At 31.9% G+C, this 144,179-nt stretch overlaps 1 protein-coding gene and 2 pseudogenes across 1 annotated transcript; 1 reads left to right on the top strand and 2 right to left on the bottom strand.

The window, feature by feature from the left end:
• Positions 1-6,179: 6,179 nt before the first annotated feature.
• On the bottom strand, positions 6,180-6,279 carry LOC123616032 (U6 spliceosomal RNA; annotated as a pseudogene).
• A 30,190-nt stretch (positions 6,280-36,469) lies between these two features.
• Positions 36,470-37,075, top strand: LOC105066663 (uncharacterized protein C15orf61-like; annotated as a pseudogene).
• Positions 37,076-50,021: 12,946 nt separating this feature from the next.
• On the bottom strand, positions 50,022-135,409 carry SI (sucrase-isomaltase). Its single transcript, XM_010952066.3, has 48 exons — positions 135,285-135,409; positions 132,489-132,606; positions 131,121-131,257; positions 127,158-127,275; positions 126,757-126,866; positions 125,678-125,829; positions 124,276-124,447; positions 122,736-122,835; positions 121,687-121,799; positions 118,901-119,026; positions 117,976-118,107; positions 117,767-117,886; positions 115,957-116,070; positions 111,431-111,515; positions 110,394-110,511; positions 108,420-108,591; positions 105,434-105,550; positions 103,314-103,468; positions 102,384-102,468; positions 101,546-101,602; positions 100,535-100,659; positions 98,856-98,944; positions 96,370-96,419; positions 95,213-95,383; positions 92,973-93,128; positions 88,252-88,458; positions 86,030-86,184; positions 85,218-85,386; positions 83,666-83,762; positions 83,455-83,567; positions 83,246-83,371; positions 80,953-81,081; positions 80,123-80,233; positions 78,372-78,434; positions 72,733-72,849; positions 71,332-71,419; positions 70,689-70,827; positions 65,127-65,260; positions 64,105-64,139; positions 63,901-64,017; positions 61,245-61,393; positions 59,953-60,037; positions 59,813-59,869; positions 59,094-59,218; positions 56,613-56,701; positions 53,703-53,752; positions 53,292-53,459; positions 50,022-50,503 (listed from the first exon to the last, which is right to left on the bottom strand). Exons 2-48 carry the CDS (start codon positions 132,604-132,606, stop codon positions 50,435-50,437), a joined length of 5,484 nt encoding a protein of 1,827 aa, XP_010950368.2. The 5' UTR covers positions 135,285-135,409; the 3' UTR covers positions 50,022-50,434.
• Between the last annotated feature and the right edge of the window lie 8,770 nt (positions 135,410-144,179).

Here is a 144,179-nt window from a genome sequence, read left to right as displayed (position 1 = left end):
AAATACTCTTATTATCCAAAAATATGAATTGGTATGGAGTATGCAGTGAACCAGCTGAACTCAAGGTTTCATTTCTTTTTAATTTAGGGGGGAAGAAATATGAAAGGCTCAAAATGAAATTACTTCATCAGAATTCACATTTGATTTTCATCTTTTCAGCTACCCAGCTGCATCAATGCTCAACTGACTATACTCCCAGCTGCATTATTCAAGGAAGTTATTCAAGAAGGAATACTTGCAACATGTGTTGTACTGAGTAGCAAGCTAATTAAAAGAAATTTACAGCTGGATTTTTAGAAGCTTTGATCTTAATTGTGATGTGCTGAAAATGCTTGTTGGTTGGATTTTGCTCTTTATACCCTAAATCAGAAGTCTTCCCTTGTAAGAAAATTGGTAGGAACTGTTCATGAATGACCGAGTGAATCCTTAACTCTACTCTCTTTTTTTCTGTCAGAGCTTAATAAACTATACATCGTATATAATTTCTTACATTTCAAAGAGACCTCCTGCCTAGGAATAGTAGTAAGAATGCAATACTACATTTTCCAGGAAGGAAGGTTCTATGACTTACATAGTCAGTTAAAAACTCTGTATTTTAAAAATGTTTTCTGAAAACTGTATTCCTCTAACTGAAGATTTATAAAATGCTTGCAGTGTTTTGTGTTGTTTGTTTTTTTTTTTCACCAAATCGCAGGACTTCAATCTTTACTCAAGTGATTTAGGCTACATGAGATCTAGTAGGAGGTGGAGATACAAAGAGAATAAGAGAATCTAAACAGAAAAGTAATATGAAGGCAAACAGAATAGACTACATGAAAAGAACACTGAACAAAGAAGAAGTAATGAAATGACTGAGTCCTAATCCAGCTTCACCACTGACAAATAGTGTGACCTGTGAATCTGCCTATTAAATTCTGTACATCAATTTCATCAATTGCAAATGAATAAACTGTGCAAGTTAGTGTTTTTTATTTCACAGGTAAGTTATTTTGTTGAAAGTCACTTAAAAAAAAATCCGAAAGGGGAATTTTAATATAAGGGAAAGAGGTATAACTTAATTAAACCAAGAGCAAAAAGTGTAGTTTGGACTTGCAAGAACTAGAAATCTACCAGAGCAATAGTCTTTCTAGAGCTACGTGGTTTCTTCACTCTGCTGTTCTCTGAGTTTGATTCTGGTTTCATTTGGTTGTTTTTTTGTTTTGTTTTGTTTTGCTTTTTCTCTTTCTCTCTGACTATCTTCTCTCTTTGCTTCTTTGGCCAAGTCCTCATTCTAGTGCTGACACAGGCTAAGTAGAACTAATGTATCCTCAATATGATTTCCAACTACATAGACAGAAAAACAGGTTAGTCAGGTATGAATCGGAATCTGCTCTTCTGAATCAAGTAGCAATGGGGATGGGGTTATTGGCTGTCTGTTCAGCAGGAACCTGAGTAGCTACATTGAGAGAGGTAACAAGAGATTAGAACAGGGGGATTGAACATGTTCATCTCACAGAAGAAGAGACTATTATGGAATTTTGGAGTAGCAAAATAAAATTATCTTTATGTATGCAAGCATAAAAACGTTTGTCGTAAATATGACTTGCGTTTATTTATTTATTTATTTATTTATTTATTTATTTAGAAAGTGCAATGAAATTAGAGCTGTTTGGAGAAAGTCAAGTTTTTTTGTAGCCTAAATTGCTTCTCTTTCTTAGGACTAAATCAGTGAATTAGTCTTTTGACTTGACACATACAATTTTGGGGTTTTTTGGACTTAATTGAAAATGAGCTGGTGTCATGTTCATGATTATTTCCCTACCCAGTAAAATAATCATGTAAAAGGAACTAAAGTTAACCTCGGAAAAATCACTGGATGATATTTAGAAAACCAGGGAATTTACGTCAGTTCATATTAAGCTCAGTGAACTGAAATTCTCATTTCCAAGAGTGGTTGGTTCATCTTCTTAGGACATGGTTTATCCATTACTGTGTACCATATCATTTTCCCTTAACTTGCCTATTTCTCAACTAGTTGATGTTATAATAAAATTTTTGAATTTTGAATTATATATTTTTAGTTTCTGGAACTTAAAATAAAAATTGAAGTATTCAGCACTTTTAAATTTTCAAAAAGAAAGGTTTCCCATTTAACTAAAATTTATCTAAAACCTGAATTATATAAGATCATTCAGATCAATCTCCATCAGCTAAAAATATTTTTAAATGATCATTTATTCTAGAATGGATGTTTAAAAATGACCATGGTGATGGACTAGTGGGCTATTTTCCTGGTTAGTTAAGGCATAGTGATAATAATAATAATAATTTTTAATTACACTGTTTTTAACATAATACATAATTATTATATATAATTATATAATTGTAAAATTACTATATTGTTTCAATTTTTTTTAATGTTTACAAAGTCCTATAAACTTGTTTTCATCTCGTCTTAATTAAAATTGTAAGGTAAAGATAGGAATTTTCACTTTACATCTAACAAAGGCTCATAGAAATGAACTGTCTTGCTTATACTCATGCAGCTATACAGAAGCAAAACCCAGACAGGCACCTCCACTCTGATTCAAATTCACCACTCATTCTATAATACTGCAGGGTCTAATATTCACTAACAATTTCTATGTACATGATTATCATCCTGCTCATTTAAAATAATCCAACTGGGATAATATTTTGCCTCTAACAGGAGCAATAAAGATTGCATTGGAAAGAGAATTAACATTTCCTTTCAAGCAATTTTCCTAAATAAAAAATCCTATAATGTAATTATGTAACCCAAATATCCATAATTTCTTTGGTGAATTATTTATTATTTATGTAAATTCTTCTTGAGCCTATTTAGAATTTCATTCTAGACTCCTTCTTAATGATATCCATGAAAAGTACTGAACACTGTAATCCTTTTATTTTCTCCATTTAACCCCAAGGCCAGAGTCTTTGTACTAGAATTCTATGATTTGGAGACTACTTTCACATCCATTGTAACTCCATTTTTAATATTTTCAACCATTTTTTGAAAACACTAAATAATTAGGTCCTATTTAATTTGGGCCAACCTTATTTAAGGTATGACTAGAGCCTAAACCCTAGGTCATTTTAAGTGTAGGAAAACAACTATTGAGATTAACAATTCTTAATAAAATGTTCCTTGAGTAAAATAACTAACTAGAATCACCATATTGACAATACTAACCAAAATTCAAATGAAAGGATATTTGATATCTCTAATTTTAGAGGCTCAAATTTGTGGCTAAAATATTTACCTTAATATACTAGTAGCTAACATGCAGAATTAACGTTATTGCTACACATATTAAATCTTTTAATCTTTGCAACAACCACAGATGCACTGTTATTTTCGGATTTTACAGGTAAAGAAACTGAGATACAGAGGTTAAGGCAATTGTCTCTATACAGCTAGCAAGTGGTAGAGCTGATACTTGAACACAGGTTCTGGATACACTGCTCCTTATTTTTTATTATTAGGATCTATTACTGGCTTTCACTGAAAATAAATGTCCCTCAGGTGTTTTCCTGCTAGCACTTGTAACAGGTATAGATCAATCGGCTGGCACCTACTGGAACCTGACTGAAGGATCCTCCACCTGACAGGCAACAGGACCCAGATGCTCCTTCTGTAAATTTCCGACAGCTTAAAATTTCTTCCATTGCCAGTCTCTGAGGACTTAACACCTTTGTCTGACTGTCCAGGAGTGTATCTTTTGTTCTGGCTACTTTGCGTCAACCCAAGGTCCCTCCTGACTTTGGTTGGCCTGTCTATTCTAAGCTGGACAAATAACTTCAATGACACAATATTGTACACTTCTGTTAAGTTTCATCATTTTTCCTTCATCTGTTGATGTTAAGAAATCTGGAAAAGCTGTTTAAACTTTATAGCATAAGAAAGAAGTAAAATTAATTGTGGATATGTTAACAGAATAATGCCACATTTATAGGAATTGTCTAGCTAATTTAATAGTTGTCCATAGATGGAATAGAGTAACTCTGTCCCTCCCTTAATGACTGAGTGCCTTCTGGCAAGGTTTCTCAACCTGTTGACATTTTGGAGCAAATCATTCTTTGTTTAGGTGGTCTCTACTGTGTATTGTTAGTATGTTTAGTAGCATTGCTGGTCTCTATCCACTAAAGGCCGATAGCTTTCCCCACTCCAAAGATCAGACAACCAAAAATGTCTCCAGATAATTTCAGATGTACTCTGGCAGCAAAATGACTGGCTTAAAAACCACTTAGTTACAAATGGCAGTTTAAGCAAAACCAAAGGAAAATTCTTTAGTTTAGTTTATCCTCTTTTCAGTCTAGTTTCTTTATTCTGGAGCTCTAAAGACATAAGGTAATGCAAGCTTCATAATATGCCTGTAAAGCTTGGATGTACAATTGCTAATGTAGAGCCATGAGGTACTGCCCACTGCTGCTTGATACTACAAATTCTCAATGTTTTTTTTCCAGAAAACAGGAATTCACCATCATATGTATCTAGAAATCTCAGCTGTCAGTTAGTTACTGAAGCTTCTTGACCTGGCTGAGAAACAGTCTATTTGAACAGAAGAATCTACAAACTTTCCAAGCCTGGAAGAAGCCATGAATCTGGCTTGAAGATGGTTTTCTAAAACTCACTGATAGGGCTGCAGACTCTGTATTCCTACTTTTCAGTTTTTCGTGGGAAGGTCAAAAGGAAATTCTTAGAATGTTTCCCTGGATGCTTCCATTCTGGGCCTAAAGAGGTCCTGACTGTGTCTGTTTCCAGAAGATGGATTTCTTTAAATACGTGGCATGAACATGTTTGTGTTTTGTCATTTATCTATACAGCCCTGTCACAAGGAAGTTTCCCTGGGAAACAGACTCTGACTCAGATTTTCACACAGTAAGTTTATTGGAAAGTGCGTTGGGGATTAATTATTAGGGAGTAGAACTCAGCAGGGGAAGAATCAGAACTACAAGCAATCATGACAGAGGCCTCAGCAAAACGTTTGGGGAGTGCTGGAGCTGGGATGGCCTTATGGAATCATTCTGTCTTGAGACAAAGGAATCATCTTTTATGAACCCCTATAAACCTGTCATTGAATGCAAGCTGCCCTGGAAAGGGGGCATGGATTTAGACAAAGTGTATCTTTTGAGTTGGTGACTATTCCTGGAGAGAAACTGAGGGGAGAGATGCCAGCCACAGGCACTCCTATCAGCTGCAGTAATTAAGGGCTTCAGTTCTCACTCCACCATCTACTAAAACTTACATATCAACAGACGGAGAAACTTCTACATACCTGCTTCCGTAAATTCGTGGAAGCACTGAGATGGTCTTCTCAATTAATTCTGCGCATTGCATTTTATCTGGGAAACTTACTTGATTTTTATTATTTTAGACAAACTATCATTTTCAAGACACTTGGAATTATTATGTTTCCTTTCTTCTAATCCTTCACTAATATTTGGAAATGAATCTAGGGTTTCTGGACTTTCTTTGAAATTAAGAGAAAAAGACTAAAACAATCATCAAAAAGAGTTAAGATCTGTCATCAAGAAAATAACAATCTTCTCATTATAGATCACAGTAGTGCTCTCAGAAGTGAATGAATGGCAGGGAATGGCAGATCATTCACAGAAAATTAAATCAGAATTTTCCAGTTGATATAAATATTGATTATATAAACATTTTTCTTTACTGCAGTGAAAATGACATCAATAAAAAGGAAATGAAAACTGGAAATACGTCTTTTAAGTAATAAAAATTATTGACCACAATTTTTATTTTTTTTATCAACACACAGATTTAGGATAACATGAAAACATCGCACACAGGATGGACATCAATTGTCTTTTTTATTTGTAGTGTCTGATTTTTAGAATGGGTGATATATGAGATTTTAGAGGCTGTAAACATCCTAAACAATAAACCTTACCTTTAAAAAAATCTTATTTTAAAAGTTTTCACACAACTTTATTGACATATCTTTGACACATAAAAATTGTATATATTTAAGATGTACAACATGATGTTTTAATATATGTCACATTGTGAAAGAATCGCCATAATTAGGCTAATTAACATATCCATCATCTCTACATAGTTACCATTGTATGTGCGTGTGGTGAGAAGATTAATTTAAGTGCTATCTTCTGCAAATCTCAGGTATACAATATAGTATTGTTAACTATCATCACAAAATATAGAATGCTTCATGAATTTGCATGTCAACATTGAGCAGGGGTCATGTTAAACTCTGCATTGTACAATTTTAGTATATGTGCTACGTAAGTGACAACAAAAAAAATCCCATTTTTAAAAAGCATCTAATCTTTATAACCTTATTCATGGCCACGTTCATCAAAATAATTTATGGTTATCACCATCTTAACTTGTTTCACTGATCACCATCATTTTTAATATCTGAAATTCCCCATTTTTGAATTCTAAAATATGAGTCATCTTCTTAAGGTGAAATTTTTTTTCTGAGTCCTAGTTTTCCTGATAATGAATTGCAACTGCTATCACACATGAAAGAAGGGAAATCGCCAGAGAAGAAATCAACAATAAGAATATGGGCGTGTCTATGAAGAACTACTGAAAATCCTAATTGTTCAAACTTCCCATTCCAACAACTCTACCATGAACTCTGGGAAGACTAATATAAACTTTAGCATTTAGTGTATTTTTTAATCCTTCTATCTATCTATCTATCTATCTATCTATCTATCTATCTATCTATCCATCCATCCATCCATCTAATTTCCTCTGGTCATTCTCAAAAGATATAGAAGAAAACTTCTGTACAAGCAAATACATAAAGGCATGTATGGTATTTTCTCAAACTTAATATTGTGGAGAACAATATGCAGGAAATAAAAGTACTATTTTTCCTACATCATTCCTATGCTGAGCAAAACAACACAATCCACTAAGGAAGAAAAGAAATACTTGAATTCTAAAGATAAGTGAAAAGTATGAGAGCAGCACTGGTACTTAAATAAATGGTACCACGTTTTGTCCTAAGTGTACCAGAGGAACTTTGCCTGGGAACAGGACCAAGGTGCTGAACACAAAGAAGTCCTCTTTTCTTGAGCTTCCCCAAACTATTGAGTTAAACTCTGGAGACGATAAAATTAAGTAAAACAAAGATCGTATTAGTTCATATTCAGCTGGTTTAACATCTAAAATACACGTTTCTTTCTTTCCAATCTGGAGGGTATGCTGACCGCCCATCTCTAACTGGTAACACTCTTTTAGTAGTGTTCAGTGCAGGCCATTATGTATTTACAGTTCTCTTCCATGGCCCAGCACTTTGAAATTAAATGTGGCCATGTGACCTATTTTAATCAGTTTGGGAAGTGACATGTATCTCCCCTAGCAGGCACTTTGAGGGCTGGGTATAAAATCTTCCATGTACTCTTTCACACTGTCAGGGAACCAACAATTTTCCAGATAGCTGCTCTAGCACCCTAAGTCTTGGAGTGAAGAAGACAGGAAGCAGAACACCCTGATGACCCACAATGGCTATGTAGCATGAGCAAGAGTTTAAACTTTGTTATTTTAATCCGCTAAGATTTGGGAAGAGATATTTGTAACCATAGCCTAATCTAGCCTTCCTTGTTTCATTCTATGACTACCAGTTTGCCTTGTGTCTTCTCAAAGTAAATGCATGTGTAACAGTGAGAAGTTCAACCATTTAATGCAGAGGTGGTCAGATTCCAGGGATGTACAGGGACAAGGAATAAGGAACATAATGTGCCCCAGGGCCTACAGACTTTCTTTCACAATACCACATAAGAGGCAAACCCTTATAAGTTTCCTGTACAGAAAAGGATTGGCATAGTTTACTGATTCTATCTTTTTAAGAACTTCCTCTAGTATTTCACCCATTATTTTTATGCCAAAATAAGCAACTCTCCCTTCATAAATAATCAAGCTTGCATTTATTGGGTCTTTTGACAAACAAACCCCAGAACGACCTGAATGATTCTTTCCTCTTCTGTTCATACCTTATGTAATCTCTCGTTCAATCTATAGGGAGCTTGTGACCATCTTCTAACCAATAGTATGTGGCAAAGAGAACAGGATGTCACTTCCTACACTATTAGTTTAGGTGCTGTTAAGACTCCACCTCAGCAAACTGGTACTACTAGATACTCTCCTTGCAGTCTTGAAGGAAGCAGCCAAATTGAAGAAGCCCACATGACAAGGAACTGTGGGCTGCCTCTAAAGCTCAAAGGCAGACTCCAGCTGACAGCCAGGTAGAGGCAGGGCCTTCAAGTACATAACTGCAAGTGAACAGTCTGCCAACAACTTGAATGAGCTTGGAAATGAATTATTCCCCAGTCAAGTCTCCTGACATGAACAGAATCTGGCCAACGGCTTGATGGCAGCCTTGCAAGACCCTAGTGGAGGTCACAGCTGAACCATGCCTGGACTACTAACCCATGAGAAGTATGGGATAATAAATCTGTGTTGTTATAAACTACTAAATTTGTGGTAATTTGTCATGCATTTAAAAAAAAAAACTAAAGAGGATTATTCTTGAGTTTACAGCATGAGATTTCTATGGCTTATCTTATATGTCTAATTCTGTTTCATTCACATGGAAGGATAAATTCTTTTCTCAGGTTGTTACCTGCTGCTGAGGGGGCACAGATGGGTGGCCATGGAAAAGGAGGGGATTTCTACTTATGACTTGTTCTCCTCTAAGATGCCTGCAATTAAAAACATTCACAATGAGAATTTAAAAATTAACCCATACCCTTCTAATTTACGTTAATTTAATTTAATTTAATTTAATTTAATTTAATTTAATTTAATTTAATTTAATCTTATCTTATCTTATGTGTACAAGTATTGCTTTCCCTGCTAGGTTAGCATGAATGTTTTTCTTTTCTCTTATCCTAAAATTATCTAAATAGTGATGAAGAGAAGCGAGAGATGAGTAGCTATAATAAAAATGAGTACATAGGTAAAGGAGCAGGAAATCCAAGTAGTTGAGATTCCCAAGAGAATGAAATAGGATATAAATATAATATCCTATTTTTAATAAAGTTGTAACAAGTATAGAAATTATAGATGGTGATTACATTGATTGTGCCATGGGAAAGGATTTCTATGTTTAAAAACACCAAGGAAGAATATTACAAGTATGATGCATTTAGGTAACTTCAGGAAGGAGTTCAATTTACAATTCTACAAATAGTTATTTAATTAACTACTGGATGCCAAGCACTGTGAGTTCTTTGTCATCGGTGGTAACTAAAGCAGAAACAGGAACATCATAGGAAACATGTAAGATCCTGTGCCACACCTGGTCTCTGCATATTTATAAAAGATAAAATAAAATCTATTTATATATTTATGCATGCACAAATAGTGACTAATAAACCCATACCATTAATTCCAACCAGTGGTTTTCATCCCTGGCTGAACATTAGAATTTCCTAGAGGGCATTTAAAAATTGTCATTCCAGAAGTGCCAGTCATTCAGGCCAATCCAATCAGAATCTCTGGGACTGGGTCTTTAGCACTGATACTTTTTAAATCTCCCAAGGGGGTGATCATGTGCAGTCAGGGTTGGGAAATTCTGCTTCAAACAATTGATAGAGACTGCTAAACAATGTTTCACTTTATATTTTTAGATTTCTCCAGTATGTTTTTACATTGTTTATCGTACTTTTTGAAAAAAAAAATGAGTATTATGCATTTAAAAAGTTCAAAGACCTTAATTTAAAACAAGTAATTATTCTGATTTGAGAATTTGGGGAATCCTACTCATTTCTCACCATTTTCTTAAGTTTCTTTCTGTTTTTTAAACATATTTTCCCTATTATACATCTAATATTTTTGGATATAAGGTAATTTTGCACCATTGAATCTAATTATTAAACTTAAATAAAGGCAGTTAATGTGCACCAGACCCTATGTTATTCCATCTGTACCATCATTCTCAACACCATAAAATATGTGTAAAACTAGATATAGTCTATGAAATAATCTTTTGTCATGCTAAAATGTATTAAGCTATTATGATTATGTATTATGTTTTAGATAATATATTTTACATACAATTATTTTGTTTATTATTATAAATTAAATATTATATGTAAGATTTGATTTACACAAGTCTGCCAGTATCTTTAATCTAAGTGATATAAAATCTCTGATGGCCAACATCAATTGCTTTCTATTAGGCAATGGTATCAAATACATTAAAACTATACATGAACTTCCCTCTAGTATTTTTCAGGAGAAGTCTATTGCTAATCTGACATTCCTTCACATGCACGGAACTTTAAGGACTTTCCTTCTACCTTGAAAATTTGTAATTTCCAGAAGATATGTCCAAGTCTAATGCATTATTTAGTAATTCTATTTAGTCTTCCTTTCAAACTAAAATCTTTTGCTTATTTTCAACTCAGAGAAACATTTTTTACTATTTTTTTTATTTGTTCTCCTATTCTGTCTGCTCTCTCCTAATGGATTCTTTTTATGACACATACAGCTTCAAATTTTTTCTTCATTTCTTATTATTTCTCTTTTAATGTTTATGTCTTTGCCTTTTTGTAAAGACATTTTGAAAAGATATGTTTGAGAGCTTTAGAGATTTTTTTCCTAAAAATCTGCCAACTCCTTTTTCTAACTCATTAATTCAGTCATGTTTGTGTCTCTCTTTTTAAAGACATTTTGCCCTTAGAAAAAATATTTCAATCCAAGTATTCTGGTTTGATTTCTTTTTATATGAAGACCTTTCTTAGTATAATTTGATAATTTTCTGTAGCTTCAGTATTGTCTAGATTAGAATCATATAGAGGCTGTTTTAATCATACTTTTTAAAACTTTTCCTCTACTGTTTCATTGAGATCTGTTCTAGAGTTTTGAGAGTTAACTGCTTCCCTTCACTGGGGCATTCTCCTCAAATGTTTGGTGAGTCTTGTTTCATATATGTATATGATTTTCATAGTTACAGTCAGAGGCAGGGAATCAGAGGAGTCATGGATAACGGTACCCTAATGAAAATCAGAGTTCTTTGGTAATAAACAGAGCTCTCCATTACAGACTCATGCAGCTGGTATTAATGTGTGGCTGGTCGACATGTGAGCTGAAGTGGCAGAATATAAGTGTAGCTTGATTTACGTTGTCAGAGTACATAATTGTCCAGGTCATTTTATGTTTTGGGTACATTTCTCTTTCCATATCCCCAATATCTGTTTTGGCAACAGCCTTTGTTAATTCATTACTCAGAAGGAAAATACCCAGTTTAATCACTTTCTCATTTCCATTCCTTCCTCTATTGTTTCTGTGCAGGTGCAAAGCAAGATTCTACTCTGCTCCTAGAGTTTTACTTACATGCTTCAGAAAACAGGGCCAGTGCTTCAACTAAAGAGTCACCAACCCCCGTTGTTGTCACCTACCAACATACGCAAGAGAAAGGCTGGGGTCCGCCGTAGCCAGTTCCTATGAAAGGCACTATTTCAATTGATTATCTTTGTTAATATCTCACGGATCTCCTTTAATGGTGTTTGTTGGTTCTTGGCTTACAATCATTCTATTTTCCTCTTTCTATCTGAGGTACAGGTAGTGATTTCAAAGCCCTGGTTTCTCTGTCCCTCTGAAATGACTACTTTCTATCTTTTAGGTGTACTTCAAAAAAGTCTGTCCTATTTATGATATTTGTCATTTTACAATTATGATGACTCTCTATTTTAAATATTCCCTGTGATTTTGATTGGGATTGATTCATGTGCTCACTCTACCACCTCAATCCAATCTCTCTCCTTCCATATTCTAAGCAACCTTTACTAGCCACATGCTTTGTACTTCTCTGTATAGGATTATGCTGTTGCCTTTATAACCTGCATATATTCTTTAGAAGCTACAAATACCAGAGAACACATTTAAGATTGAGGCCTACTAACAGAGCTTAATTAGAAGTAGCAGTAATAGCATACCAGAGACAGCCATATTTCTAGAGATGTCTCAGATCGCAGAAGGTTTGACAAAATATCAGTGGGGGAGATGTCTGGGGTGTGGTAGAAGGCCTGGGACTCTACCTTTTAATTAGATTTAAAATGGATCAATACAATTTTATCCACCTAATTTAATTCAACACTGATTTTTTTACCACCATTTATTACTCAGTATTAAAAGGATATGGTTTTTGCATAAAACCTGTGCTATCTCTAGTCTTCTTCATATTTCTTTTCCTCCATTAATGCAGAGAAGTAATCACTATGATTTCGTCTAATGTAGGAAATTTATAGAAAATGGTTTCATTTCTCTTGCAGCTTCTATCACTTTTAAAAGAAGGGCTCATTAACTCAGATTATGCCCCATTGATCCAATCTATCTGGCAGATATTTTGGGGGTGACTATGCCAGTCCAACTCAACAGATTCAAATCTGGAAGAACTAAAGTTAGAAATAAGGCATACTACTTTAAGTCAATTCTACATGGAAAATATTTATTGAGAACTTTGTCATGCATAAAGCATAATAATGAATGAAACTTTTATACAGATATGAAAAGCGAAATAGATGTAAACCTTGACACAGTAAGAATAGTTCAAAAAAAGATTAGAATTTAAGACTGAAATATGTTCACATTTTAGATGCAGAGTAAAAGAAGAGAGTATCAAAAGATACAGAGGAAAATCAATTGAAAGTTAAGATTGCCGCAAAAATCTCAAGCTGACAGCCTCAGAGTCAGACACAATAGGAAAACTAGCTGGGGAAAAAAAAAAAAAAAACCAAAGGGAGAGGTTTGTGATTGATAAATATTGATCAATATTCTTTGACAAACATTTTAGCGAGGGCTGCTGGTAGAGGCCACATTAGGTGATGAAGTGGGTTGTGAAATAGTATGCAGTATAGCCTATGCTTTTAAATCATTAGACATAGATGGTAGACACAGGTGGGCAAGAAAGAAGTGAGCACAGTCAAGGACTGAATGTCTTGAGTTCTTGGAAGTCAAGTGGGAAAAGTCACTACAGGAAAGGAGGGAAACTAAAGATACAATGGGAAAAGGGAAATTCGGGGGGGGGGGGGTTGGGAGAGAGGAGACCAGTCATTCAGGTAGCTGAGTTTAGTATTTCTCTGAAATTGGAGAGGATAAAATAATTTAAAATATGGAGAAATTTGAAGTGAAAAGTAGAAATTTGAAAAATTCTCATCATTCTATTGATGTAAGAAATCAGTGCCATGGGATGTAACTGAGGGTTTCACTTACTTCTTCACTAAACAAATCACACTTGACAGTTTATATGAATTAGGTACAGTGCTGATTGTTGGAGATTTGTTGCAAAATGAAACATGTATGATTTCTGCTTCAGCACAGAAACAAAATTAAAAGGTAAGAAAACCTTTTAACATAATATAATAAATATTACAGTAAACAGAGGTAATACACTTTGAAAAAATATGCAGTGGGCTGAGATAGAGAAAAAAGTTGACAGAGAGGATCAGGCTTAAATCAAGTGAACAAGAATTCCTCTATAGGAGTTGTAATTTAAAATAAGACTTGAAGAATTAGATGAAACTATCCAAGTAAAAAAAATGGGACCAAAATCATTCAAGAAGTTGCCTGAAGATAAGACAAAGCTTTTCAGTAGAAAATGGTAACACTTACTGAAAGAAGTGAAATATCATTGACCTCAAACAACATGGGTTTGAACTGTGTAGGCCCATTTATATACGGGTTTTTTTCAATAAATACTACAGTGCTACAGAAACTGCCCATAGGGAAGACAAACTAAAGTTTTCTCAATGTAGGATTTTTAATTGCGCAGAGTAGGCAATGTAACCTCCATAGTGTTTAAGAGTCAATTGTAATTTGAGTTTAAACTGGAAATAAGTGACTAAATGAGAATGGGACAGGAGAGAAGGGGGCAGGGCACAACCATTGAAAGAATGACACAGCAATTGAGGAAAAGACATAAACTGGTTAGAACCAACCAGGCCCAAGACAGTGGAGGATTTGACTTCCAGTGGACCTTGAGCCTCATTATATGCTCATCATAATGTATTAGCATGTGAAATGACACACCCACAGGCAACATGACACTTCTGAGGTTAACCATAAAAGGCCAAAGAGTGGGTGGTGGCCCAATTCCTGGAAATCCCCACCCCTTCACCAAAATAGTTAGAGTAATCTTTTCCACTTGTTAGCAAATGAAATTAGCCATAAAATAAAAATTAGCCATCCCCACACCTCAAGGCCAGTCTCACTTTCCAAGATGACTCCATCTCCCAGGACCTCTCTTGTCTTCTTAGACAAACAGCACTCTGTCTATGAAGTGTGTATCTCCCTGAATAAACTTGGTTTCACTTTACTAGGGCTCACTCTTGAATACTTTCCTGGACAAAGCTAAGGACCCTCATTTGGTAGAGCTTGCCTAAGACCTGGGACATGACCATCCTCTTGTGCCCCATTTTCCTGCAACAAGAACATAACAAGCCATGAGCCTGGGGAAGTAAGCAGCAGTCAGACCATGAAGAACTTTATGTAACAGGTAAAAGAATTTGAATTTAGCTCTAGGTACAATAAGAAGCCACTGTCATATTTTAAGCAAGGCCCAAATATGATTTTTTACATCCTAAGAAATCACTTGCAATACTATATGGGAAGTTATCTGAAAAAAGCATAAGAGGAAACAGAAGAACCAGTTAAAAGAAAATGAGGGTTGGTGGCATTAAGATGGTGGCAGTAGATACGAAGAAAAATGGAAAATCTAAGAGATATTTTGGAGTTAGAAGTGATAGTTCTTATGAGGATGATGGATATGAGGTCAAGGGAAAGGAAAGCAACAGTAATAAGATTTTGGATTTAACTACCTGGATGATTGTGGCAATTAACGAGATGGGGAAGATTGTAGGTTAGGAAATATGTTTGCCGGGGAGAGAGTTTTCAGAGTGAAATAAATTTAATAAAGGAAAATATAACTTCCCAAATTAAATGATATAAAAAGGATAATGATATTGGGCATCAAGAAGGCCAAACAATGTGTTAGTAGAAAAAATAAAAACAAAATTGTCCTGAAAGCCCAGCCACCACATTGGTGTGACTTCTCCAGCAACACAGTGTGGATGACAAGAAGGGGCAGAGATAAAAGGCTAGGAATTGCCTGACTGATGAAAAGCAAAAGGTCAGAAGCAAGGATGCAGCTACACTGAAGGATTAGATATTACGGTGAAACACAAAAGAGGGTCAAAGTGAATGTGCAGATAAGAGAGATGAATAGATGACAGAGTATTGTTTCACAGAGGATGATTTCAGAAGTTCTCTGTGGGAGATGGAACAACTTTACTCTTATGGCAAAGCTCAGATTTAGAGAAAATGGAAATTTGGAAACATGAAAAGCCCACTTGCTTCCTTAAATAATTATTTTCATATGGTCAGACTTTTGCATGACCTTACAGCATTAAAACTTCATTAGCTTGACTTTAGGGATTTTTCTCACTAAAATGCAAAACATTTCAGCCTTACAAATGTTTAATATGAGTCTGTAACAGAGCACTGGAGGAGGTGGCTGTCCTTTAATGACACACGAGTAGGAAGTTTATAGCTTACAAAGAATTTCATCTGCCTCACAAATTTACAAAGTCATCTTTTACCTTTTCTCTTCAGTTTTCCTTTTCTTATTTTTCATTCTCATTCCACTTTACCATTTGTATTAAGTTCCCATAGCTGCAGTAACAAATTACCACAAACTCCATAGCTTAAAAAATATGAATTCATTATCTTACAGCTCTGGAGGTCACTGGGCTCTCATCAAGGTGTCAGCAGGCCTTGTTCCTTCTAGAGACTGTAGAGAAGAAACCGGTTTCTTGTCTTCTGAACTTTTAGAGACCACTTGTATTCCTTGGCTCATGGGCACTTCTTCTGTCTTCAAAGCCAGCAGCACAGTACCTTCAATCTCTCTCTTACCCTGACCTCTACTTCCATTGTCACTTCCCTTTCTTGTTTCTCTTACTTCCCTCTTCTCTTGTAATGATCCTTGTGATTACATCGGGCACAAATAATCCAAAATAATCTCCCTACCAAAACAACCTTAACTCAATCACATCTACAAAGTCCCTTTGGCCATGTAAAATAACATTTTCCCAGGTTCTGGGGATTCAGATGCAGACATCTTTGGGAGGCCACCATTCCTACCATACCATCTCACCACGTTTTGTCCAGAATCATAAATGTGACACTATTTTCTCAAAGTACAGAGAAACTACAGAAGAACAAATGTTGGCAAAATGTCTATTAATATTTGTTAATTTTCAAATACTTATTCAGTATCTGGAATTATTCACAAAGTATGACTACAGGTTCTGATACATAATAACAATAACAAAAATAGTAACTCCATTTGTTAAATATTCATTACATACAATTGTTAGAGCAGGCAGATAGCTAGATATGAGCAGAGAAAGGAGGACAAAGACCAAATGGTAGGAATTGGGCAGAAAGAAGGGGCACAAGTCAAATGCAGGAAAACATCGTACACCAGCGGTCCCATTCATTTTTACACCCTATGTAGCTAACTTGCCAAAGAAATTCAGTGCAGCTCCTCACCTGAGCCTGCCTGCTCTCCCCTTAAAAGTGTACTATCCATCCTTTAATAAATCCTCACTTTACTTTTTTTAACTTCTAAGTCTTGTCTCTGAATTCTTTTTGGGACGGGACAAGAACCTGGAACACCGGCTGGATCCACCAGTAACACAATCATCTTGTTTAATCCTTTCATAAATAAAATCACACTTAATTTCCATAGCTCTATGTGGTAGGTACTATTATTTAATATATAAATATATATATTATATATATATACATACAGATTAAGTAACTGAGGATTAAACAGATTAATTCAATTGACAATCACACTATTTAGGAAAGATAATTTCGGGGCCATTTGGTTCAACCACTTCATTTGGTAGAAGAGTAAAACAAGACTGAGAATAAAAAGATAATTTGCTAATGGTCACATGGCTATTGGGCTATTTCCTAAAATTATTTAAGTAACTCTGATGCCAGGATAGAAGTCTCTTAGAAGAATTGTATTTGAAACATTCTTAAGTTACAAGTAATAATTCAAAAGCTAGAAACTCTAGAAAATAAAATATGATAATTAAAGGCATTAGAGTTGTTAAAATAAAAGTGTTCTAGAAACAAATCTGACTTTGATTTAAGCTAGTGGTTTACATAATATAATAGGTAGTAGAAAACAAGTCAGACATTATTAAATGAACACAGACTGAATTAGGCTTGAACAACTATCCTTTACTAAGTCAAAGATTACCCTGATTTAACCCTTCAGAAAGAACATAATTTGGCGTATAATAAGCCAAGATGCAAACCCTGTCTCTGCCACTTGCCACTACCTGAGTTGGGTCTAGTTACCAATAACTTTTCTCAATCTTAGTTCTCCCATTTATAATGTGAGGATAACTATGATTCTTCTAAAATAGTTTTGTACAGATTGAATGAGATCAATATAGTGGGACATCCAGTATGAATAAATATAGGCATTATAACTACTACAACAACTAGGATAGCTATCACTACTATATGACCCATAATATACTAAATAGATAGCTAAATGAACAAGTTGGTGATATTAAACATTTGCTCCTGGCACAATTTTAGAAATGCTGTTTGCACATAGGTAATGGAAAGTCTTGAATTTCAGCACAATTCACTTGCATTTGTATACAATAGATATTTAGGGTAGGCCCACAGAAGATTTTTTGCAAAGCAAATGATTTTATGAATGTAGTATTTTAGAAACTGTATCCAATGATACTAATCAAGACCAAGTACAGATTCAGAGAGACTGATTAGGAAGCTACTGGTACAGTCTAGAAGAAATTTAATAATTAACAGAAGGAGTATTGAAAGAATGAGGTTACTATGATAACTTAATTGAATATAAATAAGTAGAAAATTGAATTGAAAGTTGAATTAGAATTGTAGGGGAAAATTGTTAAAATATTATGAATCTGTTTTAGCAACAACTTTAGATAGCCCAGAACTATATTTAGACATAAAATACATAATTAGGTTTTACTCACCTTATTCACATCATTAAAATTAAAAGAGAAAGCAGGTGTGGTTTCTTGATTGTTTCTTTCGCTGTATTTGATATAGGTCTGGTCTCTTTTCCAAGAACTTTAATATCAGAAAAATTCAAATTTTTTTCCTGTAGATATTGTGACTGTGTACAAGTCAATGCTATGTGATTCTGAAAAAAAAATTAAACATTAGATATTAGGTTATCTATTGAGAATCTAAAATAAAGGCAGAAATATCCTTGAGGAAATGTTGCTGCCACATTCTTCACATTCTTAAATATGCTTAAACACATACCCCTCAAAGAAGAGAGTAACCGAGTATGCACCTTCTTTTTACAACTTCCTGTGAGGAGTCATAATGGTAAGAAATGATGTAACAGTCATAGATGCATTAATTTCTTTAAAGAAATCATAAATTTAAGTTACTGGAAGTATTTGTTTTATGATGCTTCAAATATTCACATTTTCATCAAGATAAAAACAGTTTATAAAAGCAATGAGCAATTCAATTATTCCACTTCATGGGAGAAAATTATCACTGCGACACAGAATCAACAGTATTCTTATAAATATTTTAGTCAAGCTACATCTCCACTCTTAACCTATCCAATTTCCTTGAGAGCTAACCTAAAGCAGTCCATACTCATTTTCTTTTCCTCTGCCTCAGTGAGGATAAAAGGACAGCTAGTTGCTAGTCTAAAACATGCACTGAGAACTTAAGTATATGTGTAAAATTAAATTTTATAATTTATTTTTATTTATAATAATTTACTTTATTTTTATAAGTTATTTTAGGTTAATAACTCATTATAGGACTTTTTTCCCCTCTTTTATTAATCTTTGCCTATCATAGCTGAATTTTCCAAGAGCTCACCCTCTTCTATTAAGCTAAAAATACACATTAATTTAAGAAATAAATGAAGTCTATTATTAATAAAATGATAGTGAAACTGTACATTTACTGATTTTGACTCAGGCATAGGAAACTTATCTAAATATTTATTTTATATGAACCTTTAAAGGAGATATGAGGAATCTCTCATATCTTATGCAGATGACCACTGTTCCTAGCAATCATATCTTCAAAAGCAAGGCATATATAGCATGAAGTATAAAACTTTTCATTGTAAAGACCCACAGGAAACACTTTTATCCAAAGAAAATTCTTACATTAGAGATTTAAAAACCCATAGAAAATGTAGCTGCATTTTTCTACATTATCTGAAACAGAACAAAAGTTACTCCATAGTAAAGCTAGAGCATTTCTAGAAAAATAATCTTAATTTTTGTTAATAAGATATGCATTTCTTAAAGAGGTAAGTTAACTGAAACAAGCCAGGAAATGTTTACTAAGTAGATAGGTTTGTCCAAAACTAAAGGTACATTCTTACTCTTACTCTTAATAAACTCAAGAGTTCTTATATTTTCCTTTTCTTCTGAAGACACAACACTATTACATGTGAGGAGGATGCTGTTTGCTCTCTCTCCCCTCTACAGCAATAACTATATATTTAAACACACAATAGTTTTACTGTTTAATCCTCCTTAAAGTAACTTTACATCCCTCAATTTAATTCTTAATATAATGTGGACGATAAAGGTTAGAGATACAACTTGGGGCATATTTACTACATATACTAAATGAGTTTTTTGTAGTAATTAGTTGAGGCTTTTCTTTTTTAGTCATCATTTTACAGAAAAAGAAAGTGAATCATAGAAGTGTTGCATCTTACCCATAGTCACATAACTAGTTTGAATCAGATCCCAAATTGTAACTGAGTGATTCCAAAAGGGGCACCTAGAACCATTATACTACAGAGGCATTTAATTATGGGGAAAAAAAAGGAAAGAGGTCAAAGCATGGTAAATGAAGGTGAGGACTAAATGAAATATGAAGGAAAAAAAAAGAATCTCTCATATCTTATGCAGGTGATGACTTTTCCTAGCATTCATTTAAATGTGCTTTATATTCTACTGAAAAAGAAATTCTGAATCAGACTGTATACATCATGACTGGGAAATCACTGTAAATTTCAAAGACAAGTGTAGCATTCATTAAAGTTCAAAAAAGTCTTGCACTATAGTAATACAATATAAAAATGATGAATGATGCCAGTAATCCTTTCAACTCATTTCACAGTGATCCTTACTTGACCTCTTAAATTGTCATAGGATTGTTTAAAAAGAGGAAATAATATCACTGTGAAGAATTTCCATTCAGCATACATTGTTTACCAAGTGAATTTTTCATTATAACAGCATACATAAAAATTACTATTTTTTTACCTTTATCATAATAACCATTAACAATTCTCATTAGTATTATAACTACTAACAGTTCTCACAGTGTCACCTATTGTGTTTAGTGATAACCATACACTCAAGTATCTTAAGTAAAGCAAATGTGTTAAATGTGTTAGGTAGTTAGATAAGTGGGGGCACCGGGCAGACAGGTGAAGGAGAAGAGAAAATGGCGTTATGCCCACCTCCAGCATAAAGGGACTTTACTTCTTCTAAATGAGTACCAGTGAATACCACCAGTTAAGACCCAACAGCCACGACTGTAGGTAGCAGAAAGGACTTAACTGGACACAACCCAATGTTCATTGTATTATAATTAACATTGCAATTAGCCCCCCACCTTGGGTTTTTCTATGAATACCTTGGGAAAGGACATGTGCAAAGGGATTAAACATGAATAAGCATTCCAGGGACAAGAATCATCAGTCAATCAAAAGACCACCTCTAAGCCACGGTGTAAGAGAAAGGAGACAAAGAACACCGCAATTCCCCCTTGATTCAGCCCGCCTCCCATTCTTGGAGGCGTACTCTTCTTTTCCTAAATAAATCTTTTAGAATCTTTTTGCCACACAACGCTTTCCATCTCCCATCTGTAAATCTTATCTTTTGGTTAAGACAAGAATTGGGGTCTTTTCCTTTTCCCTTTTGGGTAACAAATGTACATTATTCTAGAGTAGTGCTAGCTCAGGCAAATTTTGGTGAGTTACCATTTGATATCACTCATGATACAAAAAAGTTTATTAACAGCAAATGAACTAGTTATTAGAACATTTGGAAAGCTAACTTTGGTCATGAAAATGACTAGTGTCATTTTATTTGCTGTATATACTGTGAATTTTTACTGAGCAGAAATTAAATCTTATTACAACTATGTGTTTTTCTATCTCTCACATAATAATTAGTATAAACTTGTGTTCAATAAATGTTTATTGAATAAATGCCTCAACCAATAGATTAAGCTGTTATGGTACTGAAAATTATATATTAGTAAAAAAAAATGCTAAATTTGGACTCAAAAATCTTAGAATATGAATCCCCTCCTATCGTTTAATAGTTATGAGTTTGGAGAAACCACAGATTCTCTGATTTTCTGTTTCTAAACTAACAAATGGAGTCAACAATACTATATCTCAAAGTTGCTCTGAGTGTCAAATGAGACAATGTCCGTAAAATTATTTTACTAACTTTGAAAATATAATAATGGATTCTTTTAGTTCTCATTTATATTGATAATGCACAGAAATAATAGAAACTATTATATCACTTATTACTATCTTAAATAAGAGTCAAATTTTGGTGCATACGTGACAGAGATGGCATGGTACAACAAAAAAAAGAGTAAGAATTTATGGTTTCTCCTGATTTTAACATTTATAATTTGTTATTTTTACTAAAACCCTTATCTCTGAAACTTAGATTCCTCATTTGTAAAATAGGAATATAATATTGGAATATTTCTATATAGTTTCAGTTCTTCTAGGTTCTTAAGGATTCTTTAGTGGGCACAGTAATATCAAATTATGTAAAATACATTCATTCTATAAACATAACAAAATATCTGTGGCTATATAATATTGAGAAGTTTTTATAACATTAAAATATGAATAAATCTTTTTCTCCTTCAAAATATTTCTCTTTGAGAACAGTACATTTCTCTTTTTTTTTTCTTTTTTTGGCTTAATCAACAGAAATTTATTTTCTCACCATTCTGGAGGCTAGATGTCCAAGATCAAGGAGTTGGTGGGTTTGGTTTCTCCTGAGGCTGCTCTCCTTGGCTTGCAGATAGCCACTTCCAGGTATGTCTTCACCTGGTCTTTTTTTTAATAAATGTTCATCCTTGGTGTTTCTTTGCCCAAATTTCTTCTTTCTCTCTCTTTTATTTTTTTATTGACATATAACATTATATTAGTTTCAGGTTTACAGCATAATGATTCAATATATGTATATATTGGAAATGATCACCACAATAAGTCTAGTTAATGTCTACTACCACACATACTTCTTGTGATGAGAACTTTTATGAACCACTCTCAACACATTTCTTTGGTGGATATCACAATAGCCCAATGCTTCCAACTTTTACTCCAAACTTCATTCAAGTGCTACTCACTATGGTGTCATTTGTAGTGATGCTGCCAAATATATTATCTTCCACATCTTTCAACGTCCCTTTTATGAGAGATCATGTTCTCAGGGCTAGGAAAAGCTTTGCTTCTCATGAACAATTAATATTAATTTTTAAGATAATGACACTGAATCTTACATCTAATCATACATTTCCCTTTCATAATTTTTAATAATTTTTTATGATTCATGCTCTATAAAAATATTGAATCACTGTTGTACACCTGATATAATTTTGTAAATTAACTATACTTCAATGAATTAAAAAAAGAATATCAGGAACAAATATTTAGTCTGCATTCAATAATGTTGCAGGAACTTATAAAGCATATGTTTGGTTTTTTTTCTCATGGTTTTCTTTTTTTTTTTTAATTGAAGTACAGTCAGTTACAATGTGTCAATTTCTAGTGAACAGCCACTGTTTCAGTCATCATATACCTACATATATTCCTTTTCATATTCTTTTTCATTATAGGTTATTACAAGATATTGAATATAGTTCCCCTCTACTATACAGAAGAAATCTGGTTTTTTTTTAATCTATTTTATGTATAGTAGTTAATAGTTGCAAATCTCAAGCTCCCAATTTATGCCTTCACACACTCTTTCCCCCAGGTAACCATATTTTTTTTTTTTTACTATGTCTGTGACTGTTTCTGTTTTGTAGATAATTTCATTACTGTCTTCTTTTTCCTTTTTAGATTCCATATATGAGTGATATCATATGGTATTTTTCTTTCTGTTTCTGGCTTACTTCATTTAGACTGATGATCTCCAGGTCCATCCATGTTACTGCAAATGGCATTATTTTATTCTTTTTTATGGCCAAGTAGTATTCCATTGTATAAATATACCACAACTTCTTTATCCAGTCCTCTGTCAATGGATACTTAGGTTGTTTTCATGTCTTGGCTATTGTATATAGTGCTGCTATGAACTTTGGGGTGCACGTATCTTTTCAAATTAGAGTTCCCCTGGATATATGCCCAGGAGTGGCATTGCTGGATCATACGGTAAATCTATTTTAGTTTTTTGAGGAATCTCCATACTGTTTTCCATAATGGCTGCACCAAACTACATTCCCACCAAGAGTATAGGAGGGTTCCCTTTTCTCCACCCCTTCTCCAGCATTTATCATTTGTGGAATTTTTAATGATGGCCATTCTGACTGGTGTGAGGTGATACCTCATTCTGATTTGCATTTCTCTGATAATTAGCTATGTTGAGCATTTTTTAATGTGCCTATTGGCCATTTGTATGTTTTCACTGGAGAATTGCTTTTTTAAGTCTTCTGCCGATTTTTAGATTGGGTTTTCTTGTTTTTGTTGTTGTTATTAAGTTGTATGGGCTGTTTATATATTCTGTAAATTAAACCTTTGTCAGTCACATCATTTGCAAATATTTTCTCCCATTCTGTAAGTTGCCATTTTGTTTTTCTTATATTTTCCTTTGCTGTGCAAAAGCTTAGAAGTTTAATTAGGTCCCAATTGTTTATTTTTGCTTTTATTTCTATAGCCTTGGTAGACCACCCTAGGAGAACATTGCTAAGATTTCTGTGAGAAAATGTCTTGTCTATGTTTTCTTCTAGGTTTATAGTGTCTTACCTTATATTTAAGTCTTTAAACCATTTTGAGTTTATTTTTGTGTATGGTGTGAGGGAGTATGCTAACTTCACTGATTTCCAGGCAGCTATCCAACACCACTTGCTGAAGAGACACTCTTTTCTCCATTGTATCTTGAAGGGACTGTCTTTTTTGCATTGTATATTCTCGCCTCCTTTGTCAAAGATTAACTGACTGTAAGTCTGTGGGTTTATTTCTGGGTTCTCTATTTTGTTCCATTAATCTGTATGTCTGTCTTTGTGCCAATATCACACTGTTTTGATTACTGTAGCTCTGTAGTATTATCTGAAGTCTGGGAGGGTTATTCCTCCAGCTTCATTCTTTTTCTTCAGCATTTCTTTGGCAATTCTGGGTCTTTTGTAATTCCATATAAATTTTAGGATTATTTGTTCCAGTCCTGTGAAAACATCCTGGGTAATTTCACAGGGATCACATTAAACTGTAGATTGCTTTGGGTAGTATGGCCATTTTAACAATATTAATTCTTCCAATCCAAGGGCATGGGATATCATTCCATTTATTTGAATCATCTTCAGTTTCCTTTATCAATGTTTTATAGTTCTCAGCATACAACTCTTTCACCTCCTTGTTCAGGTTTATTACTAAGTATTTTTTTTGATGTAATTTTAAAACAGATTTTTTTTTTACTTTTCATTTCTGATATTTCATTGTTAGTGTAAAGAAATGCAACAGATTTCTGTATGTTACTCTTGTATCCCGTTACTTTGCTGAGTTTGTCCGTTTTAGCAGTTTTTGTGAGTAGTCTTTAGGTTTTTCTACGTATAGTATCATGATATCTACATATAATGACAACTTAACCTCTTCCCTTCCAATTTGGATACTTTTTTTTTGTCTGATTGCTGTGGCTAGGACTTCCAATACTATGTTGAATCCTACTTTCTAATCTTTTATCTCTCTCTCTCTCTCTTTCATCTTTGTGTTTTTGTGTGTACACAGTGTAAATTCTCTTTCTTAGTCTCTACTTTTATTTTTTCCTCTTTTTATAACTGTATGTATGTAAAAATATGATTTTTCAGTAATATTTGCCTATCATGACATTCTTTCTAGACTCTTAGAAATCACAAATGAAAATCAATTTTAGTTATATTTTAGTCACCCTTAATTTCATTTATTTATTTTTATTGAAATATAGCCAATTACAATGTGTCAATTTCTGTTGTACAGCATGTCCCAGTCATGCATATATATATATATATATATACGCATACACATACATATATTCATTTTCATATTTTTTCATTAAAGGTTATTACAAGATATTGACTGTAGTTCCCTGTGCTATACAGAAGAAATTCGGTTTTTGTTTATTTTTATATATAGCAGTTAATATTTGCAAATCTCAAACTCCTAAATTTACTCTTCCCACCCCCTTTCCCCTGGTAATAATAAGATTGTTTACTATGCCTGCAAGTCTGTTTCTGTTTTGTAGATGAGTCACCCTTAATTTTAGATCAAAGCAAAATGATTATGCTTAGCTACTAGTTTTATTAGACTGTTTGAGCATTTAACAACTTGTCTCACTCATCCAGGGATATGTTATATATAATATGTCTACCTTTAGACTCTCCATCATTCAAGAAGTCTCCTTTTGCTGAATTATCACTAAGAGCAATTGTGAGTCCCATGAGATTCTGATGTTATAGTAAAAGAAATTTAAGTATGCAGATGATTAAAACATATTTGAGGCAACAAGTATTTTAGAAACAAAATTTTAAATTATCTGTATTTGCTTAAATATGTAATAAGTGTAAGTGAATAAAATGGTTATGTGGAGAACAGAAATGAGAATTAGAAAATAAAAACTCCACATCTCTGAATATACTCTGCTTTGTAAATTCGACATTGGAGGCATGTAAAAGTTCTGCATAAATATCAAGCAAAAATTAAATAAAAGTAGAAAAAAAAAGCAACCTCTAAAAACCATGAGCAAAATATGACCATTAAACCTAAGTTGGTAGCTCCATCATGCTGAAAGAAAATATTTTAAGTGACCTCAAAGCACAGTAATTTGTGGATAAAAATAACTGGGGAAAAAAGGAAAAACAACCTTAAACAGCTTTTTGTAATACTGTTAGAGATAATATTAATACCTTTATTCTAAAATAAGCATACCAAATAGTTACATTAGTGCATAGGAGCTAAGATTTTTAGTGTTATGAAAAAAAAACAAGCTATATTAAAGAAGGTAAGAAAAAACACAATTCTAAATTAAAACTAGCAATATCAATATAATTCCAAATACACTTCCTCTTTTATATTACACATATTTTTCCAGCTCTGCTCATTACAATAGGTATGGAAACAGTGACCAAATCAAGGAATGAGGAACAAGCATCCTATTATTTTGATGGCGGATTATAAATATCATTTCTTATAAGGGAACTATCCTATTTAAATGCAAAATTCCAGGTTCGGAATAGGAAATGTAGAGTGAACCATAGCATGTTCGTTTGCTTGTTTAATCCCTAAAACCAAAGAATGTGATGAAGATTACTGGGGTCATGTTAAATAGATACATGAACCAAACTGAAGAGGTTGACAGGAGAATTTAAACAAATGGGCAAACATTCATTGCAACACAAATCTCATAACTACATACCTCATCCACAAACCTCTGTTCCCAAAAGCCACATTCAGAAACCAATGGCCTTAGTCCTCAAGAGCCAAAATGTGGACTCTCCCCCAACAGTTAGCCTTATATGAACAAAAGAACCAACTTTATTCATTTACCTATGTCTTTCACTATGTAATAATTTCTACCTTGCTTCAATATGAAAAAGGATTTGAAATAGCTTATAAAATCATACCAGAAGGTAAAAACATACCTGTGAAAAATCAGATCAAGGAACAAAATAAGAGCAGGCAGCATTAAAATTCAAATTGCATGTCATTTATAAGCAACTTATAAAAATTGCTAAAGGAAGATAGCAAGTCTTTGGGATTTGCAACTAACCATCACAAAGTAGGACATATTAGTGGTTAAATTGTTCTACACGCATAAGTTAAAAACAAGTAGTGAATCGGCAAAAACACATTTTGCTTGCAAGAATCTTCATGAAATAGTGTGCTACGCTATAAATTGTTTTTTAATGATAGCTCTGCAGAAAATACAACAGAGAACATCAAAGGGTCATTTTTTGTAACATTATGCTAAGGCAGAGTTCAGCAAATTTGAACTGCATGTGACCTAAGCAGCACTCTCTGATCATCTGGGTTGTATCCAAGGGTCATCTTTCACAAATCTCAAAAAGGACATTTGCATTTTCTTCAGGTTGTACTCCCTAAAAAGTATTTTTTTTCAGTACAGCTTTTGGTAAGGATTGAGCCATCATAAACTCAAGGTTACATCCTTAACAATATATTATAATACTCCCTATGAATTTTCAGGCAGGCTACTAAAATAATAATAGCAAACTGAAAACTGAAGTTCTTTAATGGAACCAGTGTATTAACAACCTGTAAAGACTCTCCAGTATTTTAAGTGAGAAAAAATAAGATAAAATAGTGTGTGTACCACAGTCCAATCTCTTTCAAGATTCTTATTGGCTAAAAAGCAATGTGAATTATCATATAGCTGTATGGACTCAATTTACCCTCACTATTACTGGATGTTACTCTATAGAATATTCATTCATACATCTTAAATGTATGTTGACTCCTAAAGCCACATATAACTAATGCATTGATGTAAATTAGCAGTTCTGTTCTGAGAGAGGTTCACAGAAGTGACCTGAAAAAGTTTTTCCTGATATGCATGCTTGTGAAGATATACAGAGTGCCTACTTCTTGGAGATTCTCAGTGCATACTGTCATAGTAGCACGTTAAATTACAGCACCTGAGAAGTCCCTCTGTAAAGTTACTTCTTCAATTCTCTGTATCAGTATTTCCTTTACATGTTGGAACATAAAACGCTATTTTATTATAACATAGCAGTATGATTGTGTGTGTGTGTGTGTGTAAGATGTGTTGATTTGTTTTGTTTGGATTTTGTTTTATTATTTCCCAACACACCAGTTTGGGGAATACTATAATGACATTTAGCTCACTGTTGACATCAGAACAATGCATAACTATAGATAAATATGCATGGTTAAATAATAACTCACTGATATTTTAAGAGTTTATATTACTTGGATTACCATACACTTATGCAGTTCATTATTATTCTCTCTCTTGATTGTGGCTATGGGTTATCTAAATCTCCCGAAAAAGCATACTTCTCTCTAAGATATCTTTATTTAAATTCAGACATCTTACTTGCTTTGAGGAAAACTGTCTTTCAAAAAGAAAACAAATTCTCCATCCTATACTTGGTTACCAAGGGAGAGCAGCAGTCAATTAGCTATCATTCTTGAAAGCATCAATCATGCTACTCATTTCCAATTTATTTAAGTCTAAATAATTGTATTATTTTAAACATTTTTTTAAAATGTGTGAAATGTATTAAATATTTCTCTTCTTTCACTAAGGATGCAGAACATAGTTTTATAACTTTTAATGGCATATTGTCAATTTTCAGACATTGGCATAAACAGTAGATAATTGAAATATAAGCACTATTAAATCTAATAAATTAATATTGATATGAAGTAGTCTTGGCTGCTTTGCTGTTATAATTTTTTCATCTTTTATTTTAAAAATGTTTTATTAAACTGGACTAAGAGTAATAAAGAAAAACATATTAAATGAATAAGGTGTTAGGTTCCACCAGTTTTACCTGAGCCACAAGAGCACATAGAAAGGTAGGGATGAAACAGTGTAAGAACAGAGCTTGTAAGATATGTCTAACCTAAGATTGAAAGAACTTGGGTGAAAATTTGAAGAGCTCTCCTATACACAGAAAAAAAAAAAATATATATATATATATATATAAAAAATATAAAATAACAATTGCTGGCAAGGATGTGCAGAAATTGGAACCTCAACATTCTGTAGAACGTTGGTGGGAAGGGAAAAAGATATAGGCACTGTTAGTATGTATGTTCCTGAAAAAACTAAAAATAGAAGTATCATTTGATCCAGCAATCCCACTTCTATGTGTTTATCCAAAAGAGTTCAAAATAGGAACTCAAAAAAGGTATTTGCACTCTCATATTCATTGCAGCATTTTTCACAACAGCCAAGAAGTGGAAACAAGCTAAATGTCTCTGGATGGCTGAATGGATAAAACAAATATGGTACATACATACAATGGAATATAATTCAGCCTTAAAAAAAGAAGGATATCTTGCCATATGCTGCAACATGGGTGAGCCATGAAGACTATCTGTTAAGTGAAATAAGTCAGTCACAGACAGACAAATACTGCAATGATTCCACTTACACAAGGCATCTAAAGTGGTCAAACTCGTAGAAACAGGAAGTGGAATGGTGGTTGTCAGTGGCTGAAGGGACTCAGAAATCAGGAGTTGCTATTCAATGAGTATAAAATTTCAGTCATGCAAAATGAATAAGTTGTAGAGATCTACTGTACAACAATGTGCATGTAACTAGCAATACTGTACTGTCCACTTAAAATTTTGTTAAGCAGGTACATCACATGTTAGGTGTTTTTTTTTAGCACAATACAAAATAAACAGAAATGCAAAGGAAAAAAATTGAGCGTGGGAGGGGTTGCTAGACATTATTTAGATAATTTCAGTTCCCTTATGTTTAAAAGCATTATTATCACATTACCAGGCCACTGTAGGGATAAGACAAATATATATTACAATTTGGATTTGCAATTCATTAACCTTTCATGAGACTTCTAGAAGGAAATAATGAAGTGAGATATTAGGTTTTATTTTGAGGAATTATCCAATGTTTAATAAAACATCTTGGTTAAAAGTCAGATTTGTTTGTGTATGGCTTTACATATTTCTCTAGTAAGGCCAAAGCAAGGGATTTCTGTATTATATTCAGTATTTTAAATACAATAGTATGTACACAAAACACAAAGAATTCTTATACTTGAGAATTTAGCTGTAAAAGAACTCAACAAATTAGTAAAAAAAATAAAGAAAGAAATCAATTGATACATACTACTTTTTCTATTGTGAGTCTGTAATGTATAGTAGGAAGGGTAAGGGTTCCAGACAGATCTGGGGGCATCTTTTATACAGGACTCATGGCAAATTAAGCTTTCCTGACAATGTAATGGTAACCTTTCAGATTATCTTTATGGTCACTCCTACTACCAGGTGGGTAGTACCTTGTCCACACAGGGATGGAACATATAGCCATGTGTGTAATCTCTAAACCTGGTACCCTAATTGCGACTGCTTGAACCACAGGTGAATCCCTGAACTGTCCTCTATATTTAGGTTTCAAAGCCACAGACTTACAGTAAATAAAGAACTTCTGGTTGGAACCTATTTCCTCACCATAGGTCAGCACAACAGATGAATTCCATCAGTCACAGGCAAAGAGATGACGGGAAGATTGTGTCAGCTTTCCAGGTTTTTTTCTGAGCTCTAGATGGATTTTTGTCCTCCTTTCTGCTTATAAACTAATTCTCTGTCTCAAATACATTTCTGATATTTGCAGGGCAAGGCTCTAACTCACACCTTTCAGTTTCTTGATATGTAAAGAAGCAAAACTATCGCCTTACTATCTTGCAGCCTTATGAAATGAAAAGAAGAAAACAGTAATCTGCTTAAGGGTCCAGTTGTCCTCAGTGCAGTTAGAAGGTGCTCAATATATACTAGCAACTATTATTATTATTGTTGTTGTTGTTGTTGTTGTTGTTGTTGTTTTACTTAGGATCTCCTCTTGGAAGCCAAAATCAGGTAAAATCAGAATTCAGCTCAAAGCACGTAAACCCAGAAGGGACCTTTGAAGCCATGAACATGAGGGTGGAGATAATCTCTTCTTCATCTAGTGTTACTAAAAACTAATCAAATTAAGTTTCTTTAAATAAGATTCTATAATCCAAATTTTATCCTCATTCAAAGAAAACTTCTGTCAAGTAAGCATACATTACTCATGAAAGGACTTCTGTATTTAATTGTTCATTTTTATCAATGTTAGTTATTATAGGATCACATTTCACTAGAAATTAATTCAGGTTTTAGCCCTCAAAGGAACAAGGATATGGACCACATCTTCACTGTGCAATACAACCCACAACCTTCCACTACATGAGCCAGGCATTTGTCCTTGCAACATAATTCTCATGAATTCTATTTTTTCAAAAGGAAAGAGTGATTAAATAGTTTCTATTATTTAAAAATTACATTTCCATGGTTACACAGAGATATACATTAATCAAAATCATAAACACAAGTTAATCAAGCTGAACACATCATTTGTGTGTTTATGTATATGGTATATGCTTAAAAATGAAAAGATAAAACAATTACTTAAAAGGAGAGTATGTCTTCCTATTGTTTAAAACTAGTTTATTTGCACATGTAACATTATTGCATTTGAAGATAAGAGTAAGAACTTTGTAGTTAAACAAGCCTTTGTCAAATTTTGATCAGTAATTTACTATCTATGTAATCTTGGGCATGTGTTTAATCAATTTTTGTGTTAGCAAAATGAATGTGAGATATAAGTGAATATAAGGTTGCCTCTTATTTATTTTAAAATATCTCAATACGTGCACAATATTTAACTCTGATCAGGAATACACACTCACCCTAGAGTGATAAAGTAGTATTTGAAAGATTCTAATCAAGTGTCCACTTTCTATATGAAGCTACTCCAATGTCTTCAACTATCTTTATTTCTGTTAAATGTCAAAGAGTTCATTAACCAGCATTATGAATATTTAAATATTTTTTCATTGCTAGATGAGATATTCAATATCTGTACATGGCTAGAAAAATTTTTTCAGGCCCTCCACCTTGTATGTACTAGATAAAAGCATCCAGTGAAACGAATAGCTTATACCCTTTAGAAATGCATCCCAAGTTTAGGATCCAGATAATCCCTGTAATCAAAGATGAGGAGAGAGTTTGCCAGTATTTCTGCTAGAATATACATTCTGTGTAATGTGCTAGTGGAAGCACTTCTAGGACAGAAAATTAGTTTTTTTGGAGCTTAGAGAATAAGATGAAGATTGTTACTGAGCCCACTTGCTAAGAAAGGTCTTTATGTTGGCAAAGTCTTGTATAAGACTTGAATTCAACTGAAATATATCTCATACCAGCAAGATCATGGGTAAAGGGATGTAACGCATTGCCCATTGCCAACAAGCAGAGGCTACTGATACGTTTTAAAGAAGCCATATATTTTCAAGTGAAACTTTTTCTTAGATAAATAGGACAATAAGTTAATATTGTGCAAAGTTTAACACAAAGTAGATACAATGCTTTAAATACACAACTATGTGTTTACTTTATCTTAACATCCCTGGGGCCCATAATTTTTCAACACTGGCACTATTGACACTTTAGGTGAGATTCTTTGTTCTGGGAGGCTGTCCTGTGCTGTTATAAAATGTTTAAGAGCATCCCTGGCTTTTAACTCACTTGATGCCAGTAACACTCCCGACTTGAGACAATCAAAAATGCCTTCAAACATTGCTAAAAGTCCCTGAGAAAGACAAAAATCACTCCCAGATCAGACCACTACTGTTACCTAACCCAGTGCCTGGTACCGAACACAAGTTCAGAACTTGTGAACTTCTTCGAATTAGAAGTTTTATTTTAGTAGGGGCTGCATAGCTCACGTGAAGCTAAAATTACTGATTTCAATCCTCATATGTCCTAATGAACATTGTTCTTTTAATATAATTTTTGCTATTACTTCAAAAATGTATGCCATTGGCAATTAAGAGCTCATACTATATTTAAAATTAGTAAGCTCCAGAGGGAAAAAGATACATTTTTCATGTCTTAATTCTATGAATGGAAAAGGGGTAGAGGAGTAAATAGAGACAGAGAATGAAATTTCTCCTTCTCCCTCCCTTTGTATGAATAGAAATTACGTCTGAACTTCTAACAGAAAATCATTAGAATTACTAAAATAAATACTTAGTAAATGGGAAGGGAAAAGATATTTCATTAGGTCTGAATAATACTAGTAATTTACATTGTCATTTTCTTTCCTTGCTGAAATGTAAAATAATTACTTACATTTAAAACCATCAAAATTCACTTTCTGGTGAAAAAGCTCACACTCATTTACCCAATAATTTGTAAAGTGCCAGATTAGTAAAGTTAGGGTCACAGTAAATTCTGGCCAGATTAGTAAAGTTAGGGTCACAGTAAATTCTGGCCAGATCTAAATGAACTCTTGTGCCATCTATCTATAACCAAAAGAAAAAAAAAACATAAATATTGTATTTTTTCAGGCTTAGAATTTGAAGATGTTAACCCTGTTTATTAAATATTTTATAATAAAAGTGCTTAGCATAGCTTAATGTATGCTAAAATGTGTGATTCCTAATTAAAATTTAAAATATCATAAGATTAATATCAACTAATCTCAATATAAAGACATACGGCACACTTATTTTGTATACTGAGAATACTCTCCTTTACTTGTCAGAATAGTCATATAATGGTAAGTTCATACCATAAAGATGGAACAAACAGTTTTGAACAACACAACTTTTGATTACAGTTTCAAAAATTATACCTCTTATTAAAGAGGAAATAAACTGCATGCATAGCTTAACTCCAACATTATGTAATTATAGTACTATCTAGTATTATCTGGTATAATTTTCCTTGTCCTTATAACTATCTCTGCAGTTTTGAAATGACTTATTTTTTAAAGGAAAAATGTAAACACTGTAACATTTGGCTATCTGGAATACCTGTTATTCCCTTCTGTATATAAAGCTTCAGAAGCACCTATTCTTTGGAAAACATTTGAGTCTCTATAATGTGCCAAACATTGCACTAAATTATGGGAAACAACTAAACAAGAGTATTAAAAGCTACTTTTGATCATGAATCAGAAAATGGGAATTCTAGTCCTTAAAATTATTAACATTATATTACTTTTTATTATACTGTTTTTGGCAGTTATTAGACACCTGCGAAGTTTCAAAACTCTGCTTTCAACTCAGTGCATTTATGTACATTAAATCATGTATATTCTCATAACAATCTTAACAAAAATATATGACTTCTATTTTAATATGAGAAACTTGAGCAAATTCCCTGAACTTCTTTTATCAGCTTATACAATGAGAATAATGATTTCTATAGTAGCTATTATCAGGGTTTTGTGGGAATCACATCCAGTCACGGGCAAGAGTGGCCCACACAAACCTTAACTGATGTTTTTATGACAAATGGTAGTAAATAGTCCACCGGAGCATGATAAACTTCTTAATTATTTTTTGGAACTAGAAAGCATGCCACCACATAAATCTCAGAATTTTTGATACATCACTTGTCCTTTAGTAGCCAGGAGATTGTTAAGTGCCTTTGACTATCCGCCAAGCTGCCCTGAGAGCTCTGACGGTATATATTCTACCAAACTGTTCAGAAGCAGGAAAAGGGCCAAGCCTGCAGCTTCTGGTTGTTTTCAACCCAAGAGGGGAAACTGAGACCCAAAAGCAGGTTTAAGAAGTTTCCTTTTGAGACAGGAAACTGAGATGGGAAAACGAAGAATTGAGGTTAGTTCAGAGACAATAACTTTCAGAAAAATAATATATTCTACCGTTAAGAAATTTCTGTTCCTTAGGGGACATGAAGCAGTGAGAAAAAAAGGGGGGTATGTCTCAAGATGAAGAACCAACTGACCTGGTAAATTATTAGCCTCTGTAAATAACTTCTAAAGCATCTATAGAGATCTGTGGACACTAAGACTAGATGGAAAGAGAAAGTTCATGAAGAAAATATAGTGCAGAAAATGAGGACAGAACTTTCCAAAACAAGGGATCAGCAGAAAAGTGATTGTAATTATTCTAACAATATGTTCACCTTTTGCTTATCAACATGCTTATCAATATGATTATGTTTTCTGTCTTCTCTTCTAATACATTCAGGACAGACTAATTGTAATTTTGACAATAACTTTCCACCTGGCAGCTGTTAAGTGGAGTGATCTCAGGTTCTGAATACATGATCGGAGTAAGTGAAACGGAAGTCTTATCCTTTCAATCCAACCTCCTCCTCTAACAAATTAAATAACATAGTAGTTGGCTCAAAACTAGATTTTTTTACTAGTTACTTTTCAGTAATTGGTGTAAAACCCACAGGACTCAATAGTTCACACTTTTTGTGCTGTTCCTCTATCACAGAGTTCATATGATTCTCCATTACTGTGTTTTTTCATAAAAATAGCAGAATCCATAGCCAAAGAAAAGGAAAAGCATAAGAAAAACCAAGTATATTTTCAAATAAGGACGTTTAATCACTATATCTTTAACCATTACCAGAATTTTGAAGTATTTTTGACCATGGATGTGCAAATCTTCAGCAGTTCAAGAAGGCTTTTGAATTTAACTTCATCAGAAGGGATCTTTCATGTCTTTCATGTAATTGATATCAGTGAACTGCACACCCTGACCAGCAATTGCGCCTTTCAGTCACCAATAGTAATTACATGAGGTTTAAAATATTCAACATCACATATGCATTTCAGAGTTTTGGACTCATGAAAAAAATTATTCTTTGAAATAGCTTTTAATATAACTCAATCACAGATGTGCAGGCAGGCGAGGGAGGTGGGTGGCGAGCCGGAGGCCGCGGCGCACGGGTGCGTGGCCTGCGGGGCGGCCGGGGCGCGCGGAGGGCCTGGCTGTGCAGTAGTCAGCGGCCTGAGGAGAGCGCGCGCCGCGGGCCGAGTCGGGCCTCTCGTCCTCCGCCCAGCCTTCCCTCCCTCCCGGAGGGTTCCTCCTGCGTGTCCACGCGGCCCCAGGAGAAACAGCCCCGAGCCAGGGAGCTTGCCTTGGAGGGGAGAGCCTAGCGAGTAAATGAGGCAGTGGCAGGAAAAACAGAAGTTATTCAAGTGACTGAGAAACAGAACAAAAAATTGAAGACGTCAGCTGAAGAGATGGTGCTGGCGCCCGAGGCCACGCCGGGCACTGAGGAAGCACAGGCCCAGGCCTGCGGAGGTGACCTGCACCCCCTCATCCTCCAGGGAGCAGCGGCGCTGAGGCGGTGTCCCCCAGGGACGAGAGAGTCAAGAAGGATGCTGAGGAAAGAACGCAGGAAATAAAGGAAGCGGGTGTCGCCGGCCCAGAGCCCACAGGCCAGGCGCTCGGGGCCCCCCCTGGCTCTGGCCTACCTGTGTGGCTGGGCCCAAAAGCACGAGAACCGAGGGTCTCAGAAGACCAGGCAGAGCTGGCTCGTACTGCACACGTAAGGCTGGACAAGGCTCCCGACCAGCACTTTTCCATCTTGCTGTGAATCATTTCTTATATACCAGAGTATTATTTTACCTACCTTAAATGGTTATGATGAGCATTAACTGTAACGATATACAAGTCTTGTCACCATGTCATGAGGTGTGTAGGTGTGACCGCCCTACGGAGGCCGAGAAGCTGTGGTCGCAAGCGAGGCCAGCCATGCAGACCCAGCGAAAGACCCAATGGGCCGCGCTCCGACTGCTGCTGCGCAGCTCTGGGCCTCAGGCGCTGCCTCCCACCTTAAGTCCCGTGCCGCGGAGGTGCTGACGCGGCACGTGGTGCAGCGGCTCCTGCGGCACGTGGTGCAGCGGCTCCTGCGGCACCGGATCTCCTTCCGCCCGTCCTGCAGTGCTGTCCGCAATGGCGAGCTCGGCCTCTCACACTTCAGCTGGCCGTTGCAGGGCCCTAACTAACACGTCCTGGGCTCTGGCTAATTCTTCTTCAAGTACCACCTTTCCAAGGCCCCCTGGCAGGACCTGGCCCGGCAGGACCGGTTCTTCGTGGCGCTCAAGGTCATCAGCCTCGGTATTCGGTATTCCCACTTCATTATATAGACTTGGCTCCTGGTTAGTTGTTAGAATCACAGAGGCTATGCACACCACTTAGGGACCAGTAACAGTTTATTTTCCAAGTAAAGAAGATGAAGGTGCCATGTGAGTGTGCGTTGGAGGACATAATATCAGTAGATTTTCTCATGTGTATGAGCATTATTTATTTTTGATTCTTTAAAAAAAAAATTGCAAACACCTTTTTCTTTCAAAAAAACAAACCATGGTATTCAAGAAACAATTATACACTATGACCAAATGGGATTTACTGAGGAATGTGAGGTGCAGTAATACCATAGTACCCTATTTATCTCGTTCCCATAGCATCTTGTTCACACACTTTTACGGACCCACAGGACTGTGTTATAGTCATTTACGCCCTTGACTAGGTAGCCCACCAGACCGCAGGCTCCTTGAAGGAGTCACTGTGTCTTATCGTACTTAGTACCACAGGGACTGAGACAGAGTTAAAATGTTTAACCAGTCTTCAGAAGATATGAACTCCTTGATATTTAATTTCTTAATACATCAACTTTATAATCACAACAAACTATGGAGTATAAGATAAATTTTTATTAGTTTAATAACTTGTTTCTAGGTTATTTTAATAATGGAAACTTTCTATGCCTTGAATTTAAACTCCCCAATTAACTAACCCAGAGAAAAATCCTGTTTTCTTGATAGAACAAGATACACCCTATGGTTTAAAGTCCAAATAATCCTTGTCTTATGGCTTAATCAAAAAGCTAGCTTCTCTCTTTTCACTTTTAGCAGCTGGCACCTGGCCTTTACTATCAAAGGAAACAATATAACGTTTTTTAGTCACTTGGTTAATGAAATCTTAATATTTGCTTAGGATACTTCCTTTCCTTGTTCTGCTTACTGCTAACAAATTAATTTTAGATTAAAGTTCTCATACTGGCTCTCAGTATCACTGAGCCATTAAGAAAAATTCCATTAATCAGTTGCAAGTCAGACCCTTGAAAATATGTCCATGAGCTTCAGTACATTTTTTAATAAACTGAGTTTTCATTAATACATAGTTATTTTTGTTTTACTTTCGTCCTTACTCAACTTAAAATTTTACTTTTTTTGTATACTTTTACTTTTCTAGTGAATTTGGCAGTGTTGAAAGCAGTGAACATAGGGGTTAATTTTGGTACCCACATAACTTATTTGCATTTCATGCCTGTCATCCTGAGAAGGGATGGAGCCTATTCATTGTTACAAGCTGCCAAAGTGGTTTTCCAGGGTTTATCTGAAAAGAGTATGACTAGCTGAACATGGTTGGACTGATACTACCTGATTGGGTTTTGTTTTTTTTTTTTTTTTTAACATTTTTTATTGATTTATAATCATTTTACAATGTGTCAAATGATTGGGTTTTTAAATAAACTGGAAAAGAACAATAAAATATGTCTTGGATACTAGATTTATGTTTTAAAATAATTTTATTTATGTAACAAAATGTCTATTAGGGAAGATGAAATTTGAACATTATTGCATCATCTCACTTTCCTTTATCTCACCTGCTTGCTCTTTTTTAAAGGCTTGTAGTTATTCACAGAGTCCTTCCCACTCTGTGTCCATGCTGTCATTCTTTATCTACTTACCCTGTGTTAATTTTTTTCCTAACACTTACCACTACCTGATATTGCATTTTATATTAATTTGTATACTTTTTTATTTTCTCCCTTTTCTTCTTATAATGTAAGTTCCATGAGAACATGGGGTTGTCTTTTTCTCTGCTCTATTTCTAAGCACTAAGCAATACCTGGAATGTAATATTCAACAAAGTTTTGTTGAAGGAATAAATACAGCTCACTGCTGAATTTGGATCCCCCAAATTTAAATTTCCTTCTTATTTTAATATTTTTCCTAGAATGCAATGCATTCTTATTTTTTTGTGGAGTCAATAATCTTTTCTCTCCCCATTTTCTTAGTTTGCCATCTATTTAGCATGAATTCTTTCCAGGAATAACAATTCACTTGTTTGTGCATACTCTGAAGGTGATCATATCATGATAAAAAAATAATGTACAGCTATTTGTCCTTGGTGCCAGGAAGTTATTGGGAGAGAATTGGTAGAGTAGAGGTAGAAGTAAATCATAAATAATACATATGTAAAGTCCAGAGTTACTCATATCTACTTTATGAATATTAATTGATCTCAAGCTTCCAAAACATAAGTTAACATTATCCTAAATAGTTTTCTAGGAGCAATTACCTTAGAATTTTTGGTATATTTTTTATATATTATTCTAATGACTGAATGGAAAAAATCCCTAATCTTATAGAGCTGGGTTCCTTTTACACAGTGTGTATTCTGAATGGCCAGCAATCATACTATTTTTATACCTGAAGACAATTAATGTAGTATATTAAAATTCATGTCACATATTTTGAGATCCCCAGAACTGATTCTTCCTTACTAACTGTTGATATTAAGTATCTCTTTTCCTCTAATGGGTCATGTTTTAGTTCCATTTATGATTATCTGCTTTCCTAATGTCAGATTTTTTTTTTTTTTCCTGTTAGCCTAGATTCCATCACAAAATAATTTCAATTTGTGGGCCCTTAAGTACCCCTATCCCTGTTATTGCATCTTCCTGATTTATTTTCCCAAAGAGTTAAATTAATATGTGAAATTGTTTGACTCAAGTCAAGCAGTGAGTTGGTGAACCACACCTAAATCTGTGACTCACATTCCTGATCCATTTTATCTAACCTTTTAAGCAATGCTTGTATATTTTAAGCTTTTTATTTTGTGTATGCTCCATTCTTTATCAGAGCATTCTATTGCTTATCTTCTCCAGACGTTATCTGTCCCCTATCATTAAATGCTGTAGATAATGAATACTATCTACAAAAGCTATGTTTTTTCTTTTTTTAAAGAGAATTCTATTTGTGGTTTTATTTGATTTTCACTGCTGTGACCTTGTCCTCTTTACCACAAACATGTATACATGTCATAGGTTACCCTACATCCTTTCTCACCGAATGCACTGCTATCTTTCTAATTTTATTGTCAAGGATGTTTCTGCATGTGTTCAACAGTAATGAGCAGACTATATAAATTATTGAAATAAAAGTTGATGTAATAAATTATTTCTTCTTCAAAATGTGCAAGTAATAAGACACAAAAGGTAATGTTAAGCTATACTGTGTAATAGGCAAGCTATTGCATATCTCAGTGTTTTCCACTTTCCATTTATACTGAGTAAAGTGTATGATTGCTTCCCTAATTTTCCATTGTATGATCTTACTAAATCCTAAAAATGCCACAATGTGTATACATAAGGAAATATTCTATAATTAATATGAAGGAGAGGATCAAGGAACTCAGACTAACTTGAGTTTATCCTACAACCCTTTTGCCTTAATTCACAGGCAAACCTAGAACAATATGCAAAAGTCATGCAAAACATAGCTTAACTGCTGCTGTTTGGCACAGAAAGGATAAAACTCATGAAAAATTTTTGCAGAACACTAGTCTAGAAAGTGGTTTTGTTTCTCTCTCTTTTTTATTGCTAGTATTTCCTTTTATTAATCTAAAACTCTTTCCTTGAATTTCAAGGTTATCCTTAATTTTTTTCCATCTTTTCTAAACAATCATCCCTCCACTGTCACAATATATATTTGTCACTCTATGGAGGCCAGTTTCTAGACACCTCCACCAATACACTACAGGGACTATCTGGTACTTTTTGTCTCCCCAACATCCTTTCATTTGAGAACTTCATTTTTTTCATCTATTTGAGCTGCCAATCTCATGGATCTGGTTTCCCAGTGACTAGGTTGGCCACTTGACAAAGATTAGCCAATCAGTAAATCCTATCTACCTGGTCACACTGATTGTTTCAGAGATGGTTGACCCCCCCCAAAGTGGAGTACATCAATCATCTCTCAAAACTCTTCTAGTGCCATTAAAAAGTATGCATTCTCTTTTATTTGAAATGATTAACTATAAGAATAAAAAAAAACCTAGAAATATTGATGACTTCTTTTTTACTGTCATGCATGGATAGCTTCGCTGAAATAACATTAAGAAAAATAGGAAGTGAAAACAGAAATGATGAGAGAGAAGGAAGAACTGAAGGCATCCCTTGAGTTGCTGGCTCTTCCTCGGTATGTATATGCATGTGTAGTATGATGGGCATGAACAAGTTTGAGTTGGATTCTGTCACTTCACGACGAAAAGTTCCAATCAAATCAGAATGCTTATTTATACCTAAATTGAACATAGGTCCTGGTTTGCCCAGCAAGGTCCTAGGTAAAAATTGTCATCCTATTATCTTATCCCATTTAGTATTTATCTCAATTTTTCCCTTTTTTTTAATGAAGTACTATTATTAATAGTTTCACTAATAAATATCAAAAAGGATTTCTACTTTTGTTTTATACATTTGATCTGAACCTCAAGATGTCCTTTGAATTTTCTCTTCAATTTCTTCCAGAATACTCAGTCTCATCTCTTCCCTGGGTTAGTAAAAAATTATCTGACTTTACATTAATCTTCCTTTCTGTTTTTTTCTCTGTTTGGGCTACATAAACCATAATCAGTACACCTGAGAGTATCATACTCCTTGTTCTTTCACTCTATTTATAAATATTTCTAAATATTAACATTTTATGACCATTATGACTAGATGGATTTTCTTTTCTGAAAATAAGTGTTTTAACTTTATGAAAGTGAGGAAGAACAGAATTTGTAATGTTTATAGATGAGTTTATGAATTACTATTTTCAGGATAAATGTGAAGTCAATTTCCTTGGTAAGTATACTCAATGATTTTGTTCCTTTTTATCATAATTTAGACTGCACCAGCTCAATTCAACACATTCCTTTCTTGGAAGGTTTGGCTGGTAGCATAGGATTAGGATTTGAGGAATTAGGGATATAGAGCTGAATAAAGCCAAATTCTATAGATTGATGACCAGTTCCTAAACTTCTCACTAGTTTTCTGCATCTAGTTTCAATGTATTCAATGTAGAAATAAAACTAATGTTGTACAGTTGTGCAGCCATTCCATACAGGAGGATGCAAGGTAGACCTTTCTTCATAGTTCACCTCTAAGTAATTTCAATAGTTCACATGCTCACGTTCTCTGTCACACACACACACACACACACACACACACACACACTAGCTTTCTGAACATAAAACAATACACAACTTTGCATGGCTACAAAACAGAATAGCTATAATTGATTGTTCCTGAGCAATGCTATTACTTTAAAGAAAATAAAAATTAATTAAAAATCATGTATATTGTTTTCAAGAACTAATGGTCCTATTTGTCAACCCATTTTTTTCCCCAAAATATTCCCAAAAGAATGTTTCAGCTTGCTAGAGTACCTAAACAATGTGACTTAATGATGTTTAAGTAATACTTTATGAGGTAACAAAATTAACTTAAATGCGTGATGATGTAAAATGCTGCCAATACTTAATTTTAAAACAAATCATTTCTATTTACATTTATTTACTTATTTAGGTAGTTATATTTTGAATTCCATATTTCAAGCAACTAAGAATAATATAATGAGAAATGAGTCTAGTCTTTCCTGATGTGTCCTGATACTGGTGTGGAGATATGCTCCTTAGAAAAAAAGAGAGGGAGAGGAGAGAGAAAAGAGAAAAAAAAAGTCCATGGTTAAATTATCCTGGGGAAAAACAAACATCATAGGTATAATATATTCAAACCTCTAGGGAATCTTAAATGTAAAAAATGTTTCATCATATAAAATCCATATTCTTCCTTTGTTGAAAGAGAGGCAATATTGTGGAATATGCACATCTGCCCCATGCATGTGTATCATATTGTAACAGAGTCCCATACATAGTTAAAGAGTCAGAATAAAACATTGATTGTATTTCCCAGAGAATCATTTGAGTAACAGCTGGGAAGCATTGTCTACTATTCAGTGATAATGAAGAAAAATAGATTTTAATTCAAAATATTCTAATAGTTTGTCTTGTTACTCTGAAATGGGAAGCTTTAGGTTTCTACCTGTAAAACTGGAAAATAATAAGTGTTTTTTTACCAAAATATGCTTGTGATAATTTGGAAAATGATATACTGAATCATGATGTAATTGTAGCTCACAGAGAATTGTAATTGTACGGCTGATCAAATTTGACTATGAAAATAATCTGTGTAATCTAGGAAATAAAACTAGGAATTTCAGTAAATGAGTTACCTTGCTTCCCCAAATTAGTACAACCCACATATAGGGAGAAAAAGTAAATTTTAAGAGGAGGACTGTAACGAAACTCTACTAATTATAGTCTTTGGGACAATAATTCCACTGCATGTTGAAAGGTGTTATTATGGAAAACAGATCTGATGGGCATATAAGTTTGAAAATTGCTGTGTAAACTAATTTCTGTAGGTCTCAATATTTCAGGATTTCACAATATGTTTCATATGTATTGAACATTTTAACCTTCATAAAGAGGCTGATACATAGAATTTTTCAGTTTTTCCCCAGAATAATCTCTGGAAACAAATATTCCAATTGTGTAGCCATATGAGGTTGGACAATTATTTTTATGTTTTAGGATCAAAAGTGAAAAACTTACACATTTTATTACAAAATGAAGAAATGGAAAATGTTTTGCCTTAAATATTTTAAGAAATAGACTAATTCAACATGCAACATGCAACATGTTTTTGCTATTGTAAATTTTAACTCACACAATAGGAAATATTGAAATACAACACTTCAAGAGATAACCATTTGGAGTCTCAATGATTTTTCAATATTAATGAGTAATATAATTACTCTGTGTTTGCTAACATGGCAGTTTACTCATACTATTGAAATTTTCTTATAAACATCTCCTATCTATATGTATTTCCAGTAAGCATTAGCTATCTATTAAGTACAAAATCAAATCTCGTATGATCAAACATTGCAATATAATAGCCAGAGGAAAGAAATTGCCTAAACAAACAAACAAAAAAAAGTAAAAATGGAAAGAAAAAGAAGAGTCTATCTCTGGAAATTTCAGTTATTTTCCTTTTTCTTTTTTAGAATTTCTTTAAATTTTCATCTTTCTTTGTTATAATTTTCCTCTTTCTTTGGTACAAGTGAGCATTAAAGTGCAAATGGTATCTTAATATTAACAAACTAATTGGAGGTGGGTATAGCTTAGGATGCACAAGGTCCTGAGTTCAATCCCCAGTACCTCCATTAAAAAAAAAACTAATTGCACAATGCAAAAAAAAGGTCTTAATCTGGGATTGGCTATAAAATAGCTCTAATTTAAAGATAAGTTAGTTACTAATGCTTTTTTGGGAAATTAGTGCTTCATTGTGGGCTGGACTGAATCTTTTGGTTTTCAGTCCACCCTTTTTTTTCCCCCATACTATACCGTATTGTTATTGAAGTTGAATAAAATGCTTTATTTTCTTATATTGTGCACCTAACTTTTTTTTCCCCTCATTTTAATGTGAGATTATTACTCTCTTTTACTTCAGGAGATTGCTCTCTCTGTTTTTTAGTATCATCCATCCTAAATGATCTTCAAAAGTTTCTTTTACTTTGAAGTATTAAATGTTGATCTTTCTCCAAGTTCTATCCTTAGCCCATTGTTTTCCTTATGTTATGTGTCATTCAGTAGTTATTTCATTTACATGCATGCTTTTAACCTATATGCTGGGTAAGAGACTGACTTTTGAGCCAGAAAAGGCTGACTTTTAATATTTAACTTCACTATTTCTAGCTGCAGGACTTGGGCAAAATGTTTGATCATTTTCTACCTGATCCTCTCCTTCCTTGCACATCAAAAAAAAAAAAAAAAAGCTAATTTTAGCAAATTATCTGTCCATTGACTCCCCTTCTATATTCTGGAATTTCCCCCCATTTCCCTACTTCATCATCTCAATATCTCAGTTGAAGTTACCACCATCTTCCCCATTACAAAGCCACACAAGAAAATCACATGGGCACCTGCTGAGCCAGCTCTCCTCTACTCCTGATGTTCCTATTGATGCTCTACTCCTGGCAATTAATCTTCTTTGTACTGCAATTCTTTACAGCCATGAAATTCTCATTTCTACAAAGTAAAATGTAGAGCAACTATGTCAAAATGGTTTATAAAAATTCAAAACAGCCAGATATTATTCATCTCAGAGCTAGAAGATTCTATTCTCAGACATAATAAATTTATCTGAAAGTTTACAGTGCTAAAATTTAAATGCACATTTTTGAGATCTCTAGTAAGAAGATGCTCATGGTAATTCAGAGAAATCCATAAATGTAGCCACTAGTAACTGCCTTACTGGACCAGCCAAGTATCAGAACTTGCCCAACAGTCTTACAAACTCAGGTGAATGATTTTTATCATTACCATGAGTGGATTTATTTTTATCAAGCAGTCTGAAAAGTCAAAGTTATATCCTTCTTTAAATAATTCAAAGCAAACTCTGGAAATTCAAGCCAGAAGTGCAAATATAAATATCTGAAAAGGAATGCCATAGAATTTTTCATTTGCATTCTTGGTTTGAACAATTCATGAATGACTTGGAAGTCTTTGGCATGGTAATTTGCAACTTCGTAGTGAAACGAATTTTAATCATACACCTGTTGGAAGCCTTCTTTGTGGAAGGGAGGCACTCATCTGGGAACTGAGCCCAGTTTACTACAAAGCATCAAAAATTCAGTGCAGTTTCCCTCCTTTCCACTTGTGTCTGCTCTCTCAGTAAGCTTAATGTGGGGCTGAAGGTTGTTACCTAAAGTTTCCATTGGTAGTTTGTAGGTATAAAATTTGGAAATTTGAATCCTGGGAATAGACTTACAAATTTTTGTTTCTCATTAAAGATTAGAATTAATTAAACCTCTTTCAGAAAATAACACACACACACATTCACAAAACATGTTGTGCTAGAAAACCTGTAGTTTTATGGTCATTAGAAGGTAAAGTCAAAGTTAAAGGAAAAATGATTGTTTTCTTGTTTTAGAAGTAAAAGAATAAAATCTTATCTTTTCTAACATTGTGCTAATGACAATCTAAGCAGAACATTATAAAATGACAGTTTCAAACAAAGCTGTAGTGTGGTAACCCCTATAATTATAAGTTATACATTTTTCTAAGATAGTACTAGTTATAAAATGTGTAAGAAGAGCAGAAAGAAGAATACAAAAGCTACTGAAATTTTTATGCTCTGACACTAAGAAACAGTTTTTGGTGTTTCTCTGTATATATAAATACTGAGATCTCTAGAACAGTGGTCATCAAATGTATATAACGTCATTTCTGGGTGGTGTGATTTTAGGTGATTTAAAATTTCTTCTCTTTGTAATTTTCTGCCTTGCTCAATTCAAAAAATTGCAATGCATTTTATTTACTTAAGTAATAGACAATTAAAAATAACAAAAACCTTTTCTAATACCTTTAAATATTATATAGGCATTCCAAGATGATTTGTTTTATTATGTGCTTTCATCATTCACTAAATACTAAAGCCCAGGTTTCAAGTCAGTTGAGTTTAACATACAATAGTTTTTGACTGGAGTGGGAATAGGGAGAAAAGGCTTGTCATGAATTATCTGTTTTAACATCCTTTCTCAAGATAAAGCTAGACTTACAATGTAATCACAAGTCCTGCTTCACATTTCTGATATTTGTATTCAGCTCTCATTTATTGACAGACAAATTTATCGAATCAGAAGATATTTAAATTTATTATTTGTGATAATAATTATTAATAATAACATTGCCTTCAATAAGCTGATGACTGTGTCCACCATGTGTTATCTCGTAGATGAACATGTCTACATTTTATAGTGAGGAAAAGAAGGGTTAGAGAATTAAGTAACTTAGCAAATATACGCAACTAGTAAGTGATATTATAATCAGGATTTAAATACATGACCATCTAAGTTTTGCATATATTAGTATTTTAATACTTTCTTCTTAAAACAATTTCTAAACTATTTTAAGATCTTTCCATGTATCACACTTCCTTTAAATTATTTTCAAGGACCATTTCCATTAATCTATACAAATAAGGTAGGTACTATTATTGGCCCTTTTTACAGATGAAAATAATTACATAATTTTGCCCAAAGTCATAAATAGTCCCAGTGATGCTTGCTGATATTCAATACCACACCCATCTTTATAGACTCTTGCCACAGGGGCATTAGACCTGTAAACATTTTCCAGATTTTCTTGCCAAAGAGCTCCTGTTAGAGGTGCTTGTATTTGATATTGAACCCAGAAGAGAAGACATTATTCCCTGTTGGCGGCTATGGGCTGTTGTGTGGACATCAGAAAGCAGATGCAGGGGTTTGCCCTTAGGGATTAGATATCTTCCTGAACCATAGTTATGGACGTCATTCTTGATATATACATTATTAGTGCTTCTCCTCTAAGATACTACTTACAGATTCAAAACAGTGGTTCTGAGTATCATTTAAGGTTATACCTTAAATATCCCTGTATTCATTCTCTATTGCTGCTGCAACAAAATATCATAAACATAAGTTTAGTTGCTTAAAATGACACAAATTTGTTGTCTTACATTTCTGGAGGTCAGAAGTCTGAAATAGCCTCACCAGCTGAAATCAAGGTGGCAGCAGAGCTGCATTCTTTCTGGAAGCTCCAGGTGAAAATCTGTTTTCTTACATTTTCAGCTTCTAGAAATTGCTTGCGTTTCTTGTCTTGTGCTACCGTTCCATCTTCAAAGCTAAAAACGGCCAATTGCATCGTTCAACACTGACTCTCTTCTGCCTCCCTCTCCACTTATAAGGATCTTGTGATTACATCAGGGCTACTCAAATAATCCAGTATAATCTTCCCATTTCAAGGTTTAGTTTCTTAATTTCTTCTGCAACTTTAATTTTCCTTTGCTGTGTAACCTAAAGTATTTACAGGTTCTAAGGATTTGGACATGGACCTCTTTGAGGGAGCATTATTCTGTATACCACAATTGGGTGTTAAAATAGACCAAAGATAAAGCTTTCAGATCAACAATCTTCAACTGGGTATCTATCTTATTACTATGGTCTTGTGTTTGAGCAAATATACCATGTTTTTCAAAAAAATAATAATAATCATGTATTTGCTATGGTAGTTGTGTTGATGGCTGTGGTAGTGTTAGGCAGGGATTCTACTATCATAACTATAGAATGTAGTTTCCAAAATTTTTATTTCATAACACTATTTCTAGCAAGGGAAATTTCGTTCCTTTTAAGGAAATGTTTATTTTCAATGTTAACAATATTTGAAGAGATAAAACACATTTCTGAATCCTATTTTAAACCAATTTACACCTATTAGCCTGTGTTGAACTGAAAAAGTAAGCATCTATATTTTCAGTGTATCAAATGTAAATATTTCCTGTATTTTGATGTTTCAAGGGTGAGAATGCTCCTCGGGTCAGCTAAATTTTACCACATACATGTCTAATTAAGTGCAGAACCCCATCAGCACCAAGGTAAATAATACTGATTTCTGTTTCTTTGTAACAGACATCATTTAAAATAGGTAGAAATAGTGAATTTCCATGTAAAATACTAACCATTCTATTAGAGGAAACACCTTCTTTTCTGCCATTCCTGATTCGTGCAAGTGCACATGAGGGCATCCAACCAGAATACTTTGCAGCCAAACAGCTGAGATTCTAATCCCTGCTTGGCCACTTTCATGTGGCTTGGGCTTCACAGTCAGCTTCCTCGTTTAAAAAAAATAGAGGTAAAAATACAAACCTCAAGTGTTGTCAGGAGAGTTAAATAATAAGACCAATTAATTTTTCCAAAAATGTTTGACTGTCTACTCATTGGCAGGCACTCTTCTAGGAGTTAAGACATAAGGCAATGAGCAAATAAGACAAAGCCCTGCTTTCAAAGAGCTCACATTCTGAGGGTGGGGAGACACGCAATATACCAGTATGTAGTTAAAACGTACAGTGTGTTTTATGGCAGTAAGTGCTAACGATGAACATGGAAGGGGAGTAGGGAATGCAGTGGTGTGGTCAGGAACAATCTCATTGAGAAGGTGACAATTATCAGAGACCTGAAAGAAAAGGGAGCCAGATGTGCTATTACCTGGAGAACAAGAAGTGTCCAAAGAGAGGAGAATGTTCAAATGTCTTAAGTGGAAGGAAGTGTCGCATTTCTAGGAACGCAAAGAAGGTGAATGTAATTGAAGTAGGGAGAGTGAAGGACAGTGTGACAAAAGGAAAGTGTGGAGAAATAGATTTACACCAGCTCCAGAAGGCCCTTGGGCTCATGTGAAGGCTTTATTTCTACCTTAAGAGTAAAGAGAAGCCATTGATGGGTGAGCATGGTGGTAATGGAATTCCCAAAATCATATATTGTGACTTGCTGCATATATCATATTCATATATTTCAAGGATCAAGGATCATCTGAGCTATAAGTTTTCCCAAACATACTAATAAGAAATGAAAGACTAGTTGATAACAAGATACAAAGTCCACAGTGTAAAGGGACTAAAATACCATAATAAATATGTTTTCTTTCCAGTTAATCTATTTTATTGCAATCTCATTTCTAAAGTAAAATGATGTAAGTGGTCACTACCTACTATTAATATTCATAACAAAAATGAACTAATATTCATACCCATAGTAAACAAAGTTATATCAAAAAGCTTTAAAATACTTACTAAAGTGACATTAAGAAACATGAATGACATACATCATAGGAGAAAAAACTTAACCAGATATGGCAATAACATACATCAGGAACAAAATGTGAAAACCCTGGGTAATTAAGACAATAATTATTTGATCGAATAATTATTTGATTTTTTACTATATATATATATGTATATGGCACAAGGAGAAGATGGCTGTCTGCAAACCAGGAAGAGGACTCTCACTGGACACCATACCTGCCAGCACCTCGATCTCAAATTCCAGGCTTTCAGAATTATGAGAAATAACTGTTTACTGTTTAAGCCACTTGGTCTATAGTAATTTGTTTATGACAATTTCCTTTTTGGAAAATAAAGAGAAATGTACCTTGTATATGCTTATATACATTTTATTTTGTTTTCTAATTAAATATACATACTAAAAATAATTAAATCTGATGACAATTATTGGTACATAACTTAAAGTGATGAAATGTTGAAAAGATATTATGTAAAATTACACAAAAATTTCACTTAATTTAAAAATCACTTGTTTTAATGATATTTTAACACACATATATATTTAGTAACTAGTTTACAGTTTTAGCTGATACTTAGCAAAGGTAATTAGAACTATTAAATTCTACTAAATATGTTAAAAAATTGAATCTAAGCCATATTAATATAGTAAAATTAGTATTAAAGTTGATATTCAGTATGCAATAACTTTAGACAGATGTTATAAAAATCATTTTTTACACAATACAAGAAACAAATGAAGAGGGAAAATTATAACTATGGTGAAACTTAAATCCACCTGTTAATTTCCCTTTGACAGCTGGGACTGATGGTGATCTTCATGACCAGTTGATTTCTATGGGGTCATCTAGAGTAACATTCTTCACTCTTAGATCAATATCTAATATCTAAAAAAAAAAAGTAAAATGGTAATTAATTGTTTATTCAAAACTGTGTTTTTTTTTTAAACAAAGACTATTTCCATAAATAAATGCTCTATAACTAAACAGGCTATACCTTGTTTTTCTTTTTCATTTTGATGAATTTTTATTCCAGAGAGTTCACAACCATTTCAGTAATAATCTCACCCAACCCATCCATTATACAGATGATGAAATTAAATCTTGAAGAAGGAGAATGGTTGTTGAAATACAATGAAAAACTGAAACTAGTAACCAATTATCTTATTTGTGTTACTTTGCTCTTTCTCCATGACTCCTAAATATGGAGTTATTAATAGTTGTGCTACATAAATCCCTATGCTTTCCACCCTCAAATATTATCTAGTCATCTATACACACAATTTAGATTTTAGAAATATGCTTTCTTTTACATCAATCTCAAAGGGCTTTAAGATGCTTGATTTATTGCCAATGATTTCAATTATATGTGTGCTTCTTTCACTGGAGAGAATCTGTATGAGACCATAAAGGGACTAAGTATGGAGGTGACCAATTAAGCAGCTGTACTCAATCTCCTGTAATATTTTTAAAATATAATGATTTCATTAGACTTTTCCATTGCTCTGATACACTCACATGACTCTCAGTGCCTTAGCTCAGAAAGCTTAGATTCAGTCATCAAATATGCAAGAGAAGAGGAAGAAAATCAACATTCCTTTACTGCTAACCAAATGCCAGGTACTCTCTTGGGGGCTTTATAAAATGTATTCTTTACTACAGCAAAGCATCTTTGGATGCATTTCCCATACTTCATAGTGGAAGAATTTAAAAGGTAAAAGGTTGATAATCTTCTTAATATCCGTTACCTAGGTTTGAAGCTGATTCATCTTACACGAAAACCTAACCTTCTTCCTTTATATCAAAAGTGAAAAACAACCACATAGCTTTTAATACCTATACGGATACCAACAAGGCATACTAGGAAATGTTTTAAAATTTGTATTGATAGAGCAATTAAATCATCCTTTGCATATAACCCACATCCAAGGAGAAGGGCAACCAGGATAGAGAAAGAAATTGACCACTCCCTCTTGTCACCATATATCTACAAAAACTTAGAAAATAGTAGGTGCTCATATATATTTGTTTTATTCAAATGCTCTTAGAAAGGACTGCTCCTTTGTTACTAAAATTAGTATCTGCTTTTGAAATCATTGAGATAATGAGACATTGTACAAAATTTATTCTTGATACATAAAATCCTTTGTGACTGTGTTTGAAAGCAGTGGGATAAACTTTGCTCTATAAAGGTGTTTTTTATGCCAAATCTTTGGTCAAAATTAACTTGAAACAATACTTAATATGCTAAAATATCTTACTTGACATTGTTCAGCTGACTGTATTTATTTATTTTTATGGTAAAAACTCTGAGCTTTATGTTTTACCATTGTAGTAGTAAATAACAAGAAAATATAGGGAAAACCATCATTTTATAATCTCATTGAACACTGGGCTTAACAAAAAAACTGATTGCTAATTATGATTGATAATCATTGACTATTTATTCCTGGGGAATTAATTTTTCTTTCAAGGGCAGTTTCTTTGTCTGTTATATAAGATCACTGGACTAAATAACTGATTCCCTTACTTTGGAAATTTATAAATTTTAAAAAGAAGAAAAATGGGGTGAGATGCTGGGTTATCAACTTTTATTTTACCCTGGAAGGACATTAAATATATAAAACTCTAGTTTCCTAACCTTGATAGAATTTAAATAAATAAAAGTATTTTAATGCCAAAGTAGTAATTAAAAAAAGCTACATATTAAAGGGGAAATTCTGATTGCCTACAAAACAGCGGTAACAATAAGACAAGTGTTAAGTTTCAACTGCAAGAAATGGCTTCTCAGGTGATGTTCAACTCTCACATCTTAATATAACTTATGAGAACATAAAATTGTGTCCAAAACAGTTATTATTTTTTAAGTTGCAGTCAGCCAAACAACTAGTTATTTTTTAAGTTAAGTTCACCTGAAGTGGTTAGTTGGTTAAACGCTAGTTGTTTTTATTCAACTTTAAACACAAATAGGCTTGTATGTGTACACACACTCACACAGTTTTAGCAGTGCAGATGTAGCCTTAAATTTGGATCAAATACTTAAAACAGCTGGTTTCTAGAATATATGTTCTTTAAAGCCCACTTTCACAGAATTTAGGATTGGAAGTTTAGATTGTTTATTTGCATATTCTTATTTAATTGGAAAGAAAAAGAAGCCCTGAAACTATTTATTCAAAGTAAAAAGCTCATGATTACTAGCAAAGGGAGTTTAACATATGAATTCTGATTTTTTTGTTTAATGTGTGAATCATATTCTCATACACCCACATGTCAAATTATTCACAGATGCTAACATACAATTTTATTAGTTTTGCAACAATTTTCAAATATATTTTATCTAAGACAAATTAAATGTTCAAATGTGAACATTTGGTTTTTGAAAATTATTATGGTTTGAGGTACTTTACCATAAAAGGATAAAAATGATTTAGAGATTTAATGTAAATTTAATTTTGCTTTGTTTCAGGATAATTACAAAATAGATGCCATTAAGTTAATTTATATGATAAGTTACCAAGGATGATACTATGGAAATAGAGATGGGAGTTTAATGAAAATGAATAAACAAGAAAGGTCATAGTTGACCCATAATTATGTTTCTTTAAGGTTAAGAAATATAAAACATTCATGTAGACATAGCTCCATTTAAAAAGAAATGTTTTCTTATGTCACTTACTTCCAGGTTTGGGTCTTCAATAAAGTTAAGAGACTCTTTATTTCCATTATATATGAGATTAACCTCACTAACACGAGTCTTTTCTTTCCCCCATATGTGGATATATCCAAGTCTCATTTCACTTTTGTTTATGTAACCATTTTTCAGTATACTGCTTGTCAAGGTGGTCTAAAAAGACAAAGAGATAATTTAAACCCTTCATCTAGCAAAAGCAGTTAAATATTTTAAAAGCATGTATGTTAACCAAAATGTATTCATAGTATAGCAAATTGTTTATTCATATATTTGAAAAGCTATATGTTATATAATATATACAAAATATGTAAATATAAAGTAAATATAAAATATGGCATAAAACTTCAAATATTAGTTAACACAATTGCATATAAATGATCTGTAATGAATACACACCTTGTTCAAATTAAATTGTACCAAGAAATAAAGGCTTCTTTCATAGGTGTCTAGAAAGGAAAAACAAAAGAGTGATGTATTTAAATTTCCAAATAAAAACTGTAGTAAATACTAGTATATTTTGCTTTTCTTTCATAGTACAAAGGGCACCAACTACCATCAAAGCATATCTAATTTTTCTCTAAGTTTACATAACTGGTTCAAACACAGTCCAAGGAGCACTGACATATGAATTGAAACCAAACTGATAAAACATAGGGTTTATATTCATCTTTTAAAATAAGATACAATCTTACCATATCTAAAATCAATTTAAAAATAATCTTAGAGCCAGAATGTATTACTATTTGTCAAATTCTAAGTACTTTATTACAGTGCTCTAAGAGTTGTGTATTATTATCATTCCCACTGTATGAAAGAGGAAAGTGAGTCTCAGAAAAGTTAAATAAATGGCCAAAGGTGAAAAACTAATTATTATCAAGTGTGGACTCAGGTCCAGTCTTCCCTGACTTCTATGATTGTGTTCATATGTAAAACCAAACAAGCATGTGTAAGACAGAAAGGTAAAAGTGGAGTCAAATGCATGATTAAAACAAGTGTTAAGATAACATTGAAAAAGCCTAAATTTTAATTTTCTTTTCCACTTATACATGCCAGCACTGTATTCATTAATTCTCTGAAAAAATTGCTTAATTTATGACTAATTTTGCCTACATTAAAATTAAATGATATTCTGCTCCAAATATTTTTTCTCTATATATAATAATGTAGACATGGCTTATTTAACATGTTTTGAGGCAAAATTTTTAATCTTAATTTTTAAATATATAATTATAACAAGTTTTTAAGAGCCATTTTTAAAGTATAGATCTATGAGATAAAACAAAAGTGACTGCTATTAAAAGGATATGAGTAGTTTTGTTATTTTTAATGAATAAGAGAAAGATACTATACGTGATCTTGGTCAAGGGTATGTGTATGTCTATTTCACTAAGATGAGTAGGACAATTTAATATTTTACTAAGCTAGAACAATCAAAATTGACTTAATGTACACTCATTTCAAAATAACTTTACTTTTTCTTTGATTTTCTTTAAGAGAAAGAATATGTCAACAAACAATAATATTCCATAAAAATAATGAATATACTTTAAAGAGGAAACCATTTAGATATCATCTAGTCTATCAAGTAGACTGGCAAGCTTGCTGTGAGAGAAAACTTCTTTGCAGAAGAATAAATCTAATCTTGTAATGATCTAATAATTCAGAGACCAAGCACTTGTTGTATACTGTTGTTGCTGTTTAGTCAAGAAATTTCAAGGGATTAGCTGAAATCTCCATATTTAATTGTAACAAATATACTGAGATTGTGAACTAAAACCAAAAAAGTAGAGATGATGGGCCAGAACAATCGTGTATGCTTGCATAAAGAGATCATGGAGAAATACATGAATTATGCTCACTTACTTTCCAGTGATAAAACAAAAATCTGCCATGAAGTTCAACAGGGCAAAGGTCATAACAAGTTCTTTCATCTTAGTTTGAGAGAAAGAGCTGGAGAAAAAAGTCTAAGAGAAGCTTTGTCTCCCTTACTGTTAAAATGAATTAACTCAATTTGTTAGATTGTAAGATTCAGACATCCCAAGACAAGCATGAAAATTATGCATAACTCAATTTTACACCCCTGGGAAATTGCAGTCAAATTAAAAGTGAATCTGCTGGGCCCAGTGAGGAGAAAAGGCTGCAAACTTTGTAGAACCTCAATTAATGTATTAATGAAGTTCAGGGCTCTGAAAGCATAGAATTTTAACTAATAGCAGTTGAGTTCTTCACCTTCTAAATCACAAAATACTAGGAAGAGGTTTTTTTTTTTTTTTAAGTCTTGCCCACTACCATATGATTCTTATATCAACTTTCTGATATATTTTATTTACTAATAGAAAACTGCTTCTTATGGATGCAAAATATTAACTATGATTTACCTGAAAAGATGAAAGACATATGTCTTTGCTATTAATGAAAAATCTCTCATCTATAGATAATTTATTTAAATTGCAGTGAACTGCCCTATAGCACCACACAGATGTTAGTTATTATGACTAAGGTTTGTGTCAGGAGAATGTTCAAAACTCCCATCTAGTAGAGCTGGCACTGTTAATGGCAGTCAGTAAAACTAATCCTCTAACGGTGTTTACTTAACAGCATAATAATCACCTGGGGGCATTTTACTCAAAGACAGATTCCTGGGCCTCTACCCAAATTAATGGAATTTGGATGGGCCCCAGAATATGCATTCTTTACAAACTACCCCAGGTAGCAGAGCACACATTGCTCAAATGATCAGCAGAGTACACACTGCTAAAAGTTTAGCAGTTCAGTCTGGTCTTGAGGAACAGCCATGGAATAAACAAGGATTTAAACTTAAATTCTTAAACTGTTCATGTAAAAAACTGATGAATATTAAAACAAAATAAAACAAAACAAAAACTATAGCTATAAGGTACAGAGAGTTTTGCTTCTGAACAATCTCATGTTTTAGAGGTATCCTTTGTGCATCAATGTGTGCACATGGACAGGGCTCGTCAGCTAGTTGACTTCACACCTATGGAGTGTCTATTGTGGGGACTAGCGTGGGGACCAGCCTCTGGGAACACATACAAATCTCATACAAATCTCTTAGTTATCTAGACATTGGTCATAGGGATTAAATATATTTACGATAAGAAGAAAGTCTTCAAATATTTTAACACTATTTTTTAAGTTGATTCAACTATTTATTAAATTCTTTTAGCTTTGAATAATATTATTGGCTTTTTATTCAGTTTCCAAAGTATAATAATAGGTAATATAAAAGTAATGGGATAATATGTATGTTATCAAGCATATTTATCTCCTAAATGGAACACTCACCTATAGTCTCTCCATCATCCCAAAACAGAGTTCCTTGTGCCATCTGATTATCATCTGCAGCAACAATGAGCTTCATGTAATTTTGTCGACTATAAAAAAGAAATATAATTTTACCAATGTTTCTAGAGTTAGCATATGTCTTGTTATGATATGACATCCATCTATGTGTCCAAAGAAACACAAATAAGAATATCAGTTAAAGAGAATATAAACTGTTTTAGACAAAAAAAATTAAAGGAGTTTCCTTTTTTAATGAGTTAATTGAAAAAGATATAAACCATAGAATCCTTCATATTTCATAGAAGATATCATGCATGTCTTTGATCTCAAGGGTTCACCTACTGCAACAAATCAGAAGTGGTCTCATTTATAATGAAAACCATAGTAAGTTATTTGATATATTCATTCTTCTCTCAGGTAACCTTGCCATTGAACATTTAACATAAAACTATTTTAATGACATATTTCAATCTCATATAACTTAAACTTTCTGAAAATTTCCATGCATAAATCACTGAATTATTACTGGCAACTGTTAATAAGAATGTGAGGAGTAGCCACATAGTTGCAAGTCCAATCTGTGGAATGCACAACACCTCCCAAGCCTGTGCCTACAAACAGGCCTACCTGTGAACTAAATATCTGCTTTCATGCTCAGGATACAAGTGATTGGGTTTGACAGCCTCATATGGCTAAGAAAGGATTTCTCAGACACATTGTGTTCCCTTTTCCAATCACAAATGTTGAAGGCTGTACTGCTATGGAAGTCTTCTAAAATATCCAAAATATCTAGAGTTCCAATCTATACAGCAGCTTTGTATTTTCCATGTAAAAAAGTCAGCATGCCTTAGCATGCAGGTATCTATGTATTTTAATTCATAGTCACTGAGGTAAAAGATAAGTAGATCTTACTAGCAACATTAAAAACCTGGTATAACCCATAATTTTCCAAAATATGTAAACTGAGATTAAAAAGAGTTTCACAACTTTCATTCACTCTGCTCTGTGTATACAGTTGACCCTTGAACAACATGGGTATTAATCCAAATATCCAGTTTTTCCACATCTGCAGATTCAACCAACCATGGACCGAATAGTACTGTATTACTTACTATTGAAAAATTTCCACACATACACACCCAAAATGGCCTCTCTACTTCTCTCTCTTTACACAAGGATTCAAGGCACAACTTACAAATGGTCTCCTCCATGAAACTCTCATTTCTCAGGTACAATCATTTCCTCCTCTTTAATTGATATCAAGGTAGATAGAAATGGATCTGGGTGGCTCCAGGAGATAGAAAGAGTCTATTCATGCCAACTGAGGCTGTCACCATGTACATCACCACGAGACTGGGTACAGCATGAGAAAAGATGATGAACAGAAACTGAATCCTCTGGAATCTGAATGTCTAAGCCAGGAATTTAGTCAGTGGAAATAGACTCTGACTGTGATAAGAGAGTCACTCTTACATCAGTCACAGGAGACAGAGTGGACCCATGATCCCTGGTAGATTGGACATGTTGCTGAATGAGAGGGAGAGAATACCACACAAAGGGTCTTAGCAGATGATCAGTTATAAATGGTAATGGATAGAAAATCTGAGTTACCCTTCATCTTCATATGGGACAGGGCTGCTAAAAACAGGTCTGGTTCTTCTGTGGACAGCTGGGGATTTAGTAGTTTGAAGGAGCAGGGATATTGTCAATGGATATCTACATTTCATAGACTAAAGCGAGTCAGGGAATATTTCACAGAACTGATGGAGGCAGAAAAAGCAGACTGGAAAAGATGGAGGGAAAGAGAAGTCCTCTGAGCAATATTTGCTTAAAGCTTATAGAAAAGTTCATTTTAAAAAATCATGTTTCATAAAGTAATTAATATTTCCTTCCGTAGATCAGACTCAGAAAAAATGATTAAGTCCTAGGTGAGGTAGCCATTTAAAATACAAGACATTTATTTACCAATACCTTTGCATATTTTTACAGAGGATATTAAGTTTCAGTTGGTATTTTAGCCTGGGAAACATTCCTATCATGTTTGAACATAATTTTCTATGAATCTTTCAAGTTTCTATATATTTTGCATACAGAGGCAATGACAGTTTTTCTCCCCTCAAAGTAAAGAACGGATGCTTTTGCTTACAGCCTATAATAAAAAGCTGAGTTTCCCAACGTGCAGCATTCTTTACGTGTGACACAAATCTCCTGCATGTGCAGCATCCACTTGGGCCACTCGATGTCACCCACATGAAACTTGGGGGACAGAGGAAACTGAAGCAAACATGAAACTCATATTTCTTGCTATGCCATGAGTAAGAAAGGCCTTTGTCTCTGCCCCAGCATCCATGAAACTGTGGCAGGCTAGCATATAAGCTTGGAAGTAGGATAAAATCTTAGACATTTCCTGGTTCTTGACAATTCTAGCATGATGTATCTCAAAATCGAATATGAGCTCACGTAAGTGAATTATTCACTTACCTGTAAAATGTGTTCTGAGCAGGCTCTTGACATGGTAGGATGTGACCACCACGGACATGTAGGTTTATTTCATATAAAGGAGCTGCAAATGTATGAAATGTTCCTCTGATACCAATATCTTTGCCCTGGAAATGAGAGGGTTAGAAGAAAGAACAAAAGGAGTAAGAGTCATCAGCAATATTGGTGCTTGAGGAGGCACATTTATAAAATCAAATAATATATTTTTTAGTTTAAAACATAATAAAACTACAAACATTTATTCAGGAAATCAAGTTGCTTACAATATATACTTATTCCTTGGTTGACTGCAAACTTTGAAAGTAATTTACCACTACCTGTTTTTGTGGTGCTCACTTGCAGAAAATGTATGTTTTTTTGATCAATCGCAGAAGCTATTTATGACTCGTCATATATATTATTCTTGGAAGGACTGCATTACTTTTAATGATCATTTTGCATATCTAGTAAAAGGGCAATGACGTTTTGTGCATAATGTACAATTTCTATGTTTAGTTGGTAAAATAAATGAATGACTACATAACCAACTATGGCAGAATAAATTATCTTTCACTGTTAATTTGATCCAGCTGTAATTAGCAAGAAATATCTCACTGTTTTTAAGTGGAAAGGAAAATAACTATGCCATTAATAAACAGGCTGTTAACAAACTGTTACCCATTTCTGTTTAGTCAATCCCCCAGAATTCCTTAACTACTTACTGTATGGTAATCAAACCACCGAGCATTAGGGACGTAGCCTTCTACAGTGTCAACGTACTAGAAATTAAAGATATAGTCATTAAAAACACATAAACCAAGGAAAAATTATTTTGTGAACAAAAATAAGTGGTAGGACTTACAGGTTCCAGTACAGGGGTAACCATAAATGCTGGGCCCCACAAGAACTGCTTGAATATATCCCAGGTTGGCTTTTCATTGAAGAACCTGGACAAAATATTTACAAATAATTAAATCAAATAAATCTACCTCTTCTGAAGACCATAAAATAATTATTAAAATCAGATTTTGCAGTATGAACTTTTGTGGATTGAAATGAAAATCAAACCATAAAAAATCAAGAATAGTTGTATCACTTGGAGTTCAATGTGCAGTAGTACAATATTTTATGAGTAAATCTAGACCATGACTAAAGTTCCTGACAAAATGCAGAGAGTTGTGATGGACATGTAAGACCAACTGAATGAGAAATCTTCGAAGAGAACTCATAGGTTCAAATATTAACTTTGTCTATTAGAAGACCAACAAACCAGGAAGCAAAAATTATAAGCACTGTGGGAGAAAAGTGTGAGACAAGTGTGCGATAGGAATCTTTATTTGGTAACTTTAGAAAGAGTTTGCTTATTTATGTAAATTAAGCTCATTGAACAATAGATTTATATGTCCTTAAAGGTTCTTCTGTTCATATACCTCTGGATTTGAGATATAAATGGCTAGAAAAAACAAAACCTGCTTTGTCTAGTTTGAGAATAGCCACTATTAAACGTCCACATTGTTTTCTTTAATTGAAATGGAAGTGCACATTTTTGTTGTTTGTTTTTCTGGGGTTTTTTTGTTTTGTTTTACTCTAAACTGAGATTAATGCCAAACTGGGCTGCTGGGTTTACTCCTAGAACTTCCCATGGGAGCAAAGTCCCAGAAGTTCTCCACAGGACGAGTGCGCATAGTTAGTAATAATGCTTCTGGCTGGGGACTCAGACCAGAGCTGATACTCCAACTATTCTGGAAAGTTAACAAGGTGAAGACAAAGAGGAAAAGTCTGAAAATAAGAGAGGCAAGAGATTAATAAAATGTTACCAGAAATAAAGAAGGGATTATGGTAGCTAGATTACTCAGGATATTTTGATTCTAGGATTTTTTTTTTCTTTTTTAGAAATCTAGATCTTTTGTCTTATTATTAGAACAGAAGGTATATTGATCAATTTATTATTTTGGTAGTTTTACTTTGAATATTATTGTTTAATTTGAGTAAATATTCCGTGTATTTTTTACTGGTTTATCAATACTAAGTGTATGCTAAAATAAAAATGAAAAAATTTCTGACTTAGAATATTCTATGTTGTACTATATGTGATTATTGAGTAAATTAAATGAAAGCTATCCCTCCATGTTAGGAAAAGAATTTTGCACTTACTCATGCAAAAGGGGTCGAATAACAGTGCCACCATAAGCATGAATTTCATGCATCTGTGTATAGAAATAGGGCAGTAAAGTGTATCTAATATTTAAAATTTTCCTTGACATTTCAGAAAAAGTTTCATTCCAAGAAGCAGGATCTTGTCTCTGAAACAAAGCAAAATGAAATAGTCATAAGCTCTTGTCCTTGTTAAAATCATAATTTTCAAATCATATTTGAAGAATAAAAAGTATGGAATAATTTATTTCATTGTTATGTGCTTTATACTTTATTCACAGAAATCTTATGGAGTAGTATTTCTACCTCATCTAATGGAAAGAGAGAGAATAATATTAATGTTTTAATAAGACAACGCAAATTAAGCCCACGGCTTGATTTCACTTAGGTAAACATATGTAAAGAGCAGTTCACATCTGTATAGCTGACAAATACACTGTCAACTATGGTGATTTTCAGTGTAGGGGTGAAAAGTCTAGCAGAGGATACACAAAAGTGGATTGAAATAAACAGAGACATGCAGAGCTCATCATGGTGACCCAGTGCATTGTGTGTTCTCACGAGAAATGGATAATTATGGTACTAAAGAGTCAATAGCATAGGAGGAAGAGAGGACCTAATTTATGTTGGATAAGAAAAAAGAACATGCCGACGTCTGCTCTGGAATACATTCTGCAAGTAAAAAGACTAAAATTGATACTGGAAAGGTAAAAGACTATAAAAAAGTTGCTGATATTTATTGGTTAAAAAATAACAGAGAAAGTGACTAGTATCTTATATTCTAATTTATACAAGGAGAACAAACACGGTTGCCACATAATTTCATCATGCAACACTTTCAATGTTTTTTTTTAAATTTCTATCATTAGGAATGAAGCCTTTATTGTGGTATCATATCTATGCAGAGTCCAACTTTTCTAGATTTCAACAGTAAGAAAGCTTGTATGATGACTGACTTATCACTGGCATATGTAATGTTAGAATAGGCAAAACTTTGAAAGTAAAATGGTCCAAGAACTATTAAGCTACACCTGATCCTATTGTTAACCAGTTTCAAAGTCAGGTCAGAAGAAAGAGGCCAAGATCGTAACTGCTGCTTACTGACTTTGCTGATATTATTCTAGTTTTAACATGTTGAAACGAGCATTTAATTCTAAACCATACATTTTTAAATTTAATTATGTTACCTCATAAACTTACACTGAGGCTTTTGTTCTGTAGATTTTTATTCAGAAATACTTTCTCAGTCTTCTCTCGCCTATCTGATCATCTCAAAAACTCCAGCCACATTCCCATCTTGGTGTCTTTCACTTGTTCCCACAATGAAATTCTTCTCCCCCATGTATTTATATTTGTTGCTCTCCTCAACTCAAGTCTGCTCTAATGAAAATGTCAGTTCATCTAAGAGGACTTCCTGAGCACTCTTTTGAAAACATAGCCCCCATAAATCCCAATCATTTTAGCATAGTCTAGTTTTCCCTTGTATGATTTATTTGCACCTGCTGTTAAATCTATCTATCTATCTATCTATCTATCTATCTATCTATCTATCTATCTATCTATCTATCTATTTATCTATCTATCTATCTATCTATCTATCTATCTATCTATCTATCTATCTATCTATCTATCATCTCTATCCTTCCTACATTCTATAAATCATTAGGGCATGGATATTATAAATATTAAATAATAGATTTTCAATAAATTCTTCTTGAATGAATCCCTGTTCAGGATTGTGTTGACGAATGCCTCAATTTCCCAACAATACAGCTTTCCAAACTGCATTATTGACATAAAGTTTTCCTGTTAAAATATTCCTGTCCCCTCAGGTTTTGTCTCTATTGCCCAACTTTCAAATTCTTCCAAAGGGTGGTCCCATACTGCCTTCTAACCTTGTATAAATTTTCATTTATCTTTTCATTTTCTAGTATAAATTCTCCCTTTTACTCCAAAATTTCCCAGGGCGACATGAAGAATTCACAGCACGTGATGCGCTCTACCATTCACTTACAATGGCTAGAACCCTCCGTAAAAGACCAGTTCTGTCTACAATTCTCCCATAAGGTGTGTTCTGATAATTTATCTTTCTTCTACAATTCTTCACTGAAAGTTAATGCTTGTAACTGCTTATACTGTTCCATAATTTTTATTATTGTCTCTTCTTCATTCCAAAGTTCCTCCAGTTTAATAAAGTACATAGTTGTGCCACCACACAGAAATTACTTCTCATGATTCCCTTTTCCTTCTTTTTTCCCTCAGTTTATCAACTCATTTTTTTTAACATATGCTTTTAGTTCTGCCCCTTTCATGTACTGATACTAGTATTTCAAATGACTTTTCATTTCTAATTATTTGGTTTGAAACTGGTTTCTTAATTTTTCTGTTCCAGCTTGTTAAGAATCTGCAGAAGCAGTTTTCACCCCCACCGCCCCAGGCTACTCCGAAGTTACACAGAACAATAGTAAGTATGCAAGCTAACCAAGTCGAACCCAAGTCAGAAATTTCTCAAAGTGATGGGCTCAGATGACCCTCAGTAAATGTAAAGAGATTCAAAGCATTCATCTCCAGATCATCCAGGAAGGGTGAATTCTATTAAAAAATGTTTAAGGTTAGTGGGGCGAAAGGAGTGAGAATAAACGCAGTAATTACGTACTCTAGTAAACGCAGCGTTGTGATTTCTTGCATATGGATAAAATGCTCCAAGTTGCATCCAGCGAGCACAGAGCTGATATTCCGAATTGTTGAAGAAACCACAGATGTCTGCTCCAGTCTAAAATATAGTTACATTTAATTAATTTGTACAGTTTGTTCCCTAATATTAACAAGTGATAAACATAAAAGGAATAGAGATACTTACATATGACATTCCAAAAAGACTAAATTCCATCATACCTTAAAAAAAAGAGGAATAAACTTGTAGAAAGCCACTACTTCATATATTTTAACATTTGCTTTTTCCTGATTTTGGTATATTCTATTTCTAATACTGACCACTAATTCAATGAAACATTTTTCAGATTATTAATATACTTTTCTAATATTTCTTCTAATGAAATTTATATATATATTTTTTATAGTGTTAATGGCATTTATAAAAATAAGACACGATATCGCTTCCTTGACATTTTCAAGATGTCACATTTAGACCACAAAACTGTTATGGACACATTACAGTATGAGAAGAAAGTCTTAGTGGTTTCCTTGGTTCTGTTTTTAAAATAAATTTAGGCTGTCTCTATTATCATTTAACCATAGGTCTCATCACTGAATTATCCTTGTTAGACGAACTCCTATAAGGAATGATTACTTTAATAAAATAGAATGCATGTGATTTCACAGCTCTTATTTTAAAGGAATATTTCTAAACATTGTTTTCCTTGAACTCTAATATAAATAGTAAAGTATTTTTAAGTCTAGATCTGAAACAGAAAAGAATCCATTTCTCCTTTGATACTTTATTTTCTTTACTCTTTAATCGACCACTTTCAGAAAACTTTCAAAATTTGGTATGAAATGTTTCATACTTTAGCATCTATGAGTGATTCTTATTCCCTAGAATCTAGAATTTCTTCTTACCTCTATATATTTTCCAGTTTCTACTCTTTCCAACAGGGAAATTGAGACCAAAAGGGATGAAATTATTTTCTCAACATAAACTAGCTGGATATCATTAACTTCTACACAGCACCCCAGGTCCTGCTTTCTGGCCCACTGCCTTTTCATAATGCTATTTGTCATAAAATATGATGCCAAAAGCATATCTCAGAGAAGGACTTACAAAGTATATGAACTAGCAAAAGTGAGTACCTAATAGAAAATTTAAAAGAATTTAAATTTAAATTTAAAAGAAGAATGATAAAGATGGTGGCTCTCACATACCAATGATAGATTTGTCCAAACTGTCCCATTTTGCATAGTTGTCTCCCAGCCAGTGTCCCACCCATTGTCCAGCAGTAGGATAAGTGGAACGAGAAATAACAATTCCTCTTTTGCCAGTTGCCTTCTGCAGTGCACTAATATAGATGGAGAGGATCTGTAAGTTTTTACATGAGGTATTTTCTTCAGATATTTCTACTTAGGACCATTTCATTAAAGAAAAAAAGGATTTGATTTTTGCTGTCTATGCTGTCTCTTATTACAACTAGCTCTTTATAATTGAGTTTTCTCTCATTACACTAAAAAATCCTCACAGGCATGAAGGACATCTTTCTTCCCTTCCAACATTTACCAGAGTGACATGCCTAAGTGGCCTTTATTTATTTGCTCAGTGAATACAAATTAAGTCAACTACTGATATTTTCAAATCAACTAATTATAATGTGAGTTTTTTTTAATGAACTCAGTTTATTCTACTTAAAAATGTTCTCTCGAATAAAGATTTAGGCTCTATTAATTGTTGCAGTGCTTCTCAACTATAACTTATTAACACTTATTCTCCGTATTACCCTGCAGAAAATCTTTGCTATAATACTCTCTGTTTTAGAGGGTACTTTAGAGAGAGCAAGGGTTTCCTGGGTCTTAAAAATAAAAGCAATTGTTCTATTTCAAGCATAAAATTTGTCCAAAGCCAGATCTCAAGAGAATGGGTTTAAAAGTAGATCATGTATTTTTCTGTTCTCCCCTCCTCAGTCTTTGGAGAGCTACTTTATTAATTCATTATTTATTTTAAAATATATTCTAGTGCTGAGAATGAGGCAATAATGCATTATTTTATATTATCTGTATTAGCTGTAATTATGTTTCTGATATTACAATTATAAAAGTATCCAAAATAAAATTTTTTCACTATTATATTAATCAGAAATAAAATGTTTATTTTTATATTACTAAAAAAAATTGTATATCAATAAGGACTACAGAACTTATCAGGAGAAAATACTTCAAATACCTAACTAGGCTGATTTGTAACCCAGTAACATGTTATCAACTATATCTAATCATTTCCTTGTTAAAGACAGATCACAGTGTTTATACCGATTTGTTTATATATAAAGCTTCTTCAATGAGACCTTGAGATTCATGAGGTTAAGGGCTGCTTTAATCTTCTTTGTATCCCTTACACTTAATACAGTGCTTGGCATATAACAGCAGCGTAAGAAATTTTTTAATTAATGAATATCTCAAAACTACAGGAAACTGCAAATATTTTAAACACACATATTTGATATATTGAACCGTTTGTTGATAATGAGACAAAACTGCATTTGTTAACTTAAAATTTCCTACTTGCATATATGTGTTTCTTTAAAAAGATCATACAAGAAAACCATCTTCACTGCTTCAATTTTATAGCAAATATAAAAGATCTAGTTAATTTAGGAACAACAATGTATTTAATATAAATCACATATATTTGCAGACATTTAACAAGAATGAATGTATATTTATATAGGTAATAAAAAATTGATGATCAATCTAAAATGTGCATGGAATCATATATTCTAAGTTAAGTTAATTTGCAAAAAAATTCATTTTATTTAACTAATACTAAAACTTGTTTACAAGAGTAGAGTTATCTCAAATTCTTAATGTCCACATGCAAGAAATAAATACTCTTGAAGGATTTTTCTTCTGCTGTATGTCTTACTTTTGCAAAAAAAATCTTCACTAAGGCTTTAAATTAATAACTAAACTATGCCTTCTTAGATTTCTGATTAAGAAGAATTCTGCATAAAATATTTCCACAATAATTTTCCTGTAGGAGGAATCTCACCTCTAGTATTAGAAAAATCTTTGTAACCCATCACAGAGTATTTCTTATTTGAGAAATCACTTGCTATCACTAAAACTGTAATTTAAAATTTTGTCACTATAAATATTTTGTTAATATTTCCGATATGTTCCACCTGTACAAATGGTTTAGTCACAATGAACTTAATTTAATTTTAAGAAACCATAAGAAAGTTTGCTCTCTGTTAACAGCTGACTTTGGAAAATTTACCTTACAGAAAGAATTTTAATGTTGTTTACAGAAGCATTTTTATTGCATGTTTATAACTGTCTACATGAGCATTTTTTGAAAAGTATTATAAAAATTATAAAAGTATCTCAAATTACTGGAAAAAGTCCTTCAAAAAGGAAAAAGTGATTTTTAGAAAACTATACACGCATATTACAAAAGTGGATGATGTGAAAGGTGAATATGAAATTGAAAATTTGAAAACATACTTTAAAGCTTCTCACAGTAAATAAATACCTTTACTTTTGTCATGGTTACTAAAGATAATAATTTCAAAATAATTTAATTGATTCTTGCTTTTAATTATTGATGAAATCAACTGGTAAATACACCTGAGATACTTCTCATTGAGTGATACTAAATTATTTTAGAATATTGACCAGTATTGTTCAAAGAAAAGAGAGTTATTACAAGAAGGTTTTTCTCAATATTTATTTCAAATATCTCTTTGAAAATCAAAGACTTTAAAAATCATTCTTAGCAAAAAATTAGTACTATATATTTATTATCCATTAGAAATAGTAATTTGCCAATTTCTCATCTCAAAGAGACTCACTATTAGATCAGAAAATGTAATTTTAGTTTTAGTGTTAGAGTTGGATAGCAAGCTTTTTGTATGTTGAAATATTTCCATTGTTTTTGAGTGTATATGTAAAATTTAAATTTGAAATGTCCTTTAGTGAGAAGAATGTGAAAGGCTAAACCACAGAAATAGTTTTAAGGGTTCAGATCTCATTTTTTAAAAACACTGTTACCAGCTATATCAGTGTTCCACTCAGCCATATTAATCAGGAAGTATTATTTAAGAGGCATGTTCAGTATTTTTTCAGTTTACTAAGAGCTAAGTAAGAGAAAGTTGCAGCTGTAACTTTCAAATAAGTGGGACAGTGAGCTGCATCATGTTTGTTTTTATCTACACTAGTCCTATTTTTTGTTAAAAAAAATTGCAAAAGCACCTCATTTTTCCAGGTAGATAGATGTACTAAACATAGAAAAGCAATATAACTTTCCAAGATACTAAATAAGCCAGTCTATAGGAATATGTGAGAAAAGAGTTTGTATCTATTAACTTTTAAATTTAACTCTAGATTGCAATGACAAAAATTTTAGGCATTTACTTAAAAATTATATATTTAACCCCACCAGAACTTCCAAAAGGGTCAATGATTTTGATTTTTCTATGTCATCTCTAATGAAAAACATGTAGAATTTTCTAGAGTCATTCAAGGTACTGTTGAAGATGAAAATACAGATTACATAGCTAAATAATCCCTGAATATTATCTCAAATTTGAACACACAACTTGAAATTTTAAAAATTTATTTCTCCCTACATTTGAAGCATAGACTTCAGTACAACACTAAATTTTAAATTAAAAAAAGAGACCAACTGAAGACTGAAAACTTTATATGGGATTTATATATGAAACTTTTCCATTTGCCACTGATATCCAAGGTTCTTTCTATAAAACTGTTTGAATCTTTTAGGCTGATTATTTATCTACTGTTCTTTCCTTGGTTTGCTTGTTTGTTTCATGTTAAATAAAGAGCACAATAACAAGAACTAGCTGAATGTCAAATTTGTTCCAGTTTTGAGAAACAAAAAATGAGTCACAAAAAAGAACAATAAAATATTAGTCTGAATAACTTTAAGGAAAAATATATTTTAAAATCCTTTCAGTTTTTTCCAATGATAAAAAGTCTTTACTCTCCATAATTTGCCTAAATGTGAATTTAATTTATTTATAGCACCCCTTTATGTTTTTCAAGGTTCTTAAACATATAATGACTATATTTAATCTCTAAAACTTATGAAAAGTCTATGGCTATGCATAAAGTGGGCAATTAAGCTCAACATTTAAAATTCATTAATCTGTTCAATCTAAACAACAAATAAGGTTAAACTTTTACTGGAAAATTTTACAGACAGGAGAAAAATTAACACTATTAAAGGGATGTTCTTTGGAGGATTGTACTGATATCTTCCTTATAATGTTATTTAAGAGTTAAAAATGGATCTTAAACATCACTAAATTCAACTCCTTAGAATTTTGTTATTCTTTCCTTGAATTTATTTATACAATTTTGATAGTTGTTGTAGGATAATAATTGATTCACTTAAATTTGCTAAGCATCCCACAATGTCTCAGGACCCATGCTAGATTTCGTAGTGTGCTCCAGACATTCAATTTACCGCCCTCTGTGAAGAAAATATGTTCTTTCAATTTTCCCTTAAACTACATACTTTCCTTTCTAAATACATTAGTTTTGCCAATGGGGTCATCAGTCATTTCTCAGTATTTTTGTTACTTTTAATATCTATAGTTTTATCGTAAAGTGAGGTCAGCTGATGATAATTGTGCTCCAATAATAGGTTCCAGTAGGGTTAATTGTCCCATTTAAGAAACATCTGCCCTAGTAAAATGGCACTGTTGAAGACCAGTTTGTTTACTCTTAAAAATGACATTTCCTAGTCTTTCTGCATGATCTTGGTGCCCTTACATTGTGAACCAGTAAACAAATCTGTACTCATTAATTTATGTAATAATATCTTAAATAATTTATTCATTGTAGGTTGAAAAGAGTTTGATGCTTAAAATAAGATAAGCATGTTTCACTAAATGAGAAAATATTACCCATACTCTTTACTCAAAAAGGCATTACATTCTTTCCCCAACTTCAGTTTTCAATCCTGGATACTCATTAGAACCACCTGGAGAATTTTTGAAACTTCAGATGCTTAGGCTATAATATAGACCAATTAAATTAGCATTTATCAAAAAAATCTCCAATTGGTTGCAATGTGGAGTTAAGAATCAGTGATCTAGAGCTGTACTGTGTAATACGGTGGCCACTAGCAATGTGGGGTTATTTATCTAAAATTTATGAAAACTAAATAAAATTTAAAAATTCCATTCCTGAGTCGCACTAGCCATATTACCCAACAGCCATATATGGCTAGTGGCTACCATACTGGACAATCCAGAATTACAGAACATTTCTATCACTGCAGAAAATTTTATTGTACAGTGTTAATACAGACTTGATTCGCAAAGAATGGCTTGTGTTCCATCATCAGCCTCATATAAGAGCTTGTTTAACATGGATATTAAAGTTTGAGATCAAGGTCATGGACACATTCTAATTCGTTCATAATGGATTGAAATAACAGGCTTAGCTAAGCTTTCATGTTTTAATTAATGACATCAAATTATATAGTATTCACTCAATTATTCATTCAAAATTATTCACTGAGCACCTGCTATGAGCTAAGTACATGTTGGGGAACAAAGTTAAATGGCTCAGTATTCTGTTGAGTTGGGATGAAAATATAAAACAATGATAGAGAGAGAGAGAAAAGCACAATTATTCTCAGTGCCATAAGGGACCAAGCAAGATAAGGTCAGCAGGAAGGTGTCTTAAAGTAGGTAACATTATATCTAACATCTAAAAGGTAATAGAATAATCGTGAAGACTGCTTACTCATAAGTAGGTTTCACTTGTGACCATCCATATAGATTGTGAACATCATAATGCAAAACGGATGATCCGTCACTAAGAATATGCTCGGTTTCCATACACATGGTTCTGAAATGTAATCCATCAGTTCTTTTCGTAAGTTCTGGGAAAAATTAATTTAAAAAAAATATTATAAAACTTTATCTATATTGGAATGTGTAAATTGTAACTATAAGATATTTTGGCAAAACAATCATTGTTTGAAAATATTGATTTTTTTAACCATTTGTGCACTTTGTCTATGCTGATTATATATGAAAAAAATGATTGCAGTTGTAACTGTGACTGAAAAATATGTACAAAACTTTACTATATTACCCAAAATGTTACTAACTAATATGAATTTATAAAAACCTGAAAAATTAGTGTACTCCTAAAAGTCTACTACATTTTTTGCATTTAAGTGAGAAATATTGATTAAATAGATTTTTTAAAAAATCCATTTGGTAACATAAAGCCCTGGAGTAAACAGCCAGGCAAATGCTATAACAATACTATCTTTTGATCCATATTTTCTAAGTTCCAGATGCAGTTTTTCAGGGATACAAAGCTGATTAATAAATAATAATAACAAGATAACTGCAACGGTATAACAGCAATATTATACCTGGGAAATAAGGTGGGTAATTTAGCGCTTCATTTCTGCATTGATTAGTAGTTGTTCCATTTACAAAACTTGATGGTTCATTCATATCCTTAAAAAGAGAAAGAAAAGTTAACAAAAAACAAATTTAGGGCGTATCTTCTAAAAAGAACTAATTTAGAAACCAGTAAATTAACGTAGCATATTTGAATAATAGCTCATTTACTATTCTAAAGAACAGAAATATAAGGTATCTCAACAATACTAAAGAATTTAGTTTAGGCTCGGTGTTTCTCAGCTTGTATACAATTCACATCTTCTTTTGAGAAAACAAAATGTCCTGTTTTTCTTTGTAGATAAAATCTACATATGAAAGTGAATTATTTTCTATGTTTCTAGACATAAAATTAAGTTATAATAGTGTATGTTTCCCAATGTCCTTCCCTCCACTTCTGCCCTGGAGCCTTGTGTCAATTTTTTTAAAACAATAATTTGTGTTTTTTAAAACCACAAGATACAGTTTACAAATACAGAAAACTTCAAAGAGTATCTCTAACTGAGTATACATTTCAGAATCTTAGTAGCCACATATAAAGGGACTATCATGTAAATATATAAATTAGTTACCACTTAAAGGAGATTCTTTCATCATAAAGAAGGTTATCTTTTGGGGATCCAGATATAATTCTTGGGGATATACTTAATAGAATCCTTTATAGTACATAACTTTATACATAAAATAAGCCTGTATTTCTCATTAATTAAAAAAATCTTTATCCATTTTCACATCCTCAAGGCTTGCAAATGACAGTGCCTCTATAAAGTTTATTTAATTAAAAAGGTAAGTAATTTAATGCATACGTGTTGAAAAATCAAGAGTAGAAATGTCATGTTCAAAAATCTAGAGAAGTATTGTGTAAAACCTCCTGTGTTAAACATTTACTTGTGATATCGTAAATTCTTTTTATGCTATCTCAAAATTATCTTATCAAAAATCTTATTAATAACATTTTAAAGTTAAACCTCAAATTAGGAGATTGTTTAACAAATGATTTTGCTACATTTGTAAGAGATTATGATTTCTTACATCAAAGACTGACAGTTGAGTGTGACATTTATTCTTACATTGAATGAAAATAAAATAACATATGTTTATAAGCATTTATGAATCATTAGAAAAAGAGGCTATTTTGGTTTCCTGGTCAAATTGGAAATACTCAACTTTAATATTCAGGAAATAGCATCCGTATACACAAATTAAATTGTTAAAACTGTATTTATCGCACACCTTTGCATAAGAAAGTTCTACAGAAAAAAAAACGAGTGAGCTAATTTTCACAAAGAATACTTTAATATTATTAGAATCTAGTAAGAATTTTGCATAATCACTACACTTAAAATGTAAAATGCTCAAAGGCTACTTACAATCCACAAGCCATCAAACTTCATCTGATTATTGTAGAAATCTATAATTTCCCTGGCCCACCACTCTGCTGTGGAATTCCTGAAGAAATCTGGGAAAGCTACATGAGCTCTGAAAGCCTGTAAAAAAATTCAGACCCACATGGAGAAAGTCATAAGAGAGATCATGTGTGACTAACTAGACATTTATCTGTCAGACTCACAAGTTGTGCATAAGTGAAAGTGAAAGTAACCTGATCGCAACTTGAATGAATGAATGTGTATGATTTTCCCCCAACCACCCCAGCAGCAACAGGGAGCAGAGGGAGAAAGGTATACACGGAGAGAGAAGAGAGCAGCCTTGGGGTTCTATATGGATTGCAAAGAACCAGTTCAGAACACACAGAAATATATTTCCAGTGCTTCTTAGAGTGATAGGGAACTTTTTTCTCCATATTTTTAGAGTCCTACATTGCAGGTTTACCTTTATGGAGCATGTGGGAGAGGAAAGGACCTTGGTTTAGCCTATTTTTCTGATAAAACTTTGTTTATTCAGCTTTCTGCCCTTCTGAAACCAACATATTTTTCCATCAACTCAACCAACTTTCTTTCTCTTTCTCTCTCACATCTAACCCTTTCCCCCTCCTCCCCAGTGGAGAGGAAGTGATATACTCCATTACCTACCAAGAAAATTCTCTACTTGCTGACCTACCCGTATAAACTCCAAGGTTTGTGTGTTAGCAGAGGTTGGACTTTCTGCAGGTTAATCAATTGCCTGAAAAACAGCATCACCTGCATGCTTTCCTGTCATACTTTGACTGCACAGTAACTGCCAGAACAGTCTTCTCTATGAACAAGAATATGTGAGGGCATTGTGCATAGAGAAAAATGCATAGTAGACAATATAGGGGTTTACAAAACATGTATCATGAATATTTTTAGAGTTAAAAGGGACTTCATCACTTTGCCCAATAAATGCATTTTACTCATAAAGAAAGAAGGTTTAGATAGGTTATATTCAATAAGCATTTTCTATGGAATCTCTCCTAGATCACAATGAGAAATAGTAAGAACGATAACACTATATTTTGTTTCTTAACTTTCATTGTTCTGCTGTTTTCACAATTTATTCATTTTTCTGTGTATTTTATTATCACATGGCTGCTTTTATTCCTTTAATATAAATCATTGCTTATATCCATAAATTTCATCAGGTACCTGTGATTCAACATTCTTTTATAATTTTATGGAAGAGAATCCAAAGCAATTCTACATAAGCCATTGTAAATTGAAGCTATCCTCCAAAATCTATACAAAGAACCATGCCTTCCTCTACAGTATTGCTAATACTACCCAACACTAATGAGTAGAACTCCAACTGAAATAAAACTCTGACTTTTTCCCTCAACAATATGATTCAATAATTCTTTGAACTCTACTTTAGAAATAATTCGGTAAATTTTCAGTAAGAATACTCCTCTAATTTTTCACACTTACAGGAACGTGTGCGATTTAATTATGATAACTCAATTTACCTAAAAGATTGATTGCCAAACTCTTAGTTTCATTGATTTTTTCCCTATTGCTTTGATATTTTTTAGTTCATTTATCTCTGGTCTAATCTTTATAACTTCCTTCTGCTGGCTTTGAACCTAGTTTGTCCTTTTCCTAGTTCCTGAAGGTGTATCTTAGGTTGCTTATTTGAGGTCTTTTTTTTAATGAATGCATATCATTGTAAACTTCCCTCTCAGTACTGGTTTTGCTGCATTCTGTAAGAGACGGTATGTTGTATTTTCATTTTTCATTGTCTCAAGATATTTTCTAACTCCCCTTTTGATTGCTTTTTTGATCCACTTGCTATTGCAAGTGTGCTGTGGAAATTATCCATATATTTGCGAATTTTCCAGTTTTCTTTCTGACATTGATTCTAGTTTCATTCTGCTATGGTCACTAAACATATTTGGTATGGTTTCAACTTTCTTAAATTTATTAATACTTGTTTTATGACCCAATGTAATATATCCAAAGAATGTTCCATATGCTTTTGAGAAGAACGTATATTCTGCCAGTTGGGTAGAATGCTCTGTATATGTCTGTCATATTCATATGGTCTATAGTGTTGTTCAAGTCCACTGTTTCTTTGTTGATTTTCTGTCTGGTTGCTTTATCCATTATTGAAAGTGAAATATTGAGGTCTCCAACTATTTTTGTATTACTATGTATTTCTCCCTTCAGTTCTGTTGATGTTTGCTTTATACATTTAGTTGCTCTGATGCTGGGTGTACATATATTTATAATCATTATATCCTCCTGAAGAATGATTCTTTTATCATTGTATAATGCCTTTATTTGTCTCCTGTGACAGTTTCTTACTTAAGTCTATTTTGTCTGATATAAGTACAGCTTCCCCTGCTCTCTTTTGGTTGCTGTTTCTATGGAATATGTTTTTTCATACATTCACTATCAGTCTATGTGTGTCCTCAAATCTAAACTGAGTTTCTTGTAGACAGCATATACAAAATTTACAAACTGTTAGCTAGACTAAGAAAAAAATATAAAGTTAAATAAAGTCAGATACAGAAGATGAGACATTAAACTGATGCCACCGAAATAAAAAGGATCATAAAAGACCATGATAAGCAATTATACAACATACTGGATAACCTAGAAGAAATGGACAAATTCCTGGTTTCATACAACCTAACAAGACTGAAACATGAAGAAACAAAATCTGAGAAATTACTTATAAGGAGATTGAATCAGTAATCAAAGTTTTCCCAGCAAAGAAAAGTCTAGGGCCAGATGGCTTCACTGGTGAATTCTACCAAACATTTAAGAAAGAATTAATGCTCATCCTTCTCAAATTCATCTGAAAAAAACTGAAGTGGAGAGAATACTTCCAAATTCATTTTAAGAGGTGAATATCACCCTGCTGCCAAAGTCAAAGACCCCACAAACCCCCCTCCCCCTAAAAAAAACCTACAGAACAATATCTGACAAATATAGATGCAAACATGCTCAATAAAATACTAGCAAACCACATTTAACAGCACATTAAAGGGATCACACACCATGAGCAAATGGGATTTCCCTGTGAGGAAAGGATTATTCAACATACAAAAGTCATAGACTGTGATATAGCACATTAACAGAATAAGTGATAAAAATCACATGATCATCTCAACAAAAATGCAGAAAAAATATTTGACAAAATTCAACTCTCTTTCATGATAAAAACTCTTGATAAACTAAGAGAAGGAAATTACCTCAACATAATAAAGGACATACATTAAATTCCCAAAGCTAGTATCATGTTCATTCAGGAAAAATTTTCAGCTTTTTAGTTCAGATCAGGAAGAAGGCAAGGATGCTCACTCTTGTCACTTCTATTTAACACAGTACTGGCAGTCTTAGCCAGAATAACTAGGCATGAATAGGAAAAAAAGCATCCAAATCAGAAAGGAAGAAGTAAAAGTGTCCCTGTTTATAGATGATGTGATCTTATATGTAGAAAACACCAAAGAACACACACACACACACACACACACACAATTAAACATTAGAACTAATAAATGAATTCAGCAAAGTTGTAAGATACAAAATCAACATGCAAAAATCAGTTACATCTCTATACACCAACAATAAACTATCTGAAAGGAAAATTAGGAAAATAGTCCCATTTACAACAGCAACAAAAATAATAAAATACTTAGGAATAAACCTGATTAATGAGGTGAAAGATCTGTACATTGAAAACTATAAAGCATTAATGAAAGATATTGAAGAAACAAATAGGAAGATAAACCATGTTCATGGACTGAAAGAATTAATACTGTTAAAATGTCCATAGTACCAAAGGAATCTACAGAGTCAGTGAAACCCCTATCAAAATCCTAATAGCATCTATTACAGAAATAGAAAAAAACATTTCAGAGTTCATTTGGAAATGTAGACGTCCCTGAATAGCCAAAATCATCTTGAGAAAGTAGAACAAAGCTGAAGGCATCACATTTCCTGATTTCAAAAATTTATTACAAAGCTACAACAATTAAAACAGCATGATCTTTCCATAAAAACAGACACACAGGCCAATGGCTCAGAAATCAATCCACACATATATAGTCAGTTGACCTTTGACAAGGGTGCCAAGAATACACAATGGAGAAAGTATAGTCTCTTTAACAAACTGGATATTCACATGCAGAAGAATTAAATTAGAGTCTTATACTATAGACAAAACTCAACTCAAAACTGACTAAAGACTTAAATGTAACACCCAAAACTGCAGAGGTATTCAGAGGAAAAAAATATAAGGAAAAATCTTCATGACATGGGTCTTGGCAAAGATTTTATGGCTGTGACACCAAAACATAGGTAAAAAAAACCCCAGAATACACCAGTGAGACTACATCAGACTAAAAAGATTTTGCACAGAAAAGGAAACAATCAACAAAGTGAAAGGGCAACCTAGAGAATGGGACAAAATATTTGCACACCATGTATTGATAAAAGCTGAATTTTGAAAGTATGTAAGGAAGTCCTACAACTCAATAAACACTAATAACACAGAAAATGGGCAAGGACTTGAAGAGACATTTCTCTAAAGAGCACAGACATATGACCAACAGGTAGATGAAATGATGCCCAATATCACTTATCATTAGGGGCACACAAGTAAAAACCATAATGTTGTATCATCTCACATATGTTAGTATGGATACTATCCAAAAAAAAAACCCCAAAGAATAACAAGTGTTGGTAAAGATGTAGAGAAATTGGAATCCCTGTACACTGTTGATATCAATGCAAATGGTGCAGCCACTAAGAAAAACAATATTAAGAGTCTACAAAAAATTAAAAATAGATCTACCATACGATCCAGAAATCCAATTTTCAGGCATTTATCCCAAAACACCTGAAATCAGGATCTTGAAGAGCTATTTGAACTCCCACATTTGTTGCTGCACTATTCACAAGAGTAAAGATGTCAAAATAACCTAAATGACCATTGATGGATGAATTGATATAGAAAATGTGGTATATACAAACAAAGGAATTCTATTCAGTCTCTAAAAAGAAGGAAATCCTGAAACATGGGGCAACATGAATATACTTAAAGGACATTATGCTGGGTGAAATCAGCCAGTCATAGAAGGACAAATACTGCATGATTCCACTTATGTGAGGTATTTAAAACAGTCAAACTCATAGAATGTGAGAGTTGAGTGGTAGTTGCCAGGGACTGGAGTTCCAAGGGTAATTGGGAGTTGCTATTCAATAGGCATAAAGTGTTGATTATGTAAGATGAATAAGTTTTAGTGATCTGCTCTACAACATTGTCCCTAGGGTGAAGAATGCTGTACTGTAAACTTAAAATGTTGAGAGTAAATGTCATGTTAAATATTCAATAAAATAAAAATTTTAAAAAATAATTATTGCTTGGATTAAATAAAATAAAATGTAAATTGCTTAACAGAGTAACTGAAACAGGTTGGTATTTAGAAGTAAATAAATTTGATTTAATATGGTTTGATATAGAGAATTAGAATATAAGCCATCACTTTTTTAAGGAAAGCATTCAAAATGAATTATTGGTCAAAGTGGTCATTAAATCAGAGTGCCGAATTTCTTTTAGTTATATAGTTAATCAGTATAAAACTTACATTAACAGCTTCATCTTCAGTTAGACTTTCATCTATTGTCACATTAGGCAAATCTGGCCAAACCTACAAAGAGAGAAAAAAATGGGAAACCAATTCATATAAATTCAGTGTGATATGACTGTTGTAAATGAAGTATAATAGAATTTTAGAAATGTATTATAGACTCAAGAGCTCCAGATCAATAATTCCTTCAATTATTTTTATTAGTTTGTGTTTTGGTATATGTATCATTTGCAAACTAGCCCCATTTTCCATATTAATCTCCTCTTTAATATGGCAAATAAGAAAAAAATACCAACCTTTGTGGCAGGTAATGATTTAAAAGCAATGCATATAACCAAAAGCTCTGGTCAAAAATAAATATGAAAAATATATACTATATTTAACTTAATGTGGTATATTAAAATAGTTTCTACAATCACTCAGGATTAAAATCTAAAAAGATAAAAAAATTTTGTATGAAAAGAACTGAACATATGAGTTGGATGATGCAATGCTGAGGCAAATATTTTCTTGGTTTTCACAGTTATTACTAAATCCTCCTTTCTTGCCTCCCTGCCTACCAATGTTTTCTTCCACGCCAGCCACAAACACAAAACAGAGCCCAAATTCAAGCATGCCAAAAGCTCTGGGATTTGAATCTATGTTGTAGAAACTAGAAAGTTCCACATAAAAATGTAGATAATCCTCAAAGGAGTAATTACATACAAGGGACTAGTTGCTGACAGAGAATAGTGCTGTAAAGGTAGAAATCTGAGAAATTGTATAGAAGTACAGAATGAGGAGAGGAAGGCAGGAAAGAAAAAAAATCTCTTTCTATAGTCACGTAATCTCTACTTGCATGTTTCTTAAAATATTATGATTTTTTTACTGAGTTTATCACAGACTTTGTTTTCTTATACTTTAATTTTGAAATATTTTCAGATGTATAGAAAAATCACACACATTATACCTAGTGTTCTCCTATACCCATCATTGTGCTTTCCCTAATATTAATATATTCATAACCATACAACGATTAAAACCAATACATTAATATTAACACACTATTAACTAATCTACAGGCCATGTTCGAATTTCACCACTTTTATCACTAACATTCTATTTTTGGTACAAGTTCCAAAAAGAATCCCACATCACATTTAATTACATCTCCCATTATGGGATTCTTTTTCATTCTAGTTATGACTAGTGGATATTTTTTTCTTTACTCTTTTATATATAAGCCAACTCAAGATGTTTTATATATTAATATATCCAGGTCTGAATATTATTGTTTAAATGAAATATAATGCATTACATTCCTTGTTCAGGACAGGGATGTAAGTATAGCTTTTAACAACATTCTTTATTTTATTAATAAGATGCTTTTAAGAGAAGTTACAAACATTTAAATGACCCCTGTAGTATAGAATGATGAGTAGCCATCTTATTAATGGTAGTTTTATAATAAAACACAAAAGGTACCAAGAAATACAATAAATAGCAATTTAAAGAAAAAGGTACCAAGAAATACAATAAATAGCAATTTAAAGATGAAACGAATAGTATTTAAACATATAGCATATGAATTCTTTCTCTGTTTCTAGTAATTGAGATTGAACTCAGAGTACCTGTTCTTTTATTTATTAGCTATTAAATCATTACATCTCTTACTCTGAATATGTCTTTAACAGTTGCTTCGTTAAATAGAAACTTTCAATGAAATGGCATTGTTATACTTATTTTATTTCAAAATATCAATTCAATACCTTTCCCCAACAAACATCATTGGTGTTAGGCCATTTGACAAAGACATCTTTTTCCTGTCCTCTTTCAAATGCAGGGTAAGGCTTTGTTTCATTTCCTGAAATTGCTGGATCCTAAAATTAAAAAAAATACAAGCCAGATAACTATGGTATAAAAGTATAGCCAGTTGGGTAGCTGTTAAGAAACATTACAATTTTCCATTGTATTCTCATGTGGACTGACAAGTGGACTGATGGTATAAACTTCTGAGTTCTAGCTAGATAGCCTTGTGAATTCCCTAGAAGAAAATTTTAAGAACTTTTGAAAATGTATTAGCTATGATTTCAAGCAAGATTACTAGTGTTTTTGTTTTGTTTTTATTTCTCCAGTGGGATTTCTGACTGCCTAGCTTTCTTTCTGTAAGATATTGATGAAACAGTCTCCCTACAAAATCAGTAACTTGAAGGCGAATTTTTAAATGTGACAAGCATAAGAAGCAGTCCCATAGAATGATTTGAGAATTGTATAGGAATAGAAAATCCATCACCACTTTGTGACAGCTTCCATAAATTGAGGCTAGTTTGTAACTTGGCTAATAACTAGAAAACAGCCTGCCTTTGACTCCTAGCTTTGTTTAGTCTTCGGTCTCTAAGGTTATACCTAAGACTGAGGTAGCCTTGTGGCAGACCATATAAATAAAATGTGTTAAAGGAAAAGGTTTTAGATTTGGGAGGAGAATCCAAAGTTACATACTTCATATTCTGAAACACCTTTCCGTCCATCATTCAGGAGAGAAATATTAACAAAATCAAGATAGTAACACTCAGATAAAATATAAAATGTAAATACTGACCAGGATAATGATGTATCTCATTCCTTCATTTCTTATTTTGTCAACAAACTGAGGAAGGTCCCAGAATTCGTCATCAATTGTAAAGTCTAGTTGCCTTTCCATGTAATCAATGTCTGTGTATTGAACATCCTGAAAGATATGAGAATTGTGGTAGTGGGATAAGAATCAAAAGAGTGAGTTTATTATATTCTATTAGACTTATGAAAGTAATAGCAATATGAAAGTTTCAATGCTTAAGAGAATTGGTCAAGTAGTATTATGTGCAAGAAATAAAAGTAGCATGTAAAGACAAAGTATTCTAAGAGCAAGTTCATATAAATGTTTTGTTTTGTTAAGTTGATACAGAAGTAAAATGTTGGTATAGAAGTAAAAATCCTTTCAAATCAGTTATCTTCTTAAATATATATATTTACTGAAGCATAGTCAGTTTACAGTCTTGTGTCATTTTCTGGTATAGAGCATAATGCTTCAGTCATACACGAACATACATGTATTTGTTTTCATATTCTTTTTCATTAAAGATTACAAGATACTGAATATTGTTCCCTGTGCTATATAGTATGAATTTGTTGTTTATCTATTTTATATATATATTATTTAGTTATCTACAAATCTGAAACTCTCAATTTATCCCTTCCCACCCTCTTTCCCCCTGGTAACTATAAGTTTGTTTTCTATGTCTGTGAATATGTTTATGTTTTGTAAGTAAGTTCATCTTTCATTTTAGATTTCACGTGTAAGTGATATCATATGGTATTTTTCTTTGTCTTTCTGGCTTTTACTTCACTTAGAATGACAATCTCCAGGTCCATCCATGTTGCTGCAAATGGCATTATTTTATTAATTTTTATAGTTAAATAATATCCTATTGTATAAATATACCACAACTTCTTTAACCAGTCATCTGTCAATGGACATTTAGGTTGTTTCCATGTCTTGGCTATTGTAAATAGTGCTGCTATGAACATTGGGGTGCATTCATCTTTTTGAATTAAGGTTCCCTCTGGATATATGCCCAAGAGTGGGATTGCTGGATCATATGGTAATACTATTTTTAGTCTTTTGAGGAATCTCTATACTCAAATCAGTATCTTTTGTTACATAATTACCAAAGGAAATAGGAAGACACAGGAGTAAAGAATTTATGAGGCTATAAAATTATGTTAAATGGCAGTTTGGAATTTTATATAGTATACAGAAATAGGTATTTCTCCATTTTTGGAAACACAATTGTAGCAAATATGGAATAATTTCAAATAACTCTAACATTGCCAAAGGAAAAAAAGAATTATTAGTAAATCCACCAATTATTATAAAATTATTCTTTCATTATCCACCAAAGTCATTTGAGAAATAATAGCCCAGGCTTAAAAAAGCAAAATATTGTTCATAGGTAGGTATTTACAAATATGTTTAAATTAATAAATGCTTTAATTTTATCACAAAATCTTTAACTTAGACCTACTAACCTTTTTAAAAATTATTTTGTTAATATATATTAGGTCAATTACTTCTTTTATAAAAATATGGCTGACATAGTAGACCTAATAATGGAAAATCTCTCTTTATAAAATTTCCACTTGTGTATTGTTACATCATCAACCTATATAATTAATTTCCCCATAATAAAGTATTCAGCAATCATATGTTGGATTCTACTATATGTACTTATGTCTTATAAATGAGGTCCTTCTTATCCTTCTTAGAATGAGTTCTTATATACTAAGCATTCCAGATTTCAATGTTTAAATGTTACTAGGAGGATTGCTAGGGTTCCTTATTCTTGTTAAAAATAAAACCACAGGGACTGATTATTTCTGGACACTTATGAATATTTAGTTTCCCAAACAGTGAGGGAAGATACTCAGCAAGCCCTCTAATTCTGTATTCTAACATTACGAGTATTGTCTCCTTTTTTGTAATTTGTCACATCAGTTGATGAAAGAGATTCCTATGGACACTTACTCTTATCTAAAGAGAATATGGGGAATGTGTTTGACTACTTATGAAACCCAAAGGTTCTGAAAGAAAAGCAAGTGCATAATAACTTGTTTAGTACAACTCACAATCATTGAACTGGTGAGAAACAATGAAAAGGAATGGTATTATCCCATTTCCTTTATCCACCTGATAAAGACAATCAATAAAATACCATACCCAATTCATTTTGTGCTACTAAGCATTGATTATTGTCAAATGTTTAAAAATAATTTTAAAGTACATATGTTTGATTATTTCATTCTGCTTTTATAGATGACATGTTCAATAATATCTTAAAAATTTATATACATACATAGGGGATCCGAGCAGTCACCATGTCATTGTATACTTGCTGAACTTCTGAAGTATTTCTGTACCCATAACGACATAACTGGAATCCCAAAGCCCAATAAGGTGGCATGACTGGTCTGCCAATTACCTTTGAAAAAATTATTTCTGAGTTAAGAGAATTATTTTATATTATAAAAAAATTTATGTTTTTATAAAAAAGTACACTCATACTTCATGGTATTGCTTTGTTGCAACTTCTGGAGATGGGCCCAAAAACATGTAAAAGTCCAAGATTCCTCCAATTATGCGATATGTTAGAGCAGGAGTTGGTTGAAATGTAACATCTGGAAATCCAAAATATGATTAAATTTTATCTCTGTATAAGTTATAATTTCATTAAAGAGTCACATAAAATATGAGAAATTTTAAAAAAGTGTTTTACCCATTGCATTGCTGTTAAGTAAGAGAACTCCATGAGCATGGCTCTCATCTTCCAGAGACATGTGATAGGGATGAAATCCGTAAGAATTAAGTTTATACTAAAATTTAAAAAACATAATATATTTTTAAATAATGATAGCATGTGAATTTTGTTAATGTAATATTTAAGTTCACAAGAAGACTGAGCCTAGGAATTCAAATGTTCCTTTATTGCACACACAAACACATTTCCCTTAGAAAATAATTTATTATTTGGACTGTTACTGCAATGAGAGCATGCAAATGAATATACAAATGTCTAACACTCTAAAGTACTACCTCAATAACTAATGTAAGAAACCAGTGGTTTTAGAATAATTGGGTTCCTTTCCACAGGTTATGTGTCTTAATTAATTTATTAATTGGTATTTCTTTTTCAATAATAAAATATCCTATAAATGATTAAAATGATCAAACCCCTTAAGTACTTAATATGATAATATTTAAGTTAATGTAACATTTTACGATATTTTAAATGATAATATATTGTTTATATATAAAGCATTTAATTTCATTTTCAGCTAGATCTTTTCATTTTTTCAGAATAGAAAACCTATACTCAGGGTCATGAAATGTTTTCTCAGAGGTTACAAGACTTACAAGTTGATGATCCCTATTCAAACTGACATATTTGACCCACACTGAATCCTAGTAATTGGTTAGCATGTGAAAGAAAATTTATATATTGAGAATCAAGGTTATATTAACTTAATAATGCCAACTAATATTGAAGGGTTTTAAAGAAGTAAATTTTGGTGAAACATAGTCTTTCAAATTAGAACAAATGAAAAACAGCATTTATAATCGAAGTTTGAGCTACTGTGATACAAATAAATGTTGTTTGAACACCTTAAAGTGTTGTGATAGTATACATATTTATAATATTATACTGAATATACCCTTTAAGTACACATCACACGTGACAAATGGAAATGAGCTAATATTTTTATTTAAGATATATTTTTCATATGTTTAGAATAATTATAGTTAATATTAGATGTGCAGTGCATTAATATTCATGAAATATATTTCATTAATAAGGCAAAATATTGGGAAAAGTGTCATGAACATATAAAATCATTTTCTAAAGCTGGAACTAGTAGTATAGCCTCATAGAAATGCACAGCTGCAGCTTGGGGTAACAAAGGAAAAAGTTAGCATCAAATCTTTATCTAAGGAGTAGAAAAAAATTCCAAGGAGAACCCTAGCCAGCTATTTTCTAAAAACTGGAAGTAAACATAGATTTGGCAGGGAATGCCAAATCTGAATGTTTTTTCTTTGCAGTTGAGAGGGTAAGGAATTGGGTCACAATCTCACTTCTCACTGAGGTCAATGATGTTATCCAGTCATCTACTTTCACTTGTAATTTATGGTGACTTCTTTGTTTTTCAGAAAATCACTCTAGCTGCTCTGGAGATCTCTAGCCCCTTTCATTACTTCAATATTGAAGAAGTGGCTAGGATACAAATCATGATCTTAGTTGCCACATGGGGTAGTCAAATATTGGTACCTACACCAGGGGGTTGTTCTCTTGTGAACATTCCCCAAGTATGCCAGTTCAGATCTCGCTTAAATGCTGTGTGTTCCACTTCCCCAAAACCATATACATATTCTGATGGCAGGCGCGTAGATATTTGAATGAATTGGTTATTAAAAGCAAATCCAGGTAGGCGAGAATCCCAGCTGAAAACAAAACAAAACAAAAAACAATTATATTTCTGTAAACACATACAAGTAGTATCAGAAATAATAATGGTATTTCTTTGTTAGGTGATATGAAAAGCAATAGTATTTTTCTCTATATACCTTATCATACCCAGATACAAATGGAAATGGATAATTATTTCAATACATTTTTTTGGCTAAGTTAAGAAATATATTGGATATCTATTTTTCTCAATTCCTGGCAGAGATAGTTTTAATTGTATCAAATTCCAGGACCAAAAATCCCTCCAATTTCAACAGTTCTAGTAAATTATTTATATAACACATTTCCATTACTATTTTGCCAGCGCTTATCATGCTTTTTCAATAGGATTCTCAGTTTCTGTTCCCCACTTGATTAGAAAAATGGGTCTGATATTTAGTAATGAAATCAACCATATCCAAAGTGTAAATGAAATTTTAGACCAATCCTTAATGGTAATTCACAGGTTTGCTATGTTTCAGTTTTAAATGTTAAAATAACCCAAGTTCTTTAATACACCTAAAACGACCTTTGGTTTGATGACACTTTAGCACTGTAGAGTCTGAAAATAATGTCTAATTTTTTCCCTCCTAAGCTAAAATCAAAGTATACTTCATGTCAAATAATTCAGTCACTTACATAACTCTTCCTGTGCTTCTCCTTCGAATCTGGATGCCAAAAGGATTTTCCTTGATTTCAACATCATAAAGTCTATTTTCATAAGTACTTATTGGTGTAGTTGGAATGTTTAATGGTACTGGAACTTCGTATCTCTTATTTTGGGGATCATAAATCTATCACAGAGAAATAATGACAACAGATATGTTTTGTTCTTATTGCTGACATATTGTGTACATATTATTAAATAATTTAAATAATGGTTCAAACAAGAATATTTAGAATTCTTATTTATATAATTCCTAATTCAGTCTCCATGGCCCATATATCTATATAGAATTCCAGATGCATACATCGACATGTAATGGAATCAAATTATGTACTGCATTTTATCTGTTTTAATGTTTTATAATTTATTTTTCCATACAATGAGAAATTTTCAAAAACATAACTTTTAGAGCTAACATTCTCTTATATTGGATATACAAAGTTATTTACCATCTAATGATTAGACAAAAAATTGTTTCAATATTTTTGCTATTATGTATGATCTTACAATGAATGCTAATGCTAATTTATGTTCATTTATGTCTTTCCCCAGTACATTACTTAGAAGTGAAGGTATTAGGTCAGAGTATACTAACATTTGTAGGATCTATGATATCTGTTGGTAAACTGTTTTCCAGAATTAGTGTACTAATTAATACTCTCACCCAAATGCATTCTTTAATACTATTTTATGTTAAATTAAAAAGCATTTTTATTTCTAAAATTGTTATTTATTTTCTTGCTGATGAGGATAAACCTTTTGCTACATGATTATTCAACATTTAGTTTTCCTATTCTTTGTATCTGGCTTTGTTCTTTTCATTTTTATAAGTGTATTTTAACATTTTGTTCCAAATTTTATTTCTTCTTCTGTTGAATGTCTGCTTTTGAGGTCTTAATATTTTTCATGATTGTATGAGTTGAAATTGTTTTCCATTTGTCATATATGTGTCAGATACTTATCCATTTTTTGTTTGCCTTCTAATTGTCTCTGGTGTTTATTGATGTTGAAATATTTTAAATTTTTATGTAATACAAGATAGATTTTTATCCATGGGATTTTTCCTTTGTATCTGTAATTTGAAAGTCCTTTACTAGGCAGATACAAGATAAATATGCAGCTAATTTTTTTTATCTGGGCTTATGTTTGATTTATTTTATGTGTAAACATATATATTTATTAAAAATAATATATATTACATCTCCTATGACATCCTTTTTTCAATAAACTATCAGGTATTTCTACCTGCAGCTCCATAGTGTTTTAATTTTGTACATTTTAGCATCTTCACTTGTTTTTAAGTTTTAACTATTGCCATTGTCATGTTTATTTTACTTAAAGGTTATTCTATTAAGTCTCAAAGAATATTTTACCAAGAGTCTATGGAAATACTTTAGAAGCAACAATTGATCTAAAATTACTTAACTTTAAAGCAATTCAGTTGGATTTTTTTCTTTGGATTTTTTTGGTACTTATTTAATACCTATCAACATTTTTTAATAGTTTTTTTTTCTTACAAACAGTCAAATTATCCCTATGATTTTTGATATTTTTGTTGTTTGTTGGACTGATTTTCTCATTTGATTTTGCAAATGGGATCTGCCAACATTTCAGCTTTTAAATGGTGAGTAATTGTCTACAGTAAAACATTTTTTGCAGATAACTATTTTATATCCAGTAATTTTGCTGATCTTTCTTACCATTTCTAATAGTTTTCTCAGTGGATTTCCTCAGAGCTCTTAAGTAAAACATAATTGCTAAGTGTAACTATTGAAAGAAATTCTCTCTTGTATTTCTTATTGCACTGGTCAGAAAATTCATATCACTACTTAAAAACAATGGAAAACAGTAAGCATCCTGTTGCATTTTTTTTTTCTGAATCATTTATTTTAATAGGACAACCAATATAGTCCAATTCTAAGTGATTAGTTGATTTATCAAGAATTAAATAATTTTAAAAAAACACCACTATCTGCCTAATTATTCTCAAGTTAGCAAAAAATGAAAAGTTTTATTTATTGTGCATCTAGCTATAAGCTCTGTAGCAAAAAAAGCTTTATTTTTATAGAAACAAAATGTCATCAACCCAATTAATAATCCTTAATATTACATTAAAAATCCAAGCACCTAACCTATTTAAAGATCTCTTGCCTTGAGAGATGAATCATCCATTGTAATAGTTTATAAATGATACCTTAAACTGCAGCATATCATCTTTGTGATATTTCACCTCTACACGAAGAGCTGGGATGGGATCAGAAGGTAGCTTTGTTCGAGCATTTACAGTATTTAGCTGGAGGTCAGCTGTTATACCCACTGATGAGTACTGAGTTGAATGGACTAAATAAGAGTTGTCTTCTTTAGGAAAGTAACATTCAGGTGCTTTGGATCCGAAAGGAGCCTAAAAACAATACATGTTCATTGCCAGAAAATGTAAGCACTGTAATATTTAAATAAAAAAATAAAGTAGACATGTTTAATTACATGTTGTATGACTTACACTTTTTATTGTTTAATGCTAAAATGAAACTGCAGTCATAACACAAAATATTTATTATACAACATGACACACTATGTACTAAAATGTTAAATAGAATATTTGTATTTTGACCCTAAAGATAGGCCAGTAGAGCAGAACAATCAAATGCCACAATTTTTCAACTCAGAATATAGAATAACTGTTTTGCCTTTGAAAGTAATTAAGTGTATTACTCATAAATTTTGATCCCATGCTTGTTTTTACACTTAGTATGGATTATTGCCATTTTTATCTGTGAAATGTCTCTACAACAAACCTAGAAGGTCATGAAGTTAAAGTTCTTTTCTTTCAGTTCAAATCAAACTGTATGATGCCTTATTTCATGACTGGGCTTTATATTGGTTAATTACATCCTGACCAGTATTTAAAATAGGAACTACAATCAAAGATCAGAGCTTTTGTATAGCGGTGGAAGCTAGGATCTCTGAAAAAGAATGATACATTATGGCACTGATGCCTGGTTGCCTCACCACAATCCATTCTATCATCTTCTTATTTATGAAATTAATATATTGTTGGGAGGAGCAATATGCCCACCTACATTTCCCAGTCTCTTTTAAGGAAGTTGTATGTGACCCCCCTCCCCGTCACCTCCCAGCCCCAACACAGACCTTTGTAAAAGAAAAGGGTATAAGCTGATTAAGTTACGATGCTCTTTGGCCTTCTACCTTCCAGGCCTGGAATGCATATTTAATGGCATAATAAAACTTTGAGGATGAAAGACAAATGATAAATAGGAGACACATGACATTGAGGTAACAGAATATTAGGCCTGGAATTCGTTTTTTGGTTTTTTTTTGTAAGAAAAAAGTAAATCTTATTTTGTTTAACCAAATCAAATTTTATGTTTCCAATACTCTCAGCTTCAAGCAGTCCTTAACTGATGGGAATACTACAGTACTCATTCCAAATGCATGAAATTGAGTGCCAGTGGAACCAGGAAAAGGACAGACTTAAGAAAATTGCAAAGTCGGCATATATCGCCCTCGTAGCTACCTTTCTGCCCATTATTTCTTTCCCGTTATCATTTTATAAGTATTCTTATTTATCTTTCTTGATAGTTTATCAGCATTGATATTTTTAGTTAGGATGAAAATAATCTTACTCGTTAAATGTGGAAACTGTATAACTGCTATAGGCTAAGTAGTCAATAGATAATTCCTTAAAAATTTGTCTTACCCAAGTAATATCTAACTGATTAAATTTAAAAAGCATCATTGTATTTTCTCTCTCTTTCTAAATGTTCAAACTTGCTCTTTTCCATACATCTATATGTTTGAGAAGTAGTTATCTCTTGTAATATCATTTCTGAGATTTTTAAATCGAAGGTTTTTAGATGGCATTAGAGCAATAGAAACCTTACAGTTAATGTGATCTGATGTCAGCTTTAGTACAAATGTGAAATTAGGTGAATACAGGGATGATATTGAAGAATCAGAGAGATACTGGGAAGTTCTAAATAAAATTTTTCTAAAATTATCAATATTTAGGAAGTATCAACAATTCTTTGCTATATTAAACCTTCAAAAAGATTAACTTTTTTTCTTTAGTGTGTTTTCCTATCAGAATAGGTAAATTAAGGGTCATGTGCTGAGTGACCACGACCAGAGTAACCACACAACTGTAATTTAACCCTCACTCCTTGATATCATCACCTCCTTCCTCAACAAGCTTCTTTCTTTTCCAAATCACCCTTTTTCATATAATCTCAATCCCTATGCCCCTCACTTGCATTCTTGTGCTCAGTTGCAGAACAACAATACTGGAAAAAAAACCTATCCTCAACGTTCTCAGTACCTGCAGTAGTGTGGCTGAATGTGGCTTGAAAAATGCATACAATCATGCAGACTGCTTTCCCTTTATGTAATCATGAAAGTTAGAGTTTGTCCAAAAGATCCAATCATACTGTATTTGCCTAGTTCATTCATTTTTGGGTAACATTTTCTTTCTTCTCCAACAACAAAAAGTCTTCCCTATTCTCATCATCCCTTAATGATTTTCTTAGTTATTGTAGTATGAAAAGGAAAACAATCAGAACAAAAGTCAGAGCAAAACACCACATCTACCCACCCATTTCTTTATCTCCTGTTACAAAATATGTACTGCTTGTGCTTCTATCTAAGTTCTAAAGTGAACCATGTCATGTGTGCACCCAATCCCATGTCTTCTTGCCAACAGACATTTCTTCTGCAAGTCTTAACTCTCCTGCATCACTAATGTTCCATTCACTAGAGGTTATTCTCAATGGAAAAAACCAATTTTATTTCTCCCATCTTAAGAGAAACTGTCACCTCATTTATTTCTCCAACTACTGCTCTATTCTTCATGCTTTCCTTAGGGTAAAATACAAAAGGTTCACCATACTCATTAGCTCCAATTTGTCTCTTCATTCTCAGTTGAATCTCATTCTCAATCTGACCAGGCTTTTACTCCCATGACTCCATCAATATTTCTCTCATAAAAGTTACCAAAGACTTCCATGTTGCCAAATAATAAATGTTAGCTTCCAGTTCTTATCTTATTGATTTATAAGCATAATTTGCACAGTTGATAATTTTCTGTCTTGAAATGCCGTGTTCACTTTGCTTCCAGGAACCAACATTTTCTTTGCTTTCAACCTATTTCTTTAACAATTTGTTCTCAATTGTTTTGGTTCCTTATCATTTGCTTGAGGCTGAATATTGGATGACTCAGGGTTTAGTTTTTGAACTTTTCCCCTTTTCTATCCAAGCTCATTCCTTTCATGATGTCATCCTATTACATGACTTTCAATGCTGTATATATGTTGAATCTAAATTTTTTATCTTACCAGTGATATAAAATGTTCAATTTCCTTGGTTTATATCTCACAATTGAAAAATTGTACTTGGATTTGTATTTGAGCATCTCAACCTTAATTTGTCCAAAACATAACTCTTTCCCTCCATGTTTGTCCCTTCCCACCCCAGTCTGATCTATCTTTGTTACTTCTTTTTTTCCAGTTGTTTAAACCAAGAACTTCAAGTCACTTTTACTCTTCTCTCCTCTCATATTCCACATCCAATCAAGTAACAGCCCTTTATGGCTTTATCTCAAAAACATGCACAAAAGTCAATCACTTATTACTAATTCAACCACTACCACTCTGGCTCGGTCTACCAATACTTTACTTTGATAACTGAAATGCCTCTTTCCTGGTCTCCCTGTCTTAGTCTTCAGTCTGTTCTCATCACAGAAGCCATTATGGTCCCATTAAGATGGAAATTAATCTTCTTATTCATCTTCAAAACTCCCCATTAGCATTCTATTTCACAGTAAAAATAATAATCCTAAAAATGGTCTAAGTGACTGGTCTACATTATCTGTTTCCATATGTCTATAATATCATCTTCTGCTGTTCCTTGCTGTTTGTGGACTATACCAGGTACATTCTTACTTCAGATGTACTTCAGGTTTTTGGTTTTTTTTCCTCTTAAATATTGTTCTTTCTTTTCTTTCCTTCATCTCTTCTAATAAATGCCACCTTCTCAAAGAAACTTTCTCTGTACAATCATTAAAATTACATCATTGCCATTCTCCACCTCCTGCCTTTCCCCTTTCCTGCTTTATCTTTCTCTGTAATACTTATCCAACATAACACATAATTTTTAGATTATTTGTTTTTTTTTTCCACACTAGAATATAAGCTCTTTCAGAGAAGAGGGTTTTTGCTTGTTTTTTTCACCTAGAACAGTGCCTAGAAGATAGTAGTTCTCAAATATTTTTTAAATGAATCAATGAATCAACAGTAAAGTTTAAAGAAACATAAGTTTTATCTGTACCTTAAATCATCATATTTAATGGACTTCTAATGTTAAAGCTTCATTTATTTGACCTAAAAATCTATAAGGTGCTGAACACTAATAGTAGTGGAAAAAATAAATTTTTCACATTTTCTCGTTAGAGGTTATTTGAACTTTAGTACCCATCCTTTAGATTCGTTTTGATAATGGAAATAAATGACCTTGGACTGAATGCAATGGGGGATGGGTATGGAGTTGAATGAAGAGCTGCAATTTAAAGAGAAGATATTGGTGGTATATTGGAAAAATACTTCACTATTTGGCTTTTATTGATTTCAGAATTCTTTCCCTTCCTCACTTCTTTTCTTCAATTCTTCCATAAACGTTCATAATGGTAAAGATTATGCTGCTTTATCAAGCAACGGAGAGGGATGGGGGCGATTTCTCTGGTGGCATAGATTCTATGTAATCCTTAATTTCCTAATTTCAAAAGTCTTGATTTCAAATTTCAGATGCTTCTCTAGATGAATTTAATTTACATGCAGTAGAATTAAAATTAAACTATGTAAAGTTTACATTGACAGCTATGTCACGAATAATTAAAATTCTTATTACCGTTTGCCATAAACAGCCACGATCCTCGCAGCTTTCTTTAGTTGCAGTTCCTGCATCTGGATAACAAGTAAATTTTTCAATTTCCAATAAAGTTTGATCCCATTGAACAGTAAAGTTTCTTCCAAGGTTAAACTTGAGATTATAAATTAGGAGATTCTTTGAAGACAAAAAAAAAAAAACAACATTAAAGAGTATTTGTGACTACTGGACAATTTAAAAATACTTAATATTCATAAAATTCAGCAACCCCACAGAAGTTTTTCAAATCAAATCGTGAATAATTTTAATATAATATTAAACGAAAAGACTAGAAAGGAGAAAAAATGCCATGCCACTGAACTAGCTAGAATCTCAAGACAGGAAAACTGTGAAATTGTAGAATACTGATGAAAAACATTGTCTTGAAATGCAGACATGAGTTCAATTCTCAGTTCTGCCATTTAGTGCTCATGATTCTTTAGGGAAATTGTTTATCCTATTTCATCTTCAATTTCCTCCCCCTGTCAAATGGGGATAAAGATCCCTACTAAAATAGGTTGCTATATAGAAAGAATACATAAAATTTAATACATCTAGCACAATGCCTGGGGCATACTCGGTATGAAATAAATGTTAATTCCCACAAGGAAGAAAAACCGAAGAAAAAATTGACTGCTCCGGTTTATTTGGAAGCTCCCAGAGTCAGAGGAGGAGAATATTTATTTATTTATTTCTGTAGTTTTATCCACTGCTTATAAATATTTGAGAGACAAGTTAGAGGGAAGATAATACGGTATTATACAAAAAGAAAAAAATTAAGAGGATAGAATACACACATTCTATATATGGAGGATATATATATATATATATATATATATATTTATTTACACACACACAGACACAAATTCTAGTACACAGTTATTTCCAGTATTGGAATATTGTAAATTTTTGTTTGGTTATTGTTTATATGCCTTGGGAATAATATGCATAGCTTACTTATTTATATTTAACTTAACTTTAATAATTTAGGAATAAAAATTCATATAAATATCAGTCTAAGCACAGCAGAATTAGAAACATGTATCTACAACTGTGTAAATTTCTACATAAGCATAAAAATAGAAAATATAAACTGAGATTATAAAAACCAAACCAAAATACTTTGTATTATGCCCTCTTGATAATCTTTGTTAGAGTCATAAAGTTCTCAATAAGCCTGTATTATTTAAGTTACACTGATTATTTCTTACAGTCCTAGGAATATATATATATAATGTGTGTGTGTGTGTGTATATATATATATATATATAATGTGTGTATATATATATATACACATTACAGTGTCTTTACTAAATAAAAAAATAGTTAACCAATACATATTCTTATGAAAATTTTTAAGTGAAAAACTCTGAGCCAGAAGGCTTAGGAGTTAGACAGAAATACTCCATAGAAAATGTTCTGTATCGCAATTTAGTACTTATGCTGATATTACTAATAATTAGAATTTTATGAATGGTAGCAAAGCAAATACCAATGAAAATCACTTCCAATGTTTAAATTATTTTTGTCTAACATTTAAAATACATTAATTTATTACCCAATAACATTTATTATTAAATATTACATTTTACAGATGAGGAAGGTGAGATAACAAGAGATTAATTTATTATGCTTAAATGCACTGACTGCAGGGCTGGAATTTCAGCCCAATTCTGCCATTCCTTTTCCCTCTTTAGTACACCTGCTGAAAGAAGCAAAAATTACAGGATAAGAAAAGGATTACTAGAAGGGAAGAGTGTAAACAAAATTTTGGGGAAAAAAAGCACTAGATGTATCAAAGAAGAGAGAGTTCATGAAAGGAGAAGCAGGAAGACTGACTGAAGAAACAGATTAAATCAACACCTTAGAGAAGTCTTAAATGAGAAACTGAAACATGTAGATTTTTATTGTATGCAATAGGTAAGTTACAATTCAGGGTTAGGGAAATGGTATAAAAATATTAGGAAGTCATTCACTGGTGACAGCCAAGATAAAATGAAAGAGAAAGAGAGAATTAGTATGGATTTCCCTTAAGTTTGACATGGTAACATAAATTGAAATGACCAAATATTGGAATGTCAGCAGCAAAAGGGATCGAAAAGAAGGATATATCATGAAGAAAAAAAATCACAAAGTCAAGAGCCTGAATGGTTATACAATGTTAAATTTAACAGTATGTGACAGCTAAAATATCTTAAAAGATTGTATCTTAAAAAGATTACCTGGTTAGAAGCATCATAAGTGAAATTGTAGTGAGCTGTCATTGGTTGATTATCCTCCACCACTGTCACTTCTGTAACAGTGTCTATTAACCCAAGGATTTTTATAGTCTCAAATGCTAAAGTGGTTCCTTCCTGGTATGATGAATGTGTGCATATAATATCTAATTTGTTCTGAAAAAAAGGAATATAATATATCAAGTAGAAAGTCATAGAATACAAATAGCACAAGTGTACATTTATATTGATTAAATCTTACAGTCCTAGAAATATAGAAATTATAGCATATTTACTGAATAAAAAAGTAATTAACCAAACATATTTTTATGAAAATTGCTAAGTGAAAAATTCTAGGCCAGAGGACTTAGGAATTAGACAAAATTCTAATAAAATATTCTATCCTACACATAAATTAGAATTTATTTATTTGATATTTGATATTACTAGTAATTTAGTGTTATTTTGTATTTAGTATTTAATTATAGCATTACTTAGTATTTAATAATATATTATAATAGGAAAAGGACCAATCATTTAACCCTCCATTCTCAACAGCTTTCCACATTCAAGTACCCTATATAAATTATACTTATTAGTTAACTCTTTTCAAATTTTTGGTATACATGTCATTAAATTTTTTTTCAGAGATAATCGAAATTATGCATGATTCAACTCGTGTTTATCCCTTCTCATTCTAGCCCTAACATTAGTGAAGAATAACTTAGCTTTGGCAAAAAAGAATGTATGAAGAAATCCAACATCTACAAAAATCACTGCTACTAATTATTCAAAATTTAACCTTGTGCATAGTTTTACTATTTTCACTCCAAATCCATGACAAAATATTGCAGTGATTGATAAATTAAAACATTTTCAAAAATTATTTTCCTAGGACATGTTGCTTAAATCAGACATAGCGCTACAAGAAGTCTAAATATTTCCGTGAATCAATTTCATTATCAGAAACTCATCTATTATATTCAAATTTTATAAGTTACAGTAATTTATTTATAATTTAGCAATTTAACAGTTCACTGCATTTCTTTGCATCGAATTCTGGAGATAAATGAAACATCTTTCCAAGGAAGGTCCATAATAAAGGCATAACCCAGATATAAACAAGGTATATATTTAACTATGTGTCCAAGGACAATGCTTACATTAGAAACTGAAAATGTATATAAAATGTAGTTGCCATTTTGTATAGTATCTGAAATAGGAAAAAATAAAGTTATCAGAACAAAATGTAATGTTAAATTCTCTGTTTTATTTTTATAGTTATACAACACAGGAAATTTGAAAAAAACAGAAATTACTAAGGAAGCAAATTAAATAGATTATATTTTTAATTATCTTCAAATGAAACAATTTTGGTAGCCTATTTTCTGAGGAATTAAAGATAATGAGTACATATTCGCCTAGTTCGATTTTTCAAATACTGCTAAATATTTATGGAAATTCAGAGAATGCAAAGCTTACAGTAAAATACATATAATTCTAAATTTGTTGTTTTGAATGATATTTTATCTCTTTCTAGTAAACCATATAACATTCAGTTTATCTCAGGAATACAACAATCCACAATTTTCTTTTGCATCTTTCAATTTTTAAAAATTATTTGAAGAAAGAAAGAGTGACTGTGGAGACATATTAAAGATTCAAATAAATTTTAACAAGGAAAATGGAAGAAAACAACTATTTTCTGCATCATATATGTAACAAAACTTTATATCAACATGTTTCTTTAACAGTAAACTAAAGATTATAACTAAAATAATTAGAAAGAAATAAGAGTGAAAAATATAAAGGGAATCCTAGAATTGATGTGCAGTATATTCAGTAACATTAATTTTCTTAAAATCTTAAAACTAAGAAATAAAATTTGAATCAGAATCTGAATTGAAAGTCATTTTATTGTTTGCATGTCTGATTCATTATTCAGAAAATTCTGATTTTTAATTTTTTAACACATGTAAGTATACAGATGTCAGATTGATTAAATCACGACTCGTATTTTTAAACATCTTATATGAAGTAAATTATCAATATACATTTTTGCAAGTAGAAAGAAAGGAATGCATTTGGAATATTTATAAAATTTGAGAAATAATAATAACCTTAGAAGTCCCATGTGCTACAAATAGAGATATTATCTCAACAACATTCTTTAACTGAAAATTATAAAAAATTTAGTTCTGCTGAAATCCACTCTTATAGAATTTCTATGAGGTAAATGCTTGTAACCTATTCTTATGGCAGAGCTCAATCTAGTGTGCTTAGGCTTTGAGAAAGAACAAGAAGGCTGATGTGCTTAAAATGTACAGGGGGACATGGTGACCACTCTATTTCTCGGTAAAGACTGTGGCTCCTAACTGGGTAAAATGGAGAATCATTAGAAGATTTTGAACAGAGGTGTGATGATTTGAGTCATCTTTTAAAAGGATTACTCTATCTGCTAGGTAGTAAATAGAATGTAAAAAGGGACTGCCAAGAGCTTTTGACCTACAGATCTGTTAGGGAGCTACTACAGTAATTAAAATGAAAAGTAGTTACAATAATACTGGAGCTGATGAAAGAACCTGGATCAAGGTGTTACCAAGAGAAACTCCTTGGCTGTGAGAGAAGAGAGTCAACTCTAAAGTTTTTGGCATCTTGTAGAGATGAAATTACCATCAACTGACAAGGGGAAGACAATACATATACATACATACATTATATGGTGGAGCAGATATATTGTCATCATCTATATTTTTATAGACAGATAAGACTTTAAAAAGAACAGGATTTTTTTTTCACAGATTCCATATTTTCAAATGTAAGAGTACATCCATATGTAGTAGACAGCTTCTTGGAGTTAAGTTAGAGATATTTGGATGTTTCATATACTATGTATAAAGGCATATAGGACATTCTTTAATACGTCTGAGAACTAGTGAACTATAATAGAAGCTAAACTATAATTTTTTATACACACATATTTCAAATACATACCTAAAAGCCCTCTATTAAAAGAAGTAAGATTTAAAAATCTAAACCATGAGGATAATTGTAATTGACTAAGTAAATACAAACATAAATTTTCTATGGTGTAATTAGATATTAGTAAAAAAAAATGACTCTTTTTTTAACTTCCTTGGTGTGCTGAATTCTCAAGTTTGGGTCTCATGAAATGAAATTAAAAACACTTAATAATTGAAATAAATTGTGAAATATTTATATGTTAAGATTCTTATCTTAAATAATTTGATAGTAATTAACTTAAGCTTTAATATTGGTTTTCTTTTATAGTAATAAAATTTTAATTTTAATCACTATAATCATTTAAGATAGTTAAAAATATGATGCAATTTACACATCTATGAATTTATTAACTAATTAAAATAATAATCTAATAAATAAAGATATCTATGCTTGTCAAAGACTTTTACAATGAACAAAAAGGCAAAACTAAATATTGTAATTAAATATATATAATTTAAATAACAATGTTAAACTCCATAAAGTAACTTAAAATCCTAAGATAGATAAAAACAGAAATTAAAAATGAAAACTTGTCACATTTTTTAAATGGATGCAACTTTATAATGAAGGCAAAATTTCCCATCATCAAAATGAACATTTAAAAGCATATCACTTTGAGACTTACTTGTAGTTTCTCCATCATCCCAAAAAAAGTCTCCCATTGCTGTGTTATCTTCATCTAGTGCAACTATAAGTCCTAGAGGGTTCATTCGGCTGTTAAGCAAGTTAGGGTGTATATATGATTAAAAATAAATTTGTAATAGTGAAATATCCTATAAATAAATCAATTTCAACAGAATGGATTTGTAGGAGTTCTGCATTCACATGAGAACATTGATATTAATAAAATTCATGTCTATACTTTTTAATAATTTATCAATGAGAAAAATAATTTATATACGTGGAAAATAAATAAAAGGAATAAATATAGTAAATAATATGGAATTTCTTAGAGGCCAAGACATCTGCAAAAATGAAACAATGTGATACTATTTCAATCCAAACAATAAAATTAAATATATCTTATGAATGCTCAATTCAACATGTATTTGGCACATATAAATTAACCTTAAATTATAATGTATCAAGGTTACAAAATAATGAGAAGTATAATATGATAAAATTTTTAAGTGCTAAGTGGAATCTCTAATAATCTTACAAATGAAGCTAACTCTATCATGAGAAATGAAACATATGATTTTTTTTTTAGTTATAGATTACTATAGGTTTTTAAACCTAAAATAGTACCCATGGAGCTACAGAGTCCAGGTAACTGCTCTATACAGAATATATTTCTTCCACCATACACTCATCAAAATGAATGTTTCTCTTGTTCAATATAGCACTAGAGTAAAACCAATTTTTTTGAGAACATAGTCATGAAACAGTTACAGTACGAAAATAACCAATTCTAGAAAGCAAAAATAATGAAATTACTAACACTCATTGATTCACTCAGTAACTTGTTCCTTTTAACAAATATTCAGAGAAAATAAGAATCCTATTCCATAATAGGTTGACACTATTATTGGTTTGGGGACTAAAGTGGTGAAAAGTCACATTTCTGCCTTCATGGAGTTTATAGTCTAGAGGAAGAGACTCACTACATACAAGAACAAGTAAACAGTATAATTCCAGATATTCTTAATGCTATGAAGAAGATACAGCAGGGTAAGGAATAGAGTGCGTCTCTCTGTTGGGGTGTTGTAGAAGATGGGGATACATATGGACTCAACATGACATGTTCTTGTCCAGGTGCCCAGAATGAATGTTACCAAGTGAAGCACCAGAGTTTTCAAGTTTCTTCTTTTTTTCTAAATATTTATGAAATTTATTCTTACTGACAAACTTAGTTTTTATATTGTTCTTTACCTAAACAGGATATCTACCTCATTTGTTAACTTAAAATATTTTAGCCAAAAGAAAAACATTGTGACATTTATGTTTTGAAAACCCAAGTATGTAAAAAGTTACAATTTGATCAATTATATAACTTAGTTTAATATTTCATTTTTTATTAAGAATCAGCAATTTAATCATACATATTCTTTAGAGAATGTCAGTACACTTTTGGCACAGGAAATAAATTTCTAATCTGTTCATTTTTTAAATCAAGAAATTTGTAGTAATATACACAATTTTATTCTTCTTTTTCAAAACTATGATGGTTATATTTAAGAATTCCTTACATATGTCAAATATTTTCTGGTGAAAAAACTAAACATGAGTCTGATTCTTAATAAAATATGAAACATTAAAACTTGAATTATATTTCAGATTTCAGTTAATGTTGTTTCATTTTACCTTGCAGTTGTAGTGACAGCAGGTTGCTGAATGGGGATAATATAACCTCCTCTAAGATGTAATCCTATTTTGTCTCCTGGAAGATACATATCAACACGTTGTTTTTTCCATGGCCTTTTTGCACCCTAATGTTTGGAAGATAAAAACATTTTTTATTATTTCAAGGATATTAAATCCCATTTCACAAGAATTATGCATAGAATGTACACACATAAATAATTTTTATTACTAGCAATTCATGTCATTTTAATGAATATTATCATGTTTTCTAACTTTCAAAGAAAACTTTTTTTTCAGTTTGCTGAACTAATCAATAGGAAAATAAGTTCACTTTATCAAAAAAAATCAACATAGAGAAATCCATTTCTCTTCTACAATAATTAACAATATTCTTAATTAGCCTTGCTTTTTATTTTTTGTTCTCATTTAAAGTTAACCACATCTTTAGAAAGGATTTTTAAATCATCACTGTTTCTTATAAAATAAACCTGCTTAGCAAATATAAATGCTATACAAAATATTTCTCTTTAAAATAAATACTTCTCAGAAGGTCTGGTGAATTAAAAAAAAATAGGCTGTGTGTATGAATCCTGCTATGTTGCCTTTTCAAGGTTGAAATGAAAATCTTTCCCTAACATTTCAATATAATGTATAAAAACAAATGTTTATGATTAGCTCAATACTCAGTTTTTTTGGCTATAAGATAAGTATGTAAAATAGGAAAAGTATTAAAATAAGTTACCACTTCTTCCTAAAATTACTCTTGACCTTTTATTTCCACAATTTAAAACAGATAAGCCTTTATACTAAAGAATATAACTTCATATTAATCGTGTGCAACAAAATGTATATATACCTGCACAGACTTTAACACATTGTTAAAATTTAGAATATTTTAATAATAATAACAAATACTGAAATAAAATATGCTGTGTGTTTGGAGTTAAGTTTCCTTTACAGATGTTGGGTAATATAATACTTTGGAGTCTATTATTATATTAGGTTACTTACAGTTTCATAATCATACCAAGTAGCATTAGGGATGTATGCACTCACTATAGTTGCTCCCTAAAATAAAGCAAGATAATTTATATGCATATGTATTTTTTTTTTTACTTCAGTACTTAACAGAAGAGAAACACATCAAATATTAAGTTGGATTTTCATAGTGAAGGGAAATAAAACCTTCTTTGTATTGTTACACTTAAATATTTCTGTAAGTAATATTCAAAAGACTATTTTACTAGTTTAAGATAATATCACAATATAAAATATTCCAAAAGCAAAAATGAAATGAATTTAAGTGGCAATTAAAATAGTGGATGCACGCATCTGTACTATTATAACCTACATGGTAATTGTGAGTGTGAACATATTCATTTCTGTATATTTCCATGACATACAGACTTTTAAGTAATAGGTTAAAAACAAATATCTCATTCTACTGTTTTTCAACATTTTCATATGATCTACTGTTTTTCAAGTCCTCCTTTATTTACAATATAGCAAAATTTTAATGTCTGTCTACTTAAATGAGAGTTTCTTCTTATTATTATAAGATTTGATTTGATTTCATAAATAGTTCTCTTTTTGAGAAGAATACTAATTGTATATAATTTTCTCCCCAATTACAGTTACATATTATATATTTGAAAAGCATAAGTCTACTTAATATATTTATTATAATTTTTCAAAATTTCTTCTACATTTTAGAATTCAATTTGACATTTACCAGGCTGAAACAGTCTATTGAGTAAAATTTATTATCCAAATGTTTTGTAATTTAGTGTGGCTTTGGTTACACAAAGTTCCCTTTAAGCAATAAATTTATTAAAATTGTAAAACCTACCTGTCTCAAGACAGGGGTAATAAGTAAACAGGGGCCCCACAGGAATTGAGTGTCCTCAATCCAGCTGTTAGTATCCTCATAAAATCTAAGAACAACAACAATGTTTACAATATAAAGATAAAAAATAAGTTTATCCAAATCTCTCATTTGGTTTATCTTTTAAGTTTTTCCCTGGGAATAATTATTAACTCTAATTTTACTTGTTTGATATGTCATTTTGAATCAACAGTTCTTACATCCTTATGGTTCATCTAACACTCAAAAAAAAGAATGGCAGGAAGGAAGGGAGAGAGATGAGAAAGTGGGGAGAGATGAGGAGAGGAAATTGGTTCATTTGGGACTCAAAAAAAAATCTATCATATATGATAAGGCTCAATTTTATCTGTAGTAAACAATTGTTCTGGCTAATTCATTTTCTCCTATAAGATAGGTTCATAAAGTGTCAGAAATCTTTCATATTCTACTTTCTTCTCTTTAAACTCTTTCTTTATAAACCCCCATTTTAACTTGGATTTGAAAGGATCTTTAGTTATTTCTTGAGGGAAGGTCCTTCTTTGGACAAGATATACAAAACAAGCACAATTTGTTGTTTTGTTATGATAGTATACTCGATCTATATTTAGATAATTGTCATAATATGTGCATGATTATGTTTTAATAATTCTGTATTTCATCTTGCTTACTGATATTTCTCTAATATATTCTACATATCTTTTGCTTTTAAATTCTATATAATTCTTTCATTTCTAGATTATTCCTGTCCAATTCACCAAATTAATTATATTTACTACTAGCATTCCACAATTCATCAAATCATTTATACAAATGTAAGAACAAACAGCAGAAATCTGCTTGACATCTGATTTACTTCCATTCATTTTTCAATATATGTCTGAATATAATTTGAAAGACATTGAACATAATACTCACTCATGAAGAAATGGCCTTGCTACTGTTTCTCCAAACATATGGGCTTTATAAAACAGAGTATAGAGGAAAGGTAGTAAGGTATAGCGAATATTCAAATAATGCCTTGATGAATTAACCAAAAGAGAATTCTGTCCAAAAAATGCTGGATCCTGATGCTGTGGGATAAACAGAGGAATTGAAGTAAGAAAGCTAGAATATGAATAAAAATTAAAATAGAAGCATTAATCCATTTTTGAAAATCAAATTGAATACTTTTCAGCTTGTTTATAAAAAGTTGTGATTACTCCTACTTCCATCATCAAATTATACGAATATTTCTATTTTTATATATTCATTTACATATATTATTAATTAAACTTTATTGTAAAGTGGGCATCTCTCATTTAAACATACACAGAGAAAATGAAAAAATATTTTAACGAAGAATTCTTTATTTCTATTATTGTGGTAGATTGAATTACTGGTTCCAATTTTCATGCTTCCATGTACTCACAATTTTTGCATACATAATTTTTTACATAAACATTGCAGTCTCTACCTCTAAAGGTGGAGTGTACTGCCCCACCACTTGACTTTGTGCTCAGTTACATGACATACTCTGGCCAATGGAGTCTAAGTACATGTGACGCCTTCACCTTCAAGGAAGGGTTTGAAATGTGCTTACATGAGGACTTGCTGCCTTGTCCCTTTCCATTGCCATTAGAACGATAAGCCCAGGTGGTCAGCTAGCCCAGGGATAAGGGGAACAGAGCTGCCTGGCCAGCCTGTAGGCTTGCAAATTGAAGGACAGCCTCCCTGCTGAGCCCAAGCAAGATCAACTGACTCTCTCAGCCAAGGTGTAACGATGTGAGCAATTTACTGAGATTGCCTGTTATGGGTAACAAAATTAACTGAGGGTACCAGCTATTGCCTCCCTGGATTCACCATCATATTTACCCTAAAGCCATATTTCCCTTTGGCTGCTCCCAGTTAATCAATGAGCAGTGAAGGACTACTGTTCAGGCCCATTCCTGGGAGATATAGGATTCCTCCAGTGGCCAACTTTGCCTTGGAGTCTCCCCACGGGGCTGACAGAGGCTTCCTTAGACCTGGACTGTAGTATGTGACTCTCCCAATCAAACCTCCTTCTTTGCCTATATCTTCATCAGGTTCAGACCTGGATTGTGATCTGAAGGCTATCTCCACCTTCTCCTGCTTCCTTTCCTTTTTCCTTCACAAGCATTTCCTTTCACCAGTAAATCTCTAACATGTCTAATTCTGCCTTGGCATCTACTTTTTTGGAGGACAGAAATAAACATAGAGTATAATGCAATTCATACCAAGATTTCCCAATAACACACATTTCTTGAAAGCATCATTTAGGCAGTTTAGCAAGTGACTAACATTCAATTTATACCTTTTACTTCTGTACTATCATGCTTCCTTCCAGGCTGAGCTCTGAGTGGTTGTCCCTCTTCTCAAACAGAATTAAACCCCACTGTGTGAAGAGTGAATAATTTCTCAACCAACATGCACTTAGTTGACTTATGTTTTCACCTAATTTCCCCATTCCCTCTGAAAAATGTGCCTATGAGAACCTACAGCATGCTTAGTGCTCAGGGTTGGTAAAATAGCTCCCCATCGGTTCAGATGCATGTTGTAAATGTGTTAGTTTTATTTTTTCCCCACCTGTCATTCCAATTTTATTTATTATAGAAAGATTCTGGACTCAAACTGCTTTCCAATATCTTTAATTTCTTGTGTATCTTTAATGAAACAAAAACTAGAAATCCTTAATAGTATATTATATTTTTTCATGGAAGAAGAGTCACCTGGAATTTATATTGTTAGAATCTAAGAATTTAGACTCACAAAAATCTTTGGCTTTAATTGAAAATATACATGCCTTAGGCTTGAATAAAATATTTATGGTGTGACTATATTATGTTCTATGATTTCCTTATTAGACCATATTCTAATATACAAAATATGTATAGGCCTTGAGAAGATAAGCTCTAATTCTTCTTTAAGAATTATGCTACAAACTTTCAGCCCAGATCCTCTATAGATATAAATTTAAGTACATTGCTAAAAATAGACTTGTGTTTTATATTGAAACATGAAAAACAGGAGGCATTTACCTCATATCCATCAGCATTGTGGTTTCTGGAAAATGGATAAAATGCCCCAAGTTGCATCCATCTTCTGCAAAGTTCTTCCGTGGTCTCAGCCACAAATCCACAGATATCTGCTCCAACCTAAGTTATATATATATATATAATTTATCATGTATAGATTCTCAGATTTGCCCAGAACATCACATTTTATGCCTCAAATGATTAATTTGCACTATTTAGGAACTTTATGTTTTACTGTCTTCACACACTCTTCCTTAGCCTAGTTTCTTTATTTTCCATTTTTGCCATATACTTGCCTCTAATGTATAAAGCTGAAATTGTATTAGTAAAATGTTTTGCTTCTTAATCCAAGGCTCACATCCTATGATTTGATTTTTCCCATTGATAATATATTAGTGTAGGAATAAAAGAGTAAAAAAAAAAATTGCCAGATATATACTCATATAAAATTGCATTCCTTTTTCTTCAAGGACCCTCCAGAAAAAACTACTACCCTTAATTAAGTACTTACTGTTTACAAGCATTTCTTTTTTTTTTCAAAATAGTACATTTGTATCTATAAACAATATATAACATTGTTTTACATGATTTTTCACTTTATATAAATTATATGTTGAATGCATTACAACTGCATTTCATTTTTCTCACAAAGCATTATTTTTGTGAGATTTAATTATGTTAATGTAGCTGTAGTTCTGTATTTTATGGGATCCTATCACTATAAAATATACTTTTATGAAATGTGTGTATTGGTTTCTTTCTGAATATGTAAAAAATTTACTTATTCTGTAGTACATATATCTACATAGGATTTTTTTTTGATTTATTGGAAATGTACATTGTTTAATCAAACCTGGTTATAAACATTTATAATCACAGTAACAATACATAAAATTTCCAATTGCTTCATTTTCTTGACAATTTTTGATATTTTTAGACTTTTAATTTTTACCACCTATATATACAATATATCTTACCAAACTTCTTGCATTCCTCTAATTATAAGAAAAGCAGAAAAAATTTTCATATTTGTATTGAGTCCATATGGGTTTCTCTTCTTATAGAATAGCCTATTTATATTCTTTTTAATTTTTCTATTGTTTTTATCTTCTACAAATTTACTTCAAATTAAATACTAATCCTTTATTGGCTATATGAATTGAAAATATAAATTCCAGTAGTAGGCAACATTTTATTTTTAACTTTTTAAAATAGACTTTTGATGAACAGAAGTTTTCATTTAGTTGAAATCAAATTTGCTTCTTTATTATTTGTCCCTTCTATGTTCTGTTTAAGAAATTTTTCTTTTAACGTTATGTCAAAAACTTACCCACTTATATTTTCTTCTTAGATGTTTAAAGTTTACTTTTCACATGTAGGTCTTTAGTCCATCTGGGATTGATTTTTGTGTACAGTGTGAGACATGGATCCATTTTATTTGGCTTCTTAAACGGATAATCATTTGTTCATATGAATGGTTGATTTACAGTGATAGTGCTATCATTAAACGCATTTTCATTAACGCATGGACCCATGTCTTATTTTGTCATCTTAATTTATTTGAATATTCACAGTTAAGTATCACTGTGCTATATTACTGTTTTATCTGGTAAGGTAAATCCTTGTGCTCTTTTCTACTTCTTTAAATTGTACTGTCTTCCTCATGAAGTTTAGAATAATCTTTTATGTTCTCCAAATTCCCTTTAGTTTAAATTGGAATATCGCTGATTTGGACAATAGTTTGGGGAGAATGCATACTTCTAATATTTTGAGACTTCTTATCCATAAACATGGTATATCTTTAATTTATTTAGTTATTAAAATTCTCTCAAAAAAGTCCTACACTTGGTTTTAATATTTATTCTTAGCTATTGTTTATTAATCAGTTGCTACACTAACAACTTATCTTGAAATACATTGTAACATTGCTTATTTCTTCTTTTTTTGAACAAAATTTGCCATTAATTTGTAACTTTATTCAATTTTCAGACACCTTTGTACTTCAACTTTGTTAATTTTTCTCTAAAAACATTGTTTTCATTGCATTCATTTCTTCTCTTATTTTCACTACCTACAGCTTTATTTGATTTTTCTTTCTGCATTCTTAATCATGCATTTCACTAATATTCAACCATTCTTATTTTTAATCTAAGCATTTAAGGCTAAAATTTTTCCTTTAAGTATGAATTTAGCTGATAGCCCAGAGTTTTGATATGAAATAAAATTGTTCACATTCAGTTCTAAGATTTTTCTTCCCATTTCCATTCAGTTATTTTGGTGAATCATTTGATAATGTATTATTTTTTAGTTTCCAAATTCAAAACTCAGTGTCGGTTAGCTTTTCTTTTGTTTGTTTGGTTTGTTTTTGGTTTTCAATTTGTTCAATGTATATGAAAGAAGGAATAAATGAATTACTATGATTTCTTAGATATTCTAAATTTATTTTGTTATGTAATGGCTCTATTTAGTGTTGAATATCAACAATGTATATTTTTTCTTTGTTTCATATAGGGACTTACCAGATTTTTTATGTTTAGAATTGCCTCATATACATTTTTCTGTCCTTTTATTTTATCTTTTAAATAGGAGAAACAGCTTTATTATATTTAACCTAAACTGATTGTGTAGTATTTTAAATATATCTAGACTTTTGACATTTACTTTTATTATGATCTCAAATGTGAATTTTCCTTTAACATTTTCTCTGGTACTTTATATTTATTATGTAAGCTTTTTCTATGCCTTGTTTATATTGATATTTGTTTCATGAATTAGTTTGACTTGATTGAATTTTGTTCATTCCCACTTTAATAGCTTGAATGTTGTAGTCATCATCCACATTCTTAATTTTCTCGTAAATTCTCTAAGAATAAAGATTGAAATCTTCTGTCACATATCTTGAATCATTTTACCAAAAGTCACTCAGATAAAATTACAAAATTAAGTGTAATTACTGTTTTTATGAATAACATTGTATAAAACTGCTTACCAAAGGCATTCCAAACAAACCAAACTCCAGCATTCCGGAAATAGACCATTCCATTTGTTCCCATGAAGCAGTATTGTCTCCTAACCAATGTGCAGCATAGCTTCCAGTTCCAGCAAAAGTTGACCGGGTGAGAATAAAGCTTCTCTTATTAGGAAAAACTTTTTGTACAGCTCTAAAAATAAAATTAAATTAATAAATAACATTTATTTTAAAATACTGACATTTATCAATTATAATATCTTAATTTTACATTCATATATTACATTTCCTAGAGCCAAGCCATATTATTTGCCACCATTTTATCAATATATTATATCAATTCCATATTTAGCTATCAATATTTACTTAGTTAAATACATTTGAATCAACAGAGAGAAAAGAAATCTTTTAGAAATGATCTAGACTTTGAATAATTTTCTTTCTTTTTTATTGAAGTATAGTCGGTTTACAATGTGTTAATTTCTGGTGTACAGCATAGTGATTCTATATATACATATATATATTCCTCTTCATGTTCTTTTTCATTATAGGCTATTATAAGATATTGAATACAGTTTCCTGTTGTTTTTTATCTATTTTTATATAGTAGTTAGTATCTGCAAATCCCAAACTCCCAATTTATCCCATCGCATCATAACTATCTGTGGAATCTAGAAAAATATGATACAAATGAACTTATTTGCAAAACAAAGACAGAATCACAGATACAGAAAATAAACTTATGAGTGATTTTTTTCTACCAAATTAAACATGTACTTTTTGTATCTACTCAGTATTTGTTTTTGAAATGTATGATTTAAACTCATTGAAATCTCTTTATACTACAATATGTGATAATCAGAATTTGAAACTGATAGACATTTTTGTGGCACAATGATGTTATTTATGTCTTAATGCATGCATTTTCAAATATTAGCAAGCAATGTTGAAATAAAATTTACATATTTGAAAGGCATTTTATTTTGTTTCAAGAAGTTCACCATCAACAAATACGAGCATTATTCATCTCACTTCTGTTGATACCTGAATATTGCTGACAATTTTTTTTCCATAATTAGAAAATAATCAGAACAAGGAGACAAAAATTAATTTAGTATATAAAATTATCTACACTATCATAGTAAAAATATAATAATATTCTCAGGTGCTTTTTCTATAATATTACCTTTATAATATGAACTACAATGTTGCTTTTTCTTTTCTAAAATTTATTTACTTATGCACTATGATATATAATGCTCAACTGAGTTTAAGTGAAGTAAATAAACACTATGAAGACAGTGTATAAAATTTTTGGTATCATGGTATGATTCGGGACCAAACATGAGTTTGTATTAAAATTTGATCACAATTGTTTGTGAGAAAATTTAAAATTTCTTGACCTAGAATCTAGGCTTTATTGACTGTTGCATCATAGATCCTTTTACAATGCTTGGAAAATAGTATGCAATCAACATATGATTGATCTTTTCCTTTGTTTTGTATCATCTTGCTTTTTTTTTGTTGTTTTTGGTGGGGGGAGGTAATCATGTTGCTTTTTAATATACAATTAACATAGTCCATTAGAAAATTCCTTTTTGAGATACTAAATAAAAAACTACATTTTAGTTGAAACCCTTGTTTATAAAAAATAAAGGTTTGTTCTAGAAGCACCATTCTCTGAGGCCAGTTGTGAGGTTCATGCTTAGAACAAATATTCAGAGATAGCAAACTGAATCAAAATTTGAAAGGATAAATCTATACAATAAAACAGAATTACAGCTAAATACATATACCAGATAGTTCTTAATAAATAAGCTCCAAATTTGTGAATATTAGTAAAAGAAGTGATGTTTTTAATGTTCTAATTTTTTACTATGAAAATATTATCTTTCTTTGCTTTTTTACTTTTATTATTATCCAAATATATGTAAATCACCAAATATACATCAGGCAATAATTATGAAAGGGATTTCTGAGTGAAACTGCACTTACTTCTCTGTGGCTATGGCCATACTGTATCCGTAGAGGCTATGAACATCATATTGTTTCCCCCAGTATTGCACAGCATCCATGCAAATTGTTTTGGAATACATGAGTTTGTCAAGAATATCTTAGAAAAAATATAAAAGGAATATTTCTTAAGAAATATTTTGCCATTTTAAACTTTATAATCCTTAAATGACATGCTATGTAATATCATATTTAGTTAAAAATAATGAAAGTTGACAATTTACACCAAGTTCCAATTAGGTCTCCACTCATATTGATTAACCATTAGATTTGCACTATAGTAATAAATATTCCATTTCCTAATTACAATCATATGAAAAATAGGCTTTAACATGTGTATAGAAATATATCCATCTGTGTTGTAAATCATGTAACTACAGACCCATTTGAAAGCTTTATAATTTATTTAAATATAATCTAATTACATACATGCAGACCTGTCACACAATTATAAATCATTTAAATCTCTGCTTTTCAGTTTTTCTGCTTTAATTTGCAGACTTATATGATGTTGTGACAATTATTGTTATTTTTCTTCAAATTGCCTTAAAGTGATATATTCCCCTAAGATCACCTATTTTTGTTTGGTAAAAGTTTTACCCAATTTTAATGGTGAAAAGAGGTTCTTAGAATACGTGAGATGTAACTCTTCATATTAGGTACATCTAATAAACTGCAGCGACTTACAGCAAAGTGCTCATGGAAAAAAAAATGGTCACTTAAATTATGATTTCAAACAAATTCTGTTTGTCTTCATTAATTATTTAATAATGGGCAATTCATCAGTGGTAAACATAAATCAATATTTTACACCAAAATTTAGAAGTATGCTCCATTTCTTAGGCATAAATATTTTGGCCAAAAGTAAAACAAGCAAATAAACAAAAAAACACACATGTATTTCAGGCTCTTAAAATTATATAAAAGTTTGTGATTTTGGAAATACACTCTGGAATTTACCAGTAAATAAGGACAGTTATCCTCAGTTAATGGTAAAGAGATAATTAAATAAACTTTACCAGGAGTAAAAGGTGGATAATTCAGGTTGTTGTCACTGCATCCTTTCTTTGAACCTTGAACAAAGCTGGAAACTTCATTCATGTCCTGAGTGGATATAAGATAAAGAACAGCAGATTTTAAGTAATTATAAATTATAGAAGCAAAAACTCTGTTTGTCTGCAAACATTTTACCTAGGGCAACCATTATGTTCCATAAGTCCTAGATGACAACCTGCAAACTTGCTTAACTATACCCACTATCTGATCTACCTCTGGGTATCGACAAGTCATTATACTTAGAAAAATATTTTTGCTTTTGCATGCATGTATATACCAGATAAGAGAGGTATTTTAGATAGAATAAGGAATTATATACAACCAAAATGTATTTCATTTACCTAGTTTTAACTATACCTATAAAGCACTAATTACATTAGAAGTATTAAGCAACTGTCTTTTCCAAATAGTTGTATCAGTATTTTCACTGTGAGTCTATTATTGTACATAGTTCCAGCACATTCATTTATTCAACATAGTTTATTAGTTTCGCTGGCATATATCTAGCTTCTATGATGTGCATTGCTAGCAGCTAGGCATTGCACTCTGCCTAGCCCACAAGTCCTACACTCTCATGAGAGAATGAAAGTGAATAAAAGCAAATAGCTTTTTAGTATTCTAATGAAAATAGTTTCTGACCTTATTGAATCCCTGGAAAAGTCTCAAGAAACCCTATGGCTGCTGGGTCACATTGTGAGAACCAGTGACCTAAACATCTCTTGGAGTCAGAGATTATTATAGTGGGGTATTGTGTTTATGGATTTTCTTGCCATGTAAACTGAGGCCCCAATACTGTCTTGCTATTTACTAGTTCTATGCGCATAACAAGTTATGTAAAATATTTAGACTGAAAAACGGATAATTCATGTAAAATCATATATTACACTACACATGGCCAAGAAATATGTATTTCTTACTCGTCTGTTAATTGCACCAAATGACTTCTGTACATTTTGAGCCTTATTTCCCACATCTCTGTAATATGTTGTCAGCTCTCACAAAGGCATCACACTCAGTTAAGTGCCTTGTTAATTTTGTTATCCTCAGAGGAAGAATGTTCTCTCTAACACTGTCCCCTTCTCCCATCCACATCATGCCCAGATGGAATTAATGTGAGAAATTAAGGCTGCTCAAGGGAGAAAAGAATACATTTCTCATTGTGATACAGATTTTAAAAGGTAAATGTTTCCATTTCCTAAATATCTTCTTAGTAATCACAAAGAATGACAATTATGTAGTTTTTCTAAAGTATACATTGGGGTTGTTTACTGAAATTTACTGATATATTCATTTTTAAATTCATTTACTGAAATTACCTGATGTTTAATTTGTGTTCCTATCTCCAGTAAAATTAATACAAAGACATACTATAGTTGTACAGTCAATAGTTTTAGTTGAACCTAAGTATTTTTTTCTTCATGAATGCACCAACTGAATCAAATTAAAAAACAGCTTTAACTACTGAAACTCATAACTGGAATTGAGTTGCATTATTTTAAATTTTAAGAATCTTTTTCTAAGCCATTTTAATACCTCTAACATATAATATTCACTGAGGAAATACAATGACAAGGCACTTAACTATGAAATTAATGTTATTCTATTTGAATTATATATTCTAATTGAATTATGAAACTTGCAATAAAATTCGCAAGCTCTTCCAGCATTCACTCAAGATAGACATTATTTATGTAGCTTAAGAATAAAAATAAAATATTTAAAATGTAATATAATAACGATTTAAAATAAAATTTAAACACTTTTACATGATTTTAACCATATTTTGCAACAAATATAACATTAGACATCTGATTATCCTTTATTAAAATGTCTTGTCTATAAGGCAAAAATGTATTTTTAACAGGTTAAACTTACTACTCATAATTTAACAGAATTTATTAGTATTTCTTTTAATGTGTTTTGTATTTTTGCATCTTTGAAAATTCTGAAAATATTTTCCCTAACCTATTCAAATGATTTAGTGATGCTACACTTATTTAATGTCATGTAAAACTGAATTTGATTAATATTTTCAATATTACAGTCAGTAGATTCAAAGTATTCTAAGTTGTGAAGCAAAGGACTCAGTGGATTGATAGTAAGTACACCTACAGATATTCAAGTACCATTCAAATCATCTCAAATCTAGTAATGACCATTTCTAGGAATTGTCACCATTGTCACCAAAATCCATTGAAAACTGTATAAAAGGCTAGTGGCATTCCATAACTTCACATTTAAACTAAATCTAAATAAAAATAACCCTATTTTCATAGAAAATTTTAAATATTTCAATTTTTATAAAAATCTTATAAAATGTAGAGGGAATATGAGAAATTAAGCCTCAATTATTTAGATATATAAATGTTTGGCTATATCTTCTCAATGAATTTTGTTTCCCAATACTATACATTAACTTATTACACTTTATTATAGAAGAATTCTGCTTTTAGATTTTAAAGAGTAAAATTATAATAGTAACATGATCACAAAAACATACTTATATTTTCAGAAAAATGAAAATGGTCTTTGAATTTTAAAAATATTGACTAATGCTTTTATTTTGAAACCTCAGCTTCAGTCTTAATTATACCAAATACAGTAGGCTTTTATTTCTCAAATATTAGGAAATTATCTTAAGAATGATACAAAAAAAGAGAATTCAAGTGTAACATGTTTATATGCAAAATCTACTTTTATAATTACAATTAAGCTATCATTTTCTGAAGTGATTTAAACTTAAAGTTCAAAAGCTTTAGCATTGAACCTAAATTAAAAATCTAGTAAATTATAAAACTATTTTAGAATCTGACATGAAAGTAAAATTTCATCACTTAAATAACACTTTTTTTACTATGTATTTTTTCAATCAGAAAAAATAATCTGAAGAAAGTGAAAGTATTAGAGAAACAACATAGCAGCAGAATTCGGTACTTATTCAAGAAAAAGCTGGAAGCAGAATATCTACTGCTTATACATAGTATAATTAATTCAGTGATATTTACTGACCTATGAAATCATACTGATTATTATGTTGTGTTTTGGGTTTTTTTTAAAGCATGAGTCACAATGCTTCTGTGTTAGAATCATAACTACCCTGCCTTTCTCAGATGCTCCTCTTCCTCCCATCCTCTTCCTCTCTTTGGAGATGAATCATGTATTTCGGTCTTCAATTAATGCAGGAAATGGAGCATTCTATCTTTCTATATAGTACAATCAGATTCTCTTTCACTATTCCTAGGTGTCATTTATACTTCTAACTCTGCTCCAAAGGACTCAAACTGTTTCTTATGCAGGAAAAAGAAAGAAATAAGGAAGGAAAAAAAGAGAGAAAGATGATGGAAGGAAGGAAGGAAAGAAGGAAGGAAAGGAAGAAAGGAAGGAAGGAAGGAAGTTAGGAAGAAAGAAAGAAAGAAAGAAAGAAAGGGAAAAGCACCTTTAATTTAAATTAAATAGTTCATTGAAATTGGAGCAAAAATTAAAAACAAAACTCAAGAGCAGATTACAATTTTTTTTTTTGTTATTTCTACCAGAAGCTAGGTATCATCATTGCAATCTCACTAATTTTGCATCAAATGACTAAATCCTCTCCATTTTCATTCTACTACCAATTGTAGGAATTCTGAAGATTTTCCTAACTTACTCAACTCCATGTTGTCATGATGGTGCAAAATAAATAGTTTTAATTGATTAAATAAATAAATAATTGAAACGATTAAATGAATAATTTAAATAATGACTGAATTAATAATGAGCACTTCAGGAAAGTAGAGGTATTGTGACCTAAATAGTCAAAGAAAATATAGCTATTTCTAGACATCCATTATATCCCCTTCCAAAATTCTGGGCAGTTGTAATACTTTGAACAACATCCTTGGTGTTCTCTCTGTGTTCAGGCTTATTATACATTTTTTCTGGAATACAGAATTCTAGGGTTACCAGTAGTTTCATTTCCCAAATGGTGTTATAGTTTCCATAACAAAAGACACTAAATTGTTAACTATCATATAGCATTATTCTAAATAATAAATTTAGTGGCAGGCAACAATAGCTACAGATATAAAACTTCATCCAAAGAAATTTTTAAACATTAGTATTTTTCTTTAATAACTTTGCCAGTAATCTAGAATTTTATTTGCTGTTGTTATTGTTTACCTTGAGATAAAACACTTAACCTATTGCCAATCTTGATGTGTTCTATTTCATAACTAACTAAAAAAGTTTCTAAAGGGTGAGGGCTTATTCAGGTCCATGTTGCTGCAATTGCTTGACTACTGCAGATCTCAATTTAGAGTTTTAACTTTTTATTATTTTTCTAACCCATGAACATGACAGGTATGAGATCTATACATTCTGGAAAAATATAAAAAGAACATTATTTTTAAGTTCAATACATTATAAAATATATCTTGGCAACTTAGTAATTATTTTATGGAAAAATAAATCTATATTCATTGTCCAAAATCACAGGTCTCAAATGACTACTTACAATCCAAAGTCCATCATAATTCACTTCTTGATGGAAAAGGTTGCATTCATTTACCCACCATTCTATGCAGTTTGGACTAGTGAAATCAGGGTATACTGTTAATCCTGGCCATACCTGGAAGAACAGATCATTCACACAAATACATAAATAAAAGGAAACATAAATAAATAAAAATTCAAATGAACTAAGTAAAGAGTTAAAAGTTATCAAAGTTACAATGACTCATGTACTATCTATATTTATAATAATTTCAGGCCTATTTTAAAGTGCATGCAAGGGAAAGTAGCTAAAGAAAAGAAAGAGAAAGTGAGAACATGAAGCATTTAAGAAGGGAAAAATATAAGAACGTGGAATGAAGCTGCTATTTTTGACTTCAGTTAAACTTATTTCTTGGCATCCTAGTAGGCTAAGTTAAAAAACAAACAAAAACTATATAATAGTCATTGTCTGATAAAATAAAGCACACTAGTTCATTTCCAAAGGCATTTTTTTCCCAAGAAATTTAAGCAAGAGAATTCCTTATGTATTTATTTTTTATTTAACAAATGAGAATATGACACTTATTGTGTACTAAGTACTGTCCCAATTATTTTTATACTTATTAATTCATTAAATCTTCACTAGAACTTTAGGGGATAGATACTATTTTTATCATCCCTTTACAGATGAGGTAGGCAGTATAATTAAACTCCTTGTACAGATGAAATAAGGGATGAACAGAGAAGTTGAATAACATTTTCACAGTCACACTACTAATAAGTGGCACAAAAGAAATTCAAACCTAGACAATCTTATATCTGAGTCCATGTTATTAAACATTACATATACAATGCTTCCACTTTATGATTTGTGCTTCTTGAAATTATTTTAATTAAAATTTAACATAATGATATTAGGCAACAGAAATTCAATTTCAAATGTATTAGGATAATTAATACTGTTTTATATCCAAATTATGTATATTGGCAATCTGATCTATCCAAATTCAATAGAACAGGTCTTAACAAAATGTATTTTGTGAGATATTACTGGGCATTATGAGGAGGAATATTGGTTTTTGTTTCCTGATGGAACTCATAATTATTTGAGGAAAGCTTTCATCAGAAATTTTAACTTTGATGAATGTGATTTAAAAAAGTGATGATTAGGATAGTGTTTATTATTGTAGACAATGTTACAATAAATATGTTTCTATAAATTGATAATTTCTCCTGTTTTATTTCCTTTGACTAAATTACAGAAGTGGAATTATCAAGTCAGTGTATCTAGATATTGATGGTTTTTGATATGTCTTACAAAGTTGTCTCCAAAAGAATAGTTATCCTGGTTTAAAATTATGCCTTTTGAAGTTAAGGCAGTTTTCTGATAGTGTTCCTTATTAGTTCTGTGATATGAAGAAAGTTATCTCTCTTAAATTCACTTTTTTCACATGTAAAGCAATAATTTTAATCATAGCTATCTCACAATTCTATTATGAAGATGTAAACCATAAATCTTAATAACCTGCATGTAAATACTCAATTTATATATGTAATTATTTCATATCAAACTATCAGAATTTTTATAATAATCTAAATTTATCTCATATTTTGTTACCATTAGTTTTAATTGCTTACATAATTGAAAATTGTCTTCTTGCAAAAACTGTTTTAGAGCTAAGTGGAATATTTCCTCTAAAATTTCTCAATGCAATTATTATATCAAATCCAGATTTGAGAGCAAATACATACACACACAAACACACTTTGAAAAACTTTGTTGTTGCACAATAGAAAATTGGAGCAACATATTAGTGAATATCATAATTTACCTCTCCAATAATTGCTGTAGTCCCATCTGACTCATTTACCCACACTTTTTGTTCAGTTCCCCTATCATAGGTTTCATATGCTGCTCCATTGGTACGTTTCTCTATGGAAATTGCAGGGTCCTAACAATAGAAAGAAGAAACTATAGAAAATCTATTAATCTATAAATGTGTAAATACTAAAAATGTATTCATATATAATCAGTCATTACCAAGATGATGACATATTTCTGCCCATGGTCATGCAAATCTTGAACAAATTCAGGGAGCCCATTAAATGCAACTTTATCATAAGTAAAGATTTTCTTATCTTCCATATAGTCAATATCAGTGATCTGTGTATCCTGAAAATTAGCAGAATATATTTCAAGTCTAATGAATTAGTATTATAACTACAACAATTAAAAGGTAAATGAGCTTGTATCCCTTTTATTTCACTAAAGATGCAATGATATAGTTTATAAAACAAGATTTTCTAATTCTGAAGTACAAAAGCATTAAGTGATTATTCACATGTATTTCAGTTATGATTACTGGATATGTATTGTCATACATATAATAAACCCACATATAAAGGGTTCATTGTATAAAAATCAAAAACCTACACATTACATAAAATACATTAATTTTTTTAACTTTTATTTTTTTTAATTCTATTTGTCAATTTTTTTTATTTTTTATTTTGGGGGGAAGTAATTAGGTTCTTATTTATTTACTTATTATTTTAATGGAGGTACTGGGGATTGAACCCAGGACCTCATGCATGCTAAGCAAGCACTCTACAAACTGAGCTACACCTTTCCCCCATATTAAATTTTTACTACATTAAAAAGTATATAGATTCTAAAAATAAAGTCTGTTTAAAAAATGAATATAATTTTGTTCACATTTAAACATATGTTCTATTTTAGTATAAATCATAATCAGTTCTCAAAATTCAGATAGGCGTGGGCATTGCAAATGGACATAAAGTGTACTTTATCATTAAAATGAATCTTAATTATCTATCTATACTCTCTATATACGTATATATACCATATATAACATATATGGTAATCCTGACAGTTTCCCATACTTATTCTTACGTGACAATATTTAACTTGGTGTATACTCTCACAAATCTATCATCCCACTTACAAATGGTATGCCAGCTTCTCGATTTCTTTGCACCACTTCTTTCACTACATCAAGTGTCTTGTAATTCCAGCGACTCAGTTGGAATCCAAGACTCCAATATGCTGGCATTGCTGGTCGTCCAATGAGCTTGAAGTAAATGGATATTTTATTAGTTTCTGTAGTGAGCATTAGAAACTAATATTAATATGCTCCTTATTGTTACTTCTCTAGTATGGATTTGAGTTTAACTACATATTTAAACAAAGATTTAGTGTTATCTGCATTCTAAAATGTGTCATGGATAGTCTGTTAAAATGTTGTTATGAAACACTTAACAAGTGTATGTCTGTCACTCATCTTTTGTTCATTTTATGTTAAAAAAAAAAAAACTAGAAAGGTAGCACTTTAAAAAGTAGCATTTGCAAAAGTATATTATGCCCCAATGGAAAGTTGAAAAGAAGAAAAGAAAGCTTTAGAGATAAGAGAGAAATAAATTGTCACACCACACTCCCACTTCCTGTAGCAAGAAAATGAATGAATGAATGGTCTTAATGGAAGAAAAAGATGTCTAAAAGTATGTGATTTCAATTCCCTTACATTTTGACACTTGTTTCTCTCTAGTTTTCAAAAATATTAATGAAATATGTGTCTACAAGGCTCTCAGCCAGTTATTTCATAAGGTACTTATCTTATTCACATATAGGGGCTTGGTTTCTTTCTTCCCCCAAGGGCCAAATGGGACACTTGACCTCTCCTCACTCCCTGATGGCTCAAGCAGGCTCAGTGCCACACATAACAGAATACCAGTGTCTCATCACAACAGAGCACAGGGTTTTGGATATGGAAATGAGTGTAACTGACATTAATTTATTCAGTGAAAACTAAGTGTTAGGTTACGTTAAGACAAATAACTTATTTGGTATATTGGGTTTTCTTTGGCTTACATATTTATATATATTATAATATTTATAATACTCATAATATTTACATATTTAAGTATATATTATATATAAATATTTATATTTATATTTTGGGGCATCCATTATTTCTTCATCATGTATGTCTAAAAACTATTAAATAAAAATTTTTTAAATTACTCCTGTTGGGTTATTGTATTCTATTCAGTTTAAGGATTAAATTTATTTTTAAGATAACTTGGTATCAAATAACTCCCCCAAACTCAGTATTTTTAAACTCTATTCATAAACATCTTATGTTCCATAGAATTTCTTTAAAGATTTGGACATGCGATTGAAATTTCTTTGTGTGTGTGCATTATATGTATTCATAATTTATTTTTATAAAAGTATATAAAATATGTATAATTATATATTATATTAACTTGTGTACTATTCATCATATACTTTATATACATAAATTATCTTTAAAACTTATAAAACTATCTGGTCATTCAAATGAATAATGTTTTAAATAAATCTGGGACCACTAATGCGTTAACTTATACAGAAAGGATAATTTGTTTCCCTTCAAACAAGAAATAAAGTTTCTTTTGCCTATGCTCTACAAAATTTGAGCCTCACTGAAATGCAGCAGTGCTTAATAGTGCTATACTCTACATGAGTCTTTTAGCTTATTGCTTAAATTCAAGCTTCTGAAAGTCCACCCATAAAATGATGTATGTAAGTGCTATGTTACATGCATGCAGCACTCACAGGTCAAGCATGACTCAAACTCAACTATTGCTGACCACAGACATTACTCAGCATGTAACAGACAACTATTCCACTAACATTTCACAAATCACATGTCAAATTCTTTAAAAAAAATGTGCTACAGCCTGTTTTGATAGTGTGATAACCATACACAGTAATTATGATTGCTTATTATAAACACTGCAAATTTTGTGTGCTTTTCTGAAATTCAATTTATGAACAGCAATTTGGGAACTGTTAGTGTAAATTATTCAATTGTGTAAAACACTAGCTACTCTTATCTCAGATTTTTACATCCTAATTAAAGTTTTTGATAATTACTTCCCTTTTGAAATCATTTAGGAAATGGGAATTATATGTCAAAAGATTTACGTATAAAACAAGGTGTTAAAAACATCTCATACCAATAAAAATAATCTATTTTTCATGACATCACAAATTATATACACTAACAGTCACCAGAGGACAATTACATGGGAGAAAATTTTAGAATCACGTTCAAAATAAACCCTGGATTCCTCACCTCTCTAACGTCCATCCTGGGCTCAGGTACACTAAGATGTTGTTTAATTGGTAAGTGAGAGTTGTTTAGACAGTAACCTTAAGATGTAAAATTTCGGACTGTATTTCAAAATCTGCCCTTCTAAGCCTGAGTTTAAGAGCCAGTATACCTGGAGTTTACCTACTGTACGTTAACAGCAAGCTTCACTAGTCTTCCTTATAACTCACTTGCCTCTAGAATTCTTACCAAAGGGATGTATGACCTATATATGTCTATTGCCTAGGCTCAGTCCTGAAGATACTTCCTTCTGTTTTAGCCCATCAAAGAAGGTCATAAATAAGTAAATATTTAATATGCAATATCTTAGGGAAATTCAATTCCTGATCTCAGCTGTGTAGAAGCAAGAAACAATGTGATATCAGAAATATAGACATTTAAATATATATTGGTGTCATATAAGAAAAAGAAAATAAAACTATCTTCTCATATCTGAAAAATGGTAGGGTTTAAAATTACACTTAACTAAGAGGTCACAAATATTTTAGCTAAAATCACTTAAATTTGTGGACATGTTAGATGAAAGAAAAGTCATGTAGAAAAAATTTTATAAAATAGACCTGAAGTACACATACCTCTTGATACTGTTGAACTACTTGTTCTGGAGTATCTCCTAGAAAGACATAAAAGTCCAGAATGCCTCCTGTAACTCTGTAAGTTACTATTGGGGTAGGCTGGATGAAAAGCTCTACAAAGTAAAATTTAAAGGGCATATGTAAATAGTAAAAATGTACATAGTGATAAAATAATTGCAATGTCTATTTAAAGTACTTCATATTAATCACGTAATTTTACAGTCTTTTTTTATACAATTAAGAGGAAATAAGATATTGAAGATAAGAATATAGGAGAAAAATGCCACCATGTATGAGGTTTATGATAGGATATTCCAGATGTTTCTTTCTATGGATGTTGGCAAAAGTTCCTCTTGTAACTGCTTAGCAAGGGATAGAGGATCAGTCCTTTTACAACAAAAAGATTTTTTTCTACAATAGCATTTTAGTTGGTTATTTTAATTGAAGATTCTCTGAAAGATCTTATTACCACATGTTAATTTCTAAGAAAAAAATACAAAGGTTTTAAATTTTTCTATATGTAGGACATAGTAATTGCTTGACTAACTATATAGTAGAGTGCTCTTGCTGGAATATTATTAATTTTTGTAACTTTTTTATCACTGATTCACCTATCAAATATAGGTCTTGCATTCACAACATTAAATAACAAAAGATTCTACATTACCTGAATTATGATAAACTAAAAAATCATTTTTCTATCCCCATATAGACTTTTCTCTTTTTTATCTTATATTAACTTATTTAACAAACAAGACTAGGGGAATGGGACTTTTTATTTGCCTGAATGTGTTTCAGTGTTCATCTGGAGGGAAAAGGAAGGGCCTGAATATCACAATATTGCATACTGTCCCCAAAATGGAAGCACTGATATGCAAAAATCCATTGTCCAACTAACTGTAAAACCTGCTTATAATAATCTCACACACTAAATCATTAACAACAAATTTTACTCTGATATGTGATATCTATGATTGGAATAAATAAAGGAGTTAAACCACTTCAAGTTAAGTCTCATTTAAACATAATATTAGGTAAATTATTCTTACCCATTGCATTGCTATTCATTAAGAAAACACCAAATGACTTTCCAGAAGTATCTTCAATGCACATGAAGAATGTTTGATGACCATATAAATTATTATTATTCTGTAAGGCACAGATTTCAAAATTAAAAGTTAAAACATTTTTGAAAGATAGATTCTATATTTAAAATGGCCTTTATGAATTCCAATTTGTTTCTGTAATTTACTGCTCATATTTAGCTTACTCCCATATTCCTATAATTCTCTACTCCATGGACCATATGACACATTGTACATAAGAAACACTGAACTTTTTAAAATTATGAATATATCAAAACATAAATATTATTTAACTATATATTATACTATTCATAGATTACTTAACTATACTTTATGTTTTATTATGATTAAATGAGTTTTAAAGAGCTATTCATGATAGGACAATAGCATGTTTATCCATTATGTCCCATTTTTGCCCAAGGTATTGCAGGGAATTCCAAGATGATGTCCACCCTCAAAGAACTTCTGCAGTACAGTTGTTGAGAACTGGTAAGTAGATGAAGTGGTGGAGGAAAATTGGAAATACACTTAAACAGTAAATGAAAAAAGACTTCTTGTCTGATTGGATATGGAGGTTTAAAGGAAAAAATGTATAAAAACAGCTATGAGATTCTCAGTCTGGTGTTTATTAGGTATTTATCACAAACAATGATGCTGTTAAAAAAGATTGATAGAATTTATTAATATTTTTGTACCAAATGAGGGTATTAAAAACAATTCATTTATTCATTTTGGGGAATGAAGTAGTTAACACTAATATTTTAAAAAAATCACTAACATTTGACTTAATGCAATCATGAATCAATTTTTAAAAAGAGTTTTTTTAATGGTATGGTATTTGTCCTGAAGAATTGCATATTCTAGAAATACAGACAAATATATATACAAATAATATGCTGTGATAATTGTCATACAAAAATATGAATAAAGGATTGGAAAGTAAAGACTAATCCTGCATGGGGGACTTTGAGGTGAGTTCTTATGAAATAAAACCAAATGAGCTCTCAATGACTTGTAAAAATAATAAAGAATTTCAAAGCACTTAGAAAGAGAATCAACCCTCTACGAAAATATGTGAACTTATTAAAGATTATCATATGTTATGGAAGAAGAAAAAGTATAGATGCAGGGCATGATGTCCAACAGACAGGTAGATGACATAGCATACAAAGCTATGGAGAGCAAGTTAAGTGTTTGGAATTATTCTAGTGCAATAACTAGCCATGGATAGATTTAAATATAAGGGTGACCAAAATGGGAATGATAAAATGTAAAAATGAAAACAAAAAGAAAACATTTGTAAACTGGAACTATCTATAAATATTCATAAAATCTATTGGTCACTTATTGAGTTAATTTAGAACTTCAATATCACTCCTCTCCCCTAAAGTAAATAAGCTTCTGGAAAATGTGTCACTGACATCAAATAAATGATGGTTCCAAATAGGTGAAAATTATCATCTGCTCAAATATTTTATTCATAACAAGAAAGATAGTTCCTTACATCACCAGGAAGTTGATCCCGAGTGAAAATTGGCCATGTTTTCCAGTTTAAATCATGACGAAATCTCTTATGAACATGTTCCCCAATACCATACATATATTCACTAGAAAGTCTGGCTGAAATCTGTAAATATTGGTCAGAGTATACCAGGGGACCAATGCTGGTGTCAAACCTGTACCATGAAATAAATAAATAAATAATCTAGAAACATATAAAATGTTCTACCAAATATGGGTCTATGTTATTATCCAGAATATTTCAATTTAAATATGTCAATCTTTAGATGTGATCACCTCTTAGGAACATACGAATTATACCACAACCACAACTTGTTAATTCCACCAACACAATTTGCTTCATCATCACCAATATGATCCTTCATGTGTTCTCTCCTTTTATCTTCACCACAAACCTAAAACACAACTATCACTATCAATTCCACTTCACAAATGGCACAAATTGGACAAATTTATTCATGCTTTCAAGGTGACAAACTGGTAGGCAGTAGCGCCAAATTTCACACCAGTTTTGCGTTGCTTCAGAGATAGGATTTTAATACAGTACTATACTGGCTTCCACATCTCTAATACATAAACTAAAATTAAGTTTAAAATCATTTTCCAAAAAGAAAAAAGGTTGTATGCTTTATGCATATCTATCTATCTATCTATCTATCTATCTATCTATCTATCTATCTATCTATCCTAAGTCTCAAATAACATTTCTTTTTTGTGATTTAACACAAAGTCAATTGAAAGTTATTAAAATATACTCAAGAAAAGTAATTGCTGAGATTCAATCTTGACAATTGTTTAATTAACCTTGCTGGTAGAGTCAAGAGCAGACATCTTGAAAGTTACTAAATTCTTTGCCACAAACATCCCTTAAAATACAATTATAATGAGGGCATTTAGGTAATATTTAAATTATATATAGTAATTTAAATGTATTATATATAAATATATTATATATAAATATAAATATAAATTTAATTTCATGCATATATATATATGAAAAATTCTTCAGTAGTACTATAGAAATTACTCCCTCTCTGTATTTGATCCTACAAATTGGAAACAGAATATGATAAATGAGGAAAAGACACAACAAGAGTCCTAGGCATACAAAAATATAGGCAAGGCTAAAATTGTATGTGTTGCTTTCCACCTTCAACTTTGGTTGGTCCCATTTCTATATTTTAATTCATGGTCTTGCATCTTTCATTCATGGGAAATCAAAATCTCTTTAACATTATAATCCTTACAAACATGTACACCCACCCTCTTTCAGGAGGAAATTTATTCTTTGTGAAAATGCATTGAAATTAAGACTCATAATTCTATGAAATAGAATAAAATTGACCAGTTATTTAAACTTAGATAAATGTAAAATAATTACTTACAAAATTCTATTATTGCTTTTTCTAGCAACTCTGATGCTAAATGGATTTTCTATAACTTTCACATCATACAAGGTATCGGAAGCTGCTGATCCACTAAATTCTTTTACAAACTGATGAGGAACTTCATATCTTCTATTATTTGGATCAGTAAACTGTAAAGATTTTTTAAAATTAGCATTATTTGATTCAAAACTATTATTTAATTTTTCAATTCTGACTTAGATATTAAATGCAGGTTCCAAAGGCAAATAATAAATTTAATAATTTTACAGATAAGCTGTTAATCTAGTCATAAACTTAACTTTAACACTAGTGAATGGCTATGCTCAGAATAAACTGTAAAAATTAAGGCATTAATAGAATTAGCTGGTTATAAAAGTACAATATCAAATAAAGATTTTTATTGACCAATATAAAAATTGATGATTGTATTATTATATATTGATTCTTGAATACTAGGTTTTTATGAATTTAATTATCCTTGTTGCATTTCAGTGGTCACCTGCTTAAAAATCCTGTGAGGATCTTGAATATTGTTTAAAAAGAACTTAATCCTCGTGAAATTGTTGCTAAAAGGTGGCTATAGTATTTTCATTGCCAAATCTGAAAGACCATGCTAGTAAACTACTTGCCAAAAAAACAGCAGAAGTTTCTTTAAAATCATGACTACAAGTGATACCACTAAAAAGATCTAGTCAGTGTAAGTCATATTTATATAGAACAATTAGCACCTTTCTCAAATTAAATTTTATGATGAACTAATCTTTCATCATAGTTTAATAGTTGAATAATAAAAATTACTAAAGTTTATTGATTTTTTATTCTTTTCAGGACTCTGTATCAAATATTATACTATATACAAACTATACTATTAAGTTGTCTAAAAACAACTGCTAGAGGAACTACGTTTTATGTTATATTTAAGTAGACAGGTTCAGACAAGTGGAGTAACTCGTCTACTTAGTTCCTTGCTTTGGAATAAACATTTCTTAAGAAGGAAAATATTTTGGTACGATGAAGGGTGTGTTCATAACATGTGTTTTATTGTTAACTTATTTTAGAAATCTCAAAAACCAAACCTTGAACCGGAAACGATTGGGTGTCTGACTTTGAGTTGTGAGGAGAACACTGTTAATGTCATTTCCAAATAGTGTAGGTGAAGGTATCCTGTTTAATTTGGCTTCAAGTCCTTAGAGAAATAAAAAAATTTTCATGCATTGACTTTATTTACAGAGATTAATAATTAAATATTTTCATATTTTTCTAATTTTACTGCCTTTCTCACAAATAATGACCTCTTTTTTTTTATTTGGAAGATACAATTATGCAAAAATAAATCCTTAATAAAACTAATTTAAACATTCTTGTGTACCTATTTCTCATTTGATTTTATTTAATTATTTTTCTAAAGAAAAATTTTAAATATATTTTTTCATTTAACTTAACATATACTGGATCACCATGATAGAACATTTCTCACCAGTATTTGTTGTTGTTGTTCCCTCAACATTATAGCCGTGGTTATTTACGAAGAAGCACCAAGGAACAACAGAATTATTCCATGGTCTCCAGCAGCAACCTCGAGTTGCACAAAGTGCCTGATAAAACATTTATAAAAGGAATTATACGGTTAGTATTGTTAATCTTACTTCTTCAAATATATGTGTTAAAATATCACTTATTCTTTTGTTCCTTTCACTTGGGAGAACAATAAATATTTGATGAATTTAATAAATTACACCCTATCAAAGACAGATGCTCTGAGTTGTGATTTATCAAATTCACATATTAATACACATTATTGTAAGTTCACATTCTTTTAAAGGTTCCTGTCCTTTGTGTAATTAGTCTATTCTGTTGTCATGTAGTCAGCACAGAAGAATTAAAATATTTATTGTGTACCAATTATGTATGAAGCTGCAAGTGAAGCTATAAGGATGAAGAGATGGCCCTATATTCAAGCCTACATAAAATGTTTGAGGTTGTTATTTCCAGATAATTATTAGTTCAATATTATTTAAACTATTTAAACTAGTTCACTTGCCAGGTGTTGCAAATAGCTGCTGCCATTACATCCAATAGATAAAGTGAAATACTAATTTCTCAGTAATTTTATCATCCATATGGAAAGACTAGGTGAAGTGAAAGAAAAATTATATATGTTTATATTAAAAGTTGAGCCATATGGTGATGCTGTGTGTTAACACTGGTACAGTTAAAAATCTACTTAATATTTAAATGTAATAGTGTGACACATTTTCATAATCTGAGTATCTGTGGGTATTTTTCCTTTGTCTATTTGCCTTGAAAAATGTTAAAAGCCTCCACTGTTAGTAGCTGACAGTATCCAAGTTAACTTCTCTCCTATTTTAACATAAAATTAAAATGGCATCAGATACACATATGCACATGTGCACACACATACACACGTAAACATGAACATTGCAAATAGCGGTACAAGGGATCAGAGCATTTTGGAGAGCCTACCTAACAGAATCTAAAGTATGCGTGACTTTTTAATTAAGTATAGTTGATTTACAATGTGGTGTTAGTTTCTGGTGTACAGCATAGTGATTCAGTCATACATATATACACATTCTTTTTCAAATGCTTCTTCATTATAGGTTATTACAAACTATTGAATATAATTCCCTGTGCTATATAGTAGGACCTTGCTGTTTATCTATTTTATATATAGTAATTAGTATCTGCAAATCCCAAACTCCTAACACATCCCTCCCCTGCTTTTCCCTTTGGTAACCATAAGTTCGTTTTCTGTCTGTGATTCTGTTTCTGTTTTGTAAATAAGTTCATAGTATGTGTGACTTTTGATCAGGCAATTTTACCTCTAGTCATCTAAGTTATAGAAATACTTCCAGCAATTCAGAGAGATAATTGTATAAAATTGTCATTTATAGTAGACCTAATAAAAGATTTTTTAAAATATTGGTACAAAACAAAGAGAAAGCAAGAGAAAAGAAATAAGCAAATTATCACATCTTTCAAAAAATATATATATAGTAAAATGATGTTGCATGAAGTTCCTCCAAACATACTGTATTAGTTTCTCAGGGCTGTCATAACAGCTGGGAACAGGTGTTAGGAGAACCATGCTCTCTCTGAGGCTCTAGGGAAGAACACTAGCTTTTAGTGCCTCCTGGCATTCCTCAGCATTCCTTGCTTTGAAGATACATTACTCCAATCTCTACTTCCATCTTCCCAAGGCCTTCTTCCCTGTGGTTTTCTGTGTATCATCCCCTCCTCTTATAAGGACATAGGTCCCACCCTAATCCAGGATAACCTCATTTAACTAATTACATCTGTAAAGATCCTATTTCCAAATAAGATCACATTCTGAGGTTCCAAGTAAATATGAATTTTGGGAGGACATTATTCAACCCACTACATATACACATCAAAATATTAGTTTAACAATGTATATCCCCACTGCTGCTTAAAATAATAATAATTGGTTTATTTTGTATAGATTTTGATACTTTTTTTTATGATTAGTCATTCTACCTATTTTTCAGAATTTCAGGCATTTTCCCTTATTATTTTTAATTCCTAAACCAACTTCAGTGTTCTCTCTGCTTCACTGGAAAAGACAAAAGATTAAAATATATTAAATACTAATCAATAGGCATGAACTTTTGTAGGTAAAAATACAGTAAGTTTGTTACAGCCTTACTTTTATTATTTGTGTGTGTATGTCTATAGAATTATATGTAATAATACATAGTAGGTTGACTTTGTGTTGTGGACTGAATTTGTGTCCCCACTATGTACAAAACCATAACCTCCAATGTGGCTACATTTAATCTGATAGGCCTGGTGTCCCCCTAAGACTAGGAAGAGACTCCAGGGCTTACACTCTCTTTCTCTCTCTCTCTTTTTCATTCTGTATGTGTGCACAGAAGAAAGGCTATATGAAGGCACAAGAATGCAGAAAGAATGCACCTGTCTACAAGCCAGGAAGAGAGGTCTCACCAGGAACCAACCTTGATAGCACCTTGACTTCTAGCCTACAGAACTGTGACAAAACAAATGTCTGAAACCCAGTCTGTGGGATTATATTATGGAAGCCTGAATGACAATATACTCTGGGTAGAATTATAGCTATTTTTAAATTACTATTTTAAGTTCATCCTCTTTTCTTAGATGACAAATATAAAATATATTAGCTGAAATTTGTTAAATTCTTAAGTTTAATTTGTTTCACATTGAAAACATTCTTTAGCAACCTAACAGGCTGAACTTAAAGACTGACAATAGGCACCAAAACCTTAAATCATTGGCGTTTAAATGTTGTTTCTCTCTAAGGACCTAGCAGTCCATATTATTCCTAACAGAATTCTATATTAAGCTTCAATCATGTCCTCAGTAAATATTAATTAAAGAGAATATCTGGAAAATTTGCTCAGTGCATCAAAATAAACATTATCTAATCCAGCTCTTTTATCAGGAGGTAAACAATAGGACTCACTATTTCTAACGTCCTAAAAAAAATCTCATCTATTTGCAACTTTTCATCGCAAATTATCAGAAAATTATTTGTTTACTATGATGTAGCAAAGGTAGGATAGGACCTATAGAAATTTTATAGTTCATTTAGTTATTTTGTGTGTGGTGAAGGGAGAGAGGTAAGATTCAGATATACATATTAAGGATAAAATATGTATTTTAGATATAACATATAGTATAGATATACATATATAGAGAGATATATTGTAATATTCATTATGTTCTAATAAATATTTAATATATTGTAATGAGTAATATATAATACAACATTTAGATTATATAGATATTACAGATTTGCATATAGTATATAATATTGCAAAATGGCAATATATACACACACACCACATACACACACACATTCAGTCATTGACCCTTTAATTCCAAGCAAGTTATGAAGAACAAGGAAAAGTCAATTTAGGGTTATGTGATCCATTAAGTTACACTTACTTTTCTCCCATTTGAGCTTTTCCTCCCCAATTACCAAATAAGAAAAAATAAATAATAATAGTTAGAAGAATCAGTGTTACTTTATTTTCCAAAGACAGTTTTAATGCCATCATCACAAATACTTTAATGGAGTGTAGATATTTTTTCTCAAATGTTCTACATTGTAAAAGGTTATACTTCTTAAGAAGATTTGAGAGGACAGAATTTCCTAAAGATTTAAAAAATTAGCAATAGCTTGTTAAACATGGGAAAACATTAATTTCTTAATTAGAATTGAACAGAATTATAGAAGAACAAGCTCAGTAATTTCTTTTCTCTCTTATCTGTTCATACAGAAATACAATAAAAAGAAATGCAGCCTAACTGATGGCTAGTTTTAAAAGTATGGCATTGATCCAATATTGAATAATTAGCTTAATATAATTATACTATATATCTTTTCATAAATATATCAAAGACTTTTGTTGCAGACCCGTGTTGGAAACTGTTCTGGAATGCAGTTTATTCTCTCATTGACAGGATCATTTAGCTCACTCGGACATTTTCCTGAACCAGGATACACAGTGGTTGTATGGGTGGTAGCTGGGGTTGAAGTAGAATCATTAATTTCTGGAAAAGAAAAGGTCAATAAAAGAAAACATGGTTAAATTAATTTTTCAGATTCTCAAGTAATGAAAACATTGAAAGTATACATAGATTTATATATAATGAAAATAAAACTTGCATTGAAAAAGGACCTGCAAATTCAAGTCCCAGTCATCAAAAGGAAAAGATCCAACTGATATTTAAAACTGACTGTACAAAGCTCTATTAACTAACTGTTCCTTCAGAGAAACAAAATATATTCACAGAAGGTCTTGAGGTAGACTGAAAAGGAAATAAAATTTACATTCGACTGCACTTACAAATTGTGTTTTACAGATGAAAAAAGAAAATGGAGAAACATGAGTGGGAAAAGGATGTAGAGAAGGAGAAAAGAATTAGAGAAGGAAAGAGAAAAATAGAGGAAAAAGATACTTTGAAGTGAATAGTAGAGAAAGTAGGGACTAGCAATGAAAGCTAAAATCCCAAATCTATATAATAAAGAGGGACTTTCTGGCAACCAGATATGGTTAAGATAAATTTGATTGCTTCATAATACAGTGAACTTTCAGTTTTCCAGAAAAAGATAAAACAAAAGACTAGCAGCAGTAGAAAACACTAAGTATGGTTAGACTAGAAGATAATTTGTAATGTGTTTACCAATTCTGATTTGGTCAAGAGAGAATGATGAGAAAGAAAAAGTAGTTTAGGTGGACCAGAGTAGTATGCATCAACTCTAAATTAGGATAGAAACATTCAGGAAAAAAAGATAAACATTTCAAGCCTGTTTCACGTTCCCTTTACCTGTTTTTGTCATACAACTTCACTCTTTAAAAAATTAAACTAAGACAAAGAGGTTAGTTATCTCCTCGTTTCCCATCCCCCTTTGCAAGTGTCTGAAAGCCAGAGCAAAACCTCACTGATTAGGTTTTCCACTAATTAGAACTGGTAACAGTAGATCATTATTCCACCATCTATTAACATCTTGATTCCTTTGTCTTTTTGCTGTTTCTTAAGCAACATAATGTGGGAAAGGCCATTAATATCAAAGCACATAGATTCCTTAATTACAATGACTCTTCATTAAGACACTTGGAATATAACAGATAGAAAAAATGGGGGTAATTATGTAACTCACCTGAGATCTTTCTTCATGTATTTCATCTCATATAGATTACTTTTAAAAATCCATAATTATTGTGGAGTAAACTTTATCTCAAGCTCACTATAATGTGTAAGTATTTTCAACATTATTTACCTTCAACAGCAGGTGTCTTAGTTGCTAAAACAGCAACCAGGGCAATAGCTATTATTGTAACTATAGTAAAGAGGACAATCAGAAAGATTTCTAATCTAGTAAATTTCTTCTTTGCCATCTAAAGAAAGAAAAGAAATACATGTTTGAAATGTAAAATATACAACAACAAAAAGCCACCATTATTATCATAAAATTATCTATATTTTTTCTACTGAGTACAACATAAGCAGAGCTGCAGACAGCTCTATCAGTTTATAGTCTAAAATAATACACATTGGCAAAAGTGTAAACAACACACACGCTACTTTAAGTCAAAATAATGAATTAATGATGCATGTCAAAGTAGTATACTAAGATGAAAATATAAAAGGGAAAAAAAAAAAGATCTCCAAGTAGATGTGTATTATTCTCCCACTTTAGAGTATTTTTCAAGCCTAAGAAAACCCGTATTTACACTGTATTCCTCAGCTCCACAACAACTGTATGAAGGAGATACCAGTATGCACATTCTACTCACTAGGAACTTCAACTTAGAGAAAAAGCTACTTTCTCAAAGTCAAAAAATCCAATTCTTCCTACTATAACTATTGCTCTTCAATTTCAACATTGCTTTCTTATAGGGATATTATAGAAAATAATATACATATAAATATAAATATTAAAGAAAATAAATACAAATATAAAGAATATAAATATGAAATGTGGAAAAGATACATATATACATATATACACACCATACATACACACACACACATATATATGTGGTATATATTTAGGAGTTGTTACTTTAAAAAAAAACACTTAAACTATACGATCACCAAGTTCCACACTCAAATAATAAATAAAACATACCAAATTCTCATATTAAAATACGTATTTATTTTCAGATAACATTATGCATTTGAGTTAGCATCCAGAGGTACCCTAAACGTAGGTTGGGAAGAGCTCTTCTCTAGAGATTATTTTAAAGTGTATTTGTTTAATTTAGTTTGGACCATGCATCTCTTTATTTTTATTTATTTTTATTTTTTTGCAGGGGTGGAGGCAATTAGGTCTACTTATCTAATTATTTTTAAAGGAGGTACTGGGGATTGAACCCGGGACCTTGTGTATGCTAAGCATGTGCTCTACCACTTGAACTATACCCTCCCCCATGGACCATACATCACTTATCTCTCCTAATCTTCAAGTTTCCATGGGTTTTCTGTATTCTGATTGTTAAATAAGTTTTAATTCAATGGCATATACCCACATAGAAATTTAGAATTTCCATGGTAAGTGTTATAAATTGCCAATTTTAAAATTAATTTTGGGGGCCTCTCATACTAGTCCCTCCTCCTGTATCTGTCTATGTTAGTTCAAACACTCACTTGACCCAACCTAAAAACTTCTTTTCCCCCTTCCATATCTTTCTACTACATTCAATCATTCAATAAGTCATGTTGATTCTACCTCCAGAATATTTTCAGAATTATACCTATATTTTATTCCCTCCAATGAAACATCCTTTTTGGACAACATATCTTTTACTGCATGCTGTTTAATCTTTCTTCAATTCTTTCACATCTGCTCTTCTAGGTTAGTTCCAATTTATGCCCAGTTCAAATGCCATGTCATATGTGAGCGTTTTCCTACTTTTAGATATACAGTTTATCTGTCCTCTTTCCATTTTACAATAGCACATGGCATACCTATTGCAATTACTTATGCAAATGTTAATTTCCTCCACTGCATTGTTACATTCTTAATAGCAACAATCATGAATGTAGTTCAGAGCCTGACATTGAGTAAGTACAACAAATGAATGTTTAAAGATTAGCGTTCAATTTTAGCTTATGATTTCCTGCTACAGATATGTAAGCTGTTTATTGCATCAGCAATCTTCAGAGAACCCGAATGAATGTAAGCTAAATTTAATCAAAGCGACAGGTGATATATGAAGCTGTTTAGAAAATGAAACCCAGTTGCTCAGTGTTATGTGAGAAATGACATAGTTGCCTTTAATGTTTAACTTTAAATAGCTTAACTCTCTCGCTCAAAGTAATTTCTCTTTGAGACCAAGAAGCCGATAAAAAGGACTGTGCTTTTCTTTTGTTAAGGGAAATCTAAAAAAAAATGCATATTGTTACAAAGCTAACTCTCTCTTACCTAGAAAAATCAAAACAAAATTAATGTACCAAAATTGTATTATTTATAGGAATAAACAATCAATACTAAAGTTGTTCATATGCTGTAGGCAGTAATTATAGTGATCGTATTTTGGAAGACAGTAATTGTAAATAAATTTGGAGGGGAGAATCATACATTGATGTCTTTTCTCTGTATATTTATTTTCAAAATGAGTAATACTTTGTTAGTTGGTAGCTTGATGTCTGATCTTTGAAAGATTTGCTAGAAAAGATTAAATGTTTTATAAATGTAGTATTCTATTCAGCACATACATATTTTCTTAAAATATATTTAATCACACGTAATTAGAGTTTCTCTATAATTCAAAATATTTTTTGATCCTGTTTTCACATATATGGAGCAATTAAAATAAACCTGCTACTTAAGACTGACAAAAATTATAATGAAGAACTGGGCAAGTAAAATATTCTTATATCTTTTAAAAACTTTAGAAATGTTTTTTCCTGTTTTAGTACAAAGGGTAATATTTAAAACGGCAAATGAATAATGTTGTCATTGCTATCTGAAACAAGTACAGATAGACAGGAATATTGCTAACATAAATTAGAGGAACACATAACTACTTGGAAACACGAAGTAACAAAGAAGTATGATCGGTAAACTTACCTTATTTCATAGCCTGCTCTTTTTGTTATGTTGTACCACAGTTGGGCAAGGCTGCCAAAGTAATGATCAGGGAAAACTGCCCAGCTATAAATTGAGTTACTCATAAAGTTTTATTGCACTCTCACCAGCCTATCAGCATTTAATAAACTTCTGTTCAACGTGCAATCGTAAAAAATCTTAACCCTGAAAATAGTTTGCATAAATATTTTTCTTTGGGAATCTAGGTTAATTAATAATCGTGCTCTCAGATAGTCTTTGACTTCTGGAAGCTATGAGCTAGCCCTAGAACATAAAAGTACTTATTTATATTTTTTACTCTTTTTAAAAATGTGTTTCTTTTATTATTTGGGTGCTATTTTAATTACTGTTTTATATAACTGTGTGAAATTTAAACTTTCACTGGAAAATAGAAACATATTTGTAAGCTAGGATTTGAACAACATTTTCAGGAGCTAACAATTAGCAGATACTATTTCATAAAAGGCAGTGATTAAATAAGTTATCTCCTGTGTCTCATTTATTAACCTTAAGGTTGAAGAACTGATGAAATCTGTACGAATAGAATGTAAAAGTAGAGACATATAAGTAAGTAATACAGAAATAAAATCAACATTTTATTTATTTATTAGTTATAGCACTAATTTAATTATCAAAAATTATAGTGTAAACACATGCCATTTCACACAGGAAAAATATGTAGTATCAATTACAGTACTGGTTTAAGCTAGGATAGTGTTTAAGAGCAAAGGACTTGATAGTAGAAACCTGGGTACAAATACCAGCTGTACTACATATACCTGAGAAAATGTGGGCAAATTTATTAATTTTTTAAAGACTCAATCTCTTTATCTACAAAGCAGAAATAAAAATACTTATTCATAGGGTCATTGTGAGAATTATGTGAGTTCATGTAGCCTATTATCATTATTACAGCTCTGCTCTCACAATGAGTCCAATCTGACTCTGAAATGGTTAGTAACTGAGTTCTGCATATAATCTGGACACTACCTTTTCAAATAAATATGTATTAAAATAATTTGGTTGCACAAAGTAGAGTACTTAGTTTTTTGAGGCATCCTGAATATCAGTTTAAAGAGCAACAGTAAAAGAAGTATATGCATGGATTACTGCTAGACTCTGGGGAGATAAAAAGGAGAATTTCCAGTATATAAAGAGCAGTGATATGGAAATAAGATTAGAATTATTCTAGAATGGTCTCAATGGGCAAGACTAAGTCCAATGTAACAAATTATAAGTGATTTCCTCTCTATTCACAAAGCACATAATTAGATAAGTGGAAAATCTTGTTAAATCAACCTCAAACTCCTAGAACCAAGATGTGAGTGTAGCAAGGTCACAGGATATAAGGTCAGTATACGAAAGTCAATCGTGTTCCTACAAAACAGCAATGATGACTGGAAACTGAAACTAAAATATAGACAGACAGATAGATAGATAGATAGATAGATAGCAAGAAAAATATGTATCATATATAGAGATATATAAATAAATGATCTATGATAGCATGAAAAATGAGCACTTGGGTATAAATCCAACAAAATATGTGTAGAATCTCTTTGGAAAACAACAAATTGTTGATGAAAGAAGTCAAAGAACTGAATAAATGGAGAGGTAAACCATATTTATGGATTAGAAAACTCAATATTGTTAAGTGGGTGTTCTTAACAATTGGATCTATATATTCAATATAATTTCAATAAAAATCCCAGCAAATAGATAGAGGCAAGTTGACTGTGAATTTTCTGCATTAGTGTTTATAGAAACATTACTAACAATTTCCCCAAACTGGTAATAACTCAGGTATCCATCTACACTTGGCATATGTATACAATAGTGTACTACTCAGCAGTGAAAAGTTAGGAATATTGATTCATGCAAAAACATGGACCAACCCTAAAATTTGGGTTAGTTGGTTTCCCTTCAATTTCAGTTTTCTGACTGGATCAAAATAAAGTAATTAATTAGTGGTTTGACCACCATTTTTTCCACTCTTGTAAGAGTGAGAATAAACACTTTCCAGTTTCCCATAGCTTTGAATTGAAACTAAATCTCTGTTAAGTTTTAGTCATCTTTTAGATTTTCTTTTATATGTAGACACATTTTAAGTGATAGTTTTTGTGCTATTTAAAAAGCTTCATGTGATTTTAAATTTTCATATCTTCAACTTCGTATCAAGATTTCCCTGTCTGGTGCCATGAGCTGACCTTTGCTTTAAGCAGTTTTTTTGCTCCCTCTGTTCCATATATCCTCCTTACCTAGTTCTGTTCTATTCATTAACCTCACCAATAAGGGAGCAACGTCCTCATGAATTGCTTAGATGGTAAATTCAGACAATACCACAATATAAGGGTACACAATTAAAGATACAAAAAATTACATACAGTAATGAAAAAAGACATTTTAACTTATAAATATATTGTTTTTCTTGCAAAGCAATTATAAGTTTTAAAAATTTCACTTATCAATATACAAATTATACAAATATTTACAACTTCATGAAATAAAATAACAGATAAATTGAGATGGGTAGGCAATAGGCAAAAAACAGTTGCAAACACCAAGAGTAAAATTAAACCATACCTGGTAACTGACATTTTTAGTAATCAGAACATTTAAGTGCTCACCTACTCTCTTCATGGACTTTACTGTATTTAGACTTTGAAATATGCATTTCAGTATAACTTATGCATATCAACTTATGCATATGCATATGACTTATGCAACATACACTCTAGGTTAAAAGTTATATGATTTACTATTCTAGTTTCATATATTGCTGGCCAGAAGAATACAAAAAAAGAGAAGAGAAAAATCTGATATTCACAGTGATGATGCAGAGGTACTTCGAAACCCTGAATCACCAAAAGTGTCCTATTTCTTTCAAAGGCCTATGAAAAATCTAGAAAGAAAATGGCCATATAAGTAGAGAAGAAGGGCTGTAAGGAGGTTCTAGGAATTGTTAAATTTGTTTGAGTTGTTATCTCTTAAAGCCAGAAGGAGATGCAGTAGATACAAATACAAAGACAGAAGCCAAGGTTCCTGCTTCAAGACACATATAAAACATTGAATGGAAAGAAATTTAGAAGAAAAGTAAAGGGCTAGAAGCCAGCACCACGAGAGAGACCAAAACCCGGGGGACTATGTGAAGAGTGCCAGAAGATAGGACATAGATAAGTACTAGTACCTCAATCTTATCATTCACTGATAAAACGGCACAGTTGACTCTCCTTTTTTTATATTTAGGTCTCACTATTCTTAAAAGCTTTAGACCCAAATTTCCAGATAACTCATCTTTAGTAGATCTAAACCAGAAGTCATCATCTCCATCAAGATCATTATCTATCTCTTTATCCTAATATCTCGTGTTTTCTCCAAGTCATAAAGGCTCAAAATTTTCAACTTTTTGTTCAGCATCATATGCAGACACTTAATTCTGCAAGTGCCCTCCCTCGAGATCTTATACACTATCTTTCTTTACTGCTTTACTGCAGTCACTGTAATTTATAACTTCAAGTCTACATTACTGTAATTCTTTCCTAACTTCTTTTTCCAGACTCCAGTTACTCTAGTTCTCTCTTTTCCCCTAAAGTATCCTACCTCTCTCCAACAAAATAATGCAACTTGTTCTGATCCAAATGCAGTATTCCAACAGCACCAACTGCCTGGAGGTAAAGATCTAAACTACTTAACCTTATATTTAAAACTCTAAATTTGGTGTTTGCCATTTTATCTTACTTCCCAGGTAGCTCACTCTCTGGCCATGCTAAGCTCTTCCATTTTCTTAAGCTCACACCTGTGCTTATTTGGTCCAGAAACTGCATTGCCCTTCCTTAATGCAAACTGTATCTATCTTTCCAGTATCAGTTGACATCATTCTTCTTCCAAAGAAACTCTTCAAATCCATCTACTTGCCCTCAAGAGCGCTAATTTCTCCCCACTCCCCTCCATAACAGTGTATTTCATACTTGGTGTTCCAGTACTCTCTTAGCCTCTCTCATATTACAGCTATCCATGCTTGCTCATATTTTCCACGAGACTGAGAATAGAGAGCAAGGACAATACCCTCCTCACCTTTACTTAATTCACAATAACACACAACTTTTTTTTTTTTTTTTATGAAGCAGGGTATAGCAGTGACTTGTCAATTGTATACCTACATCAATATTCCCTTGTCAAATCCCACTGGCCAAAGATCACCAGGAACACGACTGTAGTCAAACAAGGAAGAGCAGGGTGTCTCAGCTAAAGTTGAGAGGTATTTATTATAGGACTTGGACTTATGCTAAGGGAGTGTAAAGAGAAATTAGAGAAGGGGCGGGCACTAGGTCTGGATTGGATAATGTCCAGAAGTGAGGGCAATTCAATAATTAGGTGTCATAATCCTTGTTCAGGAGGTGGGAGGAACAAAATGGAACTGGGGACAGCATTGATAATAAAGCAGCAATACGCTTATAAGTCAATTTTTGCAACAACAGTATAGCCTACTTAAAAGCACTGTTTATCACAGTCTCGCCAGCAGCAGTGCCAATTTTTCATCTCTCTTTTCTTCCTTTTAGTGGCAGAATCCCCTAAATTTAATAAGGTGCATGCCTATCCATCTATAAATTACATTGTCCAATCTCTCAGATGCTGATTTTGTCTATGAAACTAAATTCTAGTCAGTGGGATGAAACCAGAGTTCATGCATGCAACTTCTACATTATGTTTTTAAGAAGAAATGGCTTGCCCCCTACATCCTCTATTTGATTCTTTCTATAAGTCAAACACACATATAGTTCTGAAAGTCAGCTTTGACCATGTATCCCCAAGGAGTACTGGAATAAGAAGCTAGGAGAGACTCAGAATCCTGGATCACATTGTGAACCAGTTACCTATCCAGTCTAGATCATTAACTTTCCTCTGAACTGTTATGAGAGAGAAATAATCTATCTTCCTTGAGCCGGTGAAGATTTGAGTCTCTTTATAAGAGTACTTTATACACATATGATACAGATGGTGAGAATAGATATTGGTTATTGAATTACAAATTCTAATGATGAAATGTTAAATGTGTCCAGTATGGATCAAGAGATTGCTAGCTGGATTATGTGTATGATCTATTATCCCCTCTGGCTTCCATTGTATGGCTTGCCAAGTATTTTCACAAATCAGGAAACTATATGCATATATACACTGCATAAACATCTAGGACTAATAAAAAATAATAAAATCTTAGGACTAATACAATCACTATAAATGATTGCAAAATGGAAATTAAAATGTATTACTTTATTACTCATGCTTTGCTATTTTGGGGTAAAGGTTTTATTTATTTTTGTCAAATCTGCATTCTTGAAATGTGAACAGTGACCTAGATGGGAAGAGTTGGTTCATGTCAAATATAAGTTCTCAAAGAACTCTTAGTAAGTTAATTTTCAAAATCTGTCATTTAATCATTAGGGAAAATAGACAAGATAGATTGTTACCTACTACATTTCAATCATATGATAATAAAAAAATTATTTTTTCTATGTAATATTATAAGTCTTTGCAATCCACATAAAATGGAACAAATAATAAAAATGAATGCCTGAGAACAATCTTTCTAATTATTATTGTATATATATTGCAAATATTATTGAATTGATACTTGGTTTATGAAAACATTCCTAAAATTTCCAGCTTAATAATTTTCTTTACCTTATTTCCATATTGTAATTATAGGGAATTTATTGTGGGAAAAACCACTTTTTGGATGATGGGATATTCATTCACATATTGGAAATAGGTGATAATAATAGAGACTAAATAATGAATTCAAAGTACACAGACCATATTTCTCTTGAATGGCTACTTAATGTATACATTCTAGAAACAGAAGTTATATATATAACGGTGGAGAAAAATAAAAATAAGTGGACTAGAGGATATTCTAAAATTAATCTGATGCCCTTAGCACTGTGAGATTTACCTATTTTAATAAAATATTTAATAGAGACTTAAAGTCATATTTATTTGGCAAATAAGTGAGAACACTGAAGTCAGCTGAGAAACTTGTTTTCTAAATTTCTCTGGATAATTTCCATATGTTAAGAATAATTAGTAAAAGCTGTGTGTTTAACAAATTTCCAATTCTAATTTGGTAAAGGTTTTAACAATGATAGTAAGTTCTCAATGAAAAATGGACTAATCACTTCAGTTTCTTATTTCTTCACCCTTAACGTAATTCATGAAATATTTATTAGTTGGCAATTACTAAAAAGGAAATTTTAAATTAATTAAAATAGAAATTACTTGAAGGTAATGAAGTAGCCCCTATGAGTGAACATCTCTAAGATGTAACCTTTCTAAAATTTCAATTAAAATTACATCAAATATTTTCCAATATTAATTTTAGTATTCACCCAAATCAGAAATAGTTTCATAAAACATTAGTTTTTAGAAGGGAAATACAGACTCAAAGCTCATTTAACTCGTAAGTTTTCCAAGTCAATAAGCAACCACTGAATTAAGAAAATCTGCCCAGCTCTAATACATTCACTACATTCTGAGATTTTTATGACCATTTTAACTATTGATATTACCAAATGCCAACTTTGCATTAAGAAGGATAACAAGATGAATGGTACTCCCATTTCTACAATTATTGCCTCATAAAGTATGTGAGACCTTGCACTGGGAACAAAAGTCTTGAGTTATAAAACTATGACACAATAGGAAAATTGTCAATTAAAATGAGAAAACAGACTATAGTGATATCATTTTATATTACTAGCAAATTTCCCTGATGTTTTCAGAATATACTAAACAAAGGTTACAATACTAATACTGTAATAATTTCCCCAGAATGTCTGAGAATCTATACCTACAGTATAAAGTCAAACTAATAATCAGGGTTAATTTTAGGTTTTGGACTACATTATTTGAATTATATTAAAAGAAATCTTAATCCAGGAAAAGTCTATGTGTTCATGTCACTTATAATATACACATCTAATTAACTTTTCTACTCCTTCCCCAGTAACAGAGGAAAACAACTCAGAAAACATCTAGTGTTTGCTTTGAATAGTCACAAGGTTATCTGCACAAAACTGATAACTACTTGCACCAAGACATGTTTTGGAAGGAAAATACATCAGCTTCTTCCAGGAATACTGTGTTGTTAAGAATTTCTACTTTTGGAGAGGTCAATTTTAGCAACCTGATTTCTCAAAAAGAAGTTTGTTTTACTTACATTTCAAAATGTGGAGATTCCAACTTTCGCCTGGAATATAGAAATCTGGAATGATCATAATGCTATCACTTTTTAAACAAGAAAAAAATTGGTCCCATTGTTTATTTTCACTTTTATTTCTTTTACCTTAGAGGACAGATCCAAAAAAAATTGCTACAATTTATGTCAGAGTGTTTTGCCTATGTTCTTTTCTAGAGGGTTTATGATTTCAGTTAACCTTTTTATTACCAATGCTTTCAATTCTTTATTTGGTAAATTGTTTATTTCTATTTCCTGATAAATTATGTTTTCAGGGGTTTTCTCTTGTTCTTTTAACTGGTTATAGTTCTTTTGCTTTTTCATTTTGCTTAACTTTCTCTGCCTTTATGAATTTAGGTGAAAGAAGTTATCTACTGCAAAGAGCTGGTCTTATACGGGAACCTCCCTGCACAGACTGCATATGCTCAATGCCTTTGATGAGAGAGCTGGATATGACATGGATATAAGTCAAGTCTTTCCTCAGGGCATACTGGCAGCTGTCACTTTGGTAGAGGTCGGAGCTGGAGATGGAGGGGATAGAGCTGGAGCTGGGTGTGAGGCAGAAATTTCTCTCTGCTGTCACCTCCATACTCGGGATGGGGTCTCATCCCAAGTTGCTGCAGCAGAAGCCTTGAGGATTGGGTCCAGGCTGGCTCTGTTCCATTTAACTGTGTGTTTTTTCACTCTCCCTGCACCAGACCCTTGCCCCAGAGTAGGTGAGTGATGAAACAGAGTAGGTGAGTGATGACCTGTGTGAAATGTCAGCTTGTGTAAGCCACAGAGTTCCAATGAGCTGCCTATGCAGGCACCAACTGCTCTGCTCACAGTCTTGGGTGGAAGTCTCCTTTGTTCTTCACAGTTGATCACTGCTCCCAGCCTATGCTGACCCACCCTGTTGTGGAATTGTTCCAGAGGGCAGATGGGGCCTTCATGGCCTCTGGTCATGTATCAGTAGTAAGTTGTGGAGGAGTGGTCACTGTCAGGGCTCTGGGCTGCTTCTGACATGTTTCTTGAGTAAGCACCAACAATGGCGTCTGCCACCCCACCCAGTCTCTGTCTCAGGACTGGGTTACTTCTGTGTCTCTTTTTTGAGTCTTTTCCCCAGTCGTGGCCACCCCAGATCCAGTGCTGTGATGTGAAGTGATCAGGGCCTGAGCATTCCCTTAGTTTGGGCTAGAGTGCATGACTGGGCAGTCATGGGAAACCAGGCAGCTGCTAGAGCAGACCTCTCTCCACTCTGCATCAGGGGCAAGCCAGTGTGCAAATGCTCTTCATGAGCAGAATCCAGGATTCTTGTAGCCCTCTTCTGTTAGTCTCAGTGGTCCTCCAACCAGACAAGATGGCTTGCTTCCCTCACGTAGGACCCCAGGATTGGGACGTCCAATCTGTTGCTCAAGCTGCTCACTCTCCAGGGTGGGTGTCCACCTGTGTAATCAATCCTCCTTTTCCTCTGAGTCCCCTCCCAGTGGCACAGGTCCTGATCCAATGACTTTTCTCCCCTTTCTACCTGACTATGTGTGTATCTTTCTTATAGCCATGATTTTACAGGAGTCCTTCTGCCAGTTTTCAGTGAGAATTGATCCATATATAGATGTATTTTTGATGTGTTTGTGGAGGGAGGTGAGCTTCAAGTCCTCTTTCTC

Source organism: Camelus bactrianus, chromosome 1 (genome assembly GCF_048773025.1).
Source record: "Camelus bactrianus isolate YW-2024 breed Bactrian camel chromosome 1, ASM4877302v1, whole genome shotgun sequence".
Taxonomy (NCBI): Eukaryota; Metazoa; Chordata; class Mammalia; order Artiodactyla; family Camelidae; genus Camelus; species Camelus bactrianus.
Note: the sequence above shows the minus strand (reverse complement) of the source record. Positions and strands in the feature narration are given on the sequence as shown.

Bases quoted from the DNA above. Each gene is read 5' to 3' on its own strand.
- SI (XM_010952066.3), bottom strand. From the start codon at position 132,606: ATGGCAAAGAAGAAATTTACTAGATTAGAAATCTTTCTGATTGTCCTC. The intron at 105,551-108,419 runs GTAAGCAGTTTT...TATATAACTTAG, and splicing joins GTTTGTTTGGAATGCCTTTG to GTTGGAGCAGATATCTGTGG. The intron at 96,420-98,855 runs GTAAGTCTCAAA...TTCCTATTTCAG, and splicing joins GGATGATGGAGAAACTACAA to ATACTATACAAAATGGCAAC.